Genomic DNA, 144,179 nt, shown 5'->3' with positions numbered 1-144,179 from the left:
TTGGCTTTAAATGCTAAGAAGAAGAGATCTAAGCAAGAAATTGATATAAATCCACTTTGACATTAATAGGCAATTTTAAGATGAAAATAAAGTGTCAAAGGGACAAAAAAGACTTTTGGATATTTTAAAATCTTGGAAAGGAGAGGGAAAAAAAGTGGGTAATGGAAAAAATGGACGAGACCACCTGTAACTAAAAAGAATTAACAGTGAAATTTTAACAAGACTCATAAAAGATACATTGTAATGGAAACTTCGCTACAAGATAACAGGACCTCCGGAAAGAGAAAGTGGAAAAAAGCAAGAAGCAGCAGTTTTGGATAATTTGGTGATTTTTGGATTTTTGGTTGTTGGATTTTAATGACTAAAATTAATCGGGTGGTTTTTTTTTAAGTGTTTAAAATGGCATCACTTCTTGAAGAGCTAAAAATGGAACTTAAAAAGCAGAAAGAAGATGCACAAGAGGGAAGAAGATCGTTTGGCTTTGTATTTCAATTTTTAGAAATGGAGATTTTGAACTATGAAAAACAACAAGAAATGCTTGCAAAACAAGAAGAGCGGGACAAAAAAGAAGCAATTTTTAATGATCAAGTAATGCTATGTGGGGTTAAAGAGGAAAAGGGGGGGACAGGAGTGAAAAGCTTAAGATCTGAGAAAACAACCAAAAAGAAAAAGAATAGCTTGAAAAGTAATTACAACACTAGGAAGAAGCAGAAGAGAGGATTACAGAAGGGAGAATTAGAATTAGAGAGAAAGCGGGTCAAAAAGGTGAGGGAGAAGAAGAGGGGGAAAATGGAAAGGAGAAGAAGTTATAAAGGACAGAAACAGGATATAGAGAAACAGGGAAAACATACAAGGATTCACAGAGATAATGGTTGAAAACTTAATTGAAAGAGGATTCTGCAAGGGTACATTAAATAGTATTGTAATATTAGAAATAGTAATGAGTATAGAAAATATGAAATGTAGGTGATTAAAGTGACATAAAATTGGTACTGTTATGTAATGGAATGTTTGTTAATAACTAAATGAAATAAAGAGAATAAGAGTGAAAGTAGGAAAGGATGGGAATATTCTGTTATCAATGATTTACTAACCATATAAATGAAAAGAAATATGAATATAAGATGTTAAGATGAATTGAACAGAACAATATATTAATTACTTCACTTTCTGTTTAGAATTTATTGATTTTTAAGGGAATGTACCAAATAGAACTTGATAAATTATATGAAATGGAATGTTATAATTATATTTTTTAGAACCTTGTGTGTATTTCTAAGGGAATGTACCACCAAGCAGATTCTGTTGATAAGAGTTATATGTTATAAAACAGAGGTTAGAAATTGAGTTTATAATTGCTAAGATATAAACTAAAACTTAAATGAGATTTGAATGGACAGTAATTTAAAGATATAAAGATGTTACACTCCAGTTAGTAATTACAGGGGAAATCTTGTTTTATGAGAAAAGAAAATACGAAATTGTAAATAGGACAGACAAAAGTATAAATATAATGATTAGAAAGATACTGAAATTTTATAAAAGATGAATATGTAATTGTATAGAGAAGTGATAACCTGGAATCATGCTGTTCTCAAAAAGATATTTTAATTGTATGTTTTGTGAAAACCCAAATAAAATTTTTACCAAAAAAAAAACAGAAGCACCAGCTGAAAGGAAAACTCAGAGCAGCCCTGCTAACAGAGCTGAAATAGAGACACTTAAGTAGAGCCATCAAGATAAGGAGAATCAGGCTAAAAATAACTCACCGAGGCAACACCAGAACTCCTTTTTCCAGCCCCTGGACAAATTAACCCCCAGGATAGGAATGGCAGAGAGTGAAAGGAGGAAAGTTGTTTAATTGCTTGTTCCAAGGCAAAGAAATGAAGAGAAAATGTTTTTTTTTTCAGAGTTCATATTCCTCACTGATACATCCACACCTGGGTCTTATCTCCACATACGACCCTTCCTCTGATCCCCAGGGCCTCATCAGTACATACATTCCATCATCTGATGCTTCAACCATGAACAAGACCTCATGGGTTTGAGATCCTGGGTAGTTGACCACATGGAGTGGATACCCTCTCTTGGGCTTTGAACTTGAGCTTCCTGTTCCTGTGCAATTCTGTTGGCTGTTGCAGGGTGTCATAGCTAACTTTGTAGGTTGTCTGAGTTAAGTTTGGTTGAAGCCTGGAGGGTGATACAATGTCCCCAGGTGACTGTGCCATGTGGTGAGCTCTGCTGCTAGATAATCCTATTATGTCTTAATCTCATCACCCTGGAGCTGAAGGTCTTTTGTTTTGTAGATAGACTGTCCCAGTCCTGCTGGGGCAATCAACAAAGAGGCTGCTTTCCAAGAGCATGTTTCTCCTTTTCTCATCCAGAGAAATATAATATACTGCCTTTAAAAAAAATATTTCCTAAAATATTTCATTCTTCCGGGTGGGGGTAGGGGGTGCTAACTTGCTATATTGGGAATCCAACCAGGAAGAATTTCTCATCTCTGAACTATAGGAGATCAGATGTGAGTTTAGAGCAGGGTCTCCAACCGTGGCAACTTTAAGACTTGTGGACTTTAACTCCCAGAGTTCCTCAGTCAGCTTTGCTGGCTGAGGAACTCTGGGAGTTGAAGTCCACAAGTCTTAAAGTTGCCAAGGTTGGAGACCCCTAGTTTAGAGGATGTAAACCAATGTTTCTCAAAGTGGGCCATACTGGCACATGAGTGGAGTTTGAATTATACAGAGGGGTATTAAGCATTAAGGGAGTGGCAAAGTGTTATTAGACAGCAAGGGAGTGACGGGGGGCAGTTAGAATTGTAACAGAAATTATGCATAACTTATCCAACAATATTTTAATTGTTTTATTAAGCAGGTAAAACTGTAGATATATACTGTCCTATAGTATATGCCAGGGGTGGGATTCAAATTTTTTAACAACCGGTTCTGTGGGCATGGCTTGGTTGGTGGGCATGGCATGGTGGTCATGTGACTGGGTGGACATGGCTTGGTGGTCATGTTATTGGCTGGGTGTAGCCAACTCAATATCACTCACATTGAGGCACGCATCTCCTCGCCTGGCCTCTCATGACTGTGGGGATGCTGCAACAGTTGAAAGTGTGAAAAACGGTCATAAGTTACTTTTTTCAGTGCCATTGTAACTTTGAATGGTCACTCCAAACAAGCAAAGTACCAGCAAAGGAGGAAACAAAACTCCAGAGAAGTTCCTGAGACAGAAAGTCTAGTCCTGCCAGTTTCTGTAAACAACACCAGAATGTTTCCTTCCTGCCTTACTTACAGGATTAGGCCAGTAATTTCTTCTCTAACAACCAGTTCTCTGAACTGCATAGATTGTTAACAACCAGTTCTAACGAATAGGTGCGAACTGGTAGAATCCCACCCCTGGTATATACAATCCTTTATAATTATAAATATATTAGATCTTAAAACCTTGAAATAGTTCTCATTAATGAGCACAATTGGGACAAGCAGCTGTGTCAATCAAAGTTCCTAAATGCATGATTTCTGTTTTAAAATTAATTTATAATATAAAATGCAAAATACAAAAGAAAATAGTAGGAAAGATATGGGAGGGGAAAGTGTAGGAAAAAGGGGGAAAAGAAAGAAAAGGCATTGACTTCTGACTCCCTTTGGTGCAATAGAATAAGATAACATCAAATTTCAACTTTTTGTTTTGACCTAATAGTATAAACTAGCCATTACTATAACATAATCCTGTAAGTTCCCAGAAGTTTCCCCGAGCCACTCAGATGCCAAAGAGAAAGACTCGAGACAAGGCTGGCAAAAAACAACAGCTTTTATTTTTGACCAAAGCAAAAAAACTGGGTAAAAACTATTTCCAAAATACAGGCAAAAGCATATGAGGAATAGCCACACCCCTGTGAGAGTGGCTCAGCAAACTCCAAGACCAATAAACACAGACCAAGACTCCCAACCAATCAGGATGAAGAAAAAACCATTCTGGCACAGCAGGAGGCTAGCACTAAATTTAAAATAGAAACGGCTGTGAAAGTCTGACTCACAGACGAACATAATACGGAAGCCTGATGATGGCAGAAGAGATTCTGCCAAAACGTTGCTACAACTTTAAAAGCACAACTATAATGACGTGGGAAAATACCCGAACAAAGCTGAATACCATACATATAAACACCCGCGAAAACTTAAGAAAATATATATATAAAATGCTTTAAGAAAAAAAAAATATAAAATGCTATAGTTAACAAACACAGGATAGTCACAAAAAACTTTGTTCAGTTAAGACCCCCGAAAGGGTTGAAAATCTATACGTGAGCTTCTATGAGCTTGATAAATTCAGCATATACAGTTTTTAAGAAAATCATCCAACTGGTGTAAAAAAAAAAAAAATTAGAAAAAGCTGATTTAAACAAAAGGCATTTCGGAGGTCAACTAACTTCTGGGGTCCTTCCTCTAGCTTTCTTCACCAGCAGAATTGTTAAGGATTCTTCTGTCTTGCAGTGGGATTATCTCTTGATTACTTCTGTCTGAATTCCTAGGCTCTTGGTGATTTTCTGAAGAAGAGAAAAGACAGGTGGTTGGTGTTGAGGAAGTGGTGTGACATTTGCTCTGAGATGCCGAATCACACCCTTTCCTAAGCCAGAGGATCTCAAGCAGGACAACTTTAAGATGTGTGGGGAATTCTGGGAGATGATGTCCACATATCATCTGATATTGCCAAGGTTGAGAAACACTGGGCTAAGCAGGTTAGCCACATAAGCACATGCCCAAGGGCCACTTCTCCACAAACCTGTAGTCCCAAGGCAGCTCAAAGTTGAACTGCAATTGTCCTCATGGTGGGGCCATACAAAACACATCCTGAGCAATATGTATAATAGAGAGAGGCTCCAATGAATAACAAGAACACTGAGAGCAGACTACAAGATGGTTTAAAAAAATAAAATCTCTAGCAATTCATTGATACAGTCAGGAGCTGAGCTTAAATCTGATGACTTCAGGGACTTGTACTGTAAGAAGCAGCTGGCCCTTTAAATCAAGAGCCCGCCTGATGTGCCCTGAAAGTCAATAGAGAAAAAGAAAGAGGTTTGTCACATCTTCGGGGAGGATAGAGTTTAGAACAGGGGTCACCAACCTTTTGCACCTCGGGGACCACCAAACTCATAATTTTAAATCCTGCGGGCCACTAATATGAATTTTGACTGATGGTGGCTTGCTGACATTGGTGGAAAAGTCGTCCCATATTCCAGAGCTGCCATAGTCACAGGACTGGCCCTTTGGTCATCCCAGAGCAGCTCCTCCAGTCCATGGCAGGCCGGTGCGTCCAGGTGGAGGAGCAGTTGCTCTGGGATGACCAAAGGGCCAGTCCTGTGACTACGGCAGCTCTGGAATATGGGACCGACTTTCCCACCAATGTCAGCAAGCCACCCTGGGGCAGATTTCCCTCCCCTGCCATTGGTCTTACCTTCCAGTTCCAGCTCGCATGGCTCTACTCAAGGTAAGTGTCAGATTTCCAAATGATGAAATCCATGTTAAAAGAAAAATAATAAAGTCCATCTTCAAAAAAGTTTCTCTTATTTAGGAAAGCATCAAATTGGCAAAGTCCATGGTAATTCTGGATCTGACACAACCCGGAATTACACCACAATATTATAAGTTAGAAACAACCCCCAAAAGTCACATTCTCCAACAAAAATAATTCAACATTGCTTAATGTCATAAATCTCCACCTCAAGGGGCCCAAGCATGGACAGCTCATTTCTCACGGGAAGAAGAATCACTTAGCCAAAACAACTCTCTTTATCTCTACTCCTCTCCCTCTTAGGAATGTGAGAAGCCCCAAACCCTCATGACTGCCGCAGCGAAAATAAGAAAAAGAATATATACTAAGACTAACTAAAATGGCTACACTTTCAATTTCAGGCCTGACAGTAAGGTTTGCGCTCGGCCAAAGGGTGGGGGCTAGTAGGTGGATGGATGTGGGTGGCGCAGCCTTGTGAACCCATGCAGCCTGGATTAATTGCTTTGGGGGGATGCTTTGTGCGGGACATTTCTCTGCGGACCACCAAATTTTTTTCACAGACCACCAGTGGTCCCTGGCCCACCAGTTGGCAACCACTGGTTTGGAAGGCTTTTGCAAGAGAGTTGTTTGGAGTTTTGAAGATGGCTATTAACTCGGGCAAGGTTTAAAATGTACTTATAGTTAGAATTTTGTCAGAGGTTCCTTTTTAAAAAAAAATCATCTCTTGAAGTGTGTCATTAGTGTGTGAAACTTTATCTTCTTTTGGTACTTTTGATAAAGTTGATTTTTGTTTCAGTTCTGGAGTTGATCTGTGCCTTTTTTAACACTGGCCTTAGCTTGGCTGTGCTACAGATTTCCAGTTTCTGTTTTGGTGTCTTTTCTGTATTTTGCCAAACCCAGAGAAGAATAAGGATATCTCCTTCAATGGGGGGGTCATGAGGGGGTTGGCAGCAGCAGAAAAGGGAGCTAATTTTCCAGTTGCTGTTCACCCCAAGCACCTCAGAATCAAAATACCTCAGAGGAGTTGCTAGTTCAATCTTGAGCGCAAATGTCTATGGAGATTCTCAATCATCCAGTTCATGGTTGTCCTAAAGATACTTTTCCAAAAGGCAACTGGACTTTCTTGGCTTTTTTCCTTCAAAAGATTTTGCTTCTTGGATGAGGAGGGAAAAAAAACTAAGAAAGTCCAGTTGCTTTTTGGAAAAGCACCTCTGGGACAACTTGAGGCTGCTTTTCCTTATTATAATTATAGTTTTCTTGTTCAATGGTATGGAAGATGTTCCAAGCTATTTCTTCAACTTTCCAATCTGGAGTATACCTTTAAGGATGTTGAAGCTGCCATTTATTGCTAATGTTTGCTTTGTTCTTTTTAACTAATAACCATCACTTTAGAGCAGTGGCCCCCAACCTTTTTTGAACCAGGGACCGGTTTATTCTTCCACAGAGTGGTACCTGAGTAACGCGAGACTCCACCGCCAGCGGGATGGCTCTTCATTCAAAGCGCCCCCCCCCCTTTGACGAAACTAAGGCGCGAGCACCCAAACACCGCTTTCCAACTGAAAACCTGGAAGCACTTTCCAACTGAAAACCCAGAAGCGCCGTCAAAACAAGATGGCGGTGCCCAAGCTTTGCAGCCCAGTAAAAAATGATCGATGGACCGGTATTGGTCCAGGGACCGGTGGTTGGGGACCTCTGCTTTAGAGTGCTTAGCTTGGGTTGTGATTCTCTTGAGAAAATTTGCCACAGAAAGAAGTGGGGTTGAAGAGAGGGAAGACTCAAACATAACACAAAAACCTATAGACTACCTCACAGAGTCTTCAGTCCCCCATTGATTAAGACGCGCATATAAGAGGGAACATGTTGGAGGAAGCTTCATTTACCTGATACATCCTGCTTTGATGAAAATGGCCATTTTTTCTTTTTCTTCAACCCTGTGGAGAATATTATCGTGAGTGATTTATGTCTGGATTTTACAGTTTGCGTAGACAAGTTAAAACATTGTAGTTAGACCTTAGTTAACAATGGCAAATCGGACAGGAATTGCTGTTGCTAAGTAACACAGTCATAGTGCACTTCTGTTGCACACAGAAGTGTAACATCACATGACTATGGTGCTTAGCAATAGAGATTCTGACACTCCCGGTTTCTGTCATTAGTCAAATCCCACACCATTATAAAGGCAGGCTATCACCATTTGCAATCTCCTGTGGGCTTCTCCACTGGCTTGGCTTATTAAAAACTGGAAAAGAAGGTTGCAAATGGTGACCATATGACCACAGGATGCTGCAAAAAGACTGGAACAGTTAAAAGTATCATTTGTTCTGCACCATTGCAAGACTGAACAAATGGTTGTTAAACAAGGATCACATGTATTTCAATGACTACAACTACATATAATGCTCTGCTCTGATAATGCCAAAGGAGGACATTTGGACTGTCATTTTTTAAAATCCTGAATGCAAGGGAAGGGCTGCAATTGGCTCCATGACATTTTTCCGGTGAATAGAGTAGTATTAACTATGGAGGAGAAAGTCTCACTACCTGAACCTGTAATAAATTTGAATTAAGAACTAAATGGCTGTCAATGTGTAAAAGAAATGGACATCATAATTGAGTTGGAAAATATCTGAGATTTAGGGAAATGTAAAGCCATAAAGGTCTCTCTCTGTCTCTACCTGCCCATCAAAACTGGCAGAAGATATAATCCTGGTCGCCTTGATTAGAGTGCCAGCTAGTGGTGCCAGAAAACATCCTTTTTCCATGGCTGCATCTGTACTTTGGAAACTTGTTTCTCTCGAAATTTTGGTAGCCTCAAAAGCTTGTTGGCCTTCTAAGGCTCTTTAGACTTGCGGTGAGGAGGGGGTTGAGTCTGTGAGTTGTATGACTTTTGATTAATTGGTTTATCCTTGAGGGCCATTTTTGTGTTTTCCTTTCTGGTGTGCTTTTATTCACTTCATTTTCTTATCAAATTGATATTTTTATTGTCCTGGCTGCCCTCTATTGCTTTATGTGAGATGCATACCCATATAAATCAAATAAAGAAATAGATAAAGTCCAGCTTAATTTCACAACAAATTAAATCGTTGAAGGAAATTATTTATTCCCCTGAACGTAGAATTAAGAAAAAGTAGAAAAGTAGAAAAAGCAAACTCCCAAACCAGCCAGCCAAATTATTCAAAGTTTAAGTGCAACTAATCAGAAACAACTTAAAATCAAAGCCCTTTATTAAGTTATTTAAAAGAAGGGCTTTCTATGAGTACGCCCCTCCCTCAATTGGGAAGAGGTTGTGCATCGTCTTCTTGAAGCAGGATCTCCTTGTTGTCTGAGGCCAGGCGGATGTTCAGATCCCCTGCTCAGTCCTCCCACCCTCTTTCAGATAGCCCCCAACACAGAGAAACCCCCCTTCAGGCTTGGAGTGGGGACTCATCCTGCCTCCCTTCCCTCTTTTAAGATACTCACCAGGTTAGCCCTTCAGTAGGAGAGTCAAGAACATCAGGATCAGCAGGGACTCCAAAATTAATACTGTCTGGCGGGGAGGGATCCTGCTGGGCCTTGGCAGCTTCTGATCCTGTGGAACAGTCAACTCACCGCCTGGTAGCTTTATTTTCTTTGTCCTGGAATCCAGAGTTTTGGTACTACTTGGGCAGGAGGGCTAAAGCAGCCCCATCCTCTCCTTCGTAGGACAGTTTATTTTATCAAACGGAAATTGAAAACAAGCATGGGTGCCAATCGAGAAACTAGGAACACGATAGAGACTCTGGGAAAGAGGTACCTTCAAGTCAAAGAACAGCACTTCGGCAGCTGTCTTTGGCCAGAGAGAGAAAACAGCAATTCTTGGAACTGCAAAACGGAAGGGTGGGGAGAAAAAGGGCGCGAAACCAAGCAAGTCTGCAAAGCAAACTAAGGCTACTGTGTGTAAGGAGCCCAACTGCAGAATGCTATAAACTAGCGCGATAATAGAATGCTGAAATTTAAAGTCACTAGAGGCCATCTCATTCTTTCAAATCCTGCAAGTTTTTTAAGTATTTTAAGTATTTTAAACCCTGGCTTTTATTTATTTTTACTCTATTATCTATCCATATCTATCTATCTATCTATCTATCATCTATCATCTATCTATCTATCTATTGTCTATCATCTATATCTATCATCTATATCTATCATCTATTCATCTACTTTTCATTTATCTATCACATCTATTTAGTCTTGGCATATTGTTTTAATTGCTCCATTCTTCCTAATTAAAACACATTTAATTACTAGAAAGATCTGTTTTTAGATGTTTCAAGGTTGGTAGCAATTCTTAAATTGTAAATTGTGGGGTTTGTTTTAATGTCAGGAGGAAAAAATATCCTAACCATTTTACTTCTTTAGCCTGTTAGTGCATACTCTGGATTGATCTCATGCTGACAAATCTGTTAAAAGTCTGGTTTGGATGACATTGCAGAGTCAAATGGCTTTCTCTGAATCTTTAGTCAGCTACAATTAAAAGCACTACATTTGGCTGGAAAGTAGTAATTGGTGGAGTTCTCTCTCTCTCTCTGTCCCTCCCTCCCTCCCTCTCTTTCTCTCTCTTTATTATTCAACATTATTTAGCAACCAGGACACCATAACCAGAAGGATATTGCAATCAAATCTGGGCATTATCAGAGAAGGACTCTGGAATCAATCAATCAAAAGTTTATTGTCAATGCTCAACATGTGTACAATTTAATTGAAATTAATAACTGATGGACTAAATAATGTATAGAAATAAATGTTAAGTATATGTAATATTAATGACACAATACTGTTAACAATGTAAATAGTGATGTGTAATTTCAACTCTCCTTTGCTGCTTTACTTGGAAATCTGATGGCAAATGCTTCAGATACCCTGCAGATGGCAGGATGTGGTTATCTTTTGAGCTAACTGCCAATTGTGGTGGATTGCCAAGAAATCAATTCCTAGAAGACGAAAGCTTAACAGCTGAAACCACAACAAGACTTCCTGAATATGCAGAAATGAATGAAACATACTAGATGCTTTTAATGGTGAATGCGGTTTTTCCTCTTTATTTCTTTGTACTCTAGAAGCTTGCTAGACCATCTGCTCAAGGTCTCGCCCGCAAAAACTGTTGCTGAACTTTCTGTGTTTCACCTGTTTTAAACTCTTAATAAAAGTATTTGGAGTTGGGTGATTGAGAAAGAAGGATGCTGAAGGAACTCTGAGATTTTTCTCCAACAGTGACATCAGCAAACCTGACTCTTCTATTAGTCATGCCTGTTTCCAGATCATTTATAAATATATTAAAAGTCCTAGGACAGAACACTGTGGGTCCCTATTATTTTATTTTTATTTTATTTTATTATTTTATTGTATATTTTATTTTATTTTATTATTTTTATTTTATTTATTTTATTTTTATTTCATTTTTATTTTATTTTATTTTTATTTTATTTATTTGATTTGTCAATCGCTTACAAGATAACAGGTATAAGTATAAACGTGAGTAAGAATACAGGAAATGGGTATGAATAAATGGGGACAAAACAATAGGGACGGTAGGCACGATGGTGCACTTAGGCACACCTCTTACAGACCTCTTAGGAATGGGGTGAGGTCAATAGTGGTTAGTTTGAGGTTAAAGGAAGTGTGGGTTAGAGGATGTAACTACAGAGTCAGGTAGTGCATTCCAGGCCTTGACCACTCTGTTGCTGAAGTCGTACTTTCTGCAATCAAGTTTGGAGCGGTTTACATCGAGTTTGTATCTGTTTTGTGCTCTTGTATTGTTGCGATTGAAACTGAAGTAGTCATTGACTGGTAGGACATTGTAGCAGATAATTTTGTGTACTATGCTTAAGTCCAACCATAGGTGGCGTAGTTCTAGGTTGTCCAAGCCCAACATTTCAAGCCTGGTGGTGTAGGGTATTCTGTTGCAAGCAGAGGGATGTAGTACTCTTCTCATGAAATACTTCTGGATATATTTTCTTTTGAATGTGTAATTTTTGAAACAAACTAAGAAAACAAACCCCTTTCCCCAAGGTGCCTATCATCGTATTGTTTACATTTAGTTTGGTTCCGCAGAGTTTCCTCGAATTCAGTTTAGTTGGCCAAATCCTGGATTTTTTTTTTTTTTTTGGTGAGTTTGCTGAATCAGGAAGTTGTAGAGATAGAGATAAAATTAGGATTTCTTTTCTTCTTCCTCCACAGAGCAGCTTCCCTCTTTCCTTTGTGGGTCCCCTTGATTTTTCCAATATCACTTTTTCCATATCAGAGTTAATTGTTTGCAATGGCATTTGGCTCCAGGTTTTTTGTTTTTTGTTTGTATTTCTGATTCTCCTTTCCATCAGCTGCTTGGAGAAAAGAAAAATTCCTGTTAGAAATGTTAAACAGAAACTTAGTCATCCTTCCCCCATTAGTTCCATCTGTTATTTCAGCATCGCTACGTTTTCCCAATTTCGTTCATCTGCTTTACGAAACGAAGCAAAGTTTATGATACTTTGCAGTCCTTCCAACTTGGCTTTTAAGACGTTTTTGTGGTGGTTTCTTGTAATTAATTTATGGTGTTAGTTTCTATCAGTTATCAGCAAGGGGGGTAATAAGTTTAAGTGAAGGAAGAAAAGATCAAAACACAGAAAGTAATTGTGGCCTTGTTGAATGTATGTCTCCACGTTTTCCAAAGTAGCCATAGTTATGGACGTGTGTTATGCTTTGTTGAGGATCACTGTGCATAAATATGACTTCTAATGACTAGAAAAGCTGTATTTTATTTAAATGTTTCCAAGGCACATTATGCACAATTGATCATCAACCTGAAGCACTGGGAACACGAGGAAGGGTACATTTACTTCACTAATTTTACTTTACTTTATTGTCATTGCACCTCGTACAACGAAATCAAACCCCATCTTCAGTGCACATCACGACCATGACCGTGAAAATAAACAGACACGTCCTTCACCCTCCACACATTGAATCTAAAACCCCCAACACCACGCCAACACTGCACTTATACAGCAGCATTCAAAAGAACTGTTGCCCTGGGATAGAAGCTGTTTTTCAGCCTACTTGTCTTTGTTTTTATAGTTCTCATAAAAGTGAGTGAGCAGGAAATGTATATAAGCTCCCAATATTACTATTGCTATTCAATAGAAAAGAATAGTTCAGGGTTGAACTTTGGAGTCCTTAGCGCTCTCCAGGCTTGTTTTTTTTCCTTTCTTGCAGATGTTTTATCACTCAACTAAGTAACATCTCTAGCACTGAAGATGTTGGATAATGAAACATCTGCAAGAAAACAACCGAGCTCAGAGAGTTCTAAGGACTCCACATTACTCTTCAAACATAATATAATGATTCAAGAGCAGAAGCAGCTCTTGTGGCTCATCTATTCAATGCAAATTACATTCTTCTAAGTACTACATGGAGTAGGAACTGTCAGCCGGATCTCCAGCATTGGTTTCTTCAGTGTGCTTGCTATTTTTTTGGCTGCCATAGTAACGGGGAGGGGGGGGGCTTGAGTATTTGGGATGGGGAAATGAACTGGTATAGTCCCATGAGAACTGAAAGGGAGGTTTGCTATCACTTCAAATTAGTAAAACTACCTCTTCTCCAAATCAATGGAGTTGGGGGTTTCCTTTGAGTTTTGAATAGAGGCAGGCCTGATATTAACACTATGTGGAGGAGACTGCATTAAAAGTAAAACGAAAGACTGGGAAGGGAAGTTTTAGCTTATTTTGAAGTAGCATCTATATTTACTTAATTTAGTACATTTTTGTACCGTCACATTTTGTAAGAACTTGGGGCAATATATGTTGAGGTAATTCCCCGTTAGGAGAATGAGCGCATACAGGGAGACGTAGTGAGAGTAATGTTGAATAATACACACACACAGCACACAGATACACTGTACAGTAAATGTAGGTTTTTACTTCCAATAAACGTTTAAGCAAAGTTCAAACACAGTCCAAGTCATTCACGGTTAAATCAGTCAGTTTTCTGTCCAGGGATAATCCAATAACAAAGTCCAGTATCAAAAACAGTTCAGCAACAGACTTACATCAAATCCAAGATAACAGTCAATTATGAGGAACGGCAAAACTCTCCAACAAAAGGAAACAGAGACTCACACTCTCTTCTGAGACTAAAACAACCCAGGTTTCTGGCTCCATCTTATGGCCGTTTGAGGAACCACACCCAATTACAGATTTAGTATTCTCTTAAAGACATAGTATTAAAATGTCTATCCTGGTTTATATATTTCCAACCCAAATAACTGTTAGGTGATTTACATTCCTAACATTATATTACTAAAATTAAAACTCATGTTAGTACCAAATTATTATATGACAGCAATCAGGAATTGAATATAAGGTAACAATGTATAAATCACATCAGCATTTAAATTTTAATTAATGGAGGTAGACTTCCAAAGTACAGGTGGCAATCCCCAAATGTACTTTTAAAATTCCTGTTTTTGAATTCTTCCTAAAACTTGGGAGCAAAAGCCTCTTGAAGGTTGCTCCAAAGAGAGGGTGATGTCACAGAAAAATTCTCTCTCTTGAACATCTCATGGAGAAGGAACCTGTAACATCCATTCCAGAAGTAGAGCGCTGGATAGATAGATTCATTTGAAATAGATGATTCTTAATCTTTAGTCTTAGAGCCAGAAAAACAGACAATCCTACAGGGACCCGAGTGCCAAACCATGAAGTTCTTTGTAGGTTAATACCAGCACTTCGAGTTGTACTCCAAAACCTTCTGGCTACCAATGTAGCTCCCACAACACAAGTATTATATATGCATGTTTACTTACTTATTTTTATTTGTTATTGAAGTTCTATGCTGTCCATTTCACTGAGATAACTCTAGGCAGCATAGAGTTCTCACTAGCTAGCTTGTGGCTACTATATTTTGTACCAATTGCAGATTTCAAGTGGTCTTCAGAGAATGACCCATTGCTGGAGGGGACAATAACCTGTTGAGTTCTCTGTGGACAAGAAGCTTGTTATGAATTCTACAGGGACTTCAGATTAAGGACGCATCAGGATCTGCCCAAACAATCTGTCCAAGAAACAGACTCACATGGAGGCCATCTAGAAAGTTAGATGGCCCAAGAGAACAGAAATCAGAGAGAAATTTTGAGTCAATCTATCCTCTGAATAAGATTAGAGAGAAACTGGAAGATATATTACTTGGAAGAGCCCTCCCATTGCAGATGGAAAATTACCCCATCTGAGCAGGTACTTCCGAATCCCCTTGCTCAGAGCTTTGGATAAACAGAACATCAATTCTTTCTTGCTGGGAGATGTTCCCTGATCGCTTCCAACAACAGAAGACGTTCTTCTAATTAATTAAAGAGGATATTTACCCAGAAGGCTCACATTCCTAAGAATTCTCCAGCATAACTTCCCTGCGCAAGGCTTTTTGGCTGGACTCCAGCAGTGCCCCACTCTTCCTCCATGAAATACACAGCCACCAACTCAAAGGACAACCGAGTCCTGGAATATAAAGATAATATTCCTTAAGCAGAGAATCCCTGGAAAGGATAGAAAATTCTCTTTTAATTCAATGGAACTTGCATCAGGATGAATGGATTTTTTTTTTTTTGCATCAAGATATATTGGTGGTTTATGTCGGAATGTCCAGAGAATTGTTATGGCTGGAAGATCATTAGCATCAATGCTGGAGAAACCTAAGTGCCCTAAACATGACTTAGTTGCATCTAGGCTAGTGAGTTGGTAAAGAAGCAGCCTTTGGAGAGCCTCACCCTGTTCTAGAATGACTAAGCAAGTATTTCACCTGCCTGGATGAGCATATTCCATGGAGCTTCAACAAGAGGAGCTGTTGTAGGAAATGACTACGGAAGTCCTAAGTCTCAATGGAATGGAATAGAACAGAATGACAGAATGAAATGGAATGGAATGGAAAGGAATAGAATAATGGAATGGAATAGAATGACAGAATGGAATGCAATGGAATAGAATAGAGTAGAATAGAATAGAATAGAATAGAATAGAATAGAATAGAATAGAATAGAATAGAATAGAATAGAATAGAACAGAACAGAACAGAACTGGAATGGAATAGGAATAGGAATGGAATAGGAATAGGGTGGAATGGAATGAAATAGAATAAACTTTATTGTTACTTTGAATGTACACTAATCGGCATACATTTAAAATGAAATTTCGTTGCACACAGCTCTTAAAGGGTCACCACCTCCAATATTACACTACATAAATATAAGCAAAAAGTTGGAAGGGACCTTGGAGGTCTTCTAGCCACAGAGTCAGTCCTGGCCTCCATTTTATAATCCTCAGCAGCTTCCCCGCCCCACCACATATCTCCTGCCCCTGACCTTCTTCCTTGAGGGGAGAAGTGATGGCTGGACCTCTTGGGTGCTCTGTTTGCAAATCTTCCTAAAAGATTTCATGCCAATCCCTCCCTCCCTCCCAGATTCTACATCGAAACATATAAAACTGATGACAGAAAGTGAGCTAGTGGCCCATCAAGTCTGCACTTCGATCCTTTTGTTTTCTTTTTAATTTAATATTGTTATTACTATAAAACTCAAAACTTAATTACACAATTGCATACAGAAAGGTAATTACATAAAGAATTCAGATAACCCCCAAAAAATCACAGTAGTTTTAATTATTTTTCCTTGTTTAATCAGGGTTTCCAATCAGGGAAGCAAGCCAGATTCTACCCAAAACTACCTAGGCAACAAAAAAAAATAATACAGGTTGTCCTTCACTTACTAACATAACGAAGCCCCAAATTGATGTGGTTGAGACATTTGTTAAGTGAATTTAGCTCCATTTTACGACCTTTCTTGCCAAAGTTGTTAAGTGAATCACTGATCTTGTTAAGTTAGTAACATGGTTGCTAAGTGAATTTGGCTTCCCCATTGACGTTCCTTGTTAAAAGGTCTCAAAAGGGGACCATGTGACCCTGGGACACTGCAACTGTCATAACGACAAGTCAGTTGTTGTCCCCAATCCAGGTCTGAGCCTGGTGCCAAAGCCGGTGATGGATGCCAGACATGAGGTGCAGGTTTTCTGATGGCTTTTTATTGGAGTACTCCAAAAAAAAGGGCTCCTGGCCAAAATGCCAAGAGCCAAGAACGAAGGATTGAGCAAGTTTTATGCCTTTTCAATAAAGGAGAAGGTGGGACAAAATGAGATAATAAGAAATATCATCTAATAAATATTTTAGTAATAATTCTACAATTTGTTCTATTGGTCTCTAGCTGTCCCTATTCCCAAGTCTTGAATGAATGCCCTAGGAGTTATCTAATACACATTTGATTTGCTGCAGGGAAACTTTATTCCTAACTTTTTAGCTGAGGTCTGCAAGTTGCCTAACTCCTGTTACTTTTATCAGCATTAACAGATAATCAGAGTTGGGAGGGACCTTGTAGGTCATCTAGTCCAACCCCCACCCCACCCCTGCCCAAGCAGGAGACCCTACACCAGCCTTCTAATTAGCCAGGATTGTTACAAGATTTACACGTGCATATATTTCCTGTGGAATAAGAATTCTTTGTTCTTGCCAGACAGACTCCAGCTGAGACGGAAGTGAAAAAGAAAGGAAAGATCTTGTAACAGCGTGCTTAGTCTTGATAAGAATCACTCCAATTTCTGCAGTGGAATTTTCCTTGGAAAGTGGGACTCAAAGGAGGAAATTAGCTGCAATTAACGATCCGGAATGACTGTCAGGTTTAGTAAAAAAAAAGATATTGCAGCTAGAAGTAACTTTAAAAGTAAAGGACAGATTAGATTGGTTAACCCAAATTTCTGGACTGTATTTTTATTACTACTCAACTTGAAGAACTTTGGGAAACTATTGGAAAACAATCTTATTCAGAGACATATTGATTGTAGTTAAAGTGTTTTAATTCAGCGAGTTTTGCTCTCTTTCAATAATCCAGCATGCTTTTGAACACCCTGTTACAACCTATTGTTTACAGGGAGCAATAAATTCCTCACACCCAGTAAATAACAGCTGCTAGTAAAACAATTAACCCTTTCCTTGCAGAATACTACCCCATTAGTTTAATCAAACACTGATTAATTCATTACCTCAAAACTTACAACTTTTCTACCTTATTACCTATATTTTTTTAAGTGGAGGATAATGGATTGGTTAATAATTGATTCCATGACTTTACAGGTGACGCAGCATAAAGAGATTGGTCTGTAATTTTCAACTAGGCTGGGGTCTCACTTTTTGAAGATGGAGATGACCGTGGCTTGTGACCAAAGGTTAGGCAAGGAGCTTGTCCTGAAAGATTTTTCAAAGATTATGCTTAGAGGTTCAACTATGGCAGTGGATAGCTTTTTTAAGAAGTAGGCACATATTCCATCCGGTCCAATAGATAGAGATGGTTTTAAATTGCATAGTGCTTTTTCAACATTGTCTTCTATAGAATCGATATGTATTAGATCATTGTCTTTTTCTGTGGTTCGGCTAGGAAATACTGGACATGATCCATTGCTGTTTACAAATACTGAGCTGAAGAATGTGTTAAAGATGTTGGCTTTAATGGTGTCGTTGTTGCAGTCTTTACCACTAGGTCCTATCATGGGTGGGATGGACCTTGAGTCTTTTAGTTTGTTGTTTACAAAATTGTAAAAAGCGCGGGTGGAATTGGTGCGTAGAAGGTTTTCCTCTTGTTTAATGTGGTAATTGGTGCATTCAGTCTTTATCTGGTGGCATAAATTTTTGTATTGGCTTTTGAAGTTGGCAACGTGACCAGATTTGTTTTTCCGCCAGAGTGATCTCTTTTTGGATTGAAGTTTCCTTATTGTTATGGGTAATCTGTTTTTGTTTGTTTGTTTGTTTGGGGAGTTGTTATAGGTACATATAGTTTGATGCATGTTTTGACTTCAAGTAAAAATATGTTGTAATCATCTTCAACAGTATTGCATCCAGTGAATAGAGATTGCCTATCAAGGGATGAGAGATCGTTGTCTATAAGATCATAGTTGCCTTTTTTGAAGTTATAATTGGGGATTACGTCATTGTGATGATTTTTGTGTGGGCATATGTTGAGACAAAAGTCAATCATATTGTGGGCACTGTTGGAAAAGGGTTCTTTAGTTTGTATTCCGTAAATTAAATTCAAATTATTGCAGAAGATGAGATCGAGGCAGTTGTTAAGTCTAGTATTGTTGGTTACTAGTTGTTCCAGTCCCAGATTTGTAACAGCATTGTAGAAGGTTGCATATATGGGTTCAGTTGTACATTCGTATGTACAACTATGTATCAGAATGGTCAAACAAATGGCAACTTCAAATCTCAACAAATAAAAAAGAGTTGTTAACCTAATCTTACGTAGCTTTTTCTCTGGTAATATTACGCTAATAACTAGAGCATACAAAACATTTGCTAGACCAATACTTGAATACAGCTCATCAGTCTGAAACCCACATTACGTATCTGATATTAGCACAGTTGAGAAAGTCCAAAAATATTTCACAAGAAGAGTTCTCCACTCCTCTACTTGTTGCAGAATACCTTATGCCACCAGACTTGAAATTCTAGACCTAGAAAACCTTGAATTACACCGTCTTCGGTCTGATCTAAGTATGGTATATAAAATTATACATTGCAACAACTTACCTGTCAATGAATACTTCAGCTTCAACCATAACAACACAAGAGCACACAATAGATACAAACTCAAGGTTAACCGCACCAAACTTGATTGCAGGAAATACGACTTCAGCAACAGAGTGGTCAATGTCTGGAATACTCTACCTGACTCTGTGGTTTCTTCCCTCCCCAAACTCCCCAAACTTTAACCTTAGACTGTCTACTATTGACCTCACCCCTTTCCTAAGAGGTCTGTAGGGGGCATGCATAAGCGCACCAACATGCCTACCATCCCTGTCCTATTGTTTCATTTATTTTTCTTATATGTACCCATTTCATGTATTTATAACTATGTATATACTTATACCTATTATCTTGTAAGTGATTGACAAATCAAAATAAATAAATAAAGGCTTCCTGATTTACTTTGAAGTGTGTGTATGATCTGGCTTTATTTTAGCAGACAGCCAATCACAATTGCCAAGTATATGCATTTTGATCAGATGATCCTGGGGAGCAATGGTCGTAAGTTATGAAAAACAGTCATGGGTCATTTTTTTAAAAGTGTGGTTGTAACTTTCAACAGTCACTAAACAAACTGTTGTAGGTCAAGGACTACATGTAGATCTGCTTCAAACTACTTTTTACCTATTCGATATATGCAATATGTGAAGTAAAGTGAAGTTTACATCTTATTTTTTTTTTTAAAAATCTAGAAACCCAGATGTACGTAGGCTTAAAAATCCAGCATTGGCAACCCTGCTTTGCAAGAGGCATCTTCCAGCTGCAGCAAGGACACTCTGGGGACAATGAAGAGACCATGGGGGAAGTAGAGAACTCAGATTTGTGGGGTGGTGATGGGATTATGTTGTAGGGGGCTACCAGCCAAGGCTCCCTCTGCCCAGGGAAGCATGAGGGGAAGTACCCCAAAATTCCTTTTTCAAGAGGCAACTGGACTCTCTGTTTATCTTTGAAGACATTTCGCTTATCATCCAAGAAACTTCTTCAACTCATGAATGAGAAGCAAAACATCTTGGAGTCTTAATGGACAACCAGCTAAATAGGAGCCAGCAGTGTGCAGCAGCAGACAAAAAAGCTAATGCAATCCTAAGTTATATTAACAGAGGGATACAATCAAGATCAAGGGAGGTACTAATACCACTCTATAAAGCCTTAGTAAGACCACACCTAGAGTACTCCATCCAGTTTTGGTCACCACACTATAAAAAAGATGTTGAGACTGTAGAAAAGGTACACAGAAGAGCAAACAGGATGATTAGGGGACTGGAGACTAAAACATAAGAAGAACAGTTACAGGAACTGGGCCTGCCTAGTCTAGTGAAGAGAAGGACCAGCGAAACATGATAGCAATCTTCCAATATTTAATGGGCTGCCTCAGAGAGGAAGGCGTCAAGCTATTTTCTAAAGCACCCGAAGGCCAGACAAGGAATAATGGATGGAAGCAGAACAAGGAGAGATTTAACCTGGAGAAACTTTCTGAGAGTGAGAACAATCAACCAATGGAACAACCAATTGCCCTCAGAAATTGTGGAAGCACCATCAGTTGAGACTTTCAAGAAGAGATTGGACTGCCATTTGTCAGAAATGGTGTAGAGTCTCCTGCTTGGGCAGGGTGTTGGACTAGATGACCTACAAGGTCCCTTCCAACTCTGATTATCTGTTAACTTCAAAGAAAAACAAGAAAGCCCAGCTGCCTCCTGAAAAAGCAACATTGGGACAACCATGACTTGGATTGGGGTCCCCAGACCCCAGGCTATGGCCTTGTACTAGGCCGCAGCCCATTCAGAACTGGGCTACACAAGTGGGCAAGTGTGCATAGCTCCACTTCTGTGACTAGTGAGCGCTCACGCAAGAACCTTCATTTACAAGAGAGGTGGGTGTTTGTGCCTGAGCAGGAAGCTCCATTTGTTTAAGCGGCATCACCTCTGCCCCACTTCCTCAAAGCCAGAAAGGTTGGAGACCCCTCACCTGGATGAGTGAGAATTTTCATAGTGTCTTACTTTTGCCTCCAGGTTCAGGCACCCAGAGTCTGGTGTGGAGCTGATAAGATCTCTGAATTTGAGTGATTTTTATCTCTGCAAAGGGGCTTCTTCCCTCACTAAAAATATGAATCACCATTTTCTGTCTCTGCACAATAGTGGATTTGTAGCTGTGCAGATGCCTCTGGAACTTAAAGAAGTCCCACCCAGGTCTGTTCGCGCTGCGGCGGTTGCCCTCTCTCATTGGCTGGTTCTCCCCAGCAGCCAGCTATAAAAGCAGGCTGCAGGGTCCAACCAGTCGCTGTTCGCTGCGAGCCAGTTCCAGGCTTGGCAAGCACGTTCAGTCCTTTATTTCCTAAATAAAGTATTGTTGCATCCATGCCCTGGTTCAGCCTCTCCCATTGCTCAACTACAACACTGGCGACGAGATGGGATGGCTACCAGAGGCAAAAATGCAACCGCTGAATCACTAGCCGCTGATCCACAGCCAGAGAGAACGATCAGCAGGCAGCGAGGAACGAGCAGCTGATCCGCAGCCAGAGAGAGCGGTCAGCCGAACAAGTGAGAGTGAAGCGTCTGTAGCCGCTTGTTAGCCAGCTACAGGGAAAGTGTGGCGCTGCGAGCCGCAGCCGCTCTAAACAAAGGGCGCGAAATTCAAGCGGCTGTCGTTTTGAATTTCTATACAAACACAGCGCGGTGCTGTGTTCTTTTGAAATCACTGGCGCCAACGCAGGCGCCAAATTCAAAGCGCTGCCAAACAGCCGTTGCTGCTTACAGCGTGCAGAACCCAGAGAGAGAGCGGGAGGCGCAGAGCCCCCCACCCCAGAGCTGTAATCACTTGCCTGCCTAGGCACAAGAGTTTTTTCTTGACTCCACTGTGGTCCCAGAGAGATTCCAAAGCAGCCAGCCACTAGATTCTCAACATGAATTCCAACCCAGTCTTCCCATCGTTCAAGCCGGATGAGGAGAAATGGAGTCATACAAGAATCGCTTTAACCATTACATCGACGCTTCCATTGGGCTGGCTGATGCAGGGAGCACCGAAAAAAATCATATTTCCTGATCTACTGCGGAGCCATAAGTATGTGCTTTGATACTGCCACAGCACTCGTGGCTCCACGTGAGTTAAAAAACGTCCCTGGACAGAACTGTTGAAATCCTTACTAACCACTATTCTCCTCAGACCCTCATAGATTGCCAGGCGGTTCACCTTCCGTATGAGGAAACAATCAGACAAAGAAACTATCAACCAGTACATGGCTGCCCTCAGGACTGCAGCACTCCATTGTGGGTTTGGGACCTACCTGGATGACATGCTCCTCGATCAGCTAGTCTGTGGGGTCAAGGATCTTCACCTTCAAAGGCGCCTACTCGCCAGGAAGGACCTCAACCTCGCTCAAGCCGTCGAGGAAGCCCTGGCAGCGGAGCTGGCAGCACACTCAGCCACCGAGATCCAAGGTCCTGTCTCCAAAGAAATTGCAGTTTCCATCCACTCTGAAGAGGTGGTCATCGAGGAGGACCCCAGTGATGCGACCGACATCCACCGCCTAGCCCACACCAGACACCCGCAGGTAGGAGCCAAGCAAAGAAAGCATCAGTCCATCCAAGCACATCACCTGTGCCTATCCTGTGGTGGATCTCACCTGAGGACCACCTGCAAATTCAAGGGAGCCACCTGCAACAATTGTCACAAAAAGGGGCACATTGCCAGAGTCTGTCAAAGCCACTCACAACTCGGCACAAAGGGTCCCTTCCTTTTCACCATTCCAGGACCCCAAAGGCAGAAGTATTGAACTGTCGCACCCGCCACCATGCTAAGCACACTTGCCATACCATTAGTAAAATCTCTCTCTCGTTTTATTAGAAGGTAAACCTTGCCGCATGGAGGTTGACACGGGGTCAGCGCTCTCAATTATCTCTTGGAGCACCCTCAAGAAACTACAGCCCAGTCTATCCAGAAACCAGCTCCAGAAGTGCCAGCTTAGCCTGAAGGACTACCAGGGAAGATCATTCCTGTAATCGGCAGAGGCAAGTTTCTTGTTAATTTTAAAACTTTCAAAGGCCACCTACCTCTAGTGGTAGTTGGCGGCAATCTCCCTACACTTTTGGGACTTGATTGGTTCCCCACCTCGGCCTAGGGTTAACAGGAGTCCATGCGGTCTCAACCTCTGACACTGACTCCCTATTCGCTGACTACTCAGGCGTATTCAAGCAATGAGCTGGGGTGTTATAACGGTACCCCTATCTCATTCTCCGTCGACCCCCAAGCAGTTCCAATCCGGTTGAAACCTCGTAGAGTTCCATTCGCTATTCGGCCTAAATTAGATGCGGAACTGGATAAATTATTAAAACAAGGGGTCATTGAGCCAACAGATTTACGCCAAATGGGAGACGCCCATTGTCACACCCCTCAAAAAAGACGGTAGCCTGAGAATTTGCTCGGACTACAAAACCACAATTAATAAGTTTTTACAAGTTAGCGCTTACCCAGTGCCCGTCATTCAGCATTTATTACACACTTTTGAACCTGGCAGCATTTTTGCCAAATTGGACATGTCTCCAAAGCGTATCAACAGTTCCCTGTTGACAACCAAACAGCGGAACTCCAGACCATTGTCACCCACAGGAGTGCTTTCCGGTGCAAGCGTCTCCAATTTGGCGTAAGTGTTGCCCAGGCATTTTTCAATCCCTCATGGAGCGGATTTTGCAGGGCCTCCCTGGTGTAGTACCCTACTTTGACGAGCATCTTAGTCTCGGCCAGGGACAGACCCCAACTCTTCCAGAGAGTTCGAAACAGTGTTAGAGAGGTTCAGACAGCATGGCCTCAAATTAAAAAAAAAAGAAAAATGTGCCATTGCCACTAGACAGGTGGACTTTCTGGGTTATAAAATTGACGCCTCAGGCATTCACCCCCTGGAGTCCAAGGTTAAGGCAATTCACGCAGGCACCCACTCCAACCTCCAAAGCGGAACTGCAGGCCTTCTTGGGGCTATTGAATTTTCACGCATCTTTCCTGCCCCATAAAGCATCTGTGGCGGAACCCCTGCACAGACTTTTGGATAAAAATCGTCTTGGCATTGGGGACACAAGGAAGACTCCGCTTTTCGCATGGAGTCAAATCACTACTCACGTCGGAGGTGGTCATTATTCAGTTTGACCCCCAACCTTCCATTAGTGCTAGCAGCGGACGCTTCCCCTTTTGGAATTGGGGCAGTGTTAAGTCACAGGCTCCCCTGATGGCTCCGAGGCTCCCATCGCTTTTTTTCCAGGACGCTCTCTGCAACAGAAGCGCAATTATAGTCAAATCGATAAGGAAGCTTTAGCAGCTGTGCAGCAGCAGTGAAGAAATTTCATGAATTTCTTTTGGCCACTTTTTCGAGCTGGTCACGGATCATAAGCCTCTCCTGGGTCTACTAGCAGGTGACAAACAGACCCCTCAAGTCCTGTCTCCTAGAATGAGCGAGGTGGACTCTTTTCCTAGTGGCATACTCGTATAGACTCATTACACCGTCCAGGTAAAACATTGTCCCACGCCCAGACGCCCTCAGCCGCTGCCCCTGCCTGCTCCAGCTGAGGATCCTGCCCGGTCCATGCTATCTTTGAGGTCACCCAACTGGACCTCTCCATCACTGCCCTTGACATTGCCGCCAAATCCAAGGCAGACAAAACGATCGCCCAGGTACTGGACTGGGTGAGGAGGGTGGCCGGGCAGTGATGTTGAAACCAAATTCACGCCTTTAAGACCCGCCTACAGGAGTTATCCAGTTTGCAGGGCTGTTTGCTGTGGGGCACACGAGTGGTCATCCCGACCTCACTGCGTACCCGAGTTTGGAGGCGTTGCATGAGGCCACCCTGGCATCGTCAGGATGAAGGCATGCAAGCACGCAGCTACGTATGGTGGCCTGGCCTCGACGATGACATCATCAGATGGGTAAGCTCCTGCCATCCCTGCCAGGAATCCCATCCTCGTCGCCAGTGTTGTAGTTGAGCAATGAGAGGCTGAACCAGGGCATGGATGCAACAATACTTTATTTAGGAAATAAAGGACTGAACGTGCTTGCCAAGCCTGGAACTGGCTCGCAGCGAACAGCGACTGGTTGGACCCCGCAGCCTGCTTTTATAGCTGGCTGCTGGGGAGAACCAGCCAATGAGAGAGGCAACCGCCCCCGCAGCGCGAACGGACCTGGGTGGGACTTCTTTAAGTTCCAGAGACATAACAAAGACGTCCATAACAAAGTACATTTATTGGTTCATCAGGTATCCTCATAACTCACATTTGTGACAAAGTTCTTCTTTAATGACCAATCCTTTGTATATCTGCCTTGTAGTAAAAGATGGTTATCTCCTAACCCATCTCGTAGCGATAGAAAGAAGCTGCCATGAGTTTGTGAGTTCAGGCAAGAATGAGGAACACTCCCCCAACCCCTCGGGGGTCAATTTAGTGACCAATCAGGATTACAGATGTGGTTCCGTGATGTGGACTACATTTCCCAGGATACCTTAAATACAGATAATCAGAGTTGGAAGGGACCTTGTAGGTCATCTAGTCCAACCCCCTGCCCAAGCAGGAGACTCTACACCATTTCTGACAAATGGCAGTCCAATCTCTTCTTGAAAGTCTCAACTGATGGCACTCCCACAACTTCCGAGGGCAAGCTGTTCCATTGGTTGATTGTTCTCACTCTCAGAAAGTTTCTCCTTGTTTCCAGGTTAAATCTCTCCTTGTTCTGTTTCCATCCATTATTCCTTGTCTGGCCTACAGGAGCTTTAGAAAATAGCTTGACCCCTTCCTCCCTGTGGCAGCCCCTCAAATATTGGAAGACCGCTATCATGTCTCCCCTGGTCCTTCTCTTCCCTAGACTAGCCAGGCCCGGTTCCTACAGCCGTTCATTATATGTTTGAGCCTCTAGTCCCTTAATCATCCTGGTTGCTCTTCTCTGTACTTTTTCTGGAGCTTCAACATCTTTTTTATAATGTGGTGACCAAAATTGGATGCAGTACTCTAGGTGTGGTCTTACTAAGGCTTTATAGACTGGTATTAGTACTTCCCTTGATCTTGTCTGTATCCCTCTGTTAATACAACTTAGGATTTAACCTTTAACTACATTTACCATGATGCATTCCCTTAAGGGGACAATTTCCATAGACTGGCTGGGACAGCACACACCAAGTAAAATGTACTGGGGTGGGTCAAGTCTTTTTATAGGGTACAGAAAAAAATGATACATACATTCAGTATATGTGAAATGTCAGAAAGTAAGTGAACAAACAATGATTTTATGTTTTTTTTTCCTGGTATCTAATATAGTAGAGAACATCACTGCTTCCACTCCCTTTCTGGGTGCTCTTTAGTTTAAGCTGGCTGGAAAAATATGCCATTAATTTTCATCAGTGTCAGAAAGGAGCTAGGAATCAATCCAAAAAGCCATTCCTGGAAACTTCAGAAATTATTATAAGATTTCTGGTGAAAGAGGAAAATAAACAAGAACGGGAAGGGACGACTCTCAAATTCAAAATATTTAAAGTACTACAGGGTTTGGCTTGGGTTTACAAGACAAAACCCCGGACTGAATCATTCTCAAATGAGTCATAGGAAGTTTGGACAGAAGAACTGTTTCTCAAGCAGCTGCTTCTTTGCACAGCTCCTCTACATCAGTGGCCCCCAACCTTTTTTGTGCCATGGCCCGGTACCAGCATCACAAAATGATCCGTGGCCCGGTACCGGCATCAGCACGCATGACAAGGCAAGGTGAGCTGAGCGACCGGCCAGCCAGCCGTCCCCCGCTTCTCCCCGCCACCTTCAACTCCTCCTTTGTACCTTTGTCGATGGGCTTCGCTTCAGGATGGCTTCAGGATGGTCACTTGGCTCACCTTGCCTTGGGTGCTGAAAGAATCCTCACGCCTTAGTTTCATTCAAAGCCGCCCCCTTCGATGAAACTAAGGCGCGAGGATTCCTTCAGGACCCAAACGCCGCTTTCCAACCGGAAAAGCTCACCTGGAAGCACTTTCTCGTCAAACAAGATGGCGGTGCCCAGCAAACCGGTGGCCCGGTAGGAAATGTTCCATGGACCGGTACCGGTCCGTGGCCCGGTGGTTGGGGACCCCTGCTCTACATGGTGCTCAAAATTCCAGATGTTATAATTCAGAGTTGAAAAGCTTTGTTTCGCATGCAAAGCAAAAGCATTTGGCACTGAGTGCAGCCAGCCATTTATAAGGGATGCCAGCTATTTAATAATATGGTATAAGCAACTTATCTACACATGTCTAGGTCCAGAATTTTCAAGCTTTACTTTCCTAGTAAGGAACAGCCTAATTTCTCATTTTCTAATTGGCACATCTTATCCATCTTCCTATCAGCATGAAATTGTCCTTGTGTTCCTTTCTTATCTATGTTAGTGACACTCTGACTTCTGTATAATGGCAAAGCATCAACTTCCTGTCTAAAATGGGAATTAATTTTTTTGCCTTTTGAAAAATATTTACTTTAATAATTACCTTCTAACAATGGCAAGGCCTAACGGAACAACTGTCATCTTTCTTTCAGAGTAGAGAGCAACAGTCTATGATAAAATAAAAGCTTCATTCTGAAAAGTGATATTATGCTAAGGTCAATCTGTTTCCTCTAACAATGGTTTATTTATTAATTTATTTAGTTTTTGACATCTACAGAAGTCATGCAATCACCGATATATAACTCTAATAAAACATATTATGCACACAGACACAAATATGTGTCTAGGGCATACAAAACCTTTGCTAGACCAATACTCAAATACAGCTCATCTGTCTGGAATCCGCACTGTATATCAGATATTAATACAATAGAGCGAGTCCAGAAGTATATCATGAGAAGAGTACCACACTCCTCTGCTCGCAACAGAATACCCTATATCACCAGACTTGAGATTTTGGGCTTGGACAATCTTGAACTATGCCGCCTACGGTTGGACTTAAGCCTAGTACACAAATTATCTGCTACAATGTCCTACCAGTCAATGACTACTTCAGCTTCAACCGTAACAATACAAGAGCACACAACAGATACAAACTCAATGTAAACCGCTCCAAACTTGATTGCAGAAAGTATGACTTCAGCAACAGAGTGGTCAATGGCTGGAATGCACCACCTGACTCTGTAGTTACATCCTTAAAACCCCGCCACTCCTTTAACCTCAAACTATCCACTATTGACCTCACATTCCTAAGAGGTTTGTAAGGGGGGTGCATAAGTGCACCATTGTGCCTCCCGTCCCTGTCCTATTGTCCCCATTTAATCGTACCTATTTTCTGTATTCTTGCTCATGTTTATACTTATACCTATTATTTCATAAGCGATTGACAAATCAAATCAAATCAATCAATCAATCAATCAATAAATAAAGCATTGGCAAAAATATATGTATGTATGTATGCATGCATGCATGTATGTATGTAACAAAATATGCATGTATATATGTAACAGAATAAAGGTGTTGAAAGGGACCTTGGAGGTCTTCTAGTCTAACCGCCTGCTCAGGCAGGAAATCCTATACCACTTCAGACAAATGGTTATCCAATCTCTTCTTAAACACTTCCAGTGTTGGAGCATCCAGAACTTCTAGAGACAAGCTGTTCTACGGATTTGTTGTTCTCACTGTCAGGAAATTTCTCCTCAGTTCTAGTTCGCTTCTCTCCTTGATCAGTTTCCATCCCTTGCTTCTTTTCCTGCCCCCAGGTACTTTGGAGAATGACGTCACTGCTCCTGGAATAGAAGAGTGGGGAGGAACGACGTTGCGGAATATTGGCGGGAAAGCCGTTAAAAGGGGATGAGTCTGTCAGAGCACGACGGAGGGAAGAAGGGTGAATATTGGTGTGACAGCCGTTTAAAGAAGGGTTTCTGTCGGCACGACAGAGTGAGAATGAATATTGGCGGGAGAGCCGTTAAAAGAAGTGGGGTTTCTGTCGGCACGATGGAGGGAGACAGAATATTGGCGGGAAAGCCGTTAAAAGTGGGGTTTCTGTCGGCACGACAGAGGGAGAGTGAATATTGGCGGGAAAGCCGTTAAAAGAAGTGGGGTTTCTGTCGGCACGACAGAGGAGAATGAATATTGGCGGGAAAGCCGTTAAAAGAAGTGGGGTTTCTGTCGGCACGACGGAGGGAGACAGAATATTGGCGGAAAGCCATTAAAAGATAGCGGGGGTGGGGTGGGGAGAGTCTGTCAGAGCACGACGGAGGGAAGAAGGGTGAATATTGGTGTGAAAGCCATTTAAAGAAGGGTTTCTGTCGGCATGACGGAGGAGACAATACTGGCGGGAAAGCCATTAAAAGAAGTGGGGTTTCTGTCGGCACGACAGAGGGAGAGTGAATATTGGCGGGAAAGCCGTTAAAAGAAGTGGGGTTTCTGTCGGCATGACGGAGAGAGACAGAATACTGGCGGGAAAGCCGTTAAAAGATAGCGGGGGTGGTGGGGTGGGGCGAGTCTGTCAGAGCACGACGGAGGGAAGAAGGATGGAGAGTTTGAGAGGAGACTCAGAGCTACAAGGTGGGAAAAAGGGGACTGAAGAGTTCCTATGCTTAAAAGCAAACTTACTTTGGTCTCTCTTAACAAAAACAAAAACGAGACTCTGGGAAATCTGAATGACTTATTTCAGAGTCTCATACCATAAAGTGGAATAAGGTTTCCGGCTTCATTAGGAGGTTGGACGAGAAGACCTCCAAGGTCCCTTCCGTTATTCTGCAATATAACATTCAACACCTAGAAAAGCAGATAATTACCTATTTGGCATCTTCCAATATGTTGAAAAATTATTTTAAAAAATAGCCAAGTACTAAATAAAAATGTTCTTTCTGAATAATCACTTCAGCCTTCTCCATCCTTGGGGGAGACAGCTTCATGACCATTAACATCTCCACCTATTAACTTTATTTTAGCTTTTTATAGTTTTTAGTACCTTAATCTTTATTGATAATGATTTTGGATAGTTATTGTTTTATTTTGTCACATGCTGCCCAGGGTAGCTTGCTTGTGAGAAAGGCAGCTATGGTATATAAATTAGTTTAAAAACCTGCCAAGCAATACAGTTGAAAAAACACTGGAATTATATGAATGAATACTTTTTAAAATTATAAACAGACTGAAGTAACTCAAGCTTTCTGCAGCAGCGAATCCACATCTAACAGCCTGGGCATATGCCAAAGCCTCACGTAGGCAAAGGAGTCTTCGATACCTGCAAGGCCTCACGTAGGCTGAAAGCAGGTATCAGGAACAAAAGGATGCTGCCCACCTTGGGCTACTGGCTGGACTGCAGGCGCGGATTGGTTATTTTGTATCCCTTAAGCACTGTGATTGGGTGCTACAATATATCCACTGAGACCCCCAACCCTTTTAACATGTAAAGTAGGCTGAACTCTCTTTTGTGACGTTTTGTGTTCAATAAAAGGGCTTCCCTGAGCGCATGCTCGGGCTGCTCATCAAGACTGAACCGGCTTGGTGTCTTTCTTGATGCATTGGACTCAATGAGAAGCCCTCCTAATGCGGAGCAAAGCCGCATCTGGTGACCCCGACGTGATCTGCTGAAAAGAAGCAGACTCGCCTGCCTTCTACCTCCCATCTCACCCGGCCGGACGAGCCAGTTGCAACCCAGGGACACCGTCTAGTCACGGATCCTTCCCCAGGAGAAATCCTCCCTTCAGGTGAGTATGGGCGGAAATTCTCTAAAGTGCAGATGGTGCATCTGCAAGAATTAAGGAATTAACGAAGAGTTCAATTTTGATTCTTAGGAGTCAGGGCAAAAGCTCCTGGCTCCAACTAAAAAGGACCTCAGAGCCCTTTTAAAATACATCCACACGCAATGTCCGGCTTATCCGGAAAAGGGGTCCTTAAAAGTCTCCACATGGCAACGTTTGGGTGACTTTTTCATGATACTCCCAGGGCTCCGCCAAAGATTTTAACCACTTGGAGGGTGGTAATGGAATGTTTGATAGTTCAGAGCTCAGCGCTGACTAACGCTGGCAGCCCCCTTGCAGGAGGTCCCCCTCCCTATGCTGCTGAGACCAAAACCAAAGATGCTCTCCCACTGGAAGCCTCTTCCCCACAGCTCCTGAACCCTTGGTTCCTCCTAAATTAAATCCTGTGGGGGATCAGACACCCATGGGAGCAGTTGCACAAGCCATGGCACAGGGGTGCAAGGAGGGCTCTCTTACCCTAGAGGAGCTCTCCTCTGCCCCATAGAATATGTGGGGGGATGGAGCTGGGAATGTGCCTAGGCTTGAACCCTTATCCATGAAATTAATTAGAGATTTAAAACAAGCTGTGGCCATGTATGGCGTTCAAGCACCTTATGTCAGAGGTCTCATTAACACCAACAGCAGCTCCTTTTTTCTCCAAAAGGCTGTCCAGAGGCAAATTTCAAATGGAGAGGCCTGCAGAGAGCTTCTGTTGAAATTAGCCTTTGAGAATGCAAATGAGGATTGCAAAAGGATTCTGCAGCCCCTGGCTGCCCGAGGGGTTTCCCTCTCGGACTATCTAAAGGCTTGCAGAATCGTGGGGACTGTTTCCTACAATATGGAACACCTGGCAATGGCCCTGCAGCACGCAAATTCTCAAAACAGGCCAGCTGGGAATTGCTTCAATTGTGGGAAACCAGGCCACTTCAAAGCACAATGTAGGGCTAGAGACAATCCACAAAACAACAACAAGCCGAAAACAATTTGCCCAAGGTGCAAAAGGGGTACCATTGGGCAAACCAGTGTCGCAGCAGCACCCCCAACCGCAGGGAAACTAGAGGGGGCAGTCAGCCAGCCCCGCTCCAAAGGCTGACACCATATCTTTCCAATTAATTGCTTCTGAAGATATGGAAATTGACATCCCAGGAACTGTGTACTTTCTCCCCATGTGTCTGAATAACTCCTCTCCCTCCTCTCGCTTTCAATGGAAAGTCCTACCTCAGGGCATGCTCAACAGCCCCACCATGTGTCAGCACTATGTAAATAAGGTCCTGTTACCCTATCGTTCTGCCTATCCACAATTTCTGGTGTATCATTACATGGATGACATCCTTGTTGCTGCTCCTGGACCCCCAGGTACAGTGTTTGCTTCGTTCTCTTTCCTGAAAGCCATCCTTGCAAAGGAGGCTTGCACATAGCACCTGAAAAGGTGCAAGTGCTGACTCCCTATGCATATCTAGGCTATAAAATGCTCTCAACTACTGCCTATCCTTCACTCCCCTCACTCTCTCTGCCTCCTCAACCTACCCTGGTTCAGCTTCAACAATATCTGGGCACCATTAATTGGGCCCGACCTTTCCTGTCACTAACCACTGACACTCTCTCTCCACTATTCGAAGCCCTTACTTGGGGAAAAGGGCCCGCTGACAAAATATCCTTGCAGCAACCTCAGCTTCAAGCGCTGACCCATATAGAAGAGAACATACGTAGAATATGGGTGGATAGGGCCGCTGCCAATACTCCTCTAGATATGGTCATTCTAGCCACCCCAAGGCTCTTGACTGCGGCAGTGACCCAAAAGGACCAAAAGCTCCACATCTTAGAGTGGATCCATCTCTCCCACACACCCCGATGCTCCATCACTTCCAAACCAGCTCAATTGGCTCAATTAATCATAAAGGGCAGGAGCCGCACAAAAGCACTCATGGGGATAGATGTCTCCACACTTTTTATCCCCTTCTCGCTGCAAATTTGGGAACCTCTATTCCAAAACTCCCAGGAGCTTCAGTTGGCCTTATCCGACTGGCCTGGGCTAGTCTCCTGCCACCCACCCGCTGACCCACGTTTTCAGATCATTAGAACCATACCCATCTCCTTCTCCTCTCCCATCAGCAAACAACCTTTGGTCAGTGCCCTGACTATATTTGCTGATGGCAGCAGGAACGAGGGGCATGTGCTTGGCAAAGAATGGAGCATGGCACACCAAAACCACCCCTGTGCAGACTTCACCACAAAGGGCTGAGCTTGCTGCAACCATACTAGTCCTCCAAAATTTCAGCGAACCCCTCAACTTGATCTTGGACAGCCTGTATGTTACCCAAATAGTCTCTACCATCCACGACTCTTACCTCTCTCCTGCTATTGACAAGAACCTTCTCTCTCTTTTTGTTACACTGCAACAGCTTGATGCACAACGACAACACCCTTTCTTTGTAGGCCACATTCGCAGCCACCAGCCTTTCCCAGGAATTCTCCAGGAAGGCAATGACGTGGCCGATCAAGCAGCTGCAGGTATTATGACCACGCACACCCTAACTCCCTGGGAAAGCCATTCTTACTTTCATCAAAATGCCAAAGCCCTCATGAAACATTTTAACCTTACCATGGCAGAAGCCTCAGCCATCAGACAGCAATGCCCCACCTGCAGTCAGCAAGCCAATTCCATCCCCTTAGGAGTAAATCCCGCGGGTTGAAAGCCTGTGAAATATGGCAAATGGACGTTACTCAGTTTCCTCCATTTGCCCCTGGAAGTATCTGCATGTCACAATTGATACTTATTCAGGGTTCATAATGGCAACCCGCAGAGAGGAGAAGCCTCTAAACATGTCATCAACCACTGCATTCGCACCTTTGCATCGTTGGGACGCCCAAACGAAATAAAAACAGACAATGGTCCTGCATACACTAGTGTGGCTATGTCAGAATTTTGCTCTAAGTGGCAGGTCACCCACAAATTTGGGATCCTTACAACAGCCAGGGACAAGCCCTGGCAGAGAGAGCCAATTTAACTTTAAAGACAGCACTAGAACGACATCTGGCCAAAGGGAAAAAACCCCTTGGCCTCCCGGCGATGCAAAACACCCTCAATCTTTGCCTTTATACGCTTAATTTCCTCAATCTCTCTGGCACCCCTGCCACGACAGCAGCGGAGCGGCACTTTTCCTCCCCTCTCCTGATTCTCCCAAACCACAGGTGTACTACCGCCAACTGCCAGACCCTGCTTGGAAGGGTCCTGCTGATCTCCTCACCTGGGGTCGTGGCTACGCAGCTATCCAGCTTCCAGATCGTGTCCTGTGGGTTCCTGGACGGCACGTCAGGCCATACCCACCCCAAGGTAGCAAAACCACCAGCTGCAGACATACCAACATGATCTGCCCTGCTGCTTCGCTGGTCCTCCTCCTCCTCCTCTTCCTCCTTGCTGCGCACGCCCTCAAAGTTTCCATTCCATCCAGAGTAACATACTTCACGCCAGACACCCCCTCCTGCTGACCTGCACTGCATCCTGGGACATTTTTCCTCCTTATCTCAGATGGTCAACGCTTCCTCAGCCATGGTCCTACATCTCCAGCAATGCCTCTTTCCGGGTCAACACCTTTGAACAACCCCTCGAGCTACACTCCTCATATCCCATCCTACTGCAACCACCTACTATTGTTCAGGTCGGCGCCTCCATGATTCTACGCGCAACACCTACAGCTCCTGGACAATCCTCAGACCTCGCTCATCTCATCATCATCACAGACAATTTGTGAATCAGCCTGACACTCATATTCAGAACCCCCTTTGCTGCATAGGATTAAAAGATCACCAAAACCCTCCAAACCAGATGACTGCACCCACTGCTTGACCAAAACCACACAAGCAGGCTTCACTCGACTGACTCTCATTTACCATACCCAGCAACCACAGAGATGCCTTTCTACTGGGAAAACTTGCCAGAATAACGGGACTATGTATCAGTTATGCAAAATGAACTCAAAAACTATTTGCTATGACCCCAAGGCGGCTGTTCGCCTCAATGTTACTTTGTGGGCCGGACTTCCAAAAGCCTCTGGCAGAGCTGATCCTGAAGGGGAGGGAAAACTTTACTACCTAAATCACACCACTGTGCTTAAGGATGGTACTGACCCAATTGTCTTAACTTTTGATGTTTGCATTGCTTGTTCCAAACCAGGGGATATCCTTGTGGGTCAGATGATTGGAAAACCAAATATGCTCATGATCATAAGTATTTGTGTCCCACGCCCATCAATTGGGCCGTAGGAAACCCTAATCATTGGATCCTTGCGGGGGCTCCATTGAATGCTCGGGTTGGTCTTGTGTCTGTGATTACACTGGGGAGGATACTCAGGTTGCAATCATCTGTCACATTTTAAACGAGTATCAGGGTCTACCAAGGACAACAAGGTAGAGATCACTATCTCCAGACAACACCCTGCCATGGATACCTATGGTATAGGGATCGATGGCATAGGAGCAGACCCAAACACCTACATTACTATAAAAACAGAAGTGATATATGAGGGTAAGGAAACATCATTAGGCTGGTCAGTGTATAATAATTTAAGGAAGCTAGATAAAGCCCCTGATACCAGCATAATAGCAAAAACCTATTCATGGACATGGCAGAAAAAATTGCAAAACAACTTGCAATAACCAATTGCTTTGTCTCATGGGGGAACCACCACAGGAGAACAGTGGCCATGGCAAGCCTTAGAAGCCTCGCCATCACTGTTCAACAACATGTCTTCTATAGGAAACATAACAGCCAGAACTGCCCCTGACCCCCTTATCTGGACAATTACTACCAATCTAATCGGTAGAAACTGCTTCTCCCGAAACGGGTCCATTCCGGTAGGACATCTCCTTTGTTTAGGTACGTGGGACATCTCCTACCAGAATTGGACAGCACCTGATAATGCTACTACCACACCCACAAAATTCAACACAACCCTCCTCCCTTATCTCAGGGACACTTCATCCTCCTAGAACTGGACTGCACCCAATGACATGTATTGGATCTGCGGTAACCTAGCCTACCCATCCCTCCCAGCAGATTGGCAAGGGTCATGTGTATTGGGATGGATAAGACCTTCCTTCTTCCTCCTTCCAATCTCAGTGAAGCAGGAACTAGGCATCCCTGTTTATGACATGTTGTCTCGCAAAAAAGGGAAGCCGACAATACTTTCAGGCTTCCCTGCCAATCAGAATACACAGGGGACACCTGGACCTCACAGAGAATCGTCTGCACCTATGGCATGGCCACTTGGGCCCAAGACGGGTCTTATGGGTACAGGACCCCCATATATATGCTTAATAGAATCATTCGCTTGCAAGCTGTCTTAGATTTAGCAGGTCAACGAATAGATAAGGCTCTAAACACTCTTGCAACTGCTACAGACAAATTACGCACAGCTGTCTATCAAAATCGCTTGGCTTTGGATTATTTATTAGCCAAGGAAGGGGGGTATGTGGAAGGTTTAATCTCACAAATTGCTGTCTTCAAATTGACAAGGTTGGCAAAGTTGTAGCACAGTTAACCACTGAGATGCGACAATTAACCTACAATCCGGATCAAGTATGGCGGTATGGACCTCAAAATATCTTTGGCTCCTGGCTCCCAAAACTGCCAGGATTACAAGCTATAATAGCGCTCATAGGTATTATTGCTGCTGGGTGTGTTATTCTTCCATGTATATTACCAATCTTTGTTCGCACCATCTCTAATAGTCTGTCACTGCTAGCAGAAAAACGCGCCATTGCACAGGTCAATGCCCTCTGGGAAAAAGAATCTCTGTACAAAGCTATACCCTCAGAGGACCCCGATGAGAACATGCGCAGGGGCTTCTGTATGGACTATAGCGAAGAACCAGAAGAAATCCCTCTGCGTAAAACTAAAACAGAGGAGATGCAGCAGCGAATCCACATCTAACAGCCTGGGCATATGCCAAAGCCTCACGTAGGCAAAGGAGTCTTCGATACCTGCAAGGCCTCACGTAGGCTGAAAGCAGGTATCAGGAACAAAAGGATGCTGCCCACCTTGGGCTACTGGCTGGACTGCAGGCGCGGATTGGTTATTTTGTATCCCTTAAGCACTGTGATTGGGTGCTACAATATATCCACTGAGACCCCCAACCCTTTTAACATGTAAAGTAGGCTGAACTCTCTTTTGTGACGTTTTGTGTTCAATAAAAGGGCTTCCCTGAGCGCATGCTCGGGGCTGCTCATCCAAGACTGAACCGGCTTGGTGTCTTTCTTGATGCATTGGACTCAATGAGAAGCCCTCCTAATGCGGAGCAAAGCCGCAGCTTTCATCTTATTTTCTAAATATGTCTTATATTTTTATTTTGTTTAATGCATGCCCCAACCTGCAGAATATAAAGTTGTCCTGCTGATTTCAGTGTTCATACACATATATTTTTTTCTCCTGTCAAAGTGTCCCTACTATCAACAATTTAAATCCAAAAATGGGAGACAGGAACACATTTGGTTCCCCAAGGAAATTCTTTCTGCCCCAACTTTGCCCACTCTCTCTGCATGTGGTTTTGAAGGAATGGTGGCTCAGATACTTTTGAAAAAGTGCAAAGAAGAGCAACTTAAGATGATTAAAAGCCTGAAGACTAAAACATACAAAGAACAGTTGCAGGAATTGGGTATGGCCAATCTAGAGAAAAAAAGGACCATTGGTGATATGATAGCAGTATTCCAGTATTTGAGAGGCTGCCACAAAGAGGAGGGAGCCAATTTATTTTCCAAAGCACCAAAGGGACAATAGATGGCAACTAACCAAGCAGAGAAGAAACCTGGAATTAAAGAGAAACTTCCTAACAGTGAGGATCATTAACCAGTGGAACAGCTTGCCGCCAGAAGTTGTGGATGCTCCATCAGTGGACTTTTTAAGAAGAGACTGGACAGTCACTTGTCTGAAATGGTATAGGGCTGGACTAGAAGACCTCCAAGGTCCCTTCCAGCTCTATTCTGATTGATACGCAGATTCCCTTGGAGGTGGCAAACCATGATTGAGGTTCAATTGTAACCAGCATTTAGTGCAATTGCATACATTGTCTGCCTTTCTGATGAACAAATCAGGAAAATTTGCAGTTCCTAGTCTGCTAGAGAAAAAGAAGGGTTAATTATAAGAAATATCAGTTGTGCAATCATACACAGAAAAGAGGAAACAAAACAAGAATGCCTGAAAGTGTTAGTAAGCAAATTTGTTTTCCAGAGAAAGAAGTAGGCAAAAAAAAAAAAAGGAAATGAAAGAATCTTTCTCACAAATAGTTGTTATGTCTTCGAAAAGACTAAGTAGTGTCAAACCTGATGAATATTTGGACTGGAGACTTTGAGAAAATCCCGGGACTATAGGCAAGCATGCGAAGTTGGAAATGCATCCCAGAAAAAGGCAAGAACGAAAGCCAGGTACATGTCCAGATGGTCAACTTCATGGAAAATTTGCCTTCTATTTGATAGTGTTCATCAGTTGCCCACCATAAAATGGTGGGAAGTGATACGTTTAGCATTCTGAAAACAATCAGAAAGGAGAGGCTGCAGAATGGGCTCTCCAAATAAGCTTCTAACTCCAGCTAAACTTTCATCCTTTCCTCTGATGTACATACATACCAATCACTAATTAGAATTGGAATCAGGATAGAGCTGGAAGAGATTTTGAGGTCTTCTAGTCCAGCACCCTGCTCAGGCAGGAGACCCTATATACCACAGGGGTGTCCAACTGGCAGCCTGTGGCTGGATGCATCACACCACAGGCCATGCAGGCAAAAAAACCATCTCAATATGTCATGACATCAATGTGACATGGCGAATTTGACACCCATGCTATACCATTTCAGACAAGTGGCTGTCCAAATTTCTTATTAAAAATCTCCAGTGATGGGGCAACCACAACTATATTCCCTTTCAAATTAAGTACAGGAAGACTTCAATTTACAACCACGGTTGGGACTGGAATTTCTGTCAGTGAAGTAAATCATAAGGCATGGCATCATATAACAGCTTTGCTTAGCAGTGGTGATCCTAGGCGGTTCTTTTTGAAGTGCAACTTTGATCCAAGCCATTTCTGGCATCCTCCCAGCCTAGAGCCTCAGTAGGCTAAGGGACTGCCTCCCCTTCAACTGCCCCCAACTGGCTATCCCCCCCCCCCGCCATCTCTGCCCTTTTGGCCATCCTGCACTCTATCTTGCAGGAAGTAAGTAGCCCCAGAACTGCAGGTTTCTTAGTCTGCTGCAGCTCTGGCTGCATTGGTCAGCAATAGGAGCAAGAAGACAGCAAACATCAGAGCAGCAGGCGCCGCAGAATGTAGGATGCCAAAAATGACATAGATGCTGTGGAGATATACTAGTGAAGGGAATTGAAGCACCCCTGTGGTGGTGAGTGAGGACAGATTGTAAAATATCTGAATTATGATCATATTATTAGGGACACTGCAATGGCTATAACTTTGGGCCTAGGTTGTAAAAAGAAAACGTAATTCAGTAGTACTCTCTATACCTTTGTCTATGGAGATTCTCAGTCATCCAGGTCATGGTTGACCAAAGGTGTTTTTTTTAAAGGCAACTGGACTTTGTCTATGGAGATTCTCAGTCATGGTTGTCCCAAAAGTGCTTTTTCAACTGGACTTTCTAGTTTTTCTTTGAAGACGTTTCGCTTCTCATCCAAGAAGCTTCTTCAGTTCAGAATATCTTCAAGGAAAAACAAAGTCCATCTGCCTTTTGAAAAAGCACCTTTGGGATGTCTAGACCATTCTACTCTTGCAGACTATATTTCCTCTTAATAAGTCCATATATTGTTTCCTATATTGCCTTTAGCTTTTTAAATTTAACTCTGTTTTCACCATGTATATTTGATTACTTATTGTATCCTATGACTATTATTAAGTGTTGTACCTTGACTCTTGATGAATGCATCTTTTCTTTTATGTATGGTGAGAGCATTCTATTCTAACTTATCACCCCCACTTCCTTGCCAAACACAAGCACTTTGGCCTTTGATAGATTAATTTTTCAGATTCACACTCCTAGTTCTAGCATACAAACTATATAATATTTGCTGAAAATAATTTGGATTCTCTGCCAATAACATAGCTTCGTCTGCATGTAGAAGTACGCACACATTTAAGTCTCCATCTAACACTTCTCTCATGCCCTTGTAGGCATTCCTTATACATCTACCCATAGATATGTTAAAGAATGAAGGGGGATGTCACACATCCTTGTTTTACTTCCTGTTCAGTGTTGGACTCTTTTCTAAACCTTTAATTTTTTGTCATGTATATTTTAATTTCTTCAAATACCTTCATTAATCATTTCCAGCAACTAATTTCTCAACTTCAATTCAGTTTCAACTAATACAAGCTTTCAGCAATTTTCAACTCATTCACAAACCGTATTTTATAATTCAAGTCTATTTATTCCAAAGTTGCTTTTCCAAAAAGCAACTGGACTTTCTTGGTTTTTTCGAGCTGAAGAAGATTTTTGGATGAGAAGCAACATGTTTTCAAGGAAAAAACCAAGGAAGTCTAGTTGCCTTTTGGAAAAGCACCTTTGGGACAACCATGACCTGGATAATTGAGAACCTGGATAAAGGTGGATAATGTAGAAGAATTTTTTTTTTTTGGGGGGAATTGCCTTCTTGGTGGGCTTGGAGATAGACAGCATGATGCTGCTTATCTCTCTCTTGAGAACTTGATCAGGTGGGTCTGCCCTAAGGGTACATTAGTACATACAGGATTGGGGGGCGGGGTTTAAAATAAAATAATGCCCATTAAGGCTGATACTTGCAGCACCGTCACTTTTTATTAATTGATTCTTCATAACATAAGCAGTAAAATAGAAGGATAGGAGCAGGACAAAGAGTGGGTGGTGTGACAGAAGACAAAACAAATGAAATCATGGTTCTGGGCAGTATTATCTTCACATATCTAACTGATGGCTCAGTGGCAAAGCAGAGAAAGGCCCCGTTTCCTTCAGAGCCAATTGTCCTGGAAATGGTGATGAGTTTGGAAGCTGAAATTACTATCAGGGTTCCAAGCCTTTGTTTATCTGGTTTAATTCTAGATGCCCTAATTCCCAGATCCTCCCCTGTCTTTCTAAAAGGAAGGTGGGGAATGCCATTATTTCCTTATCCTGGCAAAATGGTAGCACCAAACAGGAAGGCATAGGTAGTGCCTGAAGGCTCAGACCAGGGAGCTTATGGGGACTGGAGGTTCAATTTCCCATCTTCAAAACTCACCAGGTAACCCTGTTTTCAACCTTTTTACCTCACAGGATGGTTGTGAGAGTAAAGTGGGAATTGGGAAGAGCCACGATCAGCCCCTTGGAGGGATGGCTAGAATGCTAATAGAATAATAACTTGATTATCACTTTGAATGTACACTAATCGACGTACATTAAAGTGAAATTTCATTGCATATGGCTCGCAAAGAGTCACCACCTCCACTATACACTACACAATATAACTGAATGAATGAATGAATGAATAAATAAATGGTGCAACCTAGCAACAAAGAGGTAAAAATTGTATATGTATTTTTCTGTTTGTGCTGAGTACCACCATCATGGTTAAGTCATAAGACCTTCGACTGTTTCAAGTTGTGAAAGCTGTGGTTTTCCCAGGAAGCATTTCAGAGATTTAGCCCTTGTGGGGAAGGCAATTTCCTTGTAATGTGGAAACATCTGAGGCCTTGATTCTCGCTTCAGGGGGATGGGCACCGTGATTGAATGAATAGTCCTCACTTAAGTTGCTCACTCCAAGAGCTCTGTGGGCCTTTCAATAGCCCTGGGAGGTGGGAAGAGTTTCATTGGCACCACTAATGTGCCACTGTTCAACCAGAAAGCTAGCATGGATGGAAAAGCAGCCACGCTGTCCCTTCCTGCAGGCTTATATCTGCATGTCAAGATACAGGAGCAACGATAGTCTCCTATAAAAAAGGTGTTAATCTTTGATGTTTCAAGTCTCTTGAGTTTTTCCCCTTTTTATGTGTAGGTGTTCAGATACCCACTGTGTTGTTTGTTGCTCTTCTAAAAATATACTTTTGCCTTTTTCTTTGCCATGTTGTAACTAAAGTCCTTCCTTACTGCTTTTGTGTGGAATTTTTCCACCTGTCATTTTTGGCCTTTGTAAATGTGTCAAAATTGTTTTGGAAGAAAACCTTCTCCAGAGCTCGTTTTGCAACTGTCCTGATAGGTAGGCTGGCATTGTTACCTCTCATCTTTTATGCACAGATGCTGCGAGGCTGGTAGACAATGACTCAGGCTTGCTGGAATTAATAATTATAATAATGTATTACATTTACTAACCAAGGAGAATATTTGTAGCTTAGGGTTGAAATGAGGGGGTCCTTGGTGTTTTCTGAGCTTGCTTGTTTTCTTGCAGACATTTCATTATCAAATCTGGGTAACATCATCACTGCTTCACCTAGCACTGATGATGTTACCTAGCTTGGTTATTGAAACGTCTCCAAAAAACAAGCAAGCTCAAAGAGCACCAAGGACCGGGGTGAGATTTTACCGGTTCGGACCGGTTCAGGCGAACCAGATGTTAAATTTGCATCTGGTTCGCGAAACCTGTATTTGAACCGACCGGCTAGCCCCTCCCTGCCCCTCCCAAAAGTCTCCACATGGCTTATTTTTGATGCAGGTTAGTGCAGGGTCCGCTCTGGGAGGGGGAAAAAAACGGGCCTTCCGCAAGTTCGGAAGCTTGCCTGTTTCTGGCTTCCGGAGGACCTCCAGAGTCTGAGAGAGGCCATTTTCGCCCTCCCAGATCTGAGGGAATCCTCTGGACCCCTGGGAAGATGAAAAACAGCCCTCCCGGAAGTTTTGGTAGGCCATGCCCACCCAGCAATTGGGCAGCGAACCAGTTGCTGGGATTTTTGAATCCCACTCCTGCCAAGGACCCCTCACTTATTACATTTATATGCTGCCTGGCTTCCAGTGACTCTGTGTGATTTAGAAGTGTTCACACATTTAAAAACAGAATAGAATAAGGGACCTTGGAGGTCTTCTAGTCCAACTTCGGGCTCAGGCAATGGTTGCCCAATCTCTTCTTAAAAACTTCCCAGTGTTGGAGCAGCCACAACTTCTGGAGGCAAGTTGTTCCACTGAGGCATTGTTCTCGCGGCCAGGAAATTTCTCCTTAGGTTGCTTCCTTCCTTGATTTGATTAGCTTCCGTCCATTGCTTCTTGTGCCGCCCTCAGATGCTTTGGAGAATAGCTTGCCTCCCTCTTCTTTTGGCAACCCCAAGATATCAGAAGACTCCTACTATGTCACTCCTAGTCCTTTTCATTACACTAGACATACACAATTCCAGCAACTCTTCTTTGTATGTTGTTTTAGCCTCCAGTCCCCCAATCATCTTTGTTGAACGATTAAAAGAAAATCAGCACAAGGCAAAAGAAGAGCTATGACAAAGAAAATATAGAGGGGAAAAGAAAGGAAGAAACAGGCAACATTCATCCTCTTCAGAGATCTGTAGGAGGCGTGCAGAAGCGCACCAATGTGCCTACCGTCCCTGTCCTATTGTTTCTTTTATTTTTCTTATATGTACCCATTTCATGTATTCATAACTATGTATATACTTATACCTATTATCTTGTAAGCGATTGACAAATCAAATAAATAAATCAAAAAATAAATAAATTTAAATCATATAGGAAAAAATAAAAAGAAACAATAGGACAGGGACGGTAGGCAGGTTGGTGCGCTTATGCACGCCCCCTACAGACCTCTTAGGAAAGTGGGGAGGTCAATAGTCGACAGTCTAAATCACAAAGCTTTGTGGCAGAGATTCGAACCGGGATCTTTCAGGTGTCCCATATAGTTGGAAGAAAAATCCTAATGTCCTTTGCCTGACTTCCTTTCAAGGAGATACACAGTACAGTATATGCTGCGCCACCTGTACCTGGTAAATGTGGGTTTCAGCCCCGCTTTCTTGGGCGACAAGTAGCCGATTGAAAGGGGGAAAAAAAAGAACTTTCTCCCGTCCTGGAGGAACACGCCCAGCAATCGATGACTCAGACTAATAATCTGCGTCGCATTTGCAGCGGGCTTGGCTTCCGCGAATTTCCCCGGCTCCCCACCCCTCAAGTCGGGAATTTCGGAGCCAAGAAAGCTGCTTCGCGCAGAAGAGCGCAATGGGGCAGCTTCAGTGGCGCCTCTGGCTGATGGGAGCAGCTACTTTCCTGCTGGGAAACGCTTTTGGTGAGTAGCTGATAAAACCCCGAAGGCACGGAGTCCGGTCTAAAGGGTCCCGCGCAACGCGTGCCAGCCAGGGATCCTCTCTGCCCGCTACAAGGCTTGAGCTGATTTTGGAAGCGTTCCTTGGTAGGGCCCTCTTTTTCTTCTGTAATCCCGATCGTGCAAAAGCCACGAGTCTTGAGAAGCAAAAGGAAAACTATCCTTTCCTGTAAACATAACAGCCCCGTGAGGGTTCTTATTGTGTAATCCCACTGGCTTGTTTTTCAAATATTAGAATAGAGCTGGAAGGGACCTGGGAGGTGTTCTAGTCCAGCCCCCTGCTTAAGCAGGAGACCCTATTTCATTTCAGACAGTCAGTCCAGTGTCTTCTTAAAAACCTCCAGTGATGAAGCACCCACAATGTGTTAAGGCCAGCTGTTCCACTGGTTAATTGTCCTAGCTGCTAGGAAATGTCTCCTCAATTCCAGGTTGCTTCTCTCCTTGGTTAGTTTCCCTCCGTTGTTTCTTTTCCTGCCTTTTGGTGCTTTGGGAAATAAATTGACCTCCTCCTCTTTGTGGCAGCCTCTCAAATACTGGAATACTGCTCTTATGTCCCCCTTGTCTTTCTTTTCTCTAGACTAGCCAAACCCTAAATCCTAACTAAGCATACAAATTAAAGAGGAAAAATGGTAAAGGTTTCAGGATTTCCTAATTTACTCAATTCCTCCAGCAAATGTAATCCTGTCTCACTCACTGTGTAAACAGGGAATTGTATTCTGTTGGAAACTCTTTTCCTCTTTCTCCTTTTCCTTCCAAAGCAATTAGACAGGAGTGGGTAACTTTTCAGTGTCATGGATACACTTAATAGAAACAAGATGCGTGGTAAAGTTTAGACAGTGAGAGAGATAGGATTGACACATGCTGGAGTAAATTGAGGTATTTAGGAAATTAGGGAACATTTATATACCCTGTGTATTAACAGATAACAGATAATCAGAGTTGGAAGGATATTTCTGGCTTTAAGTCTGTATGTTGCTTTATCATTTTCTCTAGCCTTGTATGTCTTTTCGTCCACAATTTGCTTTTGGACATGTTCACCACATATGATAGTAGGAGACCGGTATCTGGTTACATTTCCAACATTTAGTGGACATGTTTTTAAACATTTCTGCTAATCTTGCCAGTGGCAAATGCCACCTATAGAACATTTTGTACAGATTTTCCTCGTATGTAGTTGCCATTGTCAATTTATAGTTTCTATCCCAAAGTTTTTGCCATTTATCGAACTCTGTAGTACCGGTATGTCCAAAGTTTTTTGCCCAAACTATCATTGCTTCTTTCATTTTGATGCTTACTAGATAGCCACGTATTGTCTTTATTAATCTTTCATCTGTCCCTAGAAGTATACAATCTAGTGTTGTTGGTTCTTTATAAAAACCATATGTTTTTATATCTTTCTCATATCTTGATTGTATTTGCAGGTGTGGCCACCATGCTACGTCCATCCCTTGTTTCTGCAGTTCTTGTTTAGATCCAAGTTCCCCTTACTTCATTTAAAATGTCTTTATATGTTACAAATTTTAACAAGTTGATAACTTTTGGGTGTATAAGTGCTTCCACCGTAGAAAGCCAGACTGATATTTTCATATAATTTTTTGCTTTGACATTTTCCCATACTAAAACTAGAGCATTTCTTACATAGTGTCTTTGAAAATATCTGTGTATTTTATTTTTTTCATACCATGAAAAAAGCATGCCATCCCAATTGAAGATCATGTCCCTCCAACAATAATAACCTTCTTTGCCTCAAGTTTATCCACTCTTTTACCCATTGTTAGTGCAGAAGCCTGGTAATAAAACCCCCAATCTAGCAGCCCCAAACCCCCATTTTCTTGTAGCATTTTCAGGTTTATTCTTGCTCTTTTCCCTTGCCATATATATTTCAGAATCATTTTATTTAGCTCCTCAAAATATTTTTGAAGCTGTCAGTCTTTTAATGAGATGTTGCTCTGAGGGCCATAAAAAGCTTTGGGGACAGAGAGTTACACTTTTCTGCAATTGTAGAACTTCCAGAGAGTTTATTTATTTTAAAACATTTCTATATCTGTCCATCTTTCAATCAACTATTCCTTATTTAATTCCATTTTTGATGCTCCTCCGTTGATCACCTTCATGCCTTTCCCTCACTTTCTGTTGTTCTGGAATGACAGAGTGCCTTCTTGCAAATCACCATCTCTCATCCTGCTGATGTTAACATTCGTTAATATTAATAAGTTAATAGTGAGAGCCAATTTGTTCTAGTGGTTAAAGTTACAGGCTAGAAACAATGAGACCGTGAGTTCCATTCCGCCTTTGGCATGAAAACTGATTGTGTGACTTTAGGATGCCACTCTTTCTCAGCCCAAAACAATTCACAAGGTGGTTGTTCTGTGGAAAGTAGGAGGAGGAAGGAGTAGTAGTCATGTTTGCTGCCTGGAGTTATTTAAAAAAAAGTAAAGTGGGAATTTTAATGAATAAAATGATTTCACAGGCTTTTTTTTTGGCTGGATCTGAAGGCAACAACAAGCATTTCTCTGGAAAAGTATAACTTAGCACACATAATTTTCCATTTCTCTTCAGTGAGTCATTTTTACTGGGAAAGTTGGAACAAAGTTGGAACAAGCAATTCCTGCTCCATACAAGAGCTCTGAACTCTAGCTTGTTCAGATATGCGTGTGGGTTTGTTTGTTGTTTTGTCAAGAAGTAGGAGACTGAAGATATTTGGCATTGTGCTTTTTTCTTTTTCAGATAGTCTGCAACTTATGACCATAACTGAGCCCAACATTTTTGTGAAACATTTGTTAAGTGAATTTTGCTCCATTATATGACTGTGCTATGGTTTTTTTTTTTAATTTGGTTTGTCAATTGTGTTAGTGTTTGGGGACAAACCCCCAAGCAGAGTGCACAGCAGCAGTCAAGCCAGGCAGCTAAATGAGAGAGAGGCTGGGCCCAAGAGTATACACACACTGGAGACAAAAACACTGTTTGTAGTTTTTAAATAGTTGTTTAATTCATACAGAGTTTAAGCAGTGTCAATCAGTCCATATGTCATTATCCAATATATCCATCCAGTAACCTAGTCCATTAACTAGTCAGTACAATGTCTTTATCTGCTTGTTGAAATATCTTTTTCTTCCAATACCTTTCTCTGGAAGACAACGCTGAGTATGCACAGGATATCAGCTCACCAAGTAAACAGTCCTTTTGTTCAGTAGAAACGGTATCCAGCACAGTAGCCAACAAGCAATAACAAGCAGACGTCTCAAACAGTAGTAAACAGCAGGCAGCAGATAGCAGAGAGACCAAAACAGGAACCAGCGACCAGAAACCAGAAAGTGTTACGTCTATCTCACTGCCTTTTATTGCTGCTTGCAACCGCACCCTTAATTATCTAATTACATTGCAGTTTGGTGCTTAAAGCTACAAACACTTAAACCTCGGTTTACATATTTATTCACCCAAACCTAGTTGGTGTATCCATATACCCAACAAATTGCTTACAAGGTAATAGGTATAAGTAAAAATATAGTTATGAATACATGGATACATATAAGAAAAATAAAAGAAACAATAGGACAGGAACAGTAGGCATGTTGGTGTGCTTATGCACACCCCCTACAGAACTCTTAGGAAAGGGGTGAGGTAAATAGTAGAAAGTCTAAGGTTAAAGTTTTTGGGGTTTGGGGAAGAAATCACAAAGTCAGGTAGAGTATTCCAGACATTGACCACTCTGTTCCTGAAGTCGTATTTCCTGCAATCAAGTTTGGCGCGGTTTACCTTGAGTTTGTATCTATTGTTTGCTCTTGTATTGTTATAGTTGAAGCTGAAGTATTCATTGACAGGTAGGACATTGCAATGTATGATTTTATATACTATACTTAGATCAGATCAAAGGTGGCGTAGTTCTCCTAAATGCTGCTGCGACAGCCCAGGATGGGTTAGACTCCTGATGACATCATCAAGCTGGGTCCATCTACCGTGTTTCTCATATAATAAGGCCGGGTCTTATTTTTTTTGAGCCCTGAAAAAATGGCTAGGCCGTCTTTTTGGGGGTGACTTAATTTCCCCCCCTTGCATCTTCGGGCGGGCGGGCAGCGATGGTTTGGATGTTGAACTTGGCATTGGTGGGGCACTTCATATCGGGGTCAATGCAGGCATCAACATTTCGCATTTTTTAATATAGGCCTTAATTTGGGGGTAGGGGCTTGATTTCATTTCATGCCTATAAAACATGCTGGGACTTCCTATTGGGGGAGGCCATATTGTTGGAGAAACAGGGTAGTATAAAAAGGACTGCCTGTGGGAGTTTACCCCCAGCTTTGACTCAGCTTCTTTCGATGACCATAAGCTGCTGTCTCTGAAAGCAGTTTAGTTAGCAAAAGCTATCTTCATCATTGGCATCCATTCTCCTGCAACGAGGATTCAACGTTTTCTTCAACCGAGGGAGATTGTTAATAGGGAGTAACACTTGATCCACTCCCACAGTCTTTCCTCAGCGATTTAGGCCTCCGCGATGGTAAAGATCACATCGGGTGATAACAGCACCTCTCAGCTGATCGTAAATTTTCACTTTATTGCCGATTTCACTGTTCGGGGCTGTTTACAGCCTAAGGAGTGATTTAACCACTGTATAGCCTGTAGCTCTTGCGAGTGGCCAGTTTGGAGGCTTCTTCTTCAACCGCACATGAGGAGTGGCAATTTTGAAAGCTTCTTCTAAAGAAAGTAGCGAGCGGCCATTTTAGGTGGCATCATCCCCCAAAAGCCAGCTTCTACTATTCATAAGCTCCTATTCAGGATACTGCATAGACAACTCATACTGAGGATCGCTTCCAGCACCTTTGTGTCTGTTTATGCACATTATGGATCAAGACAAGGCCCACACAGAGCCTTCAGGCCTGATCTCTCAAGGCCCCCAAGCTGGCACAGGAAAGAGAAGGAGACAATGCTCCCAGTCTGTACAAAGGGAGGTGGAGGCCAAGGTTAGGGCCAAAGCTTTGGGCCCTAAGAAAACATCCCAGGCTGAATTAAAGGCAGAGAAATGAAGGCATGCAGCCTTAGAAAGGCAGTTGAACAAAACTATTGAGCAAATGAGGGGTCAACTACAACAGGCTTTCCAACCAGCCAATCCTGTAGTTATTAAGCAGATCAGGCCCCAATTTTTGAACAGGCCTCTTGGGACCTCTCTTCAGCTTGGCCCTCCATGGCTCAAGGTGTTCTCGACCTAAACTCAAGGCTTCCTTCACCCCCACTGCAGGCCTTCGCCCCTCAGATCCATCATTTGGTGGCAGACCCAACTACATTAATCTAGTGCCGTGGTTTAGTTTCTATGCCAGGTCGCTCCAATGGTTTCTTCTACCTTATCAGAAGATAGGTAGGAGTTGTTCCTCTTTCAGGTCAGATTAACTCCGTTGGTCCTTAAATCTTTTCGATGGGGGTAATCTGAGGCGTTTTCCACGGGACTCTTGTTCAAGGAACCAGACAGGCTAGTGCTGACAACGGATGCCAGTCTGTATGGCTGGGGAGCCCACCTTCAATCCAGAGTGGTCCAGGGACCATGGTCCCAGGCAAATTTGGCCCATAATATTAATTGGCTAGAGCTTCGAGCAGTCCATTTGGCCCTGACACAATTAGAGGATGCTGTCTCAGATAGGGACATCCTGATCTTGCTTGACAAGGTGTCAACCAAGGCACATTTTAACCGCCAAGGCGGGACACATTCAGGACCCCTGATGTTAGAGGCAGATCAACTCTGCTTATGGGCAGAGATTTATCAGGTATTGCTCAGAGCTGAGCTCATTGCAGGTGGGGCCAATGATGAGACTGACTGGCTTAATAGAGCCACCGCTGACCAGGCAGAATGGCGTTTGCACCCTGGTTTATTTCAGGAGCTGTCGGAGCACTTTGGATTGCCAACAGTGGATCTCCTCGCTTCCCAGGACAACATGCAACTCCCGAGGTTCTCTTCCAGGTGTGCGGTTCCGGGGATGGAGGGAATGAACGCTTTACGCAGCCCTTGGCCACAGGAACTTGTATATGCCTTTCCTCCTTTGCCCCTGATTCCGGGGATCTTTCAGAAACTGGGCAGAAGAGCAGAACTTATACTTGTAGCCCTCACTGGCCCAGGTGGCCATGGTTCTCAGACTTGGTAAACCGTTCTATCTCCAGTCCTGGGAGGATTCTGGTAGACAGAGTGTCACTCAGACAGGGGTCAATATTGCTTCCAGAGCCTCAGTGGCTTCAGTTGGCCACCTGGAGATTGAACTGGGATCCCTGATCCAGAACTATCATTCCTCCAGAGTAATAAGAACTCTCCAAGCCTCCAGGGGACCCTCCACCAACTGCATTTACGATGCAACCTGTACGGCTTTCAGCGATTGGTGTCGTAAGTATGACATTGCCCCTTCCGGGGCCTTAATTGCCAGATGCTGAACTTCCTCCAAGAGAGCCTAGACAAGGGACTTTCACCTAACACTCTGCGGAGGCAGGTTGCAGCCTTGCCCTCTGTTCTATCCCTGGGGGGAGTGTAATCTTTGTCTAGACATCCCTTGGTCTGCAGATTTCTGAAGGGTGCTACAAACCTGAGGCCACCAGTGGTCATTGAGATTCCACATGGGACTTCTTTAAAGTACTGCAGTTGCTGACTAAGGCCCCATTCGAACCACTGAGGTCAATTCCCTTGCAGTTTTTTGTCTTGTAAGGTGGCATTTCTGGTAGTGATCAACCCTTCTAGAAGGATTTCGATCCTGGCAGCCTTGTCTGTCAGGAAAGACCCTACCCTTTGTACCTAAGATTAATACTGATTTTCTCAGATCCCAACATATAGTGTTACTTGATTTCTGTCCCCTTCCGTTCCACGACTTAGAACGCAAGTGGCACTCCTAGATGTTAGCAGGGTGCTTCAAAATTTACATCAGATGTCCCACTACATTTAGCAAAACTGAGGCCATGTTTGTGTCCTTTCCCCTTCCCATTGGGGACAACAAAGCCTCTCCTCCCACCTTGAGTAGGTGGATCATGGCATGCATCGCACAGGCCTTCTAACCAGAGCCCTTCCAGTGCCCCAGTGCCTAACGGCACACTCTGCTAGGAGTGCCTTGACTTCAACTGCCTGGGCCACCCAGACACCCCTAGTGGAGATTTGCAGAGTGGCTACATGGACCTCCCTGTCTCTGTTCATCAGACATTACCATGTGGACTCCTATGCCTCGAGGAGTACGGCTTTTGGTGGATAGTTGCTTTAGTGAGTGGTTCCAACTTCGGAGAGACTTGCCGGATGAGGACCCTCCCATGAACATGCGGGCTTTGGTATGTCCCATCCTGGGCTCTCGCAGCAGCATTTAGGAGAATGGGCGTTGGTAAATTTACCTGAGAACGCCCTTTCTATAGATGCTGCTAGAGAGCCCAGCCCCTCCCTTATTTTGTCCGGACCATGGTAACATGTGTTAATGTTAAAGATTCTGTTTGGCTTTCAGCGACACTTCCTACAGTCTGTCAAGTACCTTCGCCAAAGCTGGGGAGAAACTCCCACAGGCAGTCCTTTTCATACAAGACAGACCCAGCTTGATGATGTCATCATGAGGAGTCTAACCCATCCGGGGCTCTCTAGCAGCATCTATAGAAAGGGTGTTCTCAGGTAAATTTACCAACGCCCATTTTACTCAGTTCTGAATTAGCTTAATCCTGCTTCAGGTACTTCTATATTTCCATTTCTGGCAACATACTTTAACAAAGATTCAGAGAATTTGGAACAGCTACAGAGGCCAACATAGTTGATCAGCAGGTGATAGAAATTGAATCCACTGACCACATCTTAAATACTGTATCCAATTCTGGACAGTCCCCTGTCAGGGATTCGCAAATTGGATTTCTGCACTAAGCAGGGAATTGGACTCAGTGACCTCAAAATCTGTATATTTCTTTTTTTTAATAAGTTTTTATTCAAGAAAAAATATTTTAAAAAGAGAATCACGTTCTCACATTTTACACTGTTTTCATAACATCTCTATTAGTGTTAATTGAAATCATTTACTACAAAAGTATCTTAAATCTAATTCCTAATTTCTTATCTGTGTTATTAATATGTCGTGATACATTGTTTTTCTATGTTACTACACTATTACACCTATGTACATAGCTATACTATACATATATACATAGCCATACATTTATCCTTATTTCTATTGTTCCATGATATTCCTTTAATCATTTAAAATGGAAGAATAAGGAGAATATGACAATATGGGCTAAAAATTGCGGTCATAACATCCACTTAGAACAATGGGAACGAATATGGCAAACCAACTATAAATTAATGTTATCAGTATCATATAAAGAGAATATCTATAAAATATTCTACCGCTGGCACCTTCCACCGGCAAGATTGGCAAAAATGTTTCCCAATATGTCACCCAAAAGCTGGAAGTGCAATCATAGCCAGGGAACATATTTTCACATGTGGTGGACATGTCTCAAAGCTTGAAAATACTGGTCTAAGATACAGGGATGGTTGGAAGAGATGACAAAATTAAAGATCAAACTCAACCTAGAGACCTTCTTATTGGGAATATCAGAACTGTCATGGAGTAAAAAAACAACAGCATCTAATACTACACATCATCACAGCAGCAAGAATAGCTTTTGCCCAAAATTGAAAATTAACAATGGTACCCACAGATTCAGCAGTAATCAACAAAATGTACCAATGCACAGAAGTGATTAGATTAACTATGATATTAAAAAACAAGGAAGAGGGAGAATTTTTTACAACATGAAATACATGGTACAAATGGTTAAATACATCTTTATTTCCTTTTCATTTAACCATTTGTACCATGTATTTCATGTTGTAAAAAATTCTCCCTCTTCCTTGTTTTTTAATATCATAGTTAATCTAATCACTTCTGTGCATTGGTACATTTTGTTGATTACTGCTGAATCTGTGGGTACCATTGTTAATTTTCAATTTTGGGCAAAAGCTATTCTTGCTGCTGTGATGATGTGTAGTATTAGATGCTGTTGTTTTTTACTCCATGACAGTTCTGATATTCCCAATAAGAAGGTCTCTAGGTTGAGTTTGATCTTTAATTTTGTCATCTCTTCCAACCATCCCTGTATCTTAGACCAGTATTTTCAAGCTTTGAGACATGTCCACCACATGTGAAAATATGTTCCTGGCTATGATTGCACTTCCAGCTTTTGGGTGACATATTGGGAAACATTTTTGCCAATCTTGCCGGTGGAAGGTGCCAGCGGTAGAATATTTTATAGATATTCTCTTTATATGATACTGATAACATTAATTTATAGTTGGTTTGCCATATTCGCTCCTTATTGTTCTAAGTGGATGTTATGACCGCAATTTTTAGCCCATATTGTCATATTCTCCTTATTCTTCCATTTTAAATTCCAATAAGCAATTGTATAATTTAGTAATCATTTTTTCCACTTCTTTGTAATATTTTTTCTAGTTCCTGTTCTTTGTTGTAAAATCCAAGTTGTTCCTTGTCTTTTTTATGTTTTGTTTGAATTTGGAGGTACGGCCACCACCCAATTTTGATTCTTTGTGTTTTTAGTTGTATCTGTGATTTCAGGTCACCTTCATCTGTTATGAGTTTTTTGTATTTTATTGTTTTATTCAGATCCATGGCATTAGGATATATTAATGCCTCCATTGGAGATAGCCAGAGAGATATTTTCACAGTGTTTTTTTATTGCCTCCCATACACATAATAGAGTGTCTCTTATCCAATGTTTTTGAAAGTAACTATGGGTTCTGTTCTTCCCATCCCAAAGAAACACGTGCCAGCCAAGCTGTAGATCGAAACCTTCTATTGTCAATATTCTTTTGTCCTCCAAGTTAATCCAATCCTTAATCCAAGTACTCGCTGCAGCTTGGTAATATAGCTCGAAGTCTGGAAGGGACAGTCCTCCCTTGCTTTTAGTATACTGCATTAATTTATATTTTACTCTTGCTTTTTTCTTTTGCCAAATTTAATAATTCTTCTATTCAGGTCTTTGAAAATTTTTTTACTCCAGTTTGACTGGCATGGTTTGAAAGAGATACAACAATTTTGGTAATACATTGGTTTTAATGGTGGCTATCCTTCCCATCCAAGAGATTTGTAGGTTTGCCCATCTGTCTAGGTCTTTCTGTATCTGATCTATGAATTTGTCGTAGTTATCAGCCTGTATTGTAGAACACTTCGCGGTGAGCCAAATTCCTAGATATTTTATTTTGTTTGTTATCTGAATCCCTAGTTCTCTTGTCCTTTCCTCATTTTGCCTTTTAGTACAAATTTTTTTTGTTATTATCTTAGTCTTCTCTTTATTAATTTTAAGTCCTGCTACTTTGCCAAATGCCTCAATTTCATGTAATAAGTTTTTGCTTGACTCTTTTGGGTCCTCCAGTATAAAAACCATGTCATCAGCAAATGCTTGCAGTTCGTATGTTTCCTGTTCGATCGTTAGCCCTTGAATGTTTCGGTTTTTCCTTATCTGCGTTAACAGTACTTCTGCTGATAGAATGTATAGTAATGGGGCAAGCGGACATCCCTGTCTCACTCCTTTGCATATTTTTATATTATCCATGGTTTCTCAGTTGATTACTATTTTTGCGTTTTGTATTGAGTATATTGTTTTAATTAGCCCTATAAATTTTTCACTAAATTTCATCCTGGATATTTGCTCAATCAGAAATTGCCAGTTTAAATTGTCAAATGCCTTCTGGGCATCTAGAAATATTAACGCCATCTGGTTGCTTAATTTGGTTTCATAATACTCTAGGACATCCATTATTATCCTTATATATATTTTTTATATATCTGTTAGGGAGAAAGCCATTCTGGTCTGGATGAATAATATAATTTCATATTTTTTTTAGTCTATCTGCAATTATTACCGCTAGAATTTTATAATCTACATTCAGGAGTGAGATAGGTCTGTAGTTTCTAATTTGGTGGGGATCTGTTTGTTCCTTGGGAATAAGGGAAATCAAGGCTTCCGTCCATGTTTGAAGTATTTTAGCTTGATTCAAGGCTTCATCATATATTTCCACCAGCAACTTGCCTAGTGTATCTTACAATTCTTTGTAAAATTCCACAGGTATTCCATCTGGTCCTGGAGCTTTGTCAGTTTTTTGTCTTGCAATTACCTATTTGTACCTCTTTTAGGGTTATTTTATCATTTAGTAATTCCCGAGCAGTTTCCGCTATATCAGGTAGTTCTTTGCCCTCAAAATATTGTGTGATGTTCTCGTCCAAAATTTCTTCTTTTTTATATAGGGTAGCAAAAAAGTTTTGAGCTATTATTTTCTTTTGATCCAGCTGTGGACACAAGGTATCCCATTTTCATTCTGTAGGGCTATTATAGTTATTTTCTCCTGCTCTTTTTTAAATTTGTGGGACAGCCATCTCCCTGGCTTGTTCGTGTTCTCAAAATAATGTTGTTTGGCTAGTTTTAATTTTCTAGCCATTTTTTTCTTGAAGGCTTAGGTTTATTTCATGTTTGGCCAGGTATAATTGCTTTTTAACTAATTCATTACGAGGATCTTTTTGTAAGTTGATTTCAAGTTTTTCCAGTTTCTCTTTTCTCGCAATCTATTGGTTTTTCCTGTCTCTATTTTTTTTTGTTGCTACATATACTATTGTCAGGCCCTTAACGTATGCCTTTGTTGTGTCCCATAAGTTTTGAGTCATTGTATGTTCATTTGTATTAATTTCAAGAAATATTTTCAGTTCTTTATTTATCATTTGAGTATATTCTTTGTCTTTCAGAATGTTCTTGTTAAAGGTCCATCTACCTAGTTTTTTTTCCCCTCTCCAAGTCAGTTTAATTGGATTGTGGTCGGCCCATGTATCTGGCAGGATTTCCACTGCTTCTGTTTTTTCCAATAGTTCTGAGTCTATCTATATCATATCAATCCTGGACCAAGATTGATGTGGGTTTGAAAAAAAAGTGAATTGGGTTTTTGATATACATCAAAATCTGTATATTTCACTTTTAGGATTGCATGATCTTAAAAATCTATTGTAGAAAATTAGCACCTACCCCTCTCCTGGAAGAATGAAATATTTTAGGAAATATTAAAAAGGCAGAATATTATATTTCCCCTAAAGGAGAAACATGTTTCTAAAGACAGAAAGCTTCAGCTCCCTGCCCCCAGCAGATATTTGGTGGCCATTGAGGAGTAGGCCAGCCTATCTACAAAACAAAAGACCTTTAGCTTCAGGATGATAGGCTTATCTTTCAGGGCAAAGCCATCCGCGACTGGAACAACTAGTAACCAACAATACTAGGCTTAACAACTGCCTCAATCTCATCTTCTGCTATAGTTTGAATTCAATTTACGGAATACAAATTAAAGAACCCTTTTCCAACAGTGACCACAACATGACTGACTTTTGTCTCAACATATGTCCACACAAAAATCATCACAATGACAAAATCCCCAATTATAACTTCAAAAAAGGCAACTATCATCTTATAATCAACTCTTCCTTTTATTGGCAATTTCTATTCACTGGATGCAATACTGTTGAAGACCATTACAACATATTCTTACTAGAAATCAAAAGAGCCATCAAACTACATGTACCAATAACAACTCCCAAAACCAGGAAAAACAGATTACCCATAACAATAAGGAAGCTTCAATCCAAAAAGAGATCATTTTGGTGAAAAAACAAATCTGATCACGTTGCCAATTTCAAAAGCTGATAGAAAAATCTATGCCACCAGATAGAAACTGAATGCGCTAATTATCACATTAAACAAGAGGAAAACTTTCTACGCACAAATTCCACCCGTGGTTTCTACAATTTTGTAAACAACAAACTAAAAGACTCAAGGTCCATCCCACCCCTGAAAGGACCTAATGGTAACCATCAAAGCAAACCTCTTCAACACATTCTTTGACTCAGTATTTGTAAACAGCAATGGATCAAGCCCAGTACTTCTTAGTCGAACCACAGACAACTACAATGATCTAATATATATCGATTTTACAGAAGACATTGTTGAAAAAGCACTGTGAAATCTAAAACCATCCCTATCTATTGGACCAGACAGAATATGTGCCTACTTCTTTAAAAAGCTATCCACTGCCATAGCCGAACCTCTAAGCATAATCTTTGAAAAATCTTTCAGGACCAGCTTCTTGCCAAAACTATGGTCACAAGCCACAGTCATCCCCATCTTCAGAAAGGGAAACCCCAGCCTAGTTGAAAATTACAGACCAATCGCCTTTATTCTGCATCACCTGTAAAGTCATGGAATCAATTATTAACCAATCCATTATCCTCCTCTTAGAGACAAACAACCTACTCTCTAATAAACAATTTGGTTTCAGAAAAAAAAACTATCCTGTAATCTGCAACTCTTACACTGCAAAAACATATGGACTACACAACTCGACCAGGGCAAAGCAATAGACGCAATCTATATAGACTTCTGTAAAGCCTTTGATTCAGTGGTACATGACAAACTACTACTAAAACTAAAATCTTATGGTATCTCTGGACACTTAAATAACTGGATAGAAGCATTCCTGTCAAACAGACAACAAATGGTCAAAATTGGGAGCGTCCTATCAAATTCTGTACCTGTCAACAGTGGTGTCCCCCAAGGCAGTGTTCTAGGACCAACTCTCTTCATACTCTACATAAATGACCTCTGTGATCATATTAAGAGCAACTGCGTTCTCTTTGCTGATGATGTAAAGCTATTCAACACCACAGACAATACTACTACCCTTCAAAAAGACCTTGACTATGTATCAGAATGGTCAATCAAATGGCAACTTCAAATCTCAACAAATAAATACTCTGTCTTACATATTGGCAGAAAAAATCAGAAAATAAAATACAAGCTAAATAGTCAAGATCTTGTTGAGGATCCAAACTTTGTCAAGGACCTTGGAGTACTCATCTCAAATGATCTAAGTGCTAGAGCCCACTGTAACTACATAGCCAAAAAGGCATTAAGAGTTGTTAATCTAATCATACGTAGCTTCTTCTCTGGTAATATCACACTACTAACTAGAGCATACAAAACATTTGCTAGACCTATACTTGAATACAGCTCATCAGTTTGGAACCCATATCATGTATCTGATATTAACGCAATTGAAAAAGTCCAGAAATATTTCACAAGAAGAGTTCTCTGCTCCTCTACTCATTGCAGAATACCTTATGCCACCAGACTTGAAACTCTAGACCTAGAAAACCTAGAACTACGCCGCCTCGGGTCCAATCGAAATATAGCATATAAAATCATACATTGCAATGTTCTACCTGGAAATGAATACTTCAGCTTCAATCATAGCAACACAAGAGCACACAATAGATTCAAACTCACGGTTAACCGCACCAAACTTGATTGCAGGAAATACATCTTCAGCAACAGAGTGGTCAATGTCTGGAATACTCTACCTGACTCTGGTTTCTTCCCCAAACCCCAAAAACTTTAACCTTAGACTGTCTATTATTGACCTCACCCCCTTCCTAAGAGGTCTGTAGGGGGCGTGCATAAGTGCACCAACGTGCCTACCATCCCTGTCCTATTGTTTTTTATTTTTCTTATAAGTATCTATCTCATGTATTCAAAACCATATTTATTCTTATACCTGTATCTTGTAAGCGATTGACAAATCAAATAAATATTAAATACTAAAAAAAAATACTAAAACACTAAGAAAAATTTGAATGGATGTTGCTATCTGCATTTCCTTTTCCTCTGACCTTATTTTTTCCTTCTCTACCACATGTATCTATAACCAGACAAACCACCAGTAGTGTGTCTTTTGCCTCAGTAGGCCAGGCTTGCCTATTTTTGGTCTTCCTCATAACTCATTGTCCTCTTTCTGCTTTATTGCAAGACTTCTTTGCATTCCAAGAACAGGACACATTGCAGCATAGCACAATGTACTTGCAGTAATGTTTAATTGCCACACACACCTTCCCCAACAACAGAATATTGCTCTCCACCCTTTTAGGAGTTGCAGTTTAGTTTTGTTTACTTTATTGTCATTGCACCTCATACAATGAAATTAAATACCATCTTCAGTGTACATTATGACTATGAAAACACACATCCTTCATATTCTATACATTGTACTTGAAAACCCCTGATATTGCATTAATTTTGCACTATACAGCAGAATTCAAAAGAGCTACTGCCCTGGGATAGAAGCTGTTTTTCAGCCTATTTGTCCTTGTTTTTATTAAGCTGTACCATCTGCCAGATGGTAATGGTTCAAAAAAAGGATGCCCAGGATGAGATGGATCTTTGAGAATGTTTTGAAATTTCTTAAGGCAGCAGGAGCTATAAAGCTCTCCCAAACAGGGGAGAGGGAAACCAATGATCTTCTGGGCAATGATGTGAACCCTCTGGAGTGCTTTCCTGTACAATTGGGAAACCATACAGAGGTGCAGTAAATTACGATACTCTCTATGGTGCAGTGATAGAAGGTCACCAGCAGTTTCTCATTCAGTTGTTGTTTTCTGAGAAGTCTCAGGTAGTACAATCTCTGCTGGGCCCTTTTGACCAGGGCTGCAATGTGAGCACCCCAGGTCAGGTCTTTTATGGTAACACAAATGTATCTTTAATACTCAGTTCTAGCAAAAGTTTCAAAGTCTGCAGTGCCATTCAACCTTTGTGTCCTCCCTACAAACATTCTTACACTGGTTAGGTTGAAGTGCTACCTGAATTTCTATTCTAGTTACCAACTCCTGGCAAAGCTCCAAGTTCTAGTCATGACTCATACGGTGATAAGCTGTTCACCATAACTTGTGGTTCTGAATGAAAATCCTCTTGTCTCTTTGTAATAGATGCCGTTTGCTTCCACCTTTTCTTTTGCAGATAGTCCTCGATTTACAACCATTCATTTAGTGTCCATTCAAAGTTACAACGGTACTGAAAAAGTTGCTCATTTTTCACACTTTCAATTGCTGCAGCATCCCCAGGGTCATGCGATCAAAATCTGGGCACTTAGAAACTGACATATATTTAGGACGGTTGCAATGTCCTAAGATGATATGACACTTTTGCGACATTCTGTCCAGCCAAGTCAATGGGGAAGCCGAAGTCATTTAACAACTGTGTTACTAACTTAACAAGTGCAGTGATACACTTAACAGGCCCTGAGTGAGATGAGGATGCCTCTGGATGGCAGCACATCCTTGAAAATGCCAGAGCATAGTTCCTTTAGCACAGGTATCTGGCTTGGATGCTTTTAGGTAAAGTCAAGTTTTTATTGGATAGTGGAAATGGGGATAGAAGGATTTCTTCCTGGCTGCAGTATCCCACCACCCCATCCCCAGTTCCACTCCCTCACACTTATGGAGGGAGTGGAAGCACTGAAGCTCCTCTGAGTGATATTAATCCAAGAGTGGGCTTTCCTTGACCAGGTTGTACGGAGAATAAATTGCATGGGTGGGAAGAATTCTAAGCGCTTGGAGGGAAAGTAGAAGACACTAGGGATATATTCTATCCCTTGTTGTATATCCCCCTTTCCATCTATTAGCTGATAAATCAATCTTTTTTCTTTCCTTTTTTAAAATCTATATGATAGCCATCTCTCTGGCTTATTGGCATGCTCAAAATAAGTTTGTCTAGTTGTATTCAGATTTATAATCATTCTCTCTTGTTCAATTCAATTCAATTTATGTTTAGTTATTGTTATCTGATTTTGCAATTTTGAATCCTTTGGGGTACTCTGTAGTTGAGTTTCTAATTCCTTAATTTTTTGTTGTAATTTGTTTTGCTGGGTGTATTTTTCTTTTTTCCTCTTGGCGTTATAAGAGATTGTTATACCTCTTTTTACTGCTTTCATTGTATCCCAAATGTTTTGTTTTGTAGTTGCTCCATTATCATTTTCCTTTAAAAATAGTTTAATTCCTCCTTTAGTATATTCTTTTTCTCTTATTAACTGAGTATTTAACGTCCATATTTTCTTGGGTTTTTCCCTACCCTTCCATATTATCTGAATTGGATTGTTATCTGCCCATTCATTGGGTAGGATTTCAATCCCTTTTATCTCATTTGCTATTTCCCCATTCATCCATGCCATATCAATTCGAGTCCATATTTGATGAGGATTTGAATAGAATGTAAATTGTTTTTTCTCAGGATGTAATCTTCTCCATATATCAATCAAATTTAAGTCCATCATTTCCATGCATATTTTGGGAAGCTCTCTTTTCCCCCCTTTGTTCCTTCCCTCATTACTGTGGTCTTTTTGATAATCAGCAATAGAATTAAAGTCCCCTATAATACAAATATTTCTTTTTTCCAATCGTATTATTTTTCCATAAAGATGCTTAAAAAAACTCTTTTTGATCTCCATTCAGGGCATAGATTACCACTAAGAGAATTCGGATGGCATTAATCCAGATCTGCAAAACCAGAGTTCTTCCCTCAGGATCCGACCATATTAAATCTGCTTTTATATCCTCTTTAACATATACTGCAATCCCTGTCTTTTTCCCTGCGTCTGCTGGTGCGGTGAATAGCTTCCCTAATTTCAGACATTCGAAGTGTTTTTCATCTGATTTCTTTATATGAGTTTCTTGTAGACATACTATATCAGCATTTTGTTTGATTAATTTGGCTATTATCTTTTTCCTTTTTCTAGTTGAGTTTAAACCATTTATATTAATCGATAGTAGTTTCTTTTCTTCTATTTAATTAGTTCTGTTTCGCTCTTTGTCTTGTGACAACTCCTGTCTCTCCTTGTACCTGAAGATGTGTTTCTTCTCTCTCCTGTTGTAATTGAGTATTTCATGGATTTCCTAAAGTTCCATCTCTGTTCTTAGGATAGCCTTGATCTTCCTGGGAGTTTGTTTCCAGTTCATCCTTACTGCTCTGGTCTTCCAAACCTACCAATCGCTCATAAAATTCCTGGGCCTTTTCCATGGAGTCTATTTTAATTTTCCTTTCATTCCAAAAAAACAACATCCGCTCTGGGATTAGCCATTTAAATACGATTCTTTTCTGATTTAGGTAAGCTGCTAAGAATTTATAATCTCATCTTTGTTCTCTTACTCTTCTTGGTATTTGTTTGAGAACCAAGACTTCTTTGCCTTTATATGTGATTGATTCATCTCTTGACATCCTATATATGATTTCCCAGACACTCCTTCTTGCAAATCATATATGGACTTCTCTTGGGCATTTTGACGTCTCACATAATTAGTGTTAACCCTGTAAACTTCATCAAACTCCCTCAAGATGTCATCTTTATCCTTTTCCAATAGTCCAGCCAATATTCCTGCCATTAGTTATTCCATCTCTTCGTTTGATTCCACTATATTCTGGAATCTCAAGTATGTAGCAGCCTTATCCATCTCTAGGTAGACTAGTGAGTCCTCCATTTTTTTACTCACATTCTTTAATTCTTCATCTACCCTATCCTTTCAGTTCGTTCTGTCCTTTTCTCTACCTCTTTTATTATTACTTCATTTTTCTCTAAGGCCTGCTGTAATAATCCAACTTTGTCCTCTACTTTGAAGATATCTGCTTTCATTTCTGCTTTTAATTTCCCCATCTCCGCTTTTAATTCATTTATATCTGCTCTCTTCTCATTATGGTTTTTCATCATTGTTTCTTGCAGCTTCATCATCGATTCCTGTAAAGTAAGCAGAATTGATTGGATATTGGCATTTGAGATGTTAGCTTGTTTCTCCACTGTTAATGTTTCTTCAATGGTTTTTTGTGCCATGGGCGAAGCTGTTGCCGATGTGGTTGTTAACGTCAGGGTGACCTTTCTTCCAGTTTTCAGAGTTGTTGTGGAAGTCATTTCTTTTAAGATTTGTTTCTGTTGTTGTAATATATTAATTATATTATCCCAAATTAACATTCAGTAATAGAATCTCTATATTAGGATTGACTGCTATCTAATTACTTAATCTATCTATCTGCTGGATAACTCTATTCTTTACCAATTGCTGGAGTATAAGTTCTTATAGATAAAAATATTATTACTGTATTATTTTAAATCCAAATTCTAAATCACATATATAATTTTGTAAGGCCTCAATGCTCAGCCTCTATACATAACTTCATGTAATAGAAAAATATATAAATATTATATCCAAATCCAACTATATTTAAATATTATAAATAAATATAAGTATTATCTAGCCTTATTTGAAATATTCTTAAACACAAACAGTATTACATTCGTCCCCAAGTGGATTAATTAAATATTTAGAGTGATCGCACAATGAATTGTAATATTAATATATGAAATCCTTTATAGTTATTAATTAAATAATACTTAATGTTCTTACTATTTTTCCTGTATATCTAATCAAAGTATAACTATCACTATTATTAATAAATCAATTATTTAACAATCAATTACAACAATCAATTTTTCTTTCCCCAGTATATATATTTATAAACATTATAGAGATTGAAAAAGGAGAGATAGTTCATCATAGCGCCGGAGGGTGGGGGAATAGAGAAAAATGAGCAGATGTATACAGGAAAAAGGGAGTAAAGAAGGGGAAAAAGGAGTTTTAAAGTAAGTTTTTAGCTTTCCATCTCTAAGTTTTAAGAGCTTACACTCCAAACGCACCAGAAGTGGGGAGGTAAGAAATGCTGAGTAGTGACTATAATTACATGGTATCTCCACACATTCGGAAGCTTCCACTTTTACTTTTGTCTTAGCATTCCTAAGTTCAATTTTCCTGATTTTCTTCAAATGGAACCACCTCCTCAGTTAAATCAGTATACTTCCTGAAGGGCAGTTAAGTGGTTTACATCAGTTATATTGTTACAATAACTTCAGGAATTCTAAGTATCGCCTGTGGCGCCACACTGTCTCTATTCCGCCGGCTCCGATCTTCTTCCCGTCTCCGATTTAATAAAGTCTTTCAGCATAAAAATCAAATGAAATAGTCCAAATCCCCACACCTTCCAGTCACCTTCCAGCTGCTAGATTCCCTTCTATTAATATCGGTGTGGTATATCTCCCAACCTCGTAAGCTTCCCTTTTTACTCATTATTGACCTCTATCTTTCTTCTGTCTGCCAAGCCCCTTCACTTTCACTTGCCTTGCGTCCACTTTTTGGCCGCTTCCTTTTAGGGCTCCGGACAAACATTTGTAGCAGCCTTATAAAAGTCTATAGCATTCCAATTGTCCTCTCCGCTGCTAATTTTCTCTGCCACATTCTTCACCAATGATCCCACAAACTGTTACTCACTCGCTTCTTTACATCGGTGGCAGTCCGGACTTCGGAGCCGCCATTGATAGGTGGCTGTTTCTTGCTTGTTGGGCTCTGGAGGGCTCCTTTTGCTGCAGGGGGGTTGCCTTCCCCACACTGCAGCTCGAGTCTCCTCCACACCGGCACGAATCTCTCCGGGACTCGTGTACCCTCAAAGGATCACACCAACCACAAAAAGAGATTAACTGAAACCACAGACGGGCTTCTGCACCTCTGTTCATCCTTGCCTTACCACCCCTTGCCTTGCTGTAAGTTGCAAGCCTTTGCGGATGATATGATTTTTTTCATTGAAGAACCAATAGAAAGAGGACAAAAATTGATGAATGAATTAGAACTATTTGGAGCAGTAGCAGGACTAAAAATTAACAGGAAGAAAATGAAATTAATGACCAAAAATTTAATAGAAAAACAGAAATTAGAACTAGAAGAAGTTATGGGACTACAAATGATAAAGAAAGTTAAATATTTAGGAATATGGTTTTAAGATACTTAAGGAAAATAATTATAATAAATTAATGCAAGAGGTAAAGAAGGATTTAGAGACATGGGGCAAACTGCAACTGTCACTATTAGGCAGGATTGCTGCTATTAAAATGAATATTCTTCCAAAATTCCTCTATATATTTCAGACAATTCCAATTAAACTACACAAAAAGTTTTTTGAAGAACTTAACAAAATAACTGCAAAATTCATCTGGCAAGGGAAAAAACCTAGAATAAACTTAAAGACAATGCAGGATATGAAGAGCAGGGGAGGGCTGGCACTTCCAAATTGGGAGTTGTATTATAGTGCAGCCTCTTTAGTATAGTTGAAGGAATGGGTGAATTTAACTAACAAGAGAATATTATTCTTAGAAGGTCATGATTTACAGAGGGGGTGGCATGCTTTTTCATGGGATATTGGGAAAACTAGCCAGAAATATTTTCACAGACACCTAATCAGAGATTCATTATCAACTAGTTGGAAGAAAATACAGAAAAACACTACTTAAAGATACCAATCTGGATCTCAACAATGGAGGCAATGATCCACCCAAATAATTTGGATATTGCTAAAATGATTAAATATAATGACCTATTGGATACACAAGCAAATCTGAAATTGTGGCAAGACCTTCAAGATCAGGGATTAAAAGTTGATCGGTGGGCATATCTTTAAATTCAGAGTAGATACAAACAGGACAAGAAAGAATTTGAAATTAATAATAAACTCTAGCAATTAGATAAAATTTTATTAGGATCAGGTAAAAAAAAAATAACAGAATTTTGTAATTATTTATTAGAGGTGGAATTAGAGGAAGAAATTGTTAAAGGGAACATGAAAGCCTGGAGTAGGAACATAGGACATAGTATATCACCTTAACAGAATGGGAAAAGGTCTGGGGTAGAAACAACAAAATTACAAAATGGGTAGCGTACAAAGAAAATGCCTATAAAATGTTTTACAGGTGGCACCTTCCTCCAAGATTAGCGAAGATGCCCCCCAATATGAGTCTGAACTGCTGGAAATGCAAAAAAAGAGGGAACTTTCTTCCATATGTGGTGGTCTTGTGCAGAAGCCCAAAAATATTGGCAGAAAATTAGAAATGGGCTGGAGGAAATGACAAAACAGATCGAATTTAAACCAGAGTCCTTTCTATTAGGGATCTTTGATAAAGAATTACAAAAAAAAAAGAAATATATAATAATACATATTTTGACAGTGGCCAGATTGGCTTTTGCACAATGTTGGAAACAGCCTCATGTTCCATCAGAGGAGATGATTATTCAAAGTTTCAAGTTGTGCAGAAATGGACAAATTAACCTTGGCATTAAAAGATAAAGACACTTCAATATATTATGATAGCTGGAACAGCTGGTACAAATGGATAGATCAAAGATAGGTTTCACACTAAAAGGCAAAAGAAGATATGATAGAATCATAATATTGATATACAGATATATGTAAGAATTAATTGTGAATATGGGATAAAACAAAGATAAAAAGGAGGCATAAAATAAGGATGAAAAGGAGGTCTCACAAATAGTTGAAGATGAAAATGTTTTTAACTGTTTTCTATCTTTTTCTTTCTATTCTTTTTTTTTCTCTTTCTTGTCTTCTTTTTCTCTTTTGCATTTATGTGTGTGTTGTTGGTCTATTTTAATTGTAAAAAACTCTCATAGAAATTCTTTTCCTCTTTCTCCTTCTCCTCCAAAGCAAATTAGACAGGAGTGGGCAACTTTTCAGTGTGAAAGGCACACTTAATAGAAACTAGGTGATAAAGTTTACAAGCAAGTTAGACAGGATTTACACATGCCCCAGGAACCTTCCCTGAGGCCCAGGAGGCAAAAAAAAAAATGGAGCGCACGTGTGTGTGTGTGTGTGTGTGTGTGTGTGTGTGTGCGTGCGTGCTGGGCAACACAAAACTGCTGGCAACAAAAGTGAGTACACAAAATATTGACACTTTGGGCCCCATTTGGACATTATCTCTTAGGAGTGTACACACACTTTGCCTGCCAGCAGTTTAGACATTAATGACTGTGTATTGAGTTATTTTGAGGGGACAGCACATTTACACGGTTATACAAGCTGTATACTCAATACTTTACATTGCAGCCAAGTGTCATTTCTTCAGTATTGTCACATGAAAAGATATACTTAAAATATGTACAAAATGTGAGGGGGTATACTCACTTCTGTGATATACTGTATCTCTCTGAATTCCCAGAATTTTCTGCTACATGGCGATTACTGAGAATTCTCAGTAATGAGAAATCTAGACATTTGCAAGCTACCCAGATGGAGAAACACTGCAGAAAAAGATAAGATGAAATTTCATGACAGATTAAATAGAATGGAATTAAACAGAATTCCTGAAGCAGAATGCAAGTGGATAGATATAAGATTTGACCTAGCTTGGTGATTGTATTTGTGAAAAAGATGTTGGAACATTAGTTAATTGCAAACTCAATAAGGCAGCAGTGTAATGCAGCTGCATTAAAAAAAAAAAAGCAAGCTCAGTTTTGAGTTGTACAGATAATCCTCGACTTAAAACAGTTCATTTAGTGACCATTCAAAGTTACAATATCAGTTGATAAAGTGACTTATGACCATTTTTCACACTTGAGACCACTACAGCATCCCCACAGCGACGTGATTTCCATTTGGATGTTTGACTATCGACTCATATCTATGACCATTGCGTCGTCCCGGATCATGTGATCACCTTTTGTGACCTTCTGACAAGCAAAGTCAACGAGGAAACCAGATCCACTTAACAACGATGTTACTAATTTAACAGCTACAGTGATTTACTTAAAAAATGTGGCAAGAAAAGTCATAAAATGGGGGCAAAACTCATTTTAACAAATTTCTCACTTAACAACATAAATGTTGGGCTCAATTGTGGTCATAAGTTGAGGACTATCTCAACTGTTTTAATAGAAAAAGTTTTCAAATTAGAGGAAGGAATTGCTTTACTCAGTTGTGAATTAGTTTAATCCTAGTTCAAGTATTACTGGGTGTCCTTTCCTGGCAACATACTTTAAGAAAGATTCAGAAAAGTTGGGACAGCCGCAGAGGCCAACATAGTGGATGAGCAGGTGATAGAAATTGAATCCACTGAGCACATCTCAAATGCTATGGTGTATACCAATATGGTATATTGTAATACATGCCGTTTGCTTCCACCTTTCTTCTTATGTAGTCCTTGATTTACAACCATTCATTTAGTGTCCATTCAAAGTCATAAAAGGTACTGAAAAAGGTGACTTATGGTTGTTTTGCACACTTTCAACTGTTGCAGCATCCCCAGAGTCATGCGATCCAAATCCGGGCATGCAGAAACTGGCATATATTTATGAGGGTTGGATGACAGCACATACTTGATGGCAGCACATCTTTGAAAATGTCAGACTGTGGTTCCATTAGCACAAGTAGTTGGCTTGGATGCTTTTGAGCAAAGTTTTTAATGGATGAGGGAAATGGGGACAGAAGGATTTCTGCCTGACTGCAGCTATTTTACCTGCAGTTCTACTCCCCTCACGCTTATGGAGTGAGTGTAAGCACTGAAGCTCCTGAGTGATATTAGTCCAAGAGTGAAATTTCCTTGACCAGGTCGTACGAAGGATTAAATTGTATGAGTGATAAGAACCAGAGAGTTTGGAGGAAAGGTAGAAGACACTAGGGGTATATAAATGAGCCAATACAGTTACGTTTGTCTTTTGAAGTCTCCTGGTTATCAAACCACCTAATTGTGTCCTCGTTTCCTCTCTTGTAGGCACTGCCTCCTCTTCACATTCTCTGCTATACTTCCGCCATGCTGTACTCCTTGAGGGGCAGCCCCAATTCACTGAGGTGACCTACTTGGACGGCCAGCCTATCCAACATTATGACAGCAACACAGAGAGGATGAGGCCTTTCCCCCTGTGGAATGAACAACTGGACGATAGCTATTATTGGACAATTGAATCAATTAATATAATAGATTTTGAGATAGATTTTTCAGAAAAATTGGAAAATTTATCAGTTTCACAGGAAAACAACCAGAGCAACGGTGAGAAGACAAAACAGCAGTGTTAATTCTCCTCCCTCCATTAAATGAAAAATCCAACTGGGCATCTTGAAGGTTAAACATTCATTCACTGATGATTCAGGTGAAAGTCAAACAGAGGCTTGAGACAGATGCTCAGGGGTTGATCCAGTGTGGATCTCTTATCCCTCCTTTCCTCTTAACATCAGGAAAGGAAAGGAATGACCCATCTTCTCTTTTATCAGGTGGAGATTTTTGTTATGTGGGTAATGGGTCTGGGTGGAAAAAATGGCTGATGCCAAGTGGTCCCAGGAGAGAATATATTATCTCGACTGCTTCCAGTCAGGATTCAGGCCTGGGCATGGGATTGAAATAGCATTCATTACACTTTTGGATAACTTCTGGTGGGCTCATGATAGGGATAATGCATCCTTCCTGGTTGTTGAGTCTGTCTCAGCCTAGCCTGCACTACCAGGAGTGGGTTAAGATTAAAATAGATTGTGACAACCATGCATGTCTTTTATACTTTCTAGGAGAAAAGGTGACCATTGCTTTTGGAAAAGGAAGGGGAAGAACTCTATTCTTTATACGAATCCTAAAAAAGTGCATATCTCTGTTAGATACATGTATTTGCTTCATACAGAATATTCTCCATGTTTTACCAAGAGGAATTTTTTTTAAAAAAATTAAATTCTGAGTAGTCCAACTGAAATATTTATATTGGGGGAAAAAGCCTTTTTTTTTTTTTTTTGCTTTATATACTATAAAACTGGGATGTGAATTTGCATTTGCAGCCTGCAAATATTTTCACTACTACTACTCACATTCATGAGGGTTGCAGTGTTCCAGAGTCACGTGATCCCCTTCTAACAAGCAACATCAACGGGGAAACCACTTTGCAATCATGCTACTAGTTTAACAACTGCAGCAAGACAAGTTATAATATGGCACAAAACTTACTTAACAAATTTCTCATTTGGCAACATAAATTTTGCGATCAATTGTGGTTGTAGGTTGAGGACTACCTGTATCTCACTGGCTTCCAAACAGCGCCGTCTTTGATGGCACTGCTGAATCTATATCAGTGGGTTTTTTTCCTCACAATGATATCAGTTATACTGTATTTTCTTCTTCATTTTGCACTTGAAAGGACATAACATAAGATATTCAACTGGGAAACTCTGAGCATCCTAGAGCAAGCCACGTATGAAAGTGTCAAAGAATTCCTGGAGGCCTTGCATTCAGACAGCTAGACCATCAATAGGCACATAGAGATAAACATTTACATACTACTTGAAATAGTCAACCCAAAAAACCCAAAAGGAAATAAACAGAACAAAACACCTTCTCACCAGCAAACAACACCCAAGTGAGCAAAGATTAATACCAAGATTAACAAAACCAACAACCAAGTAAATACCCAATCAAGGAATTACCAGTGCAGACCAACAAGTTGACAGTAATTATGGGACCACCAAGAACAGTCCCACCAACACTGACAGGGCAAGCCACTAGCTAGTATATAAAAATAAGAAGGCCCTTTTAGCAGTGATGATATTACCTTGGTTGGTAATGAAATGTTTGCAGGAAAACCACCAGGTTCAGAGCACAAAGGTCCTCTCAATGAAGTTTTACCTTTCCCAAGATGGAGGTAGTCCTTGATTTATGATCACAATTATCCCCCAAATTTTTGTTGCTAAGCGCTACAGTTGTTCAGTGAATTTTGCCCCATTTTACGACCTTTCTCGCCACAGTTGTTAAAGGAATCCTTGCAGTTGTTAGTAACATGGTTGGTAAGTGAATATGGCTTCCCCATTGACTTTTCTTGTCAGAAATCTCAAAATGTGATCACATTTGGCAGTAAGTGGACTTTCTTGTTTTTCTCTGAAGACATTTCACTTCTAATCTGAGAAGCATCTTCCGCTCTGATTGGGTAGTGGGGTAGGACCCGGTAACCATCATAAATGTGAGTTAGTTGCCAAGTGCCTGAATTTTTATGACCTAGTCTTGGGGATGGCACAACAGTCGTAAGTATGAAAAACAGTCATAAGTCATTTTTTTCAGTGCCATTGTGACTTTGATTGGTCACTAAATTGTAAGTTGAGATCTACCTGTGTATTTCAAGTCAGTTCCTTAGATAAAACATACCTTTAGTAGATTGCATAATACAAAATCTAGGAATTTGATGTTTTTTACAATCTGCGGAGGTTTCCATATGTGACTTTTGCTAGGATAAATATGATCTTCCCTATCTAAAGGAGATAATGTTCTATTCCCACAATTGGGGGGGGGGAAGTGCTGTTTCTCTTATTTCTGCTTCAGTTTTTTTAAAATAAATGCTTACTGATCATCTTGTGAATTTAGTAAAACGCTAAGATATCAGAATGGCAGAGATGAGGTGTGAGAACTTTGTGTTTATTTCTCTAAGATGGTGCACATCTTCTTTTTTATAGATCACACCTTGCAATGCATTGAGGGCTGTAAACTCACAGCTGATGGAGAGGAAATAGAAATTCATCAGGATGCTTTTGATGGAAAAGAGATGAAGGGAGAGAAATTTCATTCAAAAAGAGCATACTTGCATGGAAACTGCATTCAGTGGCTGAATAGGTACCTGGACATGAGGCCACAAAGGAAAGGTAGGCTTGGCAGAAAGTAGAGAGCAACCCTTCCATATTCTTCCCGGCTTAAAAATCTGTAGATGGTCCCCTGGGAAACTTTCCGCCATTTGTCCCAAAGGTGATTTTTCAGGAGGTAAGTGGACTTTCTTGTTTTTCTCTGAAGACATTTCACTTCTAATCTGAGAAGCATCTTCCGCTCTGATTGGGTGGTGGGGAATGGAAGGATTTATACTCCTTGCAGGCAGCTGGTCATTTCTTTTAGAAAGTCATTGAGGCCAAGAAGGCTCCACACCTATTTGCACTACTGAGGTGACCCTGTGCTGTCCCAGCCAGTCTATGGGAATTGGATAGTTACTTAGGAATTATGAGCTGTCCCCTTAAGGGAATGCATCATGGTAAATGTAGTTAAAGGTATCCTGGGAAATGTAGTCCATATCGCGTGAGCACATCTGTAATCTTGATTGGTCACTAAACTGACTCTTGAGGGGTTGGGGGAAGTTCTCCTCACTTTTGCCTGAACTCTCTAACTCATGGCAGCTTCTTTCTATCGCTACGAGATGGGTTTGGAGATAACCATCTTTTACTACAAGGCAGATATACAAAAGATTGGTCATTAAAGAAGAACTTCATCACAAACGTGAGTTATGAGGATCCCTGATGAACCAATAAATGTAATTAGTTATGGACGTTTGTTGAGTTATCTGTCTGCATCTGTACAGCTTCAAATCCACCTCTGTGCAGAGGGCAGAAAAGACCCTGAGGATATAGATAAACCTCCAGGTGGCCTCAAGGACTCTAAAAGAATGCAAATGATCAGCTGTGCAAGGTGTATAAATCCTTGAATTCCCCATTATCCAGTCAAACTGAAGAAGCTTCTTGGATGAAAAGTGAAACATCTTCAAAGAAAAACCAGAAAGCACCTTTGGGATAACTATAACCTGGATGACTTTTTACCATTTGCGTTTAGGATTCTTGTATCAGTCAGAGGAGGGCTGTGCTTTCACCACAGACCATTATTGTTACTTTGCAGAGCTTCCAATAGTGAAAGTGACTCATCAGGAGGTCATCGACAACCTTCAAGCCCTCACCTGCCAGGCCTATGGCTTCTATCCCAAGGAGATCAGTGCCAGTTGGAGGAAGGATGGGGAAATCTTCAACCAAACCAACAGTTCTATGCTCATTGCCCCAAACTCAGATGGGACTTTTAATGCCAGGCTGAGTATTCAGATCAATCCCAAGGAGAGGAACCTCTACAGGTGCCATGTGGAACACGTCAGCTCCAACGAGCCCTTGGATTTTCTCTTGCAGATAACAGGTGAGAAACCACAACAGAGAAAAGATTTGGGTTCCAGCTGGAAAGGTACAGTACAGCTACAGGATATACAGGTAGTCCTCAACTTACATCAGTTCATTCAGTGACTGTTCAAAGTTACAACGGCAGTGAAAAATGTGATTTACGATCGTTTTTCACACTTACTACCATTGCATCCCCTTGGTTACATGATCAAAATGCAGACCCTTGACAGCTGGTTCATATTTATGACGGTTGCAGTGTTTTGGGGTCATGTGACTTCCTTTTGTGACCTTCTGATGAGCAAAGTCAACAGGGAAGCCAGATTTACTTAACTGGGTTACTCACTTATCAACTGTAGTGATTTACTTTAACAACTGTTGCAAAAATGGTTATAAAATGGGGAAGAACTAACTTAAAAATGTCTCGCATAACACCAGAAATTTTAGAATAGAATAAACTTCTTTATTGGCCAAGTGTGATTTGGCATATAAGGAATTTGTCTTGGTGCAAATGCTCTCAGTGTATATAAAAGAAAAGGTGCATTCATCAAGAGTCAAGAAGGCACAACACTTAATAGTCAAAGGGTACAATAAGCAATCAAATCATACTAGGAAACAGTCCATATAAATCTTAAGGACAGAAGTGACAAAATTACAGTCATACAGTCACAAGTGGGAGGGGATGGGTGATAAGGAGTGATGAGAAGATTAATAGTAATAGTAATGCAGACTTAGTAAATGGTTTGACAGTGTTGAGGGAAATATTTGTTTAGCAGAGCGATGGCATTCAGGAAAAAACTGTCCTCGTATCTAGTTGTTCTGGTGTGCAGTGCTCTGTAATGTCATTTTGAGGGTAGGAGTTGAAATAGTTTATATCCAGGATGTGAGGGGCCTGTAAATATTTTCACAGCCCTCTTTTTGACTCATGTAGTATACAGGTCCTCCACTGAAGGCAGGTTGGTAGTAATTGTTTTTTCTGCAGTCCTAATTATTCTCTGAAGCCTGTGTCTGTTTTGCTGAGTTGTAGAACCAAACCAGACAGTTATAGAGGTGCAGATGACAGACTCAATAATTCCTCTGAAGAAGGAATTTTGGGTTCAATTATGATACTAAGTTGAGGACTACTGTTAGGAATATAAGTCACCTAACAGGTATTTGGGTTGGACAATATATAAACCAGGGTAAACATTTTAAAACTGTTTATCTTTAAGAAAATGCAAAACTGTAATTAGGTGTGGTTTCTCAAACGGCCATAAGATGGAGTCAGAAACCTGGTTTGTCTTGGTCTTAGTCTCAGAAGAGAGTGTCTCTGTTTCCTTCTGTTGGAAAGTATTGCCCTTCCTCCATTTTTCCTAATTGACTGATATTCATGGATTTGATGTAAGTCTGATACTGAACTGTTTTTGACACTTGGATTTTTTATTGGATTATCCCTGGATTGAAAAACTGACTGATTTACCTATGAATGACTTTGGACTGTGTTTGGACTTTGCTTAAACCATTCTGGAAGTAAAAACCTACATTTACTGTACAGTGTATCTGTGTTCTGTGTGTGTATTATTCAAACGCTTCTCTGAAATAGGTCTCCCTGTATGCGCTCATTCTCCTAATGGGGAATTACCTCAACAACTACCTATACTACCTCGCCCTCTGCTCATGCAAGTGGGGATCTGCTTGTCCAATCTTTTCTTTTATGTATACTGAGAGTTTTTACACCAAGACAAATTCCTTGCTCATGGCCCAGTAGTGGCTGGGGCCTGGGGGTTGGAGACCCTTAACCTAGGGCCCTAGCCTATCCAAGAGATCATTAACTCTGGACATTGGATACCCACTGAATATTGCCACTCAACGTAAAATCATATTTCTCTAAAGGACATCTCTTTGGAATTTCTTACATCTCAAGTATTTAGTCAATGATGGATATAGAATATCCAGTATAGGAGCAAATACATACTTTTTCCTGCATTGCCAACCATAGGAATGACTGTCTTCTGATGCTTCTGTTTCTGCAGGCCCCTCAGCCAAAGTAACTACTCACGTGCTGAATGTCAATGAGACTCTCCTGAACTGCTCTATCTGCAACTTTTATCCTGAAGACATAGATACCACCTGGTTGAAGGATGGAGAGAACTGGGATCAAGAGACTTTTCGTGGGTATATCGTCCGTAATTGGGACGGGACCTACAGCACCTGGATCAGCATTGACATTAACCCCATGGAGGAGTACCGCTACCGTTGCTATGTTGAACATGAAGGCTTGCAGGAAGCACTCAGTGTAAAAGGTGATTGCAGTGTAATTGTAATTTGTAATTGCAATGAGGGGGAGAATTGTGGGTGATGAATTTCGGACTGGGAGTTCTTTGCGTTGGTTTTATTCTATTGAAAGACTCCCATTTTTTTAGTTTGTGGACTTGCAGTGAAGAGTCTGTACACCAAACTTATTTCATTCTTCAACCCTGTGACTAAATTAGTAGACCAGCAAAATACTGTGGACATAATATATTTAGATTTCAGGAAGGCATTTGACAAAGTAGACCACAACCTACTTCTTAGTAAGCTAGAAAAAAGTGGAATAGATAGCAACACCACTAGATGGACTTGCAACTGGCTGATAAACCGTACTCAACGAGTAGTCCTTAATGGGTCTAAGTCTACATGGAGGGAAGTAAGCAGTGGGGTGCCACAAGGTTCCGTCTTAGGCCCAGTACTCTCCATTATCTTCATTAACAACTTAGATGAGGGAATAGAAGGGGAACTTACCAAATTTGCAGATGATACTAAGCTGGCAGGAATAGCTAACACCCAAGAAGATAGGCTCAAGATCCAGATGGATCTTGACAGACTAGAACACTGGGCCATATCTAATAAAATGAAATTCAATGTAGAGAAAAGTAACGTCCTACACTTAGGCAAGAAAAACCAAAAGTATACATACAGACTGGGTGAAACCAGGCTCAATAGCAGTAACGGGTAGGTTGGACTAGATGACCTATTACAACTCTGATTATCTATTAGATGAACTTTGAGAGGGATCTTGGAGTCTTAGTGGACAACCAGCTAGATATGAGCCAGCAGTGTGCAGCAGCAGCCAAAAAAGCTAATGCAATCCTAAATTGCATTAACAGAGGGATACAGTCAAGATCAAGGGAGGTACTAATACCACTCTACAAAGCCTTAGTAAGACCACACCTAGAGTACTGCATCCAGTTTTGGTCACCACCTTATAAAAAGATGTTGAGACTCTAGAAAAAGTACAGAGAAGAGCAACCAGGATGATTAGGGACTGGAAACTAAAACATACGAAGAACAATTACAGGAACTGGGCTTGGTTAGTCTAGTAAAGAGAAGGACCAGGAGAGACATGCTAGCAGTGCTCCAATATTTGAGGGGCTGCCACAGGGAGGAAGGGGTCAATCTATTTTCTAAAGTGCCTGTAGGCCAGACAAGGAATAATGGATGGAAGCTGAACAAGGAGAGATTCAACCTGGAAATAAGGAGAAACTTTCTGCAAGTTTCTGCAAGAGAACAATTAACCCATGGAACAGAAGTTGCCCTCGGAAGTTGTGGGAGCGCCATCATTTGAGACCTTCAAGAAGAGATTGGACTGCCATTTGTCAGAAATGGTGTAGGGTCTCCCGCTTGGGCAGGGGGTTGGACTAGATGACCTACAAGGTCCCATCCAACTCGGATTATCTGTTATCTGTTAATTTGCCTGTATTTAAAGATGGCTGAAAAATTCCATCACACTAATGTAGGCTAATTGTGCTGAGATATACTTGATCTCTATTCTCTTCTCAATTTACTTCCATTAATGCGGTATTGCCTTCTATGCATCTTTTTCCAAGGATTCACATAGGTAGTCATTGACTTAGTATTACAATTGAGCATGGAGACTTAGTTATAAGATGGGGTAATCATTAGAAAAGTTCCCACATGACCTGACTTGGTTTTATGACCATCTTTATGTCAAGTGAACCACATGGTTGTTAAGTGAATATGTGGTTGTTATGTGAATTCAGTATATCCAAAAGGTGGTTCTTTACCACTTTCCTGCCATAAATGCATTATTTCATTTTTTTAATTAATAGAAAAAAATAGTCTATTCCAATTGGAGACATTGCATGTTTCTTCAATTCAGTTTTCAATATCCAAGGTACTTTTCCAGTATCCCAGTAGTGGGAAGAATAACCAATATTCCTGCAAAAGAATAAGGTTCCACAATTTTGGAATATAATTCAAAATAATAATATTGACATTTTAAAGACTTACATTTTAATGTATTCTTCTAGCAAGAATTGAAATATGAACAAGAAAAGTCTAATGTATCTTCAAATTTCTTACAACTCCAACAGCAAGAATCTACAGTCCATCCTTTCTGATTCATTCTTTGACCATGCCAATAAAATCTTTGGATAGGTAATTTCAATTTTAAGCCTAAGGAAACATTTAAATGTTAAAAATAACCTTAAAAAAAATTGATCCCTCGTCATCTCATGTTCCAACTCATTATTCCCTAAGTCATAAGAAAGTCAACTTTATTCAACTATTCAAATTTAATAATTTCAATTTTATAGTTATTTTTCCATTTCTGACATAACCTCAAAGTCAGTTTGATTTCAGAAACAGCCTCAATTAACAATGATAACTTCTTTGAGGAAACTAAGGTTTCTAGTCCATGTCGAAAAATCAAAACATACTCGAGTTGATTATTTTGCCATTTGTGCTTATACCGCAAAGAGAAATTTATCTCTAATTGTTGAAAATCATTAATATAAATTGTAAATATCACAACTCAACTATTGTAAAGTGATCTGCACAGGGCTGTTCTTGAAGATCACACAGAAGCTTCTGCTGGTCTAGAATCCAATCAGAATAGAGCCAGAAGGGACCTTGGAGGTCTTCTAGTCCAGCCTCCTGCTCAAGCAGAAGATCCTATACCATTTCAGCCAAGTAACTGCCCAGTGTCTTGTTAAAGACTTCCAGTGATGAAGCAACCACAACTTCTGAAGTCAAATGGTTCCACTGGTTAATTGTCCTCACTGTCAGGAAGTTTCTCCTTAATTCCAGGTTGCTTCTCTCCTTGAATAGTTTCCATCCATTATTTCTTGTCCTGCCCTCTGGTGCTTTGGGAAATAAATTGACCCCCTCCTCTTTGGAGCAGCCTCTCAAATACTGGAAGACTGCTATCATGTCCAGCATGATATCCAACAGCATAGCAAGACCCCTGATCTGTGATCTACACTGGTGACCAGTTTGCTTGAGGTGGTGGGATTCATGATGCTGGTTATGACCTATAAAGTCATAACATGGTATAGGGTCCTTGAGTATCTCCCACACTGTCTGTCCAACTTATTCAAGCTGAGAGGGCCTGCTTTAATCCTCTCCACAAACATTAATACTATTTTGGTTTCCTTTAAATTACTTTGCTTTTTTCCCCAATTAAGCTCCAATAGCCATAATCTCAACTGAGGAAAATTCCCAGCCATTACTCATCATTTGCTGTGTTGTGTCAGTCCTTGTCATCCTTATCTTATTGTCTATAATCCTTGGAATCCGGTGGCGCAGTAAGTATCCTGTAAAATATCTTTGCTGTTGTGGGTAGTAAGATGTGAACACTATATTCCTTCCAAGTTTCCTTTGGGGCACTTCTGTGCATATTTCTTACACATTTCCTTAGCTCTCCTCAGGGGCTTCTGAACCCTTAGCTTCTTGCTAGGACCCCAACTAAAGACTTAACTTAATCAAAGTTTAAGACAGCTTCAAGTTCTCTTCTGTAACTGGAAAGAGGCATTGCAATTCTACTCTTCAATAGTTTTGGGTCAAAAAACAGCAGAAAAATATTTCAACAAAATATATCTTTTTAGCCAGCTGTTTCTATCAATTGTACTCAATCCTTTCTAAAGGCAGTAGGTTTTCCATGGAGCAAAGGAGGTACATTTGTATTTTGAAGAGCTTCCTATTTCTGCTTAATAGCAATAGTAATAGCACTTAGACCTATATACCACTTCACAGTGCTTTGTAGTGCTCTTTAAGCGGTTTACAAAGTCAGCCTATTGCCTCCAACAATCTGGGTCCTCATTTTACTGACCTCGGAAGGATGGAAGACTGAGTTAACCTTGAGCTGGTCAGGATCAAACTGCTGGAGTGAGCAGTGAGTTAGCATGCAGCACTGCATTCTAACCACTGAGTCACCACAGCTCTTATAGTTTATAAGATAGTTTAACGATCTTAAGATCGTTTCTCAGGTAAGTTGTGACACAGCAACTATAGCAAGGTCTCCTGGGGCTTTTTCTGGCATAAAGGAAGAGATTGAACAGTCTCTGGTGGATTCTTTTCAATTTTAATTCTCTGATATTTGTTCTTGCAGAGAAGCGTCGATGTGACTACAGACCAGCAGCAAGTGAGTGATCTCTTTGTCAGTTTGTATGATAGTCAGAAGCAAAAAAAAAAAAAAGGGACAGAAAGGCTCATACCATCAATATTTCAACAAGAACATGCCATATATATGTTTCTATGTCATTGTCATAGAAGCCTGGAAGAAATTACAGTCCTTGGTCCAGATGAAAAATGGGGGCCAAGGAGGCTCTTTCTGTGCAAAGGGAGGCAGAGGAGGGAGAGAATTGTGGCCAGTCTTCCTCTGGTTTTAGTCCCAGACCCCACGCAACTGCCTTTTCCATGCAGGCAGGAAGCGGAGCTCCAAAGTAGTGGGCAGAATTGGGTAAGAACTGGGCAGAAGATGCTGGAGGAGGAAACGATCATCCCTTCAGAAGTTTGGCCCTGCAACTTCAGGAGCATCCAATACCAGGGGGCTGAAAGTCCCCGACTAGATGACTAGAGGACCTACAAGATCCCTTCCAACTTCAATTATTTTGTTCTGTTAAATGTGAACCAAACCTAGGGATGTCCTGTGATTTAAATGCTGAGGATGGTCTTGAAGAATCTTTTCAGTAAAGAGTCTTCAAATACCCTCCCGTAAGCAGGGGTGGGATCCTACCGACATAACATCCGGTTCGGTGAGCATGTGCAATACTTGCAAAACAACTTCTCCTGCAAGCAATCCCCATCTCCTGCTGACCTGGTCATTTGATTCCTTGCATTATGACTGCAATGACTTACGATCATAATTCCAGGCTCAGTTATGATTGTAAGTTGGGAACTACCTAAACATTGTGATGCCATGATCTTTCCCTTTCCAGAAAAGGAAAAAAGTATGGGGTCAGAACAGAGTGCCCTGAATCCCAGGAAAGATGATCCAAGAGGTGCTGGACCCATTTTTCCTCTATGCGTCACCTAAAGTTTGAGAAGTTCTTTGAATTTTCAATAGTTCTGCATAAACATGACCACAAATGTAATCGATTTTCCACACAAGTCCTAAAGTTAGATAAAGAGTGTCATGAATCCAAAACTTTATGCTTGTTCATTGGTTTATAGAGAACCACAGAAATGAATGCCATTGCAGGTCGGCTTTGAAGGGATTACGGGAGGTGCAAAAGGGACACTGGGGGTGAACTTCTGGGACCAACACAATGAGGGTCTACAGATCAATAAGGGTGAGAATAGGTGAATGTGAAGCCTCTCTCTTAACACGGACTCCGTGTCCTTTTTTTTCCTTCAGAGAGTGACCCCAATTCCAGCTTGGATAATGCTGAAAAATGCCCACTGAAAGAGAGAGAAGGAGTCCCGCCCCTCAGCAACACTGCTGGTGAAGAAAGCAAAGGAGACAGCCCAACTTCTCAGGTTAGTTATACCTCCAAACACCTTTGCCTCTTTTCATTCACCATCTCCCTATGCTGGTTCAAATGAAATGGGGATCAGATAGCTTTTTGAGGTCCCTCCCAGTTCTGATTTTTCTCATCTTGTTGCTCTAGGACACCGAAGACAAAAAGACAGCCTTCAGAGAACCATCAAATAAGCATCTAACTCTCGGAATGGACCCAGATCAAATCTGATGTGGTTCGAGAAGCACTCAAAAGGAAGATTGAGTGCTAAAATGGACTCAAACAGGGGAAAAAAGCATGTCAGAAGAAATTGCCCCAAGGGACAAACCTTTTGTTTCAGGATCTATTAGGCTGGCTTTCCTACTGTGTAAGGCAGATTCCTAAAGTATCATGCATTTATTTTCCGGTGGAGCTTCAAGGACTATATGAAAGCTACTTATGGTAACTTTAAATCTTCTAACTGAAGATAGGGTGGTGAAATTTGATTTGATAATTGATAATGATGAACTACAAAGTCTAAGACAGAATTGTGGCTGTTTCTCTCTGAATGCATTCAACTTGTAGAATGTAGAAAACATATTGCCCATTGGTGACAGAATTAAGACAAACAAATGACACAGTGGACACAGTGCAAGGAAATGCACAGAATAATCAGGTAGAAAGGCGTTGCAACCAAGCTGCTATATCATCTAAAAAAGAGCCTCCCTGGATACTTGCTCGATGCAGAGCATTCTGGGATGTTTGGATCAAAACGTACCAAAGCTTCACAAATTGCCAAAACATTTAGTATCTTACGTGGCTGCGAAAGGGATTAAACACATTTTTACTATACAATGGATGATCTGTAGGATATATTCTTTACTGAGAATGCTCACTTTCTTAGAATTCTCCAGTATAATTTCCCTGAGCAAGGCTCTTTGGCTGGAATCCAGCGGTACCCACTCTTCCTCCATGAAATACAGAGCCACCAACTCAAAGGACACCGAGTCCCGAAAGTTGAACAAAATATTCCTTAAGCAGAGAATCCCTGAAAGGAACAGAAAATTTTTTTTTAATTCACCAAACTAAAAATGGAACTTTGCATCAGGATGAATGGATTTTTTTTTACATCAGGATATATTGGTAGTTTATGTCTCCATGACCAGAGTTTCGTGATGGCTGGAGAATAATGCTGCATAATGCTGGAGAAGTGCATTAAACATGGCTGTGGCATCTAGGTTAGGGAATTCTCCCTTTGGAGAGCCTCAGACTCTTTCAGAATGACTAAGCAGGTATTTCACCTGCCTGGATGAGCATATTCCATGGAACTTCAACAACACGACCTGTTGTAGGAAATGACTATGGAAGTCCTAAGCCAGGGGAGTCAAACTGGATTTCATTGAGGGCCGCATCAGGGTTGTGTTTGACCTTGGGGTGGGGGGCAGGGGGGCATGGCCAGCTCAATTTTATTGATGTCCGGGGGCGCCTATGGCGGCTCAAGCATTGTGCCAGCAAAATCTAGATTCCATTTTCACCTGCCAGTGAAAATGGAGCTTGAGAGGCCCGCCCTGTTTTTGCTGGCAGAGGCACCTTGGATGCAGTACTCTAGGTGTGATCTTACTAAGGCTTTATAGAATGGTATTAATAGTTTACTTAATCTCGATTGTATCCCTCTGTTAATGCAATTCAGGATTGCATTAGCTTTTTAGGGTGCTGCGGCAACTTGAGGACTACCTGTAAATCTGCTTTAAACTACTTTTTACCTATTTGATACGTACAATAGGTGATGTATAAAAAACTTTAGATTTTAATTTAAAAAAAAAAACCCTTAGAAACCCAGATTAGGCTTAAAAATCCAGCACTGGGAGCCCTGCTTGCAAAAGAAGTCTTGCGGCTGCTGCAAGGACACTCCAAGGACAAGGAAGGGACCATGTGGGAAATGGAGAACCCAGATTTGTGCAGATTTTGGTGGGGGGGGGGGCGCTACCAGCTGGGGCTCTCTCGTCCCGGGAAGCAGGCGGCGAAGCACTTTCCAATTTTTCCAGATTGCCGTAGGCACTCATAGGAAATCGGGACGCAGATAAGGCAGTCATTCGGCGCCTCCAACTGCTCCCCAGGCTTCTCCTACCTTCTATCTTCCCGCTGGGGGCAAGAAGGTCTCCCCTCCCTCCCATCACCTGCCCCTTCCCCAAATTCCCCAGAAAGCCTTTCATTTCCCCACGTTTGCTTACAAGAAGAGCAGTATCTCACCTTCCTCTGGACATGACTTCATGCACTTGCTCAGTGTCCAGGAAGGTCAAGAGATCGGGATGAGAGAATGCTGCTTCATACAGAGACACCACCACCACCTCTTTTCCTTCCTCCTCTTCAAAAAATAATAATAATAAAAAAATCTCAGGCATATGTTCTGTATTAGCTCTTTTCCTTGTGTCCTGGAACGGTTGAGGTTTGGCAGAAATGGACTCTCAAATGGAGGATGAAACTAAACGGTACAATCACAGGGAACAACTGCCATTTTTCTTTGAGGCTAGAGAGCAACAGACTAGGATTAAATAAAAGCTTCATTTTGAAAAGTTATATTACAGTAAAGTCAGTGTGTTTCCTCTAATAGACAGTGGTTTATTTATGACATCTACAGAAGTCATGTAATCACTGATATACAATTCTAATAAAACATACATACAGAGACAAATATAAGTGTGTATGTGGCAGAATAAGAGTGTTGGATAGGACTTTAGAGATCTTCTAGTCCAACCCCCCCGCTGAGGCAGGAAACCCTATACAGTAGGAGTAGTACCATTTCAAACAAATGGTTGTCCAACCTGCTGTTTAAAAACTTCCAGTGTTGGAGCATTCACAACTTCTGGAGGCAAGTTGTTCCACTGATTAATTGTTCTGTCAGGAAATTTCTCCTCAGTTCTGTTAGAAATAAGAAAATTCAAAAATAAAATGTAGGTGAAGAGAATAATATACAGTATTATAGCATTAAGAAGGCAGTTGCTCTATAGACATTTGCTATCTTGATATAATCCTACTGTAAATATATTTTCTAATGCATTTACTCATTGTTAAACGTGTACCTGCAATCAATTACATCCTTCTGTATCAAGTAATGCCACCCCTATCTCCTCCAGGAATTGGGTTACCTATCTCAAACTGTCAAGGCAATTCACATACACATTTGACATAACAAAAGACTAAAGTGATCAATTAGGAGGACAATAGGAGAAGAGAATAAAAGATAACCATTGCCCTAACTTTCTTTAATCAATTGAAGTTAGATTTTGTTTTCCAAAACATCTGCTTGAATTTACCAGACTTTTACTTTGCATAGATGAATATGTTAGAGATGCATATAATCATTATGTTGTTCTAAGATGGCTAGAGAGAAGATGTGCTGAATGTATGTAACAGTGTGGTGTGAGGAAATAGGTATTTCTTTGTTCTGGGACTGTTAGAAAGAGGCCCTGCTGAAGGGACATTCCTTAATGCCAAGTAAGATAAGATTTTAGCAAAATGTGTGATGGGTGGTTGTAGGCAGGTGTTGGAAGAGATGATGTGGTCTCCATAAGGCATTTCGGATTAGCTGTGCTCGGTCACTGGACTCAATGTAGGAGGGGCATGGGGGGGGCATCGGGATAGAAAAACTATAAAATGTAATGTTTTGAAATCTTGAGCTGTGAGTCTTGGCTAAAACTTCATGTTGAGTTACGCTAAGATCTAACTGCTCTTTGTAAACAGCTTTTGATTTTAAAAATAAAATCTCTGTGTTTTCACCAATCCAAGTTTTTGTTATTTGGAGTCATTTCCAACAGTTCTAGGTTGCCCCTCTCCTCGATTAGTTTCCATCCATTTCATCTTATCCTGCCTCCAGGTGCTTTGGAAAATAGCTTGACTCCCAGTTCACCAAAGACAGGACAAGAAGCAATGGATGGAAACTAATGTTAAGGTGACCAACCGTCCTCCTTTAGGGAGGACAGTCCTCCTTTTTAAAGTTCTGTCATCGATCAAATAAGGAGATTAATGGATTAGTCTTCAAATATCAAGAAGGAAGACATTAGGACACTTCGAGAGAAGACAGAACTTACAAAAGGAGGACTTTGTTCCCACCATGTCACCATTATTCCCTCTGGTATCAGCCATCTAAAATTAATTTCTCTTTTAATCAAGCATTTTGTCAGAAACTGATATTCTCTTCTCAAATCTCTTACACTTCTTGATATTTGTTTCAACACTGTTATCTCCTTTCCTTTATTTATACAGTATTTTAATGCTTCATCTTTCACCATTTTAGTATTTCAGTTCTTATGGCCTTCTCTGTAAATCTAATATGTACTTCTCTTGGTAATTGATGTCTCATTCCATATCTGATCTGAACGCTGAAGATTTCATCCATATCATTTTGTCTTTTCCAGAGCTACTGCCAGTAAATCTGCCATTATGTCTGCTAGATTCTCATCTTTTTCTTCTACAACATTTTGAAATCTTAGATAATAATCAGCCTTGTCCATCTCCAACATGATGCTTTTTTCCCTTTACTTTGGTCAGATCTTGTTAATATGAAGTCCATTTCTCCTACTCTTTGTTCTATTATGGATGTTTTCTCTTCCATTTTCCCCATCTGTTGCTCATTCTTCATCATCATTTGTTGAATGTTCTCTATTTTCTCTGCTACATTATCTACTTTTCCTTCCATCTTCCCTACTTTTTCATTCATCTTCCCTATTTTTTCATCCGTCTTTCCAAGTTGGTCTTGCATTGTTTGAAGTATCATTTTAATTACCATCTGCTTGGTCACCGCCTTTTCTTGTTGAATAATCAGGTCAACAGAACTTTGTCCTGTAGGGCTGGATGTCGCAGAAGATGAGGCTGAGGATGGTGCAGATATCACTGTGTTTTTTTCATCTTGAAATATTTAGCTTGTTACCTCTTATATGTAAAATCAATTTGTAATCCACAGGGTCTTTCCCCCCAAAAAAATTCTATAAAAAAACTTCTTCTATACCTTAATCCAATATATTCCATGAAAGTAGTACCATACAATCCAAAGAGAAGATAGGAAACAAAACCCAAAAAAGCTCAGTAAAAATGAGAGAGCACAAGAGAAAAAGAAAAAAGAAAGTAAAAGGAATAAATCCAAATTTAAGGAAAAAATGAGAAAAATAGGAAGGCTACCAATTAAAAAAAGGAGGAGAAAAAAATAATGCAAACCAGATTAGAAAATTCAATAATAATACAGTATTCAAAGGGAAAAAAAGAAAAATTGAAAAAATAAAAATGAGAAAGAGAAAAAGAAAAAGAAAAAATAATAATAATATCCACTAGGCAGGATATAATTAAAATCCAACTATAAATCCCTTATATCACCACATCTCAATGTACAGTCTTCCGCTATTTCTCTTTACTATCTTCCACAGTGCAGTTTGCTACTCTATCCAAGCAGCTCACGCAGGGAAAAAAAGATAGATAAATAATAAGCAGTTCAGCAAAAGGAGTTCTGGTTTCTATTTCTTTATGTCTTCTTTGTTTCTTTTAGTGTCCAAGGATTACACTGTTTCCAAAATGAGTTCTCAATGTAACCCTCTTATCCAGGGGTGGGATTCAATTTTTTTAACAACCGGTTCTGTGGGCATGGCTTATTTGGTGGGTGTGGCTTGGTGGTCATGTGACTGGGTGGGCGTGGCCAACTCGACATCACTCGTGTCAAGGGGCGCTTCTTCTCACCTGGCCTCTCATGACTGGGGATTTTGCAACTGTCATAAGTGTGAAAAATGGTCATAAGCAGGGGTGGGATTCTACCGGTTCTGACCAGTTCTATAGAATCCCTTGTTAACTTTCTAAGCAGTTCAGAGAACTGGTAATTAGAAGCAATCTCCTTTTGTTTTTTTCCACCCTTATTACATTCTTGCCAGTACACCTAGACTTCCTGTCTCCAGAGCTTCTGGGGCTTGACTTTCTTAAAGGTTGTTTTAAGTTTTTACACTGCTGTTGGGAGGAAATATTTCCCTGGACAATCAGCACTTTGAAGAAATAATTGAATAATGAAGCAGAGCTGTCAGAAAGATGCTTTTAATGACAGGGAACCAAGATGAGTGACATTCAGCAAGGCTTCTTGGCTAGCTAGAAAGATTGACATTCAAACGTGAGTTTACAAACCCTTTCTGAATTTTGGTTTAAAACTAGTTTTTGGTGAAGGTTAATTCTGTGCTTGGTGACGTTTAATCCTGTGTTTATTGATGGGATAATTTTCCCTATTCAGTTTCAACAAGCAACAGCTACTATTGTGATTTAATTATTTGTATTGTGTTTTAATTTTTTTCCTGCCTCATGGTTTCTTTTCTTTTTCTATCGGGGAGGGGGTCTTCCTTCACTGCTTTAGTGGTATCTGGCACTGTCCTTTTGGGATGTACTTCCAAGAGGCAGGGTGCAAGCTTGGCACTTATTTTTTTTACTGCCTTTCTGGGGGTCATGTGACCTTTCTTTAAATATGGATGATTTTCTTAGGATATCTTGTGAGGTGAGTGAGACCAGCTGGTATCTTTAAGTGGTGCAAATGGATCTAAGGATTGCTTTTCCTGGGTGTGCTTTTTCTGGAGAGCTTAAATGACCTCTCAGCTAAAGGCTTTCACTTTATGGGCAAGAGATTAAAAAAACCTGCAAGCCAGAGTTACAAATCAGGTAGGGTGCCAGAGCACCTTGAGGAATTAAAATAGTTAAAATGCAGTGATAACTATCAGCAGCCAACTCTTGTTAAACGAATCTGACTTCCCCGTTGACTTCGTTTGTCAGAAGATTGCAAAAGGGGATCATGTGACCCTGGGACACTGTGACAGTCATTAAATATGAGTCAGTTGCCAAGCGTCCAAATTTTGATCAGATGATCCTGGGGAGGCTGCAACGGTCATAGGTTATGAAAAATGGTCATAGGTCACTTTTTTAATGTTGTAACTTTGAACGGTCACAAAACAAGCTGTTGTTAAGTCGAGGACTACCTGTAAATCTGCTTTAAACTAGTTTTTTATCTATTTGATACATACAATAGGTGATGTATAGAAAACTTTAGATTTAAATTTTTAAAAAGAAAAAAAGAAACTAGGAACCCAGATTAGGCTTAAAAACCCAGCACTGGGTGTCCTGCTTGCAAGAGAAGTCTTGCAGCTGCCTCAAGGACATTCCGAGGACAACAAAGGGACCATGTGGGAAGTGGAGAACCAGGATTTGTGTAGATTGGGGAGGGGGGGGCTACCAGCTGGGACTCTCTCCTCCCGGGAAGCAGGCGGCAAAGCACTTTCCAAATTTCCCAGATTGCCAGAGGCGCTGATAGGAAATTGGGACTCAGAGAAGGCAGTCAGTCGGTGCCTCCAACTGCTCCCAAGGCTTCCCCTCCCTCCTATATTCCCACTGGGGGCAAAAAGGTCCCCCCTCCCTCGCATTACCAGCCCCTTCCCCAATTTCCCCAGAAAGCCTTTCAAGAGGATAGGGATTCACTTTTCCACATCTGCTTGCAAGAAGAGCAGCATCTCACTTTCCTCTGTACACGACTCCACACGTTTTCTCAGCTTCCAGAAAGGTCGAGATCAGGAAGAGAGAATGTTGCTTCATACACACACACACACACTTTTCCTGCCTCCGGCCGATGCTCTGTATTAGCTCCGTATTCTGCGCCCCAGGACGGTTGAGGTTCGGCAGAAGTCTACTGTTGAATCTTTACTGATTTCAGATGGAGATGAAAGTAAATGATACAGTCACAGGGAACAACTGCCATTTTTCTCTGAGGGCAGAGAGCAACAGACTAGGATAAATAAAAGCTTCATTCTGAAAAATTATATTACACTAAGGTCAGTGTGTTTCCTTTAAATACAGTGGTTTATTTGTGATATCTAGAGAAGTCATGTAATCATTGATATACAATAGAATAGAATTCTTTATTGGCCAAGTGTGGTTGGACACACAAGGAATTTATTTTGGTGCAAATACTCTTGGTGTACATAATCAATTCTAATAAAGCATACATACAGACACAAACATAAGTGTGCATGTAACAGAATAAGACTGTTGGATAAGACTTTGGAGGTCTTCTAGTCCAACCCCCTGCTGAGGCAGGAAACCCTATACAGTAGGAGTAGTACCATTTCAGACAAATGGTTGTCCAATCTGTTCTTTAAAAACTTCCAATGTTGGAGCACCTAGAATAGAATAGAATAGAATAGCTTTATTGTCATTGCATTCCACTTCTGGAGGCAAGTTGTTCCACTGATTAATTGTCCTCCCTGTCAGGAAATTTCTCCTCAGTTCTAGGTTGCTTCTCTCCTTGATTAGTTTCCATCCGTTGCTTCTTGTCCTGCCCTCAGGTGCTTTGGAGAATAGCTTGACTCCCAGTTCTCCAAAACACCTGAAGGCAGGACAAGTAGCAATGGATGGAAACTAATGTAAAAGTGGACAATGCAATATATTCAATTAATATATATAACTACACGTAGTCCTCAATTGACAACAGTTCCTTTAGTGACTTTAGTCATAAAATGGGGCAAAACTCATGTAATCAATGTCTCACTTAACAACAGAAATTTGGGGCTCAATTGTGGTCCTAAGCTGAGGACTACCTGCATAATGTGGCACCAGAGTTGCAATAGGACATATGTTATAATTGAATATAAGGATAACTCAAAGGAATGGGAGGTGATGATGTCACCGCCCCTGTTGGAATGAGACAGAGGGGAGGAAACCCCGCAGGGAATCTTGGCGGGAGAGCCGTTAAACTCTCAGGGAAAGAGAGAGTCTGTCAGGAGTGACAAGAGCCTGCCAGAGGGAGGAGAGGAGAGCTACAGGGTCTCTGAAGGGCCCAGGGCTAAGGAAGGTGCATATTCAGGGCATCGCTGTGGGGAGAAGGAGGAAGCAGCCACCTTCGTCTCTTAAGGGAACAGAATTTTAAAGGAGGTTTCGCCCTTTAGCCACAACTTGCAAACTTGTTCTGTCCAAATCACAGTCCGAACTGTTAAGAGCAGAGGAAAAAACTTCATTCCGAAGGGTGATAAAACGCTGAGATTTTTTTTTTATCCCTACGAGTCAAATGTGCGCGTGGGGGAGAATAGAGGTGAGTGACATCACTGCTTCTGAAATAGGAGGGGAGAAACGCCTGCGTGGAATAACGGGAAAGCCGTTAAAAAGAAGGGGGGGCGGAGTCTGTCAGAGCACGACGGAGGGAGGGTGAATATTGGCGGGAGAGCCAAGGAGGGAGGATGAATATTGGCGGGAAAACCGTTAAATGGTGTTGGGGGAGAGTCAGCGCGACGGTGGGAAGGAGAGAGGGTTAATATTGGCGGAAACCCGTTAAAAGGAGGGGGCGGGAGTCTGTCAATTGACTATTGGCTGGAAAACGAAGGAGGGAGCGTGAATATATGGCCGGAAAGCCGTTAAACTGGGTGGGGGAGGGAGAGAGTCTGTCAGAGCACGAGGGAGGGAAGAGCCAGATCCTACAAGGGGGGAAAAGGACTGAAGAGTTCCTATGCCTAAAGTTGGTCTCAGTTAAAAAAAGAGAGAACCTGGGAAATCTGAACTAAACTTATTTCCTCACAGAAAGTCTAACACCATATAGTGGTATAAGGTTTCCTGCTTGAGTAGAGGTTGGACTAGAAAACCTCCAAGGTCCCTTTCCAACTCTCTTATTCTGTAACTAATATAACATTTTTCAGTGCCTAGAAAAGCAGATAATTACCTGTTTGGCATCTTCCATATGTTGAATGAAACCTATAAAATAACCAAGTACTAAATAAAGACTAATGTTCTTTCTAATCACTTCAGCTTTATCCTTGGGGGAGACAGTTCCATTATTATTAAGATCCTCACCTTTATTTTAGCTTTTTATAGTTTTTAATCTTAATCTTTATTGATAATGATTTTAGATATTTATTGTTTTATTTTGTCACATGCTACCCAGAGTAGCTTGCTTGTGAGATAGATAGGCAGCTGTATAAATAAATAAATAAAAACTGCCAAATACACTTGGCTCAGATGGTAAGAAAATGCTGGAATTAGATGAATGAATGCTCTTCTGAATAAGCTATAGACAGACTGAAGTAATTCAAGCTTTCCTACCACCATATTATTTTTTAAATACAACTTACAGTATTTTTAATTTGTTTAATGCATGGCCCAGCCTGCAGAATATAAAAAATGTCCTGCTGATTTCCTCCATAGACCTGGAATATTCCCCCATAACCATATTATTTCTGCTGTCAAAATGTCCCTAGTAACTAATCAACAATTTAAATCCAGAAATGGGAGACAGGAGCACATTTGGTTCCCCCAGGAGATTCTTTCTGCCCCAGCTTTGCCTCTCTCCTTTGCATGTGGTTTTGAAGGAATGGTGGCTCAGATATTTTGGGAAAAAGTGCAAAAAAGAGCAACTAAAATGATTAAAGGCCTGAAGACTAAAACACATGAAGAATGTATGAAATTGGGTATGGCCAGTAGAGAAAAAAGGACTAGGGGTGATATGATAGCATTCCAGTATTTGAGGAGCTGCCACAAAGAGGAGAGGGTCAACTCATTTCCCAAAGCACCAGAAGACAAAAAAACAATGAATGGAAACTAATCAAGAATAGAGGCAACCTAGAATTAAGGAGAAACTTCCTAACTTTAAGGGCAGTTAACCAGTAGAACAGCTTGCCTTCAGAAGATGCGGATCACTGGACGGCTTTAAGAAGAGACTGGACAGTCACTTGTCTGAAATGCTTGAGCAGGGGGCTGGACTAGAAGACCTCCAGCTCTATTCTGTTTGATACCCAGATTCCCTTGGAGATGGCAAAGCATGATTGAGGTTCAATTGTAACCAGCACATAATGCAATATTGGCTGCCTTTCTGATGAACAAATCAGGAAAATTTGCTGTTCCTAGTCTGCTAGAGGAAAAGAGGGGTTAATTATAAGAAATATCAGTTCTGCAGTCATACACAGAAAAAAGGAAACAAAACAAGAATGCCTGAAAGTATTAAGCAAATGTGTTTTCCAGAGAAAGAAGGGTGGGTGGGTGGGAAGGAAAGAATCCTTCAAACAGTTATGTCTTCAAAAAGGCTCAGTAGTGTCGGACCTGGTGAATACTTGGATGGGAGACTTTGAGGAAATCCCAGAACTATAGGCAAGCAGACGAAGTTGGAAGTGCATCCCAGAAAAAAGGCAACAAAACGCAGGTACGTGTCCAGATGGTCTAGGATTTGCATTTTCCCTTTTTCCTATAGACCCAGCTATGACCCCTACGCAACCCCTACATGGCACCATGGGTGTCTGACAACAGCCAGTAGAATACATGTTCTTGCAGAGGAACAGGAAGCTCAAGTGCAAAGCCTAGGAGAAGATATAAGTGCACCCAACCACTCTCAACTTCAGCTGCCCAGAACCATGTGCTTGGTGGTTCTGCTCATCATTAAACCATCTTCCAACTCTTACTCTATTCTATCTTTCCAATCAAGCCTCCAGCCTCCATTTTGTCTCCAGTGCCTTTCTCCCGGCTTGGAACTGAACCAGAGGGGTATTTCTTGCCACAATTGTTAAGGATGAAAAACGTTCATAAATCCCCTTTTTCAGTGCCGTTGTAACTTGGAACCGAACTGCTGGAAATCGACAACTACCGGTCCGTGAAAGAAACACTTTCCCGAACTAGGAAGGCACCAGAAGAGCGGAAAGAGAGAAGCAGCAGCAACCGTCCGTCTCCTTACCCACCGGGGCCAGGTACTTTCCACTCAGGCGTGGTTCGCCGAATCGTGGGAGGCGGAGCGATCGATCACGCAACATTGTGACCACAGCGCTATTCGGGATCTGCATTTCTGAAAGGCTCGTCCCAAGGGTGGTGGTTCGCAAGAAACTCGGGGGCTCGATCTTATGGATCACCTTTATCTTTTCCCCCGGATCTTCACCGAAGGAAGGATCCCCCGTAAGCCCGAGGAGCGGAGGGCGGCTGGGCTCCGAGGGGCTCCAGACCGCCGGACGACGAAGCGCTTCTTCCTTCTCCCAGCGCTGCTTTTGCTCCTCTTGCGCAGCGGCTGCTCCGGTGAGTAGCGGGGAGAGCGCCCGTGGGCGAAGCGTGGGCAGAGGAGGAGAGAGACGGGGAGGAGGGGGGCTTCGTCGCGTGGGCTTCACTCGAGGCGATCTCCTCCTCTCACCCCGCCTGGCCAGCACGCCAGGAAAAAAAACCATCAGGTGGACGCGGCGAGAGGAAGGGACGAATCTACGAGCCACACGAATCGCGAGCGCCGTGCAGCAGGTGGGCAGGTGCGACGGGACCCGAGAGCCCGCAAAAGGGAGCCGGACTGCAACGCCCCTGGTTCTCAGCCCAAGCGGTCCACCGCGCTGGCATCGCTGCTTGCCAAAATCTCTCTTACAAAAATCCGCTTGCAAAAATCTCTTACCCTGGTGCCATTCTTCATCCCCGTGAAGTTAGCTTAAACCCAGTTTATTTTCCGAAGGTCCTTCAAGACTTGGTTGGGTCATCAGGGGAGGGAGGTCTCAGGGGACCCAGGAGATCTTGCAGTGGTCCATTGTGTCTGCTAACATCTAATCTTTTGTATGCCTTAATGCTATTTTACGTTTATAAACTAATGTCCTTTGATGCTTTGAGACTTTGGAAAAAGTGCAGAGAAAAGCAACTAAGATGATTAAAGACCTGGAGACTAAAACATATGAAGAATGGTGGCAGGAATTGGGTTTGGCTAGTTTAGAGAAAAGAAGGACTAAGGGGGACATGATAGGGGTATTCTGGTATTTGAAAGGCTGCCACAAAGAAAAGAGAGTCAATTTAATTTCCAAAGCACCAGAAGGCAGGAAAAGAAACAATGGGGGGAGGGGGGGGGCTAATCAAGGAGAGAAGCAACCTGGAATTAAGGAGAAACTTCCTAATAGGGAGGACAATTCAATCAGTGGAACAGCTTGCTTTCAGAAGTTGAGGGTGCTCCAACACTGGAGGTTTTTAAGAATCTCCTGGTTGGGCAGGGAGCTGGACTAGAAGACCTCCAAGGTCCCTTCCAGCTCGATTCTGATTCTGATATGTTCATTGGTGTTGGAGGCAGTCCAGAGTTTATTTTGGTGTCATGAGTGGCCATTTACATTTGATAGATAGATCAAAGGTCAGGCCTCACCTACCAGCACTCCCTGATAAATGACAATCAGGTGTTTGGTTGTCCAAAGGTGTGCCGGTGGTGTGTTGAAAGGACAACCAATGAAAGAACAGAAGAAAAAAGCACCTGTTATTGGGAGGATCTCAGGTGGCTTTGGAAAGTCCCAAAGGGCATAGGCAAAATCTGGGATCCTAGCCAGAACAATAGAAGGTAGACTGTATGTATGGATATGCCCTGAACTATGAAAATATTTTCTCTTTTGTTTGTTCTCTTCTAGTATTTATTTTCCATGTTGGATAGTGTTCCACACCCAGGGCCTCTTAGCCCATCTTCCTGGTAGCAGAGAGGAGCATATAGAGTACAAGATTATAGAGCATTTAGAAGACAACACATATACAGATAATTCTTGATTTATGACCACAATTCAGCCCAAAATTCCTGTTGCTAAGAAAAACATTTGTTAAGTAAACTTTGTCCCATTGTATGACCTTTCTTGCCATGGTTGTTAAGTGAATCACTGCAGTTAAGTTAATGACATGGTTGTTAAATGAATCTGGCTTCCTCATTGACTTTGCTTGTCAGGAGACCATGTGACTCCAGGAGCAACAGTGTCATAAATATGAGACAGTTGCCAAGTTGAATTTAGATTGCATGATCACAGGGATGCTGCAACAGTCGTAAGTGTGAAAAACAGTCATAAGTCGCATTTTTCAAGGCCGTCGTAACTTTGAACAGTCAAATGAACTGTTGTAAGTTGAGAACTATCTGTAATAATATTTAGAAAACTAATCAGACAACTGGGACACATTCTAGAATTTTAAGATTCTGGGCTTCAATCATTTGGTCATGAACATCATAAACAGTACTTATTTTGGGTTATAAAATAATTGTGGAATGCTGCCCAGCTTGTGGGATTCTGCATTTCAAACCTATATTTTAATTTATTTCATTGTTGTGAGTCACTCAGAGTTGTTAAGATTTGGGTGGGGTGCAACTTTATTTTATCACAAGATTAATTGGTAGAAGTTTTATTGTTTTATTGCATGTGTAAATGAAAAAGTTAACACACTATGCTACAGTAGTGTGGAGAGGACAAAAGCAGAGTCACAAATACCAAGCATCTCAGCTGAAATTATTATTTGTGCTGTTTGAGACTTATTTTATTTATTTTATTTGACTTCTTTTATCTTGTATTTCTGGCACTGAAAAAATTGACATGATCATTTTCCACACTTTTTCACGCTTATGACCTTTGCAGCAGCCCCATGACCATGTGAGCCAAATTCAGATGCTTGGCAACTGGTTCATACTTATGATCGCTGCTGTGTCCTGAGGTCATGTGATTGCGACCTTTTGATAAGTGAATCTGGTTTCCCCATTGATTTTGCTTAACAGCCAAGTTACTAACTTATCAACTGCAGTGATTCGCTTAACAACTGTGTCAAGGAAGGTCGTAAAATGGGGCAAAATAGCCTTAACAAATGTCTCACTTAAGAGCAGACATTTTTGGCTCAATTGTGGTCGTAAATCAAGGGCTTCCTGTAACTTTTTCTATCCGGAAAATTTGAGGTCATAAAAGACTGAATTGATTGCCGTCAACAAATGACCCCATTTGAATGGTGGGGAAGTGCTCCTTGCCATACCTGAAACTCTGCCTTTGTTTTCCAGATGGACACACCCATTCTCTGCTTTATCAGTACACTGCCGTATCAGAATCCATTGGAGACCTGCCCCAATTCACTGCTCTGGGCTACGGGGATGGCTTCCTTGCTGGTTCCTACAACAGCATCACCAAGCAGGCCGTGTCCCGAGGCCCCTGGATGAAGAAGATTGAGGAAGAGGACCCCCATTTCTGGAATTGGATGACTCAGAGAGCCCTCCATTCTGGGCAGCGGTTCAGGAAGGATCTGGAGAATATCCTGCAGGAGAACAACCAAAGCCGAGGTACGGCCAGGAAATCTCACATCCTTGGGCCAGTCTTCCAACTCTTACCCTGTGCTATCCTATTCTATCATCTCTCTTTCTCTCCCTCTCCCTCTCCCTCCCTCTCTTTAAAAATATGTAGATATTTCAATGCACAAGATTAAATATTAAATTAAGATGAAACCATGACCATTTTGCAAGCAGCCTATCCTGTCATGGTTGGCTTTCATCATTGATATTTTTCTTTAATATTTAATTAACACTCTTGCATTAGATATAAGGTGATTCAGAAAAGGGCTCTTTGCTAATCCTTTACAGTTAATGAATCTGTAGGGTGCTAATAAATTATAATTTGAAGGCAGGGCACTGGGCTGCATAAAGGAGAGGCCGACCCTGCAAGATGAGCTGGAGAAAGAAATAGTTGCAGGAATGTTCAGAATGGAATAAAGCAGCTTCAAGAACTAGAACAACAGGAAGGAGAGAAAGGCATGGAAAATCTTAACATTCCCTGATATTTTGTTTTCATTGCCAGGCGGGCAACAAATAAATGTGATGAACATTTTTTCTTCTCATCTAGATCTTAACATTTGGGGAGACAAACTCAAGGGGTCTGTCAGGAAAATCTGCTGAGAAGGTTGTTGTGTTTTTGTTGCCCCTAGCAACTGCCTGGACAAGCCCCTGCAGTTTTTGTGGCCAGATTTCAGATTTGCCTCATTTCTAGGGCTGAGAGAGAGTGATTGGCTCAAGCTTATCTAGCTGGTCTTCGGGCTCAGGCAAGACTAGAAATCAGGGCTTCCCTGTTTCTAGCCTGGTACCAAAGTAGCTCTTCTCTATTAAGAAGGCAGTTCAAGGCAACAAAGCCAAATCTTCCATTAGATTACAAGTAGTCCTCGACTTACAACCACAACTAGGGCCAGAATTCCTGATGTTAAGCAAAGCCATTGTGAAGCCCGATTTTATGACTTTTTTGCTACGGTTGTTAAGCAAATCATTGCAGCTATTACGTGAATCACACAGTTGTTAAACAAATCCAGTGTCAGTTCTGATCCAACCTGGTTCCAAGAGAGCAAACTCAAGACAAAGGCAGCAGCCCCCGCCTTTTAAGGTTTCATCCACGAATTCTGTTTCTTCACAGATAAAAGGCTGCTTCCAACTAATTAGTTCCCACAAGAAAGAGCCTTGCCCAAATTGTTTTTCAAGGCTGCCAAAAACCCACAGATAAGAAATAGTTTACAAGAGTTTTCAAATATTAACTATAATGTCCAAGAAGTTGAGTTTCAGAGTGTCTTTGCCTTCTGCAAAGAACGCTTCTTCAAACCTGGCTTTTATCCACTTGAGGGAAGGGCCATTACCTTGCAGCCTGACTCCTGAGTCGCCCATGCTGCTGTAACTGCTCTACCCTACGAGCAATCCTGCGCACACACGCACTTGGTACAGGTTCCTCGGGAACCTCCTCATTGCTGCTGCCAGCCCCCACAATCTCTGAAGGTAGCAGTCCATTCCCTAATGGTCCTGGCCCCTCATCTGAATCCTTGCTCTCTTCCACCATCCGCACCTGCTGCCGGCTAACCACAACACTGTCCCCCATTGACTTTGTTTGTCAGAAGTCAGCTGGGAAGATAGGAAATGGTGACGACGCAACCCCGGGATGCTGCTAAATACACGACGGTTGCTAAGTGCCTCAATTTTGATCACACGATCATGTGAATGCTGCAGTGATTGTAAACGCAAGGACCGGTTGTAAGTCGAGGATCAGAGAGAAAATGGCACGCGTGAGCCTCTGCAGAGTGCAAGGCTCCCTGCCATGAAGTGGAGAGTGTTGTGCGACATTCTAGTTCAGGGGTGTCAAATTTGTGGCCCCAGGGCCAGATGTGTCACGCGCTGGCCACTCCCACCCCCAGTTTAGTGAAGGGGAAAAAAGTCGCAATACATCACAAGACGATGTGACGACTCGAGTTTGACACCTGCTCTAGTTTAATAAAAAGGAGGACTAGGGGTGACATGATAGCAGTGTTTCAATATCTCAGGGATTGCCACAAAGAAGGAGTAAAGCTATTCTCCAAAGCACCTGAGGGCAGGACAAGAAGCAATGGGTGGAAACCAAACAAGGAGAGAAGCAACTTAGAACTAAGGAGAAATTTCCTGACAGATAGAACAATTAATCAGTGGAACGACTTGCCTCCAGAAGCTGTGAGTGCTTCATCACTGGAGGCTTTTAAGAAGAGACTGGACAACCAGTGGTCTGAAATGCTTATGGATTATAGGGTCGTTAAAAGAGGATGAACCCCTGTCGACATACCCACTTCCTATCTTCTACCCTGCTTGTCTTGGTCTGCTTGCCCAGTGGCAAGGCTGGTGATTGAAGCTGGTGCCAGATGCCATTGAGGCAAGTTTGAAAACACAGCAGGATCTGATCTCCAGCTGGGAATCAGAGCTGGGGCTGGAAATGTGGACTCAAGGCCCGGAGCCGGGGTGAAGGCGAAGGCATAATGAGGTCAGACCTCCATCTGTAGCTTGGAAGTTGGAGATGCCAAGCCAAGCCCAGAACTAGTGGTGTTTACATTTGTAGCAACAGTGATGCTGAAGAATTCCTAAGGATGGACCTTCAGTAGGAGGCCAGAGATAAGAGACACCAAGCCAAAGCCAAAGGTCCATGCAGCCATAAGGCCGGTGAAGGAGAAGAGGCAGCGAGGGAGCGGCAGCATCTGGATTTAGCTTGGTTAGGAGAACAGAGGCACCAAGCTGAGACCTGGGATGATGGTGGCAGTGGCAATGGGAAGACAGTGAAGAGGAAATAGTAGCAGAGGAGTGGATGGGACAACCGGCCCAGAACTGAATGGCTGAATCAATGAGCCCAGCAACTGGTTGCCAGAGACTGCAGAAGCTGATAACCGGAATTAGCCTCCAATAAGCTGCTACTAGGACTACCAGTGAGGAGTGGAAGGACTTCCTTTGGGAGTTGGGGATGCTCAAGATCGGAGTTCCCCAATCTTTCTGGGTTGACGGCCTGGGGCTCCTTACGCACACTTGCACGTGCATGCAAACAGAGCTGTGAGTATGTGATGGGACCGTGAGTGCCCATGTGATAGAAATGGGGCCACGAGCACCTGTGCAAGTCTTATGGCGATGCTAAGCATGAGTGGGGTGTGTGTGTGTGTGTGCGTGCACATGCATGCATATCAGCAAACCACTTGTGTGGCCTGTGGCCAAGAGGCCACGGTCCACAGGTTGGGGACTCCTGCTCAAGGCAATAGGATTGGCAACTTCTAGGTGAATATAGGGATGGATGTTCTGCACCCTTCCTCTCCCAAGTGAGAGTCAGGGATAGGATGTGTGTGTTGTGTATGTGCATGCAGCCCCCCCGCCCCCCCACCTGCTGGCCAGTACAAGAGGCCAGTTCTGAAACAGGGTAGATTGAGTGAGGCTAGGGATACGGGAGAGCTCCTTCTGGCACTGAGAGCCAACGCTGAAGTTCTGTAGGAACTTCTCCCCTCACATTCCCCTTACCGGGTGATTGAGTTGCAGTGGATAGTTGAGGGAGAGGCAGGGCCCCCATCTCAGAGGAAGTGAGAAGTTCGTAAGAAGTTCTTTAGAACTGAAGAAGCATCTCGGATAAAAACTGAAATATTTTCAAAGGAAAAAAAACAAGAAAGTCCACTTGCCTTTTGGAAATGCACCTTTGGGCTGATTGAGCATCTTCATAGACCCCTGGGTAACTTTAATCTGGCTTCACTGGGCATGGGGTCAAAGGTAGCTTGGATTTTGTCATTACTATGGAAGCCTTGTCCACTGGCTGATTCATAATAGCAGTAATACACCGGATCTGGATTTCTATCAAGGCAGCGGTGGAATTTTCTGGATTTGAGGGAGATAGGGGTTTTCCCCTGCCATGGTCAGACCAGAGGTGGCATTCAGTAGGTTCTGACCAGTTCTGGAAAACCAGTAGCAGAAATTTTGAGTAGTCCTGAGAACCGGCAAATACCACCTCTGACTGGCCCCACCAACCCCATCTATTCTCTGCCTCCCGAGTCCCAGCTGATCGGCTGAGTCTCCTTTGGTTGCCCTGCACAGGAGAACAGAGCTGGAAAGCAGGTTAGTGGGGAGAAGAGGGAATGGGATTTTGCAGTATATCCTTTCTCCAGGAGTGGGAGGGAATGGAGATTTTACAGTGTCCTCCTGCCACGCCCACCAAGCCTCGCCCACAGAACCGGTAGTACAAATTTTTGAATCCCACCACTAGATCAGATCACTTGATGGTGATCCTCCACTTCTCTGGTGCTACCCCGCCTCCTCACAGAGGATGGGCCTATTGGATTGGCTCACCCCAGGTTACGGTTAGGGTTGGGCCCACCACAACAGTATCAGTTTCTCACGTGGCTCCTTGGGAAAATTAATTGCCCAGCCCAGTCCTAGACTCACAGGTCTTGAAGAGCCGGTGGTAGCTGCGATAGGGGAGCCTCCGCACACCTTTGTATAGTGTTCCAGTTGCATCCATTTCTGGACTGGGAGGTCCTGCACCCCATTCACCTTGGCCCTTGTAACCTCTTAGATCAATGCCCCCCAACCTTTTGGGCAACAGGGACTAATTTCATGGAGAGAAGTTTTTCTGCAGACCGGAAAGGCTGTGGTTTCACGAGCTGCCTGCATTTCACAGGTGGGGCTTTGCCTGTTTCAACGACCCAGTTTCTGTCATGCTGTGCTGGTCCACGGCACAGGGTCCATGTCTTAGATTACCATAATACTATAATACTCTCTGCTGGAGGCCACTCTTGAAGAGCCTTTGGAAACTTCAGCTGCTGCAAAATGTTGCCAGCTACATTTATTTTATTTATTTATTTTTTTGATTTGATTTGTCAATCGCTTAACAAGATAATAGGTATAAGTATAAACATGAGTAAGAATACAGGAAATAGGTATGAATAAATGGAGACAATAGGACAGGGACGGTAGGCATGATTGTGCACTTATTGTCATGTTGTTCCCAGGTGCCATTCAATGCACTGATTGCCACATTTAAAGCCCTATGTGACAAGGCACCGGGGTTACCTAAGGGACTGTCTTTTTCCAAGAATTTCTATCCCTCCAATAAGGTCCTACAGATCTGGCATGCTGCAGATCCCATCAGCCAAAGAGTGTCGACTGGCAGGAACTAGAAAAGGGCCTTTTTCTTCTGCAGCCCCTGCCTTATGGAATATTCTCCAACAGAATTTAGAATAGTCCCAACCCTGTTGGCTTTTTCACAAAGCTTTAAAAACTTGGTTCTGTATTTGGGGTTTGGAATATGTCCCGTTACTTGGTTTTACTATTAAGTTCATTAATCATCATGGCTGCCACAGAGGGGCTGCCACAGTGAGGAAGGGGTCAAGCTATTTTCCAAGGCACCTGAAGGCCAGACCAAGAATAATGGATGGCAACTGATCAAGGAGAGATTCAACCTGGAAACAAGGAGAAACTTTCTGACAGAACAGTCAACCCATGGAACAGAAGTTGCCTTCGGAAGTTGAGACTTTCAAGAAGAGATTGGACTGCCATCTGTCAGAAATGGTGTAGGGTCTCCTGCTTGGGCAGGGGGTTGGACTAGTTGACTTACAAGGTCCCTTCCAACTCTGATTATGTGTTATCTGGCTGTCATTTATACTCATTTATTTTGTGGATGCTTTTGCTGTCTTAATGTATTTTAAATTGTTTAAATTGTTTTATAATTTTAGAATTGTAAGCCGCTTAGAGTCCCTTGGCTGAGATAGACAGCTATAGAAATTGATTGAAAGAATGAATATGTAAATTAAATAAAGTCACTTGTTTCAGTGCTGTTGTAACTTTGAATGGTCACTAAACGAATGGTTATAAGTCGAGGAGTACCTGTATCTGATTTTCTGTCTCCATATAGAATGATCTAGACTAGGGGTCTCCGAAGTTGACAACTTTTAAGACTTGTGGACTTCAACTCCTAGAATTCCTCAGCCAGCCTGGTTGACATCCACAAATCTTACAGTTGCCAAATTTGATAGACCGCTGATCTAGACAAGAATTTTTCTTAGTACCATAGAATTCCTGACTTCTGGGAAGTCACATCTTCCCAGCTCATGACATCTGGTTGACTCTCCAATGTCTTTCCATCCATTCAAAACCACCAACCAAAACAGTTGATATTTGCTCTGCTGACAAAAAAATAAACTAGGATGGGTAGGATTAAGGTTAACCACTATCTCAGGCTCTTCCCCCCCACAACACTAGGACTCAGATGTATCTTACTGGTGATCTGGTGGGATATGCAATGTGGGATTTCAGATTTTATGGGGGATTTAGTTGTGTGTGTTGATTTGCTTTAATGGAATGATGTTTCTTATTTTGTTTGCTGCCTAGTGATAAATGGATTAATCCATTATAAACGGGATTAATCCATCTGCCAAGAGAGAAGAAGCCGAACAATGAAATTCTGACCGGCAGCTAAATATCCTACAAAGTCGATGGAGCATGTAAGCAGTGTTTTTCGATGGATGAACTATGCTGTCTTGGTTTCTGGTCAACAGCCAGACCAAGATCAAAGGTTTACAAGCCAGAGAATTACCTGCCGGTCACCTGCCATTTTTTTCCAGTCTAGGGTAATGAATGGTAATGCTAATTAATTTCATAAACTTTTCCTGAGCCCTAGAATGATAAATGGGGGATAGGACCGGTAATTAGAGACAAAGGAGTGGGTGCAAATATGCAATGCTAGCAGTCCCTGATTTTTCCAGCTTGGTGGCCTGGCGGGAGGGGGAAGGGAATGGTTCTGTGTGAGTGAGAGGTGCACCCGCAAGCGAATGCATCTCCATGTTTACAAGAGCAGGTGCATGCACCTGCCGCTTGCACAAATGGAGCTTTGTGTGCGAGCACCAGTGGAGCTGCACGCATGCAGGCACTCGCTCACTGCTCATGCAGGTGGAGCTGCTCGTGGGCAGGCACTCACCTGCCGCTCCTAGGAACCAGTTCCGAATTGGTTGCAGACTGATAGTGGGTCACGGCCTGGGGGTTAGGGACCCCCCGCCCCCGTGCTATGACACGGTACCATACAGTTTTATAATTTGCTTCGTTAAAATATTCTGGAGAACAAATCCAGTTCTGGAGAAAACACTAAAAATGGTTTAAGGGTCACACTATCTTCACTTGGAGGAAGGAAGAGATTCACTTCTAAGAGAATGCAAAACAATCAGTAGTGCTAGGCTGGAAAGTCAAAAACTGGCCTGCTTAGAGAAGGCTTGGCTGCCCGCCCCCCCACCTGCTTTTTGCTTGCTTTCTAAGCTTGAATAAAACTTTGCAAATCGTGTGTCTTTGTCCTGTTTCAATCAGAATTGGGAAGCTTGTTCTTGGGTCCCTGGTGACAGGGTGGATGCATTTATATTGATTTCTATACATGCACTCACTTAGTCATTTTGAAGGAGAGAGATTTAGGCCATTGTGATAGCAATTGCAATAGCATTTAGACTTAGCAATAGCACTTAAGACTTATATACCACTTCGCAGTACTTCACAGCCCTCTCTAAGTGGTTTACAGAGACAGCCTATTTCCCCCAACAATCTGGGTCCTCATTTTACCAACCTTGGAAGGATGGAAGGCTGAGTCAACCTTGAGCTTGGTGAGATTCGAACTGCCAAATTGCAGGCAACCGGCAGGCAGCAAAAGTAACCTGCAGTATTGCATTCTAACCACTGTGCCACCGCAGCTCCTAGAAAACAGATCTTTTATCCAGGTTTAGAAAGTTCTCTGAAAGATGGAAAAGTTTATAACAGTTTGCAGGCCTGTTCTACAAGGGGAGGAGAACACATCAGATATTTTTGATATATTTGTCAGCATTTAAGCAGGGTGGACTTTCTACATTCAATGTCCGTGTGAATGATATATTCATTGTTTGTTTCCTTTTTTGTACACATGGTTTTCTTTTTTTATTATTAGGGTCTGATGGTTGTTAATTTGTTTCCTCTCCCCCCGCCCCCCTTTATTTTGTATTTTAACTTTGGAAATAAAACATTTAAAAAACCTGGCTCACTGCTGCATTGGTGATGGGAAGAGTGGACAAACATCCCTTTCCTTTGCCTTCCTCTAGGTTGAGTGAAGGAATCTTGAAGCTGGAGCTAAAGCAGGGATGGAGAGGTTTTCTTTCTGACAGAACTTGCCTAAATGTGCAGTGATGGCTCACTAATTTTGCTCTCTTTTAGAGCTTCATGTCTGGCAGCGGCTCTACGGCTGTGAGCTGGCAGAAGATGGGAGCAAAAGGGGGTACGATCTCTACGCTTACGATGGGAAAATTTTTCTCAGCTTTAACAAGGCCACCCTCAACTGGACGGCAGCCAACGCCGAGGCCGAAACGACCAAGAAGAAATGGGATGCCGACTTGGACAGGGGCTGGCGCAAGAAAATTTACCTGGAAGGGGAGTGCTTTGGCTTGCTGAAGAAATGGCTGGACTACAGCAAAGAAGCTCGGGCAAGGAAGAGTAAGGATGGCAACGCTGAATAAGAGGAGAGGGTGTCTGTTTATGGTCTAGAGTCTTAATTGGGTGGTACAAAATACTGCAACTAAAGAAAGAGCGGGTTGTCTCATTTGCAGAATAACCAAGAAAAGGTGGCAGGTTATTGAAGGAAAGAAGAATTGGAAAGCTCTTACTCTTTGGTATTGGGCCTGCTTGGCAATTAGATGGGAGTCCTCTAGGGAGATTGAAATACATACATCCTTACTCACTTAGAAATACATCCTTACTCACTTAGGTAGTCCCCGTAGGTGTCGAAAGCACCATTTTTTAAAGGTGCTTTTTATTATTAAAAAGGTGCTTCTGGCTTGAAAAGATTAGCCAGTGACATCATCATTGCCCAGGAAACACCCAATCATATCCCTGTTAAGGAGCTAGAGCGAATGACGGGAGCTCGATCCACCATGCAGCGGGGCGGGGTCTTGAACGCAAGCTTGCTAACCTCCAACCCAGAGTCCTAGCGACGCTGCTATCATTTAGATAGTGAGATGAGTAGTGCCTATTTTTTTTATATATAAATAAATACTGTTGCCAAGAAAACTGAATGGTTATTTCCTCGTAGGCCCCAGGAACTATGCTTGACTCCAGAGAAAAAAAATGCCTTTTATGGAAATGGCTTCTCTGGAGGTATTGCAGTCCCAGGCATCCTTCCATTCTTTGGGGGCAGTTCCGCAGGGCTTTCCTTGAGCCCCGGAGCAGACTTATAGCCACATGACTAAGATGCAGATATTTGGGGATGGAGAATTTCAAACATTGTGAACAAATGACATTTTTCTTCTGACAATTCTCTGCATTCTCTACACGAGCAGAGCCCCCAGTGGTGACGATGAGCAGCAGGACTGAGGTTGATGGCAAGGAAAGTCTTCTCTGCCGAGCTCATGGCTTCTACCCCAAGGAGATTGATGCCTTCTGGAGGAGGGACGGAGAGGTCTGGCTGGAAGACACCCTCCAGGGGTCCGTGGTCCCCAACTCAGATGGGACCTACTACTACTGGCTCAGTATCCAAATTGATCCCAAAGAGAGGAGCCGCTACTGGTGTCATGTGGAACATGATGGCTTGCAGGAACCTCTGGACTTGGCCATGGAAGAGGCTGGTGAGAGGCTGGAGAAAAACAGGGGGGGTCTGGCAGACTCTCCATGGAAGAATCTGGGTGGGGGATATTTACAGCAACACAAAACCTAAAAGGGAAAATGTATAATACACGAGATGTTATACAGGAGGGAACAACCCTTTGAAAGACACAAGGGCCTTATTAATGTGGGGTTATAAATAAAGACAAGAGAAAGAATATTGTACCTTATTATATTGTATATTAATTAGAATGTAGGATATGGATATTACAAGCCTAAAATTCTTTGGCTTTTTCATGTCAAATTGAGTATATAACATTAGGAAAAAGAAACCGATGGAAATATTTCAGGCACATTCCAGGAAGGAAACACTCTTTTCCTCTATTCCCATTGCAGCTTTATCTGCTGTGTATTTCAGAAGGGGACGAATGGTGGTTCTTGTCCTTCTGCCGGTGATATTAATTGGATGTATTGGTAAGTATGCTGTCACTCTACAGATGGGTTTGTAGAAAGAGGGAATTGCCATTCTGGTTTAGGCTTGAAGGTCTTATTTCCAAATTTGGAAACTTCTGGGGGTGTGGACTTCCAACTGCCAGAATTCTCATTGGTGGCCATGCTGGCTGTAGAATTCTGGGAGTTGAAGTCCACACATTGGAAATTGCCAGGGTTGGAAAACGGGGCTCTAAGGAGAGAGAGAGAAAGAGACAGACTTCTCAGAGGATTCGTGGCTTCCAAAATCTCCACTCAAAACTTAGAGAAATGAAGACATTTTAATTTTTTTATGTATTAAATTTATTTGCATCCTTATCTCGCCACAAGGTGACTTGTAGACCATAGATGGTTTAAAACACCTGAGCTGCATTACCGGCTGGGAATGCACATAATTCCTAGCATTGAAATAAAACAAGACTTGTTTGGATTAAGCATGTGCTTAATTATGGTCCCAGGAAGCCTTGGTCAGAATACCCTCCCCCACCCCCTCCAGCTAGGCCATCAGGCCAGAAAGGTTGGGGACCATTAGCCTAACATTTCCCAATGGGCTCAAAGGAGAACTCGAACTCACAGTCTCTCACTTTCTAGTCCCAAAGCCTTAATCAGTACACCAAGTTGGCTCTTCTACTTAATGCACAGTGTCACATCTTTCATTCCCAGTTAGGGCTGTAGCCTGTCTCTTGGTCACTGACCATGGATCTCCTGGGATGCTCACAAAAAGTCCTTTTTTTGGAAGCACCATGAGTTCAATAACCAAACTAAAAAAGGAAAAAAAAAAAAAACCCCCCCCCTTTTTTTTTTTTCCCCCAAAAAAAAAAAAAAAAAAAACCCCCCAAACCAACCCCCAACCACCAAACAAAAAACCACCAACCACAAAAAAAACAACAAAAAAAAAACAAAAAACCAACCCAAAAAAAAAAAAAAAAAAAACCCCCCAAAACCACCCCCCCCCCCCCCCCCCCACCCCCCCCCCCCCCCCCCCCCCCCCCCCAAACCCAACACCAACCCCCCCCCCCCCCACCACAAAACACCCCCCCCCCCCCCCCCCCCCCCCCCCCCCCCCCCCCCCCCCCCCCCAACCCCCCCCCCCCCCCCCCCCCCCCCCACCCCCCCCCCCCCACCCCCCCCCTTTGAATGTAATCCAAATATAGACATGGATAAGATGTGTGTATATGATACAATTTAAGAAGAGAAAAGATCTTACAAACTGTCAAAAAGGAAGATATTTTTAAGTGTTCACCTTCTTTCTTTTTCTCTTTTTCCTTTCGTGTTTCTTGCTTGCTCTTTTCTGGTTTTGCTATTTATGTATGTGTTGTAGATTTGTTTTTTTAATTGTAAAATTAATAAAATTTGTTTTTTAAAAAAAGAGCAGATCTTTGCAATGGAGATAGACAGACAGCAGACACACCATTACCCACGTGTCTGTGTATCTGGGGGAGCAGGCTTGGCTTGAAGGGTTTGTCCCCTGCCTCCCCATCACTAGAAGTAGAAAAATTAGCAAATGCCAGCAGGGAGCAGCAACTCACAGGTCCATGGGGTACAGGGCATCCAAAAGGGCCCAGATGGGAGGGAGATAGATGGGGGAGGGAGGATTTGAATTGAAGGAGAAAATGGCAGTCAAGAAACATTCAGTGATCACTATTGGAATTACTTGAAACTGACATTGCTAAACAGTGCAGTCCTGTGATCTTTTGCTTAATGACATCGCCCAACAACTGAAATTCTGGTCCAAGTTGGGTTGTTAAATGAGGACTATCTCTAAAAAGTGCATTTCTGAAAGGCGGTCAGATAAGTAGGCACAGCCTATTAAACAAATGTATATCTAAATTTATATGGCAGAGGAAAAACCCTGGAGTGAAATATAAATTATTACAGGATGCCAAGAAAAAAGGAGGATTTGTCCTTCCAGATTTTGAATTATATTATGATGCTGCTGTATTAAACTAGCTTAAGGATTGGGTTAAATTAGAAAATAGAAGGTTATTAATATTAGAAGGTTTTGATCTCCAACTTGGCTGGCATGCCTTCATGTGGGATGGAAAATCTAAACAACATTTCATATTTCCAAAGGCACCATGTAAGAAATAGGTTGTTCAATATCTGGGGAAAGATTAAAAAAAAATAGCTACCCAAAGGTTCCATTGTGGCTAACTACATTGGAAGCAGTCACACATTCAAATGTATTGGATTATGAAAATATTGTTAGGTATAAAGATTTATTATATGACACTGGAGAGCTTAAAAATAGGAGCCAAACACAAATTCAAGGAAAGGAAATAGCATGGTGGCCCTTTGCACAAATACAAACCCATTATAAAAAAAATAGAGAACAATTTGGCTTTAATATGACTCCACAAGAATTAGATAAAATATGGCTAGGAGAGGAAAAGAAAACAATTAGTTAAACATATAAATATCTTTTGGACTACAAATTAAAAGAAACAGTTACAGAATCTATGATAATTTGGGCTAAAAACATGGGTCATAGTATTGAATTAGTCAAGAGGAACACATTTGGCAGACAAATTACAAATGAACCATGTCAATCTCAAGTATAAAGGAAACTTGTATAAAATGGTTCATTACTGGCACCTACCTCCTGCGAGACTGGCTAAGATGTTCCCCAATCTAAATGTAACTGTGCACAAGGCATATTTTCACATGTGGTGGACTTGACCATGTGCTCAGAAATTTTGTTAGAAATTGGATTTTAAATATAACAAAACAAAAATTTAAAACTTGAACCCGAAACCTTTCTACTAAGTATGTGTCCCTTCAAGATTTTCTCCTTGCTTTGCATTTTGGCTGTCATAAGTAACAGGGGGAGAAGGGGGAATGTTATGGGAATGAGCTGGAGGTGTTACAAACCAGAACTGTATAAGCTGGGGAGAGGGGTAGATTCTTATTAGGTTTCTATTTGCAACTCTTTATCAAAATATGTCAAGGTCAACAGACAGACTCACCTGGAGATGCCCACATGATGATATACATTTTTTTAAAATAAAGTTTTATTTGCTCACACACAAAATAAATCTTTTTGGAAAATAGAAAATTATACACAGACAAAACTCAATTTCATGCTCCTCTTGTATTCTATTCCATATCTTATACTATTTTTTTTTAATTCCAGGCTGTCTCCTCCCTTCCAGATCCTGCCCTTTTATTCTTCCTCTCCTTCCCTGTTTTCAAAAGCTTTTAATTATCCAGAAATCTTTATTATCCCTTTGACTTTTTATTTTCAGCATTAAATGCCTATTGATTTCAAAGTGGATTTTTTCCCCCAATTTCTTGCTTAAGTCTCTTAGCTGTCAGTATAGGAAAAGGAGAAAACCAAATCTTTTCCCTTTTCTCTCTCCTTCGTAGCTTAAAAATCTTAGGGAACAATGATATTGTTTTTTAACAGTTTCAATTCCAGGGTACCTGATTTGTTGCTTTTGCTGTTTGACCTAGTCAACCAAAACTTTCTCTTCTTATCTTCCTGCTGCACATTCTTTTCTGGTCAAGTTCTTCTTTGTGGTGGCCATTTCTCACCTCTGCTTAAACCGCCTTTGGGAAAGGGAGTAATGGCCAGTTGGGGAGGAGAGATGCAGCTCTCCTCAACCCTGCTGGCAGTCTCCCCACTCTTCACCACCTCTACGGGGTGGCTTAGCCCCGAAACCAGCCAGCTCGGGGCACTCCAGCGGCGAGCACGGATTGAAGCCTCACAGAGACGAGGTTTTGGTTTGTCGCTGAAGATGCTCAAACCGGAAGTCTGGATTTTTGGCCTTTTGGAACTTGCTTTTGTCTTTCTTTTTGCTTTTGAAGCCTAATTTTTTACTTTTGCATTTTATTTTAAAGGAAAAGTCTTAGTATTAATGTTTTCCTTCTTTTTTTTTTAAAGGGAGTAGTGTTTTTTTCTTTTTTCTCTCTCCCACTCCTGCATTTTTTAATTTACTTTCCATATTGGGTTTTTTTTTTTTTTGTATACCTTTTCATACCTGAGACTTTTTAATTGGATTAAGGTGTTGAAGAACCTGAAGAACTCCTTTTTCTTCTTCTTTAGTTTTTTACTTTCTATTTTTCTGCCTTCTACAAGATTTAATAATTTTTTCCTTTTTCTGTTTATGGTTTTTTTTCCCCTTTTTTGAGTTTTTACTGCTATCTAACTAACCGATTGGATTAAGGTATACAAGAACCTGAAGAAATCTTTTTTTTTTCTATCTTGCTTCTTTTTTTCCACTATTTTTACTTGGAATTGCAATTGGTTATTTCATGAGTGGATTCAGGTCTAGAAGAACCTGAAGATTTTGAATTGTCTGAAATGAGCAGGAAACTAACAGCGGTTGGTTCTTCAATTCCTACTTCTTGAGGGTACCTTATCCACTATCAGATGCAGCATGGATACCATGTACAGATGTGTCCGCTCCCCGGTTGTGGAGGTGGTTCCATACGAAATACCCCATGAAAGTGGGGGGAAGGGGGAAATTGTATATACAAGATAATTATTGCCTGTTATTTATTTCAGAGAGACACATGGTAGAGGGGGCCACATGTCGAGCTTCAACAACACTGCTGACGGAATAAAGCCTGACGTGTTATAATGGTTGGGGGAGAGTTGCCTACTTTGATGATCCCGAGTTGATGATAGCTGATGAAGCCAGGCACAACCTCCTCTCCCCACTTTGGTGTAACCAACTGGGAAACTGCCTTGTCATCTGTTTGGCATTTTGCGACTCTCTAAGCACAACGCCTCTCCCTTTTCTCAGCGTGACTGGCCAGGAAACCCTTCATGATATAGTATCGGCTGGTTAGCGTTTCATATGGGGGATAGTGGGTGGATTGGGGTAAAGGACACCTAGGGAGGGGGGAGGTGTTATCTGGGAGTTGGGTGGCAGTGCGTGAGATTGCTGTAGATGGATGTTGGATGTTTGCTAGTGGCGGATGTTGCTAATTATTGGGGGTGGATGGGGATTATAAATACTGCTGAGAGGCAGAGGCTCTCAGCGCTGGCTTTACTTGGACTTTCCATTTGTTGCTGTTGTTGGAGGAAGCCAAAATAAACACACATAGCTACATCAAGATTGTGAGTAAAGTGTTTTATTGAACCAGTTTCAGTGACCTCTCATAGGAGCTGACAGTTGCTTTCAGTGTTGACATCCAATCGGTCAGGCTGACTGTGGAGGCGGGGGTCCCTTGGATACTCAGGCATTGGGACAAAGTCCATGCCACTTACTACCTTGAAGGGAATTAGTTCCATGCTACTGTGAACAGCATTTTTGTCTGCAACCTCCATGAAAGGCAATTGGACTGCTGATAGTTCACATAGCCCCTCAGATATTGCTCTACCATGGCATTCAATCTCTCTGCCCCCTCCATTGGTGCTTGGAGGAAAGGCCGAGCTAAGACCCTGCGATGTCCCAATAGCCCACAGGAACTCCCTCCAAAATTTGGCTGTGAATTGGACCCCTCTGTCTGAGATAATTCTCTGTGGTACTCCATGCAGGCAGTAGATGTGCTACAGGAATAGCTTGGCTGACTGGCAGGCTGAGGGTAGTCTGTTGCAAGGTATGAAATGTGCTTGTTTGGAAAATAAGTCTATCACAGTCCAGATCACCATGGTTCCGCCACTTTTCAGCAACTCCACTGTGAAGTCCATTGCCATCTCCTCCCATGGCTTCATCGACTCCGCTACCATTTGTAGTAGTCCACACAGTTTTCCTGTTCATTTTTTCATTGCAGTGCAGATGGTGCAAATTTTCACATAACTGTTTACGTCTTTCTTTATGCCAGGCCACCAGAACTGCCTCCGAGCCAAGTGTAAAGTCTTTAAGAACCCAAAGTGGCCTGCCCATTTGGTGTAGTGGCTTCTCTGAAGAACTAGGGTGTGTAGGGATACTGGGACGTAGAGTTTTGTCCCCTTCCATGGCAAGTTATCTCTTTTTGTCAAGGTGTGTTGATTGTCCCAGAGCCAAGGGTCTGCTAGCAATTTGGTTTTGAGTTTCATAATTAGGTCATCTGCAGGTTGGTCTTGCCGATCACAGTGTTGTCATCTGGTGGTTACTTGGGCAACTACTTGGGCAGGGGAAATGATGGCGTTTACAACCTCCTCCCTTTCACATTTGTACTGGGGCATGTGGGAGAGGGCACCATCCAGAAAGTTCCTTCCCTACGGGATGTGTTTTAGCACAAAGTCGAATTGATTGAAGTATTGAGCCCATCGGATTTATTTGGTTGATAGTTTTCACGGGGTCCTAAGGGCTTCCAGGTTTTTATGGTCGGTCCAGACTTTGAATGGTCTCTGCCCCCTTCCAGCAGGTGGCACCAGGTTTGCAGTGCCCATCTCACTGCAAAAGCCTCTTTTTCCCATACTGCCCATAGTTTCTCTGTGTCTGTGAGTTTGCGGGAGATGTAGGCACAGGGCTGTAGGCTTCCTTGGTTGTTTCTTTGAGTAACACTGCTCCCACTGCCACTTCACTGGTGTTTGCTTGAATGACGAAGGGGTTATTGGGATCAGGATGCTTCAGAACTGGTTCTTTTGCAAACAGTTCTTTCAGTGTTTCAAATGATTTTTGGCAGGTTAGGTCCCACTATATGGGTTGTCCCGGGAAGGGTTTCTTTCCTGGACTTCCTATCTTTAGGAAGACCATCATGGGTTTGGCAATTCTCATGAACGAGGGGATGAATTGTTGGTAGAAGTTTGCAAACCCCATGAAGATTTGTAGCTGTCTGTGGGTACAAGGGGACTGCCAGCCCAGAATGGCTTGTACATTGGCTGGGTCCATCTCTATGCCCTCATTGGAGACTCAGTAGCCCAGGTAGTTTAATTGTGCATGGTGAAATTCGCATTTTGATAGCTTGACATACAGGTTTGCTGCTAGAAGTTTTCTAGTAGAGTGTGGTCCAAGAGAATGTAGTCCAAGTAGACAAGAACCCCCTTATAAAGATGTCCATATAGCACCTCTTTTATTAACTGCATGAACACTGTTGGGGGGCCCTGTAGTCTGAAAGGCATGACCTTGAATTGGAAGCTCTCTAGGGGGCAGTTGAACACTGTTTTCCATTCATCTCCTTCCCTGATGTGGACTTGATTGTATGCTTCTCTGAGATCTAATTTGGTAAAGATCTTCCCTTTGGCCAGATGGGACAGCATGTCCTTCATGAGCGGGAGGGGGTATAAATTGCGTACACACAATCCATTGATCTCTCTAAAGTCCACACATAATCTCATAGTTCCATTTATTTTTTTATTTTTTATTTTTTATTTTTTTCCCAAAACTAAAGAAGATTTATTTGAAAGGTAACATTCTATGTCCAGCACTAACCTGGGTGTAGCCAACTCTGAGATACGTAATTCACTATCAGCCTTGATCCTACTCCCCCCCAACCCCTCTGAGTGTGTCATCCAATGAAAAAATGTCCATAGCCAAGAGTCATCAATCATGATCTCTGATTAGATTTTTTCGTGGCAGAAGCTTCAGCCATCTAATCAGTAAGAAAATATGAATGGAATATACTTTCGATTTAACCTGTTGTTTGCTTTTTGAAACTCCCCCCTTGTTGTCAACTATAAAACGTATATACAAAATGTTTTATGAGTTGACATTCTGCTCCTCCCTGTGTGCCCTAGGATGAAGACGGAATGGGCCTGGGTCTTCCTCTGAATGCCCATCCAGCCTGTGCACTTCCCCAGTTTCCTCCACATCCAACCAGAGCCACACTCCCACTTCCTGTAAGCTGTTCCACCTCTTCCTTGGAGTCAGACTCCAACAGGGGCATGACAGGTAGCAGGAGAAACCATGATACCAAAAAACCACAGGGGTCACTATTCTGCAGTGATTGTGATCAGTTTAGTTTAGTTTACTTTATTGCCATTGCACCTCGTACAATGAAATTAAATACCCTTGTCAGTGTACATTATGACTATGAAAATAAACACAAACACACATCCTGCACATTCTATACATTGAATTGAAAACCCCTGATATGGAATTAATAGTGCACTATACAGTAGAATTCAACAGAGCTACTGCCCTGGGATAGAAGCTGTTTTTCAGCCAATCTGTCCTTGTTCTTATTATTGTTCTGGACTATCTGCCAGATGGTAATACTTAAAAAAAAGGGTGCCCAGGATGAGATGGATCTTTGAGAATGTTTTGAAATTTCTTAAGGCAGTGGGAGCTTTAAGGCTCTTCCAAAGAGGAGAGAGGGCAACCAATGATCTTTTGAACAATAACATTATCCCTCTGGAGTGCTGTCCTATCTGCCACTGTGCAATCGGGAAGCCATACACAGGTGCAGTAAGGACTTGTGATGCTGGAGTCCAACACTAAATGGATGAGCTTCTGCTTTGTTCAACATGGTATCTTGTCTCCATAGACTGCTAGGGTGGGAACCCAGAAGTATGAGCTTGGTGCCATTCTAGGTTGATGATACTTAACTCTACTGCTGCCTGTCTTCTAACATCAAGGAAAGAATCCAAACACTAGAACCAAAATCTAACAGATTAACAGAGTTGGAAGGCACCTTGTAGGTCATCTAGTCCAACCCCCTTCCCAAGCAGGAGACCCTAGTGGTGGGATTCAATTTTTTTTTTACTAGCGGTTCTACGGGCATGGCTTGGTGGGTGTGGCAGGGGAAGGGTACTATAAAATCTCCAGTCAGAGGTGGCATTTGAAGGTTCTCAGAACTACTCAAAATTTTCACTACCTGTTCTCCAGAACTGGTCAGAGCGTGCTGAATACCACCTCTGGGAGACCCTATGTCATTTCTGACCAATGGCAGTCCAATCTCTTCTTGAAAACTTACAGTGATGAAGCTCTCACAACTTCTGAAGGCAACTTGTTCCATTGGTTGACTGTTCTCACTGTCAGAAAACTTCTCCTAATTTCCAGGCTAAATTCTCCTTGTTTAGTTTCCATCCATTATTCCTTGTTTGGCCTTTGGGTGCTTTAGAAAATAGCTTGACCCCTTCCTCTATGTGGCAGCCCCTCAAATATTGGAACACTGCTGTCATGTCTCCCCTGGTCCTTCTCTTCACTAGACTAGCCATACTGAGTACTTGCAACCATTCACTGTATGTTTTAGCCTTTAACCCTGCCTAATGCTACGTGTAGGAATTGTTTTTGATTGTCTTTTTTCTTAGATCTTCATTTATTAATCTTAAATTAAGCTGAATTGCTCATGATGAAGTTAAATTTCACTTCCTATCTGTTGCAGAAAAGCTCTTTTTTGATCACAGCTGACAAAAAGCCAGGAAAGTGTCAGGCTGTGGACTGTATTGTTGGGTAAATAGTTATAGACTAAATAGACATTTTTTTCTTGACGCTCACCGTGTTGCTTTCCATATTCATGTAAGATTCTGATGATCCTTTATATTTTGAATTTTTTTTTCAGTTTATTATATAAATTATGGGCTGTAAGTTCTGCAGCAAGATGGTGGGCGTGCCCACAGAATGATTGAAGTTGTGATCTGATTTCTTACCCCATTTGCCCAGAAACAGAAGTGAGGGGACCTGATGACCCTTTTTCTGGTTGTGTTGTCATATTTGTTGATGTGGGAGTAAGGATAGGATAAATCAAATGTAAATTTAGAAGGAAGTCCATTTAATATGCAAGAGTTTATTTCTGAAGGTAATGTTAGCCTGTAAGAATGATATTACAAGATACCATGACTTGAAAAACACTATAGTGATTTTAGCATACTCTTAAAAAGATAAGTACTGGTTTATATGACTCTACAGACAAAAATATAAGAGTGGTGAAGAATTCATATTTATACTATAATAAATAACGTGTTTGATCTTTTAGAGTAGTGATAATCAAACTGCGATAACTCTACAGGTTACTCCCAGTGCCGCTCACCAGTAGTCTGGTGTCCTGGTATCCTGGGAATTACAGTTTAGCAACACATGAATACCACAGAATACTAATGACTCTTATATTACTTTATGGTGGTGTTTTTTTCAAACTACTAATTTAAAATGGTCATATAAGAATTGGAGAAACAAAAGTATGCTTTTCTTTTAAAGGCTGAGTTGTTACAGAGGTGGGTATCCTGTTTGTGGAACTCTTTGCTAAGTGCAACATTCCTAGCATTCCTAAAGCTACTTTTTAAGATCTTTGACTCTATTTTTAAGCAGAGAGGAACCTTGCTTAGCACTGAATAGTGTCGACTCAGCTAGCCGATGGCAGGAACACAGTTATCTAATTGAACCTGTGATTCTGTGAGCAACTCAATCTGCCTGCCTGCTTTGCCTGCTTTTGGATAAAACTTGCTCTTTTTTCACAAAAAAAATCAATATTTATATAAATATCTATAATATTTACATACAAGCCATGCCCAGCCAGTCAAATGGCCACCTTCCTGGACCTCGCCTTGCCCACCCTGTAGCTCCTCGTAGTGGCCTGCACCTCACCTTGCCCTCCATATATCTCCTCATAGCTGCCGGGCTTCGCCCTCCCCTCCCCAGGCCTTGGAAACTGGCAAAAAACGCTTGCTAAGAAACTGGCCACTAAGCAAAGACCTGGCCGTTAAGCAAAGACCACTTAAATTTGGTTTGCCATTCACATGGTCACCTGCCCTGCCCTCTCCAGCGCAACCCAGGCCTTGGAAACTGGGGAAAAACACTTGCTAAGCAACTGGCCACTAAGCGAGGTCCTGCCCATTAAGCGAGGATCAAATTTGGTTTGCCATTCACATGGCCACCTGCTCTGCCCCCTCCAGTCACATGACCACCTAGCCATCCCACCCCAGTCACACGACCACCTAGCCACACCCAGTCATCAAGCCACTGCCCCCCCAGTCACATGACCACATAGCCAAACCCACAAATTAGGCCATGCCCACAGAACCAGTCATTAAGAAATTTGAATCCCACCCCTGGAATGCCACCAACCTGGAATATCATCAAACTCCATAGCTCTGGATGGATGAACTTTCCCAAAGGTCTCCAGAGACAAGTTACTACATTGAAAAACAACAAAAGTCATCTGGGTGTTGAACTATCTTCATCCAGCATTACTTTCTGGACAAGACCCGACAGGAAGGCCCACAACCATGACAGAAAAGTGCCCCCAGGGATGGAACTTTGATTTTCTTTTTTCTAGCTACTCTTCTGGAAATGGAGCTCTGGAACCGGTCTCAGATGGCAGCCCACTCACAAGCCTCTTGAATTCCCCGCAGCCTTCTTCTCTCCCCAGCGAACTCCTTCCGAACGCTCCAGTCCACACTTTCACTTTAAGTAATGAGCCTCTCCGTCCGCTTTTGTCCCCCCTTTCACTTTTCAGACCACTTTTCTAGCCACTTATCTCCAGGTCCCGACAACTGTTACTCACATTAAAACAGGGAGGATCAGACACCGATCTCTGTCACGACTTTTATAGTCCTTCTGCCCTTTTCTGCTCGGATCTTTCAGGCTGTCACTTTTCGCTTGGTCAGTTCAGTGACAGGCTGGACTTTGGAGCCACCATTTGCTGGTGGCTGGCTCGTTCGCGCTGGTCTCAGAGGCTCTTCCTTCATTGCTAGGGGGTTGCCTTCCCCCAAACAGCAACCTGGGGGTCCTCTATGCTGACACGAAGCTCTACGGGTTTCGTGTATCGACTAAGGATCACTCCAAATGAGAGAAGAGGCGTTCAAAAGCCATAGCTGGGCTTCTCCACCTCTGGACATCCCTGTCCTGTCACCGGAAGTCCTGATTTTCTTTTTTCTAGCTATTCTTCTGGAAATGGAACTCTGGAGAAGTTTGGACTCCCCAGAGGAGAAGTTGCTTCTCTATGTAATTTTCAAAATTCTGGCCTCTTAGATCTCATCTGCTTGTTCTCCAATGATTGTCCCTGAGGTAAACATCAGACAGAATCAACATCTTGCATCAGAAAAGGATATATGCCTCACTCATACAGATTGTGGCACAAGTTTGGGGACAGGTAGGGACTGTGCTATTGAATGTACTTTATGTCTTTTCCAGGTGAAGCTTGGTTTGTCTCTGTCTGATTCATGAAAGCTTGTAGAATTTCCAAATTGGGAAGGTGCTTTGAATTCATCTAACTCTTCTTCTTGTTCTTCCTTAGAAACAGGAAAGGGATTGATTCAATGAATTATGGATCTTCTGCTTCTATTTCTGTTCCTTCTATCCAAGCCAGTTTCTGGGAGGCTTGGAATGAAGTGCCCATTGAATTTGAAGCCCCCGTGTAGTGAAAAACAATGGAGCTATTACAGGCCAGGAGACCATCTCATTAGTATAATCACCACTGGAACAAACATAGTGCGTACAACAATGATGCCTTTCAACGGGGCTCCTTATTGTCAGTTTGACATGTAAGTCATTAAGCGTGGTGATGTAACACTAACCCTCTATTTGCTCTTCTAACATTCTCATTCTTTTCTTCTTATTTCACTTATTGCCTATATCGTAGGACCTGTCTAATTTCTTGAACTGTTTTGATTTCCATTGTTCCTGTCTTTTGACTTATTTTGTAGAAAAAGCTCGAATCCAGAAATGGGGCAGGAAAAAAATATCTTTAAAAAGTCAGATTCCTTCCTGGTCCTCTCATGAGTTATTGTAATTGTAGTTTAAAGTAGTTAGTGAATGAGTTGTAGTTGCCTCTGCCCAGCCCATTTATATATTTTTACAACCACTCTTTCATACTTAATACCTGATCCTTATAGGAACAGAGAATGACTTGATTTTACAACTGCTTTTCTCAGTCACTTATGAAACAACCTCTTCCTATAACAATGATTGTATTTTAATGACTGAATTATTTTGAATCCTAGTTACTTGGCAGTTGAAAATTAGTGCTTTTACAAACAGCAATAGCACTTAGACTTATATACTGCTTTACAGTGCTTTACAGCCCTCTCTAAGCAATTTACAGAGTCAATATATTGCCCCAACAATTTTACCTACCTTGGAAGGATGGAAGGCTGAGTCACCCTTGAGTCTGGTGAGATTGGGACTGCCAAATTGCAGGCAGGCAGCAGGAAAAGTAGCCTGGAGTACTGCACTCTAACCACTGCACCACCAAGGCTCATATAACAGTTTATTTATGATTCTTAAGCTTAGTGGAAAACTGTGTCAATCTGATCTTCCCAATACTTATTAAAAAGAAAAGGTGTTGGGGAACTATCATTTGACTCTTGATTTGGATCAATATTGGCCTAAGCCTCAGAAGCAGAGGTGGTATTCAGGCAGTTTGGACTGGTTCTCTTGTACCAGGAGTGGAGATTTTTACTAGTTTGGAGAACTGGCAAATACCACCTTTGACTAGCCTCACCCACCTGCCCCCACCATTAGCTCTCCTATATTCCCTTGTTTTTGGCTTAGGTGACTCACCAGTGTTCTGAAAGGAGTGGGTCTTTGAGCCCTGAAAGAGTGTGCAAAGCACTTGTTAGGTGTACACATGCATGCATAGAACTACTCATAGATCTGGTAGGAAAACATTTGGAAACCCATCACTGATCAAAAGGCAAAGAGAAATAAATTTGAAATGGTATTTTGCTTTTGATTGTAATGATGATGATGATAACATAAACGTTTTTATGTTAGTTTACCTATTGAAAAGTTTAGAGTACTACGCTACGTTTTTAATATTCAATTGGTCAACAAGACTCCTGGGCTTTTGAAAAATCTCACACTTGGCTACAACATCCATGATAATTATTTGGACCGACTTCTGACTTCAGATGCCTTGCTAGATATGTTCTCAACGGGAGAAGCCAATATTCCCAACTACAGCTGTGGAAGGAAGGACCACCTTTTGGCTCTTGTTGATGCAGCTAACGATGACATCTCCATCCAGATGTCAACATTAGTAGGCACCTACAAAGTCCCTCAGGTTTGTGTGCATGTGTTTTACTACAGTTAATTTGAATGGGGTGGTAAGCCTGTTTGTGATAGATCCATCTGTATCTTCAATTTGAAATTGAAGAACTGCTTTTCAATGTGTCCATTCTAGGTGAAATGGTTAGGAATTGGGATCTACAGTGTTTAAGAGGCAAAGATCAAAACAGTGATATCCTTTCATGACATCCTCATCATTGCTTTGGGTCTTCTGTTTCATGCTTGGGAAGGTCAGGACAGATTCTATGTTCAAACAAAGGGTCTTCTTTAAAAAGGAAGGTATAGCAGAGATGGGAAATCATCCTTTGAATATAATGTTAACAAAAATAATGATATTTTCAATGGTAAACATTTTAGCCCACATGCTCGTTATTTTTTATCCTTAAAGTTCATCATAAATGGCTTGAAGGGCAATAAAGACCCTTGAGAGGATTTTTCTACCAGATAAAATATTCAAAAAAATATCCCTAATAGTGGTGTGTTCTCTATTGGCAGGTTCATCTACACATACCAATACATAATTCCAATACATATTAAAAAAGAATAAAACATAATTTACAGGCCTCCTGGTCTATTAGACATTCTTATTAAAATACTGTATGTGCTAGGATCCTCTTGATTAGAGCTGAGAGTGGAGAGATGAACCAATTATTTCTTGTTGAAGAACAGGAAGACTTTAGACAGAGTTTTGGTTGACCAAGAGCAGTTAGTGTGTAGTCCTCAAAGAAATTAAATTACACAAAAGGAAGCATGCAATGTGGTACTCAAGACTCTGTGTTAGGCCCATGCCAAATTATTGTATTACATTTATGGAATGTAATAAGACTCCCCAAATTCTGTCTTTTGGAAGAGACAAAATTTCAGTTAAAGACTTCTTGAATTACACAACTGACAAACTATATTAGTGTCATGCCCCTGTCGGAATCTGATTGGGAGGGGCATGGGAGTTTGGCTCGGTTGGCTGTGGAAGAAACTGTGGAAGGGCACAGTCCAGCTGGGCAGAGCAGGGAAGAGGTAGAGCAAGGGAGAGGGTATTCGGAAGAAGACCCAAGCCCACCCCCTCTACATCCTATTGCACGTAGGGAGGAATGGAGAAGGGAGCAACATGAGTGGCATGGCTTACGGGGGAGGAAAGGACCCTGATTTCCCTCATTAGCTGCAGCCGGGAACACAGTGTTTAAAAAGGGAAGCTTCACACAGCAACTTGTTGGGAGCAAATTGTGAATTATCTGGTATCATCGAGGCTTATCTGTGTTCCTGGCATCTTCCCAACTGTGTTTGCTTTCAAGTCTGCAATTCCTTCTCCTGCCCTGTCAAGTCAATTACTGCAGCATGGTTTGTTTGGATTTTTAGTTACAGTTTGTATGTACTTTGTTTTTGGAATGAATTTCCTCCACTTAAAGACTGTTCCTGGGAGAGTTTTTCTCCAGCTAAAGGTAACCTGGACATTGGGGGCTAAGTTGGAGATAATAAAGGGACTCTTCTTGCTTATTTGAATGTGTTGCCTTTGTGCCACTCCTGGGTCATCACAATTAGGATATGTGGTCTTCTGATCTCTTGTGCTACAGGAGAACAAGCTAAAAAGATTGCTGCAGAATGAATTCAGATCTTGAAACTGAGAAAAATATAGCAATGCTCGGTAAGGATGGCACACTGAAATGGATGAGCCATTATAAATGTATTTCCAAATTGGCGATTATTTCAATGTGGAAATATCTTAAGACATTTGAGCAGCTTGACAGAATGGTTAAATATGGAAGATTTCTTGTAATGTTTTATAAAATTCTGCCGGGAGCCCGTCTGGGCCTGGTGCTTTTCCATTATTCTGCCTATTAAATGCTTCCGTTAGTTCCATCATTGTTATAGTACTTTCTAACATTTTCTAACATTAGGTAGGTTAGCATTTTGTAGATAAAGCTTAATTCTTTCCTCATCAAAATCCTCCTGCTTATATAATTGTCCATAAAAGTCTCAGATAATTGTCTTTTTCTCCTTATTACCATAACACATTTGGCCTTGATCATCTATTAACTGTACTATTTTCCTAGATTCTTTCTCCTTTCTCAATTTGTATGCTAACCATCTACCTGGTTTGTTTGCATCTTCAAACTAGTTCTGTTTAACACTTCTAATTTTTTGTGCCAATTCTTCTTTCTCTGCCTGACCCATCTTATGTTTAATTAGATCCATTTTAAATTTAATATCTTTTTTCTGTGGCATATTCTGCAATTCTTTTTCCAGTTTTTTATAATCATCTTCTAAAGCTTTAATAGTTTGCTTCTTCCTAATATTCTTTTTCTTTGTATAGTCCATTATTAATCCTCTCGCATATGCCTTCATTGTATCCCAAACATTCTGCATTGAAGTATCTTCTTTTTTATTTTCACTGAAGAAGAAAGCCAATTCTTTGCCCATCCATTGTGTAAAGTCTTTTTCCTTTAAAATAGCATTGTTTAATGTCTATCTAGTTCTTCTTTGTCCTTTCCATTTAATTGTCATTGGATTATGGTCTGCCCATATACCCATTTCTATATTTATTTGTTGAATGTTAGATATTAATTCTGATGAAGTCCAAATCATATCTATTCTGGACCATGATAAATGTCTATTTGAATAAAAAGTATATTGTTGGGTTTTACCATTTTTTTCTCTCCATATATCTTTTAAATTTAATTCATCTACCATTTTAAAAAAGAATTTAGGGAGAGTCTTTCTATTTTGTTTTAATGCTGTCGCTGTATAGTCCAGTTTATTATCTACAATTCCATTAAAATCGCCTATCATAATTATATTGACATGGTCCAGTCCAATTGATTTCATATGTAACTTTTTATAAAATTCTTCTTGTTTATCATTCGGAGCATAAATTGTAACAAGCAGTGTTTTTATATTGTTATCCACTATTTGAACCATTAATACTCTTCCATCTTCATCAGTATAAATCAATTTTGCTGCAATAGTTTCTTTAATGTACAGGACCACTCCTCTTTTCTTACAGTTAGTCAAGGAGGTAAAAAATTTCCCCAGTTTTGGTCGTACCAATAATCGTTAATGTTGTTTTTTAATATGTACTTCTTGTAGGCAAATTGTATCAAATTTTAACTTCTCTAATTTATGAAAGATTTTTCTTCTTTTAATAGCTGAGTTCAATCCATTTATATTCATAGAAATCATTTTTTTTCCCTCCATGGTTATGTTTTGTATTTAGGTCTAACAGTTCTTGTAGATCACGTTGTTCTTTGGTCTCCATTTGTCCACCTACCGCACCTTCTTCTTTCCCCGTTCCCATCTGGTCTTCTTGAGATTCAGTTGAGATGGTCTCTTTTTCTGTCTCTATTTCTCTTCTTCCCAAAAATTCATTGTAGAATGTTTCTGCTTTCTCAATTGAGTCGATTCTGTGTCTCTGTTCTTGCCATATAAACATTAATCCTTCTGGAATCAACCATCTATAATTCACCTCTTTTTCCAATAACTTTTTGGTCAAAAATCGATATTCTCTTCTCATCTCTCTCACTCTTCTGGGCACTTGTTTTAAAACCACAATCTCTTTACCTTTGTATTTTACCTTATCTCTTGCGACTTGTAATATTTGTGTTTGAATAGTCTTTTTAGTAAATCTGACATGAACCTCCCTTGGTAGCTTATTCCTCATTGCATATCTTGTGAAGACACGGTATATCTCATCTACTCCATCTATCATCTTTTCCTCTGTTATCTCCAAAGCTCCAGCCAGAATTTCTATCATTACAGCCGCCAAATCTTGTCCTTTTTCTTCCTCTATATTTTGAAATCTGAGATAAAATTCTGACCTATCCATCTCCCACTTCAACATCCCAGTTACACCTTGTTCCACCGTTGTTAATTTGCTAACAATATTTCCAATTGTCTCATCTCTTTGTTTGTCTTTCTCCTCAATTTTTTGGAGTCTCTCCTCCTGTTTCGCCATCGGTTGTTGAAAATTTTCAATTTTTTCATCAGTCTTCACAATTCTTTGTTCAATACTCTCTGTTCTTTGGTCAATACTCGTTTTGAGTTCTTGTATTCCTTGTATAATCATTGCTAGGTCCATTTGTACTTTATCTTGCTTCGCCATTATTAATAGTCGTCCTCCAGTTGATGGAGAAGCAGGAGCAGAAGTTGAACTGCCAGAAGGTAAAATTTTCTTACTCATTTGAATAACTCAGGATCTTTAAGCTCCTTTAATCCAATTAATAAGGTAGCCAATTATAATCCAGTTGGGAAGAAGAAAAACATTAAAAAAACCAATAAAAAATAAAGAGTCCAGGATTAAAAAGAGAAGGAGAAAAAGAAGATTAAAAAGAAAAAGGAGGAGATTCTTCAGGTTCTTCTAAACCTTAATCCTATTGTGGAATAGTCAATTATAATTCAAAAATAAAAATTAAGAATAATAAAAAAAAGAGAGTAAAACCCAATAATATTAAAAAGCAATAATAAAAAAAAGAAGAAAAAAGAATTCTTCAGGTTCTTCACACCTTAATCCAATTATAAGGTCTCAAAAAATAAAAAAAATAACCATAGAAATAAATAAAAGATGAAAATAGAAAAGGCAAAATTCCCAATAAGCAAAAAGAAAAAAAAAGTATTCTGAGGCTTTCCCTTTAAGAACAGTAAAATTAAAAATAAAGTCAAACAAGAAAAAAAAATAGATATACAAATATTACAAAATACTGTAGGATTGAAGAGGAGGGATGGAACAGCTAAAAGAAAATAAAAAAGAAAGCACACTGCATCTTATTTAGTTATCCAAGGCTCTTATTATGGCTTCTCCACAAATTCCAAAGCCAAGCTTCAAGTACTCAATTAATAATAGAAGAACACCTGTTAAAACATTCCAAAGAACACCTGTTAAAACATTCTCCAGTGTTCTTCCCTCTATCTTATCAAGTTCCAGTGTCTTTGAGAAAGGATTTCTTCACAGCCCTCTCAACTTCCAATAAAATATTTTCAAGCCTCTAGTTGGCAGTGTTACAAAGTTTCTTTAATCCACTCCCCCTTCTTTCCCAAAAAAGCCTAATAAAAAAGGAAATAACATGTGTATATATATATATATATATATATATATATATATATATATATATATATATATATATATATATATATATATATATATTATATATTTTACAAAACATTACAAGAATCGTTGAGTACTCCACTGTTAGAAGTTATGAATGAAGCCATGTTAAATAAGAAAATACCCAAAACATGGTCAGAAGCTTGTATCCCACTTATTCCAAAAGAAGGGGCCGATCCATCACAAATTAAGAACTATAGACCTATTTCTTTACTGAATGCAGACTATAAAATTTTTGCTTCCATCTTGGCAGAAAGGCTCAAAAGATACCTAAATAACTTTATTCATCCTGACCAGAATGGATTCCTGCCAAAGACACACACACACACACACATATGTGTGTGTGTGTGTGTGTGTGTGTGTGTGTTGTGACTCGGAGGTTTGAGCCTGCTCTGTTAGAAGACACAGACTTGAGCCATGGGGAAGAGGAGGATTTGGCTCTGAGGTTTGAGCCTGCTTTGCTGGAGGATTTGGAATTGCCTTCCGCCCCAGGACCTTCCTCCCTGGTTGTGCCTCAGATGTCGGCTGATAATCAGGAGAGCGTAGCGGAGCCTCTGGCTGAGGATCAAACTGAGGAATGTTGGTTTGATGCGAGGCAAAGACGCAGGCATAGGCGTGAGATGCAACGTAGAAGGAAAGGACAAATCAGGGACTGAGATGAGAGACTGACACGCCCCATCAGGGAATAAAAGTGGATGTGTTAGCTCTGGATTCTCGTTCAGGACAACTTGTTAATTTGGGATAGACGCTTCGACAAATTCTGTGTGCGGCGTTTGCCTGTGATTTATGTTCTTGCTTTATTATCGGACTTGGCAGGCAGCTTGTGGGAGACTGCCAAGGACTTCTCCAGCCAAAGGAATTTAACCCTGTCGTTACTGGTCCTGTCTGCTTGTTTATATTCCTTTGGAAACTTGGACTCTCACCTCGTGGGCACAGGTGAGACACAACACACACACACACACACACATACACACATGTATGTATGTATGTATGTATGTATATTTATATACATATACATATACGTGGATCTTTGGTTATTCGGGTTTTCTCCCGTGTAAGATTGGAAGTATCTAGGCAACGTTTCGATGAAGTCTCATTCATCATCTTCAGGCTTGTGTCTTCGGCTCTGTGCTTCTCAGAGTGATGTGAGCTTGCAGCTGCTTCTTCCTTTTAACTGCTAGTGGCGGTGTGACTTAATTGGGTGGGGGCTTGGCTGTATTCTGATTGGGTGGGGGTGTGTTCTCATTGGTAGGGGGTTTGGCTGTGTTCTGATTGGTTGAGGGGTTGGCCATGTTCTGATTGGCTGAAGGAGTGTTCTGTTCAGGTGAGAACACCCCCCCACCCAATCAGAACACAGCCAAGCCCCCACCCAATCAAGTCACACGCCCACTAGCAGTTAAAAGGATAATATAGACTAAGATAGGTACGAATAGATGTTAAAGTATAAGACAATATTATATGTGGATGTTAATGTTTTTGAAAAAGTAACTGAGATTTGTACTGGTAGAAAATAATAAAAAATTATTGGACAAAAAAACCCGGAAATATTTTATGAGTTAACACTCTTTTTAACTTATATTCTTTGCTGATATTATTATATACAGTCTTGTTCATGTTATATCTCGCTAATGTTATGTTTTTTCTTGATCTGTTTTAATGACTATTGTTGATTAGTCTTTAATTAATCAACCATAAACTATTTGTTTAGATTTAAAGAAATCCAATTCAGTTATGATAAACAATAAACAAATTTATCAAAACTAAATTGGATTTCTTTAAAGCTAATATTTTGGAATTGATCTGACTCCAAATATAATGAAATTTTCTTAATTGCTCTTTCAGATCAATTTTCAATACTTTTCAGAGCCACTGCATGATAAAAGTCAATTGCCCTTTTATCACCGGCTTTTACCCACAAAAGGCATCCTCTACCCAGCAATTGTCCAACTGCTCCTCCATTTCAGATGGACCATGATTGGTCTTTTTGCTTCAGACACAGAAAATGGAGATAATTTCATGAGGACATTGACTCCTTTGCTTGTCAAGAATGGAATCTGTGTGGTTCTGTCACAGCAATTCTCAACAACTGGAAAAACAGGACACATCAGGGATGGCCTCTCTAAATGGACACAAGTTAATGTCTTTCTTCACTACATAGAATTTGGTGCTGTTTTGGACAGAATTCTTCCTTTCCATTTAACATTTAGGCATTTGCCAGGACCCATTGAAGAGAAAGTCTGGATCACCACACTCATTGATCTATTTCCACTGAAAAATGATATACATCTCAAATATATTAATAGTATCTGGACTGTTGCTTTAGAGGAAAAAAAACAGCCCCCAAAGGATGCCTTTAAACGCCATTTCTATGTGAAGCCACCCTTGGGAGACGAGTCGTTTCTTTGTTTTTTTTCAAAGCACATCTTTTCTGTCAAAGGCCGGAAAAGATGCTTTGAGAAAGCACCACTGGACACCCAAAAGAAAAAGAACATGATTCAAATCTGGAACTTCCACCATTATTACAGTGCCATTAATGCTCTGGCCCATGCCTTGAATGCTGCGTGTTCCTCCAGATCCAGGTGGAGAACGAAGAAGGGGAAAGAAAGGTTGGAAGCTCCAAGACTGCAGTCGTGGGAGGTAAGGGGACCTGACAAGGATCCATTCTACATTTCCTTTGAAGAGGGGAACTCCATCTTTCTAGTTGTGCTTTTTGTTGTTCGTCATGAAGTTGTGTCCGACTGTGGAGTCCATTTAAGCTCATGCTGACTTTTTCAGTGACTCCATCCAGCCACCTCATTCTCTGCTGTCCTCTTCTTCTTTCGCCCTCAATCATTCCTAGCATTAGTCTCTTCTCCAGTGAGTCCAGTTGTGCTACAGAATGCCGAAAGGTTTGGTCAATCTAATCGCTTAGATCAGGGGTCTCCAAACTTGACAGCTTTAAGACTTGTGGACTTCAACTCCCAGAATTCCTCCTCCAGTCATGTTAGCTCGGGAATTCTGGGAGTTAAAGTCCACAAGTCTTAAATTTGCCAAGTATAAAGACCCTTGGCTTAGACGATAATATTCACAAAAACAAGAACTATGCCTTACATTGTTTGATAATAAACACTGCTAATATTTTAAAGTTATGCATTTTTAAATAAGTTCCTATACATATGGGTTTACAATTAGCATTATAGAATTTTACCTTCATATATTTGAAGGAATCTTCAAGTCAGCCTTAAAGCTCAGCCTCTCATCTTTGCACAAATCTCAATCAAAGCTACTCTGACTGATGGCTACTCATTCTTTGGATTAAGACAATCAGTGAAGGGAAGACTCAACTTCTTTGGTTCTCTGGCTCACCACTAAAACTCTCCTTTTTAAGAAGCTTTTTTCGCCTCTTATTCAGTCAGAATCTCCTCTCTTGTAACTGAATTCCTTTTTCCATGTCTGACACTCAGGAATAACAGTAGACCTTAGCTTCTCCGTAATGTCTTTCAGTTATTTGATGGTTGCTGTCTGCAGCTAATAGCAATAGTACTTAGATTTTTATACCACTTCACAGTGCTTTTACAGCCTTCTCTAAGTGGTTTACAGAGTCAGCATCTTGCCCCCAACAATTTGGGTCCTCCTTTTACTGACCTCGGAAAGATGGAAGAGTGAGTCACCTTGAACTGGTGAGACCCAAATTGTTGGCAGCCAGTGATCAGCAGAAGAAGCCTGCAGTATTGCATTCAAACTACTATGTCATCATGGCTCCTAGATTGTGCGTCTGATGTGCACTACATGCATGTGTGAAAAAACCATCAGCAGTGCCGCGCAGACAGCTGAAAAGCACTATGTGCCAACTCCCAAACAAGTAGGAGAAAGGAAACACTGTCTTTCAGGTGGTTACAAATATTTATAATATATCACCTATAAAAGGTTACATAATTCTTCCTGTTTCTCACACATAGGATTTCTAGGGACTTCCATCACAAAAACAATGCCAGGATGACCTAGTATTCCTGACATGAAATCTCAAGCCAAATTAAAATCCCCACTTCGGCTAAGAACATAATATTTTTAACTTTGTAGAATAACAAGTTACAAAAACATGATATACTTATATAAGTGTTCAGATAACTTTCAAAAAGGTCAAATTAAGAAGAAAGATGAAGTTTCTTTGGTTGTATAATTTCTTAGGTATAATAGGAAAATACATATATTTTTTCCATATATAATATGTCTAATACATGAATTGTCAGTATTATTGACAAATTTTGCTGAACTTTTCTTTTTAATTTTTACTGGTAAAACCTATTCTCCCAAACAGGACTATTTACAAATTAGACCAATGTAGTAGAAGAAAGAAGAAAAAGGGATAAGTTGCCATGTTTACTGCTTTTAAAATTTCTGGATGTTCCCATTCTAGTTTCAACCCTTTCTGGAGAAGAATGAGTTTCTCAATCTTTCCATATACCAACTGTACTTGGACCAAAATGGAGATTTAGCAGCTAACCTGAAGATTGTGAGCTGGCTGTATTTCCCTAAGAAGTCTGTCATCAAAAAGAAAATGGTGACTTTTGAAAGAAAGAGAATTATGATCAATCAAGATCTTTTGTCATGGCTAAAGTTGCACAACAAGGTGAGAGAAACATTTATGTCTTTTCTCTCTTTTCCAAAGGATTGCGAGCTATTTCATTGGGCTAAGTTTATTCACCATGGCTTATTGTTGAAATGGAGAAGCCACGAGAAAAATGGTAAAAGACCTTCACATGCTAGGAATGATAGCCTGAGGTTGTCCTCTGATTGTAAAAGAAGAAGGCAATTTTGTGGATTACTGCCTGAGTTCATGAAATTGAATTTAAACTAGATGAAGGCCCTTTTGGTTCCAGTGGGAAATAAGCTTTGTAATCAGGATTCATCTTGTTCTTGTTGGGGTGAGTGTCCCATGAATTGTCAGTAAAGATATATTGAAGCAACTCAGACCTGGCCAGAGTTATCCCTGCCTCTTTTTCACCCAGTGAGAAAGAGCAATAAACCTTCTGCTCCTAGGAAGGAGGTCCAAAGCTGTGAGTTCCCATGGAGTTATAATGATGTTCTGCTATGCCCTGACCCAGAAAACGGAAGCATTGAAACATGACTTTGACGCAGAGAATAGAATAGAATAGAATAGAATAGAATAGAATAGAATAGAATAGAATAGAATAGAATAGAATAGAATAGAATAGAATTATTTATTGGCCAAGTCTGATTGGACACACAAGGAATTTATCTTGGTGAAAATGCTCTCATTGTACATAAAAGAAAAGTTACATTCATCAAGAGTCAAGAATCATAAGGTATAACACTTAATAATAGTCACAGCGTACAATAAGCAATCAAATCATACCAGGAAACAGTCAATATAGATCATAAGGATACAAGCGACAAAGGTACAGTCATAAAATCACAAGTTGGAGGGTGTGGGTGATAAGGAGTGATGAGAAGATTAATAGTAATAGTAGTGCAGACTTTGTAAATAGTTGGACAGTGTTCAGGGAATTATTTGTTTAGCAGAGTGATGGTTTTTGGGAAAAAACTGTCCTTATGTCTAATTGTTCTAGTGTGCAGTGCTCCACAGCACCATTTTGAGGGTAGGAGTTGAAACAGTTTTTGTCTGGGATGTGAGGGGTCTCTAAATATTTTCACAGCCCTCTTTTTGACTCGTGAAGCATACAGGTCCTCGATTGAAGGCAGGTGGGTAGTAATTGTTTTTTCTGCAGTCCTAATTACTCTCTGAAGTCTGTATCTGTCTTGTTGGGTTGCAGAACCAAACCAGACAATTATAGAAGTAGAGATGACAGACTCAATCATTCCACTGTAGAACTGGATGAGCAGCTCCTTGGGCAGTTTGAGCTTTCTGAGTTGGCGTAGAGAGAACATTCTTTGTTGTGCTTTTTTGATGACATATTTCATGCTAGGTGTCCATTTTAGGTCTTGTGATATGATAGAATTTAGAAATTTGAAGAGAAAAGCCTTTCCTGATATCCGATATAATGAGGGACAATTTGAAAGGAATTTCTCCTTAGATTTGGCCTTTACTTCTACAAGAGAGCACCTTTTCTGAAAACCCTTGAATGCAAATGTTTATCTTGGTTGTTAGCCTCCTCAAGTCTCTTGGGGGGGAATGAAGTCTCCAAATAACAAACTTTGTATTAGTTTTATACTAATTATACAAATTTGTAATTCAGATATATTATTGTTCAACTAGCGTGGAACAAATTTGTTCTTCCATGCCTGTTGTTGTTATCTTATTGAAGTTATTCAGCAGAAAGGACCTTGTCTTGTATACCTAGTTACACCTTATAAATATGTCCTTCTGACAACTCGTATCCATCACCCAGATGCTGCAGCAAAAGATCCCTGGCTCAAGATTTTTGAGGGACATGTTCTAATGACCTCACATCTTTGTCATATCACTACAGTTCTAGAAACTGAGCAGTCACTTTAAATCTTATTTCAAGAACATGTCAGCATGTCAGGCTGGTTAGTGCTAATATTTTTTTTTAATTCCCTGTTTTTCTGCTTAGTCTCTTCCTCAGTCCAAATGTGTGGAAAAATGTCAACCAGGGTCTGTGAAGCAAGCTCGAGAAGGAGAGCCAGTTTGCTGCTATGACTGCATTCCTTGTCCAGTTGGGACCATCTCTATTCAAGAAGGTGCTCCGGCTGAAGATAATGGAAGGGCTTGTAGAAGTGGATTCATCCACAGTGTTAATATGGAACTGCAAATTAAAAAAACAGTTTGAAGCTTAGCTGCTTAGCTGCTTTCTTGTTAATTTTCATACTGCACAATTTATGATCTAAAGGAAAGAATAGTAGAAAAAAATTCTTAAAGGAGAAACTGGATAGAGACAGAAGTGTGAAATATTGAACAAACTTTATTACACCCAGACTCAATATCTCTTCTGCTTTTTATTTTTGAATGTGATCTTCCACGTCTTTATTTCTAGGAACATTCTTGGAAACTCAAGGCGCTATTTTAGGTCCACCTAAAATAATAATAAAAGGCTAATTTTGATGCATTCTCCATGGGCTTCCCCTTGAGGCTTACTTGGAAGGTGTTGCTGCTCCACAATGAAGTGGACAGTTATGACTGCACTTCATTTGACACATTTTACCATTGCTGCCAGCAGCCATTTCTGCTTACTTGCAGGACTAGTTTTCTCTTTAAGTTAACTAGGTTTTATAAAATAAAACATCTTTGGGATCCAGTATATTAACATGTGTCATCTGGTAGAACCGAGGATGTTTCCCTAGAAAAGTTAACTATTTCATTTTCTCACTTCTAATAATGTAGCTTCCTATCAAATATCTGCACGTTTCGGAGGAAATTATTCATTTCCTAGAACTTCCCCCAATTTGATACACCTTAGCAATATAGATATAGCTGATCGATGATAGATAGATAGATAGATAGATAGATAGATAGGATGGATGGATAGATAGATGGATAGATGGATAGATGGATAGATGGATGATGATGACAGATAGATAGATGATAGATAGATAAATAGCTCAATAGATAGACAGCTGATAGATAGATAGATAGATAGATAGATAGATAGATAGATAGATAGATAGATAGACAGACAGACAGACAGACAATGGATGGATGATGATAGATGGATGATGATAGCTAGATAGCTAATGGATGGATGATAATAGATGGATGGATGGATGGATGGATGGATGATGGATAGATGATGATGATGGATAGATAGATGATAGATGATAGATGATAGATAGATAGATAGATAGATAGATAGATAGATAGATAGATAGATAATAGATAAGGATGGGTGAAAGATATATAGATAGATAGATGGGTGATGATAAATGATGGTACCTAGCTTGATAGGTAGATAGATATAGATGTGTGTGTGTCTGAGAGAGAGAGATGACAAACAAACATAGAGATAGAAAATTATATTCTTCAGAATTTTTTTGGTTCAATTCTAAACAAATGCTTCTTTAAAAATACTTATGGTATCAACTGTTGTGGCAAGAAAGTATTTCTTGAAATGTAAAAGGACAGAAGGTTAAAGAAATGTTGCTTTGTTGTTTTCTCAGATATGGATCAATGCATGAACTGTCCGGAAGATAAATATCCACATGAGGACCGAGTTCAATGTATTCCCAAAGCTGTATCCTTCCTATTGTATGAAGAATATCTGGGCATCATCCTGGTCTCCTTTGCCCTATTCTTGTTCCTGACTTCAGGTTTTGTCTTAGTGATATTCTTTCAATACCTAGAAACTCCCATTGTCAAAGCTAACAATCGTGACCTCTCTTTTATCCTCCTGGTCTCCCTCTTGCTTTGCTTCTTGTCTCCTTTTCTCTTCATTGGTCAACCAAGGAAAGTCACCTGTCTTTTCCAGCAGATGGTTTTCAGCATCACTTTCTCAGTTGCCATTTCTCTCTCTTGGCCAAGACAATCACAGTGGCACTAGCTTTCCTGGCCACAAAACCAGGAAACCGAGTGAAGAGATGGTTGGGGAAGAGCTTAGCCAATTCCATCATCCTTTCTTGTTCTGCTGTCCAAATTATCCTCTGCTCCATCTGGCTTGGAGCTTCTCCCCCATTCCCTGACTTGGACTTTCACTCTCAACCTGGAGAGATCATCCTGCAATGCAATGAAGGCTCCATTGTCATGTTCTACATCACCCTCAGCTACCTGGGCTTCCTGGCCACCATCTGTTTCATAGTGGCTTTCCTGGCCAGGAACCTGCCTGGGGCTTTTAATGAAGCCAAGCTTATAACCTTCAGCATGCTGGTCTTCTGCAGTGTCTGGGTGACTTTTGTGCCCACCTACCTAAGCACCAAAGGGAAATACATGGTGGCTGTGCAGATCTTCTCCATCTTGGCCTCCAGTGCTGGGCTGCTCGGCTGCATCTTCATCCCTAAATGCTACATAATCATTCTGAGGCCAGACCTGAATATGAAGGAGCAGCTGACAACCAGAAGAAAAGAAGAAATGTGAGACAGAAGGATTTTAAGTCTCAGCATTTTCCAACAAGCCACACTGAAAATACTCCCAGCTGCTCTCCATACCTAAGCAGACCAACAATTTTGGTTGAAGTGATTAAAAGGCTGATGCAAGATTCTGTTCCACATCCTTATCTAGTAGAATTCCTAGATGTTCACTCAGCTCTTTTCAATTCTTAAGATGGTATATCTGTCCTGGGCCTTTAGCCTACCTGATATCAGGTTTTTGAAACATGATATTTGTGAAATGAGAATCTTGTGCTGATGTCAAAAATATATGTTGGTGGTGCCCTAAAATTTCCATTATTTTAGTTGTATCATCGTTTATCTGTAGTTGGCGTACTTTGCAATATTGGATTCAAGATCACATTAGGAATCATATAATCTGGATTCAGCAACTAGTCAACTAAGTTATTATAAATAAGTTAAAGAAGAAAGCAGCTAACAGAGCATGATAAGATTTTTATACAAGAATTTCTACAGAATGGGATGGTTGAATGTCCCATTAATGTCAGGCAGAAGTGAAATTGGCCCTAAACACTCAATCACAAGCTGTGGTAATTCATGCATCACCATATTCTGCTTTTGGACAGTCCAAAGAATCCAAACAAAAGAGTCCAAAAATTGTCATTAGGAAATGAAGATAGGCCCTGGTCTTATCTATGAGACTTATTCTTCCTCCTTCACTGTATTATCACTTTCTATCTTTCTAGCATCCAAGAGGTTCTCAGCCTTCCTCAAACCTTTCTTGGAGCTATCAAAAGAATCTCAATTTGATCTTGACTGAATGTCTTTGCAAATTCCCAATCATCCAGGTCATGGTTATCTCCAAGATGCTTTTTCAAGAGACAACTGAACTTTCTTGTCTATCTTTGAAGATGTTTCACTTCTTATCCAAGAAGCTTCTTCAGCTCTGAGTGGGTGGTGGGGAATGGAAGGATTTATAATTGCAGACAGCTGGTCATTTGCATTCTTTGAGCAAGTCATTGAGGCCACCTGGATAATTTTCTGTGTCATTAGGGTCACCCGAATAGTACAAATTGGTGTGGTGTCTTCTTGGAACTGTTGAAAGAAAGTATTCAAACAAGAAAACCCAGTTGCCTCTTGAAAAAGTATCTTTGGGATAACTCTGACATGGATGGCTGAGAATCTCCATAGACACCTTCTTGGAACTAATCAAATACCAATGTCCTGGTCTACATCATACAGTTAGTGAGGTGGTTTTATGGACAAGATGCTTTCAATCTCCTCCTGTGGGAGAGTCTGTCATCTTTCTGTGCAATCTTCTCCAGCCTTCTAATGAAAATTGATGTTTGAATAGGAAAAGGGAAACGCTGTATTTCAACAAATTTTAGAAGTGGAAAGGGCATGAGTTCCACTAAATGTTGCTTTTCCAAAGCAGTGCTGAGCTGAAAAAGAGTGAAAAGATGATGTTAACAGTATGGTCCAGCTGGATCCTAACACACTAGAACCCTGGGCCGTATCTAACAAAATGAAATTCAATGGAGACAAAACTAGAGCCTTACACTTAGGCAAGAAAAACCCAAAGTACACATAGAGACTGGGTGAAACCAGGCTCTATAGCAGTAACTGTGAGAGGGATCTTGGAGTCTCAGAGGACAACCAGCTAAATAGGAGCCAGCAGTGTGCAGCAGCAGCCAAAGAGAGCTAATTAACAGAGAGATACATTCAAGGTCAAGTGAGGTAGTAATACCACTGTATAAAGCTTTAGTAAGGCCACCCCTAGAGTACTGCATCCAGTTTTGGTTGCCACATTATAAAAAAGATGTTGAGACTCTAGAAAAAGTACAGAGAAGAGCAACCAGGATGATTAGAGGATTGGAGGCGAAAACATACGATGAACGTTTACAGGAACTGGGCTTGGCAAGTCTAGTAAAGAGGGAAGACATGATAGCAGTCTTCCAATATTTGACGGGCTGCTACAGGGAATAGTAGAATAACAGAGTTGGTAGGGACCTTGGATGTAATCTTGTCCAACCCCCTGCTTGAGCAGGAGATCTGCCTAGGATTGAACTCACAGCCTCTCAATTGTGAGGCAAGAGCTCCACCTCTAGGCCACTGGAGCTGAGGAACCAGTCCATCTGTTTTCTAAAGCGCCTGTAGGCCAGACAAGGAATAATGGATGGATACTGAACGAGGAGAGATTTAACCTGGAAATAAGGAGAAACTTTCTGACAGTGAGAACAATCAACCAATGGAACAACTTGCCCTCGGAAGTTGTGGGAGTGCCATCACTTGAGACTTTCAAGAAGAAATTGGACTTCCATTTGTCAGAAATGGTGTATGGTCTCCCGTTTGGGTGGAGGGTTGGACAAGATGACCTACAAGGTCCCTTCCAACTTTTAATTATCTGTTATATGCAATAGTGTGAGCTGATTTATTGTAGACCAACAAGAAAAGTAAAATTATTATAAAATGGGAGTTGCTATGAAGAACCATACACCATTTTTCTGCTCTTGGACAGAGAAACCTGGGCACAGGAAGTATCAGTTTTTCTAATAATTCAGCTCATTCATTGCACTTCTTCTTTCTGACCTCCAGACATGGGAAGTAGGCTATAAAACATTGGCACAAAGCTGTGGATTTTTAAGGGGGAAACATGGTGACAATTTGAGAAGAGATATCAATCTTAGTCCCTTCAAGGACAAGCATCCTTCAGCTTTCCACAACTGTAGGTAGGAACATTAGCCTCCCAATCTGAGAGCTGGTCCAGCAGAGCACCCGAAGTCATTGTGGGGTTCAAATAATTGTCATAAAAATTATAACTCAGGTCCGATGGACATTGGAAAGGAGTGGAGATCATGGTTGAACTCTTGAATGTGTCAACTAAAAAGATACTCCATTGGTTTTTTTAGCTGCTAGCAGAAAGGCGAGCAGGGAAAACAATGCATTCCTCAAGTGCCTAGATAATCACCCTGGCGGCCCAATATTGTTGGAGTGCAAGAATATTATCATTGATTACTGGTATCCTGGGAATTACAGTTTAGCAACACATGAATACCACAGAATACTAATTCCTCTTATATTACTTTATGGTGGTGTTTTATTCAAACTACTAGATTAAAATGGTCATATAAGAATTGGAGAAACAAAAGTATGGTTTTCTTTTAAAGGCTGAGTTGTTACAGAGGTGGGTATCCTGTTTGTGGAACTCTTTGCTAAGTGCAACATTCCTAGCATTCCCAAAGCTACTTTTTAAGATCTTCGACTCTACTTTTAAGCAGAGAGGAACCTTGCTTAGCACTGAAACAGTGTCGACTCAGCTATCCGATGGCAGGAACACAGTCATCTAACTGAATCTGTGATTCTGTGAGCAACTCAATCTGCCTGCCTGCTTTGCCTGCTTTTGGGTAAAACTTGCTCTTTTTTCACAAAAAAAATCAATAATTATATAAATATTTATAATATTTACATACAAGCCATGCCCAGCCAGTCAAATGGCCACATTCCCGGACCTCGCCTTGCCCTCCCTGTAGGCCGTTAAGCGAAGACCACTTAAATTTGGTTTGCCATTCACATGGCCACCTGCCCAGTGCAACCCAGGCCTTGAAAACTGGGGAAAAACACTTGCTAAGCAACTAGCCACTAATCAAGGTCCTGCCCATCAAGCGAGGACCACTTAAATTTCTTTGCCATTCACATGGCCACCTGCCCTGCCCTCTCCAGTCACCTAGCCATTCCACCCCAGTCACACGACCACACCCAGTCATCAAGCCACTGCCCCCCCAGTCACATGACCACATAGCCAAACCCACAAATTAGGCCACACCCACAGAACCATTAAGAAATTTGAATCCCACCCCTGGAATGCCACCAACCTGGAATATCACCAAACTCCATAGCTCTGGATGGATGAACTTTCCCAATGGAAAAACAACAAAAGTCATCTGGGTGTTGAATTATTTTCATCCAGCATCACTATCTGGACAAGACCCGACAAGAAGGCCCACAATCAATAGAGAACAGTGTCCCCAGGGATGGAGCTTTGATTTTCCTTTTTCCAGCTACTCTTCTGGAAATGGAGCTCTGGAGAAGTTTGGGCTCCCCAGAGGAGAAGTTGCTTCTCTATATAATTTTCAAAATTCTGGCCTCTTAGATCTCATCTGCTTGTTCTCCAGTGATTGTCCCTGAGGTAAACATCAGACAGAATCAACATCTTGCATCAGAAAAGGATATATGCCTCACTCATACAGATTGTGGCACAAGTTTGGGGACAGGTAGGGACTGTGCTATTGAATGTACTTTCTGTCTTTTCCAGGTGAAGCTTGGTTTGTCTCTGTCTGATTCATGAAAGCTTGTAGAATTTGCAAATTGGGAAGGTGCTTTAAATTCATCTAACTCTTCTTCTTGTTCTTCCTTAGAAACAGGAAAAGGATTGATTCAGACCTATGAATTATGGATCTTCTGCTTCTATTTCTGTTCCTTCTATCCAAGCCAGTTTCTGGGAGGCTTGGAATGAAGTGCCCATTGAATTTGAAGCTCCCGCGTAGTGAAAAACAATGGAGCTATTACAGGCCAGGAGACCATCTCATTAGTATAATCACCACTAGAACAAACATAGTGCGTACAACAACGATGCCTTTCAACGGGGCTCCTTATTGTCAGTTTGACATGTAAGTCATTTAGTGTGGTGATGTAACACTAACCCTCTATTTGCTCTTCTAACATTCACATTCTTTTCTTCTTATTTTACTTATTGCCTATATCGTAGGACCTGTCTAATTTCTTGAACTGTTTTAATTTCCATTGTTCCTCTCTTTTGACTTATTTTGTAGAAAAAGCTCGAATCCAGAAATGGGGCAGGAAAAAATATCTTTAAAAGTCAGATTCCTTCCTGGTCCTCTCATGAGTTATTGTAACTGTAGTTTAAAGTAGCTAGTGAATGAGGTGTAGTTGCCTCTGCCCAGCCCATTTATATATTTTTACAACCACTCTTTCATACTTAATACCTGATCCTTATAGGAACAGAGAATGACTTGATTTTACAACTGCTTTTCTCGATCACTTATGAAACAACCTCTTCCTATAACAATGATTGTATTTTAATGACTGAATGATTTTGAATCCTAGTTACTTGGCAGTTGAAAATTATGCTTTTACAAACACCAATAGCACTTAGACTTATATACTGCTTTACAGTGCTTTACAGCCCTCTCTAAGCAATTTACAAAGTCAATATATTGCGCCCAACAATTTGGCTCCTCATTTTACCCACCTTGGAAGGATGGAAGGCTGAGTCACCCTTGAGTCTGGTGAGATTGGAACTGCCAAATTGCAGGCAGGCAGCAAGCAGGAAAAGTAGCCTGGAGTACTGCACTCTAACCACTGCACCACCAAGGCTGATATAACAGTTTATTTATGATTCTTAAGCTTAGTGGAAAACTGTCTCCAGCTGATCTTCCCAATACTTATTAAAAAGAAAAGGTGTTGGGGAACTATCATTTGACTCTTGATTTGGATCAATATTGGCTTAAGCCTCAGAAGCAGAGGTGGTATTCAGGCAGTTTGGACTGGTTCTCTTGTACCAGTAGCGGAGATTTTTACTAGTTTGAAGAACTGGCAAATACCACCTCTGACTAGACTCACCCACCTGCCCCCACCATTAGCTCTCCTATATTCCCTTGTTTTTGGCTTAGCTGACTCACCAGTGTTCCGAAAGGAGTGGGTCTTTGAGCCCTGAAAGAGCGTGCAAAGCACTTGTTAGGCGTGCACACGCATGCATAGAACTACTCATAGATCTGGTAGGAAAAAATTTGGAAACCCATCACTGATCAAAAGGCAAAGAGAAATAAAATTGAAATGGTATTTTGCTTTTGATTGTAATGATGATGATGATAACATAAACATTTTTATGTTAGTTTCCCTATTGAAAGGTTTAGAGTACTACGCTACGTTTTTAATGTTCAATTGGTCAACAAGATTCCTGGGCTTTTGAAAAATCTCACACTTGGCTACAACATCCATGATAATTATTTGGACCGACTTCTGACTTCAGATGCCTTGCTAGATATGTTCTCAATGGGAGAAGCCAATATTCCCAACTACAGTTGTGGAAGGAAGGACCACCTTTTGGCTCTTGTTGATGCAGCTAACGATGACATCTCCATCCAGATGTCAACATTAGTAGGCACCTACAAAGTCCCTCAGGTTTGTATGCACGTGTTTTACTACAGTTAATTTCAATGGGGTGGTAAGCCTCTTTTTGATAGATCCATCCATATCTTCAATTTGAAATTGAAGAACTGCTTTTCAATGTGTCCATTCTAGGTGAAATGGTTAGGAATTGGGATCTACAGTGTTTAAGAGGCAAAGATCAAAACACAATATCCTCTCATGACATCCTCATCATTGCTTTGGGTCTTCTGTTTCATGCTTGGGAAGGTCAGGACAGACTATGTTCAAAGGGTCTTCTTTAAAAAGGAAGGCATAGCAGAGGTGGGAAATCATCCTTTGAATATAATGTTAACAAAAATAATGATATTTTCAATGGTAAACATTTTAGCCCACTTGCTCATTATTTTTTATCCTTAAAGTTCATCATAAATGGTTTGAAGGGCAATAAAGACCCTTGAGAGGATTTTTCTACCAGATAAAATATTCAAAAAATTATCCCTAATAGTGGTGTGTTCTCTATTGGCAGGTTTATCTACACATACCAATACATAATTACAATACATATTAAAAAAAGAATAAAAGATAATTTACAGACCTCCTGGTCTATTAGACATTCTTGTTAAAATACTGTATATGCTAGGATCCTCTTGATTAGAGCTGAGAGTGGAGAGATGAGCCAATTATTTCTTGTTGAAGAACAGGAAGACTTTAGACAGAGTTTTGGTTGGCCAAGAGCAGTTAGTGTGTAGTCCTCAAAGAAATTAAATTACACAAAAGGAAGCATGCAATGTGGTACTCAAGACTCTGTGTTAGGCCCATGCCAAATTATTGTATTACATTTATGGAATGTAATAAGACTCCCCAAATTCTGTCTTTTGGAAGAGACAAAATTTCAGTTAAAGACTTCTTGAATTACACAACTGACAAACTATATTAGTCTCATGCCCCTGTCGGAATCTGATTGGGAGGGGCATGGGAGTTGGCTCGGTTGGCTGTGGAAGAAACTGTGGAAGGGCACAGTCCAGCTGGGCAGAGCAGGGAAGAGGTAGAGCAAGGGAGAGGGTATTCGGAGGAAGACCCAGGCCCACCCCTTCTATAGCCTATTGCACGCAGGAAGGAATGGAGAAGCAACATGAGTGGCATGGCTTACAGGGGAAGAAAGGACTCTGATTTCCCTCATTAGCTGCACCTGGGAACACGGTGTTTAAAAAGGGAAGCTTCACACAGCAACTTGTTGGGAGCAAATTATGAATTATCTGGTATCATCGAGGCTTATCTGTGTTCCTGGCATCTTCCCAACTGTGTTTGCTTTCAAGTCTGCAATTCCTTCTCCTGCCCTCTGTCAAGTCAATTACTGCAGCATGGTTTGTTTGGATTTTTAGTTACAGTTTGTATGTACTTTGTTTTTGGAATGAATTTCCTCCACTTAAAGACTATTCCTGAGAGAGTTTGTCTCCAGCTAAAGGTAACCTGGACATTGGGGCTAAGTTGGAGATAATAAAGGGACTCTTCTTGCTTATTTGAATGTGTTGCCTTTGTGCCACTCCTGAGTCATCACAATTAGGATATGTGGTCTTCTGATCTCTTGTGCTACAGGAGAACAAGCTAAAAAGATTGCTGCAGAATGAATTCAGATCTTGAAACTGAGAAAAATATAGTGATGCTCTGTAAGGATGGCACAGTGAAATGGATGAACCATTATAAATGTATTTCCAAATTGGCGATTATTTCAATGTGGAAGTATCTTAAGACATTTGAGCAGCTTGACAGAATGGTTAAATAGGGAAGATTTAAGCAAAACCCTTATAATAAACAGACTTGTATTTGTCAGACTCCAGAGATAGACAAAACAGATCTATTATGTGAGGGAGATGGACGTTAAGAGGTTTGATATATAAATAAATACGATAAATATTTGAATGTGAATTGTATAAGAAAGCTATTGACCTCTTTCTTACACAAAGAAGGACTAGGGGAGACATAATAGTGGTCTTCCAGTATCAAAGGGGTTGCCACAAAGAAGAGGGAGTCGACCTATTTTCCAAAGCACCTGAAAGCAGGACAAGAAGCAACAGATGGAAACTAATCAAGGAGAGAAGCAACCTAGAATTAAGGAGAAATTTCCTAACAGTTGGAATCATTAATCATGGAACAACTTGCTTCCAGAAGTTATGAATGCTCCAATGTAGGAAGTTTGTAAGAAGATGTATGACAAAAGTACAACCATTTGCCTGAAATGGTAAAGGGTTTCCTGCCAGAGCAGGAAGTTGGATTAGACCTCCAAGGTCTCGTTCAACTTTCTTATTCTGTATTCTGTAATCTTCGATCACAGATTGAGCAAATAACCTGTTTGGATTCTTCTATTAAAACAACGTATTTCCTGTGATTAAAATTAATATGTGTTATATTAATTATATAATTAGACTCTGAGAAGCACAGAGCCGAAGACACAAGCCTGAAGATGATGAATGAGACTTCATCGAAACGTTGCCTAGATACTTCCAATCTTACTCGGGAGAAAACCCGAATAACCAAAGATCCACATACAAATACCTGCGAGAACCTCAGAAAACAAATTATATATTTATATATATATATGTTCTCTCCCACCTGTATCCACAGGTGAGAATCTCAAGTTACAGAGTTCAAATACTTTACGCAAACAAAACCAGAGACAGAAGATTCAATTGCTCTGTTATCACAGTCCTTTGGCAATTCTCCTAGAATCTGTCTGGCAATTCTGTATAGTTCATAAATCACAACGCTGCAGTCAGACGCACTTATTTCCAAGGCAAAATTGTTTCCAGCAAAGATTACAAACTCGTACGCTCCCTTATATCCTCTGAGAGAGGCTGTGTCAGTCTCATTAATTAATCCTTTGCTGGACGTCTCTTTTCTAATTGAGATTGACGTCTCAATCTTCTCCTAGTTCTGGCATCCAACCAGCATCCGGCAGTTTCATCACCGCTTGAAGCCTCTGACACACTTTTCTGATTAACAGTTAACACCTGAGGTGCAATCAGGGAAGTAGATTCAGGGGAGGGAGTGGACTCTGAAACCTTCAATAAATCAGGCTCATATCTCAGATCCAACTCCTCTCCCTCTACTTGACTCCCCTCTAAGTCACTTAATAATGCAGGCTCCAATCTCAGTGCCAGATCTTCTTCATCACTCGAACCCACATCTGCTGACTGATCAGGTTCAAATCTCGGAGTCACAACATATATATATATATTTGGCTCTGAGGTTTGAGCCTGCTTTGCTGGAGGATTTGGAATTGCCTTCCTCCTCAGGACCTTCCTCCCTGGTTGTGCCTCAGGTGTCGGCAGATAATCAGGAGAGCGTAGCGGAGCCTCTGGCTGAGGATCAAACTGAGGAATGTTGGTTTGATGCGAGGCAAAGACGCAGGCATAGGCGTGAGATGCAACGTAGAAGGAAAGGACAAATCAGGGACTGAGATGAGAGACTGACACGCCCCACCAGGGAATAAAAGTGGGCGTGTTAGCTCTGGATTCTCATTCAGGACAACTTGTTAATTTGGGATAGAAGCTTCGACAAATTCTGTGTGTGGCATTTGCCTGGGATTTATGTTCTTGCTTTATTATCGGACTTGGCAGGCAGCTTGTGGGAGACTGCCAAGGACTTCTCCAGCCAAAGGAATTTAACCCTGTCATTACTGGTCCTGTCTGCTTGTTTATATTCCTTTGGAAACTTGGACTCTCACCTCATGGACACAGGTGAGACATACACACACACACACACACACACACATAAATGTATGTATGTATGTATGTATATGTATATACATATACGTGGATCTTTGGTTATTCGGATTTTCTCCCGCGTAAGATTGGAAGTATCTAGTCAACGTTTCGATAAAGTCTCATTCATCATCTTCAGGCTTGTGTCTTTGGCTCTATGCTTCTCAGAGTGATGTGAGCTTGCAGCTGCTTCTTCCCTTTAACTGCTAGCGGCGGTGTGACTTGATTGGGTGGGGGCTTGGCTGTATTCTGATTGGGTGGGGTGTGTTCTCATTGGTTGGGGGTTTGGCTGTGTTCTCATTGGTTGGGGGTTGGCCATGTTCTGATTGGCTGGAGGTGTGTTCTGTTCAGGTGGGGGCTTGGTTGTGCTCAGGTTAGTCTTAGTTGCTGGGGGATTTGAGCTGGTGAGCTGTGATCCTGCTGTTTGGCTTCGAGTTCGTGGGCGTGCTGCATCTTCATGGTGGGTGTCAGTTCGCTTCATGTATGGCTCGGAGGGGTTTGAAGTGGGTAGTGATGCAGCTGCAGTGCAGCTTCTGATCCATGGTCATGTCTCATCTTCTGTATTGGTGTGAGTCTGCTTTCTATGTGGAAGTGTGGTGGTGGCATCTTGTGTGGCTCTCATGGGTGTGGGTCCGGTGTCATTCTTCATGTTAGGTATTCATCTGTTCATGAGGGAGGGTTTCCAAATGGCTGGTAGGCAGGAGGTGTCATCTTGTTTATTCATATTGTGTGGGTGTTTTTCTATCTCTATGGCTTCTCTGATTATTCTGTTGTTGAAGTGTTCGGTTTTGGCAATAGTTCTGGTATTTTTAAAGTCAATCTCATGTCCTGTGGCTTTCAGGTGTTGGACCAGGGAAGAGGTTGGTTCTTCTTTTTTGATTGAGTTTTTATGTTCTTCAATGCATGCAC

The 144,179-nt window shown here is 41.2% G+C and overlaps 3 protein-coding genes across 7 annotated transcripts; all 3 read left to right on the top strand.

The window, feature by feature from the left end:
• The first annotated feature begins 43,817 nt into the window (after window positions 1–43,817).
• On the top strand, window positions 43,818–84,155 carry LOC113451024 (major histocompatibility complex class I-related protein 1-like). Of its 2 annotated transcripts, XM_026722384.2 has the most exons (9): window positions 43,818–44,013; window positions 68,513–68,788; window positions 71,218–71,403; window positions 72,416–72,700; window positions 74,691–74,960; window positions 78,123–78,242; window positions 79,046–79,078; window positions 80,294–80,415; window positions 80,547–84,155. In XM_026722384.2, exons 1-9 carry the CDS (start codon window positions 43,947–43,949, stop codon window positions 80,625–80,627), a joined length of 1,440 nt encoding a protein of 479 aa, XP_026578169.1. In that variant the 5' UTR covers window positions 43,818–43,946; the 3' UTR covers window positions 80,628–84,155. The 2 variants fall into 2 exon arrangements, with proteins under 2 accessions (XP_026578169.1, XP_087784386.1); XM_087928260.1 differs by lacking the exon at window positions 78,123–78,242.
• An 8,020-nt stretch (window positions 84,156–92,175) lies between these two features.
• On the top strand, window positions 92,176–106,215 carry LOC113451007 (major histocompatibility complex class I-related protein 1-like). The gene is made up of 5 exons (XM_087928402.1): window positions 92,176–92,420; window positions 95,152–95,427; window positions 103,603–103,878; window positions 104,721–105,005; window positions 105,379–106,215. The coding sequence occupies exons 1-5, from the start codon at window positions 92,252–92,254 to the stop codon at window positions 105,489–105,491; spliced, it is 1,119 nt and encodes a 372-aa protein (XP_087784528.1). The 5' UTR covers window positions 92,176–92,251; the 3' UTR covers window positions 105,492–106,215.
• An 11,368-nt stretch (window positions 106,216–117,583) lies between these two features.
• LOC148126657 (vomeronasal type-2 receptor 26-like) lies at window positions 117,584–133,486 on the top strand. Of its 4 annotated transcripts, none has more exons than XM_087928021.1 (6): window positions 117,585–117,766; window positions 118,998–119,286; window positions 126,226–127,020; window positions 128,780–128,992; window positions 130,920–131,046; window positions 132,460–133,486. In XM_087928021.1, exons 1-6 carry the CDS (start codon window positions 117,609–117,611, stop codon window positions 132,837–132,839), a joined length of 1,962 nt encoding a protein of 653 aa, XP_087784147.1. In that variant the 5' UTR covers window positions 117,585–117,608; the 3' UTR covers window positions 132,840–133,486. The 4 variants fall into 4 exon arrangements, with proteins under 4 accessions (XP_087784151.1, XP_087784147.1, XP_087784148.1 ...); XM_087928022.1 differs by having other exon boundaries at window positions 117,585–117,783; window positions 119,021–119,286; XM_087928025.1 differs by lacking the exon at window positions 126,226–127,020 and having other exon boundaries at window positions 117,584–117,766.
• The last annotated feature ends 10,693 nt before the right edge of the window (window positions 133,487–144,179 follow it).

Source organism: Pseudonaja textilis, chromosome 2, assembly GCF_049901715.1.
Source record: "Pseudonaja textilis isolate UNSWEBS1 chromosome 2, rPseTex1.2, whole genome shotgun sequence".
Lineage (NCBI taxonomy): Eukaryota > Metazoa > Chordata > Lepidosauria > Squamata > Elapidae > Pseudonaja > Pseudonaja textilis.
Note: the sequence above shows the minus strand (reverse complement) of the source record. Positions and strands in the feature narration are given on the sequence as shown.

Excerpts from the sequence above, each read along its gene's own strand:
- LOC113451024 (XM_026722384.2), top strand. The coding sequence starts at position 43,947 with ATGGGGCAGCTTCAGTGGCGCCTCTGGCTGATGGGAGCAGCTACTTTC. Across the intron at positions 78,243-79,045 it reads CCTTGGAATCCGGTGGCGCA|AGAAGCGTCGATGTGACTAC; the intron begins GTAAGTATCCTG and ends TTGTTCTTGCAG. Across the intron at positions 80,416-80,546 it reads GAGACAGCCCAACTTCTCAG|GACACCGAAGACAAAAAGAC; the intron begins GTTAGTTATACC and ends TTGTTGCTCTAG.
- LOC113451007 (XM_087928402.1), top strand. The coding sequence starts at position 92,252 with ATGGATCACCTTTATCTTTTCCCCCGGATCTTCACCGAAGGAAGGATC. Across the intron at positions 95,428-103,602 it reads GGAGAACAACCAAAGCCGAG|AGCTTCATGTCTGGCAGCGG; the intron begins GTACGGCCAGGA and ends GCTCTCTTTTAG. Across the intron at positions 105,006-105,378 it reads CTTGGCCATGGAAGAGGCTG|CTTTATCTGCTGTGTATTTC; the intron begins GTGAGAGGCTGG and ends TTCCCATTGCAG.
- LOC148126657 (XM_087928021.1), top strand. The coding sequence starts at position 117,609 with ATGAAGTGCCCATTGAATTTGAAGCCCCCGTGTAGTGAAAAACAATGG. Across the intron at positions 127,021-128,779 it reads CAAGACTGCAGTCGTGGGAG|TTTCAACCCTTTCTGGAGAA; the intron begins GTAAGGGGACCT and ends TTCCCATTCTAG. Across the intron at positions 131,047-132,459 it reads GACCATCTCTATTCAAGAAG|ATATGGATCAATGCATGAAC; the intron begins GTGCTCCGGCTG and ends TTGTTTTCTCAG.